This window comes from Phocoena phocoena, chromosome 20, assembly GCF_963924675.1.
Source record: "Phocoena phocoena chromosome 20, mPhoPho1.1, whole genome shotgun sequence".
NCBI lineage: Eukaryota > Metazoa > Chordata > Mammalia > Artiodactyla > Phocoenidae > Phocoena > Phocoena phocoena.
In genome coordinates, this window is record NC_089238.1 from 30,466,046 (window position 1) to 30,604,168 (window position 138,123).

The following is a 138,123-nucleotide window of genomic DNA, read 5'->3' on the forward strand; positions in this document are numbered from 1 at the left end:
CACACACGCAAGCAGAAATATGCAGTATATTTGCGGGGGTGTCCGAGTGTCTGGACTGACTTCAACTCAACAGCCCCCATCTATGCCTGGGCAGTATGAACTGGCTACCTGGTCTCCTCACAAGGAAAGCAGTGCATTGGAGGGTTAGTATGTGCATTTCTGTGTCCCCTGGAATAAGCAGGGATGACCTATTGATGACCTGTGTTCGACTCTGTCACCCAGAATTCTGCCCAGCCTGGACCCTCCTCCACCAAGACCTCAAAGTCTCGCCAGCCTCCTCATCTCAGCTTCCCGGTCCTTTGTTTCATCCCTTCAGGGTGTGCCCAGACTACCTAGTCTGATAAATGCTCCACAGAGAAGATGTGGCATGTGGGAAGAGCCCTGGACCACATGTCAGGAGTCAGAGTCTGAGCGCTTGTTCTGTGTGACCCTGGGAGTTGGGGGTGAGGCACGGAAGCTGTGAGTGGGGGGTTCTTCTTCGAGTTACCTGGGAGGAAGGGAAAGGAGCGTGATACACCACTAAGGAGGGGGGATGCCATCAGGTGGAGAAGACCTGGGTAGGACAGAGGGAAGGGGAGGAGAGAAGAGAAGTAGAAGAGAAACAGGATGGTGTTGGGGCAGGTCCCAGAGGTGGGGGGACATAAGGGTCTGGAGTGGAGAGGAGGTAAGCCTTGGAGAGGGAAGGACTCCAGCTCTGAGGAGAAAGGGCCAGAGAAGATGGTGGCTGCAAACAGACAATGCTGGGGTTCAGAACTGCATCAGCCACAGACTCCGGGTTCCCAGGCAAAAAGCGAGAGGAGCCCTGCTGAGAATGGGAAGCTTGAGTGGGGAAGGGGGAAGGTGAGAAGGTGAGGAGGATGAAGAAGGTGGGGACCAAAGAGGGAGACCCTGAGCCACCAGGATAGAACAATGGTTAAGAACGTGTGCCCTGGAGCCAGCCTAGTTCTAGGTTCAAATCCCACCCTCTGTCCCATCCTACCCATGTGACCCTGGACAAGGCATTTAACCACTTTCACCATTATTGTTCTTTCTGGAAATTTTTTAAAAATTTTATTGGTTAATACCATTAATTCTTTAATCTGTAAAATGGGGATAATAATAGTGAGTATTATATGAAATAATACTTAGCATGGTACCTAAAACCAATGAATGGAAAGACTGCCAAATATATAGCAAATGTCTTTTGTGTATTTAGTATGTGCCCAACACGAAGCATTTAGCAGTCATGATGCATTTAAGCCTTACGAGTACCCTGTGAGATAACTACTATGATGAGCACCATTGTATAGAACACTGAGGCACGCATCAGCCCAGGCTGACACAACTAGTAAGCAACAGAGCCAGGATTTGAAGCCCCAAGCAGTTAGTATGAAAGTTGAGTGCCACTCTGCCTGCTTGTCACATAAAGGAGGCCAGTGTGTCAGGGGTCTCCCGAGAAACTAGGAGGGGAGGGTGATGGTGTTTACCATAAAGAGGGGCAGGAAATCACTACCCTGAGCCCTGCTCTCTAGTTCCCCTGCCCTTGCCCTAAAACCACTCAGCTTTCATCTTGGGGGTCAAGGGTACAGGCAGAGGAGGAGACGGGCTTAGTACGGGCGTGCCTCAGGCTGGTGTTTTCTGTCTGTGGTGCACAGAGTGTGGCTACTGCTTGTGCTGCCGTCACTAAGTGGCTTATTAGATTCAGGTTCCTGGGCACGAGGGCGGAGCAGGACCAGCCCAGGCTGGGGGCAGATCCCACAGCCCTTGGCTTCCTTGGGCTGAGGCCTCCTGACAATCACCTTGATGAGGGTGCAGTTCCCACCTCCATCCCCTTGCCCATCCCACACACCTGCTCTGGGGGTTCTATGGCTGCTCCTGGTACCTCTACAACTGTCCCTTAGACAGTGAGCAGGAAGCAGCTCTTCTCCTTCCATGCCCTAGAGGGCACCCGTTCACCCCTCCCAGGGAGAAGACAGCTCGGCCAGGAAGTGGTTGCGAGTTTTTTGCTAAGTGTAGCCAGAGCAAATGGAAGAAGCCCCGGTGCTCGGGAAAGACGGCACTCAGGTAGGGCAAAGCCAGTGTGAATCGCTATAGCCACTCTCAAACTGGGACTGTGCTTATGAAACATATCACTAATACTGGAATTATATTTTTTTAAAACAGGAATTAAACATGCCACAGACAGGCTGATGCAGTTCCACCGAATCTAAATTTCTGGGGCCGGCCCAGGAATCTGCACTTTGAACAATCTGCTAGACTAATGTGAACTGGGAAAGTGGCAAAGAGGCAACAGAACTCTAGGAAGAAGCAGATTACTTTCAAGGACATGACTGTAACTGACGTCACAGAGCGTTGATAAATGAGTCCCTTCCTGTAGTGTTACCAAGTCTTTCCCATTGATTGTTTGATTTAATAGCTGTGTTATCCCCATTTTACAGGTGGGAAACCTGAGGCTCAGAAACCAAAGTCACTCAGCAGGTAAATGGTGAGGCAAGTTTTGAACCCACCCAGCTTTTTTTTTTTAAATTCCAAATCCACACTCATAGCTGTTATACCAACCCATATTTGCTACTTCATCCCAGTCTCGGAATTTTTTTTTTTTTTTTTTTTTTTTGGCTGCGTTGGGTCTTAGTTGAGGCACGTGGGGTCTTTCGTTGCAGCGCGCAAGTTCTTCCCTGTCGTGCGCAGGCTTCTCTCTAGTTGTGGTGCACGGGTTTTTCCTCTTCTCTAGTTGTGGCGCACAGGCTCCAAGGTGTGTGGGCTCTGTAGTTGTAGTGCGCGGGTTCCAGAGCGTTTGCAGTATGGCGGGCTCTAGATGAGGCGCGCTAGCTCAGTAGTTGCTGTGTGCGGGTTGCCCCACAGTATGTGGGATCTTAGTTCCCTGACCAGGCATGGAACCCGCATCTCCTGCATTGTAAGGCAGATTCTTTACCACTGGACCACCAGGGAAGTCCCCCAGCCTCGGAATTTGAAGTCAGATAGACCTAACTTAAAATTCTGAAGATGATCCCCGCCTCCCACAGATGTGGAGACATTAAAGTTTTTGAAACAACAGCAAGAAGCAGTAACACATATGCTATACCGGGCACTGTTCTAAATGCTTTGCATGTATTTATTCATTTAATCCTCTCAACAGTTCTATGAGGTAAGTCCTATTTGGCATCACCATCTTATCCATTTTACAGACGAGGAAACTGAGACAAGGAGAACTTGACCAAGATTTCACAGATAGTAAGTGTGGAGACAAGATTAAAATTCATGCAATATGGCTCCTAAGTTCCTGCTTTTACCCATTCTCCCTCTCCAGACTGCAGAAAAAGGTTAACTTGGTAAGTTTCTGAGGAATAGGTATCAGAGGGCCAGAGAGACAAGCGGGGAGGGGGTGGGAAGGTAGCTGTAAGTGTATGTATTATGTATGACTAGTGACACCACTGGGGAATGTTTCCTGATGGAAAAGAAAACAGAGCACAGGGACTAGTGGGCAGTCATGTCAGGGATTCTGAGATGGAGTCCATGCAGGAATCTGCAAGTCCCCTAAACCTCTATTTAAAATGCTGTGTACATTAAAAATGACAAATACACAGAGATAAGGAATACTTATCTTGGATAGGAATACTGAATACTGTAAAAAAAAATGTCAATTCTCCCCAAATTGATCTATAGATTCAATGTAATCACAGTTGAAATTCCAATGGGATTTTTCATGGAACTCAGCAAGCTGATTCTGAAATTTGCAGAGAAGAGTTTGCCAAGACACTTCCAAAGAAAAAGAGGTGGAGAGTCTTGCCCCATCAGATGGAAAAACTTATTATGTGGCAAAGTTGTTTGTTTGTTTTCCCAGCTTTATTGGGGTATAATTCACAAAAAGTTGTATATATTTAAAGTGTACAACGTGATGGTTTGATATACATATACAACATGATATGGTTACCATAATTAAGTTAATTGACACATCCATCACCTCACATAGTTACCTTTTGTGTGTGTGCGATGAAATATGTAAGATCTACTCTCTGCATATTTCAAATATACAATAGAGTGTTGTTAGCTATAGTCACCATGCCATACTTTAGAGCCCTAGAACTTAGTCACCTTATGACTGAAAGTTTGTACCTGGAAAACAATGTTAATTCAGACAAAGTGGTATTGCTTGGACACAGAAAACCGACCAATGGGGCAGAATGAAGAGCCCAGAAACAAACGCAACTGTACAAGGTGACTTGGTTGGTGAGTGAGCATTCTCTGCCAATCAGAGCAGAAAAGATAGAAGTACTTAATGAATGGGCCACGACAGTTTATCAGTGATTCATATGAAAACTAGTGAAGTGGAATCCCTACCTCACATCCTACACAAAATCAACTCCATGTGGATTAATGATATAAATATGAAGGGAAAAAGTATCAAAATTTATAGGTTAGGAAAATATCAGGTAGGGAAGGGTTTCTGAAATAAATACATAATGTATTTTAATGCATTGCTGCATTAAAATACATTAAAATGAATAACCTCTATCAAAATCACCATATAGAGAAAAAAGACTTACACAACCAAGACAAGATGTTTGCAACGTAAGTGACAAGTGACAAAGATTTGGGCCCAGTATATTAAGAACTACTGTGAATCAATAAGAAAAAAACAAGCCAACACAAAATTGTACAGACAACATGTCATCATGTCACAGAAAAAAAGAAACATAAATGACCCACACGTATGTGAAAAGATGGTCCAGGTCATTGGAAGTCAGAGAAATGCATGTTAAAATCACATCTTTTTTTTTGTTTTTTGGCTGCGCCGTGCGGCTTGCAGTATCTTCGTTCCCTGACCAGGGATTGAACCTGGGCCACTGCAGTGAAAGTGCCAAGTCTTAACCACTGGTCCACCAGGGAATTCCCAAAATCACATCTTAAAGATTGGTAAAAAATAAAAGCCAGATAATGCCAAGGGTTGGCGAGGATGTAAAGAAATTGGAAGTGAAGAAATAACAGTGTTAGAGTTTCAGCTGGTACCACTTTAGAAAATAGTTTGACATTATTTGATAAAGCTGAACAAACACATACTCTGCACACCAGCACTTCACTAAGTATAGAGCCTAGAGAAACTTGCACATGGGCATAGGAGCTGTCTGTACAAAAGTTTCTAGGCAGCATTGTCCAAAATATTTAAAAAACTAGAAACAATCCAAATGTCCTTCAATAGCTGAATGAATAAACAAATTGTTATAATTCAGACAGTAGAATGAATACATACAACAGTGAAAATGAGTGAACTACAGCTAACTCCATCATCATGGATGAATCTCAAAAATATTGTATTCAAGCCAAAGGAGTCACAGAACAGTATCTGTAGTATGATTCCTTTTAGATAAAGTTCAAAGAAGGATAAAACTAAACAATATATTGTTAGGAATAGATTCATAGGTGACAATACTGTAAAGAAAAACAAAGAAATTGATGAGTTGCTAAATACAGGAAAGTGGTTACCTTGGAGTGGGGCACACAGGGGCTCATAGGGTATCGGAAATGGTCTATTTCTTAATCCAACAGGGTGGGTTCTTGTATGTTCATATTATTGATACTTAAACTATAAATTGTTCATATATTTTTATACACTTTTTCTTATGTATGAGAAATTTCACACTAAATTTTAAAATACCATGTGTGCATGCATATTTCTGGGAGAGTCCACATTCATCGGGTTATCTAAGGAGTGTCTGGTCTTCTAACAGAGTACACCTGGGCATGAAGGTTTCTGTGGTCCCATCCTGCTCTGATATTCATCCCCATGATGGACAGAGGCCTTGTGTCAGCCTGATTACGGCTCATCCTGGTCAGCTGACCTCAACCCCCCTCTGCCTTGGAACAGGACATAAACCAGGTGTGAGTCCTCTGTCCCCATAACTCACGTGACCACCTCAGGCCAAAGGATGTATGTGGTGGCTCATGCAGAAGAGGGAGGTCCTCCTTTCCTCCCAGGAGACTGAGTTCCTTTGCCTCGAACATCTCCTTTCCTTTCTCCTTCTGCAGTTCCAGTCCTGACATAACTTCTGTCTGTCTTTCTTCTTCCTACTGTCCCTCCGCATCTTGCTGATGGACTTGGCCCTCGCCAAAAAGCCCGAAAGCAGCAGAGCAGGAGTCAGAACCCAGGGTGCTGACTCCCAGCCTTGTGCTTTTTCTGCCACCCCACCAGCTAGTGCCTCTGTCCATCCCATAGAGGGTCACGAGGCTTGGCCAGGCTTGTGTTGGCAAATCCACAAAAGGATGGTTTACTCATTCATCCATCTCACCCGTGGAAGGGCTTCAAATTCTATTCTGAATGAGATGGGAGCCATTGGATAGAGGGAGGAATAGGATCTGAACTCGCTTCCAAAAGGTCTTCCTGGTGGCTGTGTAGAGCTTAAACTTCAGGGGGCAAAGGGAGAAGTGAGGAAGGCCATTCAGAGGCTGCCACAGTAATCCAGGTGAGGGATGACATAGCCTGGAACAGGGTGGCGACCTTGGAGGTGTGGAGGTGGGATCTGATTCGGAGCCAACAGAGTTTGCAGTAGGACTGGTTGTGGGAACGTGAGAAAGAGGACTCCAAGGTTTTTGGCCTCTGAGGATCTACAAGGAAAAATATGCCATCACCTGGAATGAGGGAGGTGAGGAGGAACAGGTGTGCATGCAGGTCAGCAAGGGGTCACCAAGAATTCTATCTTGGACACGGGAGTTCCAGGTGCCGTTTATTACCTGTGTGGAGATGTCGGTCTGTATTTAGATCCAGTCAGGGGATGTAAATGGTTGTATCCATCGTCAATGATGGATAGACGCTCTTTAATGCCTGTGCCCGGATGTGGTCCCAGGTGGGGTAGGAGCTCCATAGAGAAGAGTCCTTAGACTCTTCTAACCCAGATGAGTCCCATCGGGGTAGGTTGGAAGCCTCAGGGACACCTGGGGGACTTTAGTGGGAGGTGTCCTGAAGGAGACTGATTTCAGCTCCTAGGGGTCTTTTACTGAGGACACTTTTTTGCTATTTGTAAATGCAGTTTAACCTATACCCATGACCAATGACGCAGGGCAGGTCAGTGGCAGGGACATCGGTCTAATGCCCCTGATCAAAAGATGAAAAAAAAAGAAACAGAAAGAAAGAGAGAGAGAGAGAGAGAGAGAGAGAGAGAGAGAAAGAAGATGGGAAGGAAGGAGCGAAGGAGGAAAGAAGGAAGGGAGGAAATGTACAGGCGAACCTCTCCTCCTCTCTGGCCTTATTTTCCTCATCAGTGCAATAGAGGTGCAGGTTCTGATAGTATCCTCAGGACACTTCCAGGACTGAGCCACTTGGATTCCAAATAACCTCCAGACCAGCCTTTGTGTGTCAGGGTCTTGGTGTCTGCAGGGAGATGGCCAGAGCTGGGCTGACAGCACCAGCCATCACCTTGTGCCCATGGCCTGTGTCACCAAGTGCCGTGGTAAGTGGAAGTGACGCCTCCCCAGGGATCCCGTTAGCTCTGATAATGCTCCAGTCGCCTGCCCACCCACTTGCCCTCAGGCCACCTGGAGGGGCAGGAGGCAGGGCACAGAGAGAAGCCACATGGCCCCATGGCTCTTGGAACTGAGGGCAGGGAGTCTGGGCCAGAGATGGAGAGAGATGTCTTCCCCTTCAGCACAGCCGCGGGCTGGTATCCTCACTGCTGTCCTCCAGAAGTCTCTGAAACCACAAAGTGGAACCCTCAGGACTTGCTGGTGGCCCCTCCAGTGATGTGCATGTATGGGAGGGTGTCTCCCTCCATCTCAGTAGTGAACACTTCCACTGCCTCACCAACACCACTCATCATCCACTATTCCTGCCAATGCAGACCTGACCCACAAGCTTCCTACTGCCCGTACCTGGGACTCTGATGGGAGACTTTTTCTGGCAACAGGAGCTCGCTCAGCCCACACACAGACAGGCTGGGAATGCCGGGAAGTTAGCGCCCTTCCAGGGAAGGCTGAAGGGAGCAGCCTTCATGGATAAATACTCCAGCTTCCTCGCCCAGGGATGGGACAACTCCGAGGCATGGTCAATGCTGTCTCCCAGAAGTTCCCAGCAGGACTGACTAACAGCTGCCCACAGCCATAACTGCTTTTTTTTTTAACATATTTATTGGAGTATAATTACTCTACAAATGGTGTGTTAGTTTCTGCTTTATAACCAGGTGAATCAGCCATACATATACATATATCCCCATATCTCCTCCCTCTGGCGTCTCCCTCCCACCCTCCTTATCCCATCCCTCTAGGTGGTCACAAAGCACCGAGCTGATCTCCCTGTGCTATGTGGCTGCTTCCCACTAGCTATCGATTTTATATTTGGTAGTAACTGCTTTTTAACGTCCCCTCTGTTGGGTTCCTTCCCTTTCTTACCTCCCCCCTCCTCTATCAGTGCTTCCAGTATCCCCTCCTAAATAAACTTCTTGAATTCGATTCTTTGTTTCAGGTTCTGTTTCTGGAAGAACCAACAGAAAAAACCCCAACCAAAGACACCAAACCCAGCCAACAATTGAGATCTCTCCTAGTTCTGTTGTGTACACATTTCTGGAGTGCAAGCTATGTAACAGGATATATCAGGTACTGTCCTTTTCCCTAGTAGGGAAGTCACACAGATAAAGTACTAGGCAAAAATACAAAGCAATATAAAGGGGGAGTTTACTCTATTGTGGGAGGCGGTTATCAGGGAAGGCTTTACAGTGGAGGTGACGTCTGAGATTTTAAAGGATGAATAGGAGTTCTCCAGGTAGACAAGAGGAAGATGGACAGCCTACTTAAAAATCCACAAGTGTAAAAAGGCACAAGGTGTCCAAGGAACTATTAATAGTTGAGTATCTCTCATGTTGCTGGAGAATAAAGCACAATTTGGAGATGGTAAAGGAATTTTAAGAAGAATGAGGAGAGAGTTGGAATAGCAAGAGATACGGTTAAATAGGCAGGCAGAATCTTGTCTGTACAGCTGAAGGTGTCTTGATATTATCTTGGAAAGATTGGAAGATTTTAAGAAATTATCTTTTTTCTGATTGCATAAGTATCAAATGCTCATTGTAGAAAAGTTGTCAGATAAAGAGAAGTATAAAGAAGAAAATAAAATTACCTCAAATTCAGGGTTAATTAAATCACGTTGATGTGTTGTTGTCTCTCAGAGGAGTTTTATGCAGAAGAGTGAGGTGATCAGATGAGTTTTAGAAAAGGCTCTGGCAGCTGGTGAATATCATGTGGCTGGAAAGATACCGGACACGGGGTAACCAGGGAGGAGGCTGCTGCAGTGGAAGGCGATGGGTGGGGACCCTCTGTGGGGATGCTGCAGCAGTGGGAATGAGGCTTCGTAGCAGACTTAAAGGTGGGATTCTCAGGACCAGTTGGATGGGACATGGGGTAGAAGAGAGGAGGGGAAGATGACTCCCAGAGAGATTATGCGTGTCTCCATCCATAAGCTGGTGGAGGAGACACAGGCTGGGAGCCAGGAGACCTGGGTTCTCATTTCAACTCTGTCACTTCCAACCTGTGAGACTTCACAGCCACAGTTTCCTGACCCCCCAGATTGGAAAGATGATTCCATTCCTGCTTTCCTCACAGGCTTATCAAAATTGTCCACGGGTCAGAGGAGATGAACGTCCTTGATGGGTGTGGTTCCAGGCTTTCCTCCTGAAACCTCCTCCTTTCTCTGACCAGCAGCCTCCAGAAGGCCAAGGCTGACCCACCACCCCACTATTTTTCCCTTTCTCTTCTCTCTGCATCCTTCACAGAGGACATCTGTCATGCTGGTCACCCTGATGAAAATGCTCTAAACATCCTCATGCACCACTATTAATTCATTCAGATATTAGGAATATGGTAGTGTATAGGACAGCCAAGATCCCTGCCCTCACGGAGCTCATAAGCCACCAAGAGGAGACATTTAATAGATAAGCAAATTTTAAAATTTGGATAGTGATGTAATGAAAGGAATAAAACAGGATGATAGGGTGATGTGATAGAGAGTGGGCATACACTTTAAATTTGAGTGGTCAGGAAGGGACCACTGAACTGAGACCTGAACAACTCAGGCAGAGGAAACAGCAAGTGTAAAGGTCCTGAGGTGGGTTTGAGCTTGGAATGTTTAAACGAAAGAAAGGTCGGTGTGCCTGGGCTTATTCAAACTCCTACCTATCCTGCTTAAGAGTTGTCACCTCTGTGAGGCCTTCTTGGATCACCACCCCACCCCTTACTCGCTAATTCAGCTGCGCCCAATTTCCACACCCTTGTGGCCACAACTAATTCTGACCACGCTGATTTGCGATCAACCCTTTACACACTGGACTGAGAGCTCCTTAAAGCCAGGGACTATCTCCATAGCTCCACCAGCCAGCACGCTTCAGGCATAGAGCAGGTGATCAGCATCTACTGATGAATGAATAAATTAACCAACAGGTAAACGAATGAATGAATATCAGGTCCAAATGGCTCACTCCTTTACTTGTTTAAACGCGCCTTCTCAAGTTCCCTGGTCACACTGCAACGGCACCCTCCCGCCACACAGCACTCCCTATCCTCTCATAGTACAGATCACCTTCTGATATACTATATAATAATGTGTTTACTTGTTATGTTTCTTGTTTTCCCCTGACTCCCCATGACAGATTGTAAACACCATCATGTCAGGGATTTTTTTTTTTTTAAGGGATTTTTGACTGAGTTGTCCACTAATGTGTCTCAAGAGCCTAGAACAGTGCCTGGCACATAAAAGGCATATGTAGGAACACGTGAGCAAAGGGGTGCAAGAATGGGTGAATAAATGAATGAATAGCGACTCTAAGCCTCATACAACAGGGGTCACAACCTCAAATCCCTTGCTAGCCTGCCCGTAACAAACAGACGAAGGAGTAAGTGCCCAGTTGTGACCTTTCAATTCGAGCCAGCTAAACAAAACCCACCCAATGGCCTGCAGGCCTTCAGCGTGCCTTCCTAGGCACTGAACAGAACATTCCCATTTTGTTGTGGGAGAAACTCTGGCCAGGTGGTTTAAGTGGCCTGCGGCGGATGACAGAGCTGGTACTGAACCGTCGTTGATCTCCCCAGTCTTTTCCCGGTCCCCGCGACTCAGATACTATTTCTGAGAGTCTCGCTCTCTTCCCGTAGTCAGAGGTCAGAGCCTGGTGCCCCCAGGAGCTGAGTCTGGTGTCCCAGTGCGTGCTGCAACGGGAATGGGCGCCCGGGTCCCGTGAGTCGCCGGGAGCGGGACTCCCGCCGTCCCCTGAGCCCGCGCCGCGCTCCCGCCCCTGCCCATCCCCGGCCGCGCTGTCAGTCTCCATTAGCGCTAACAGGCTCCAGACAGAGCGGGCCCGGCGCTGGGTTAATGCAATCGCCGCGTTACCTGGGGCGCAGGCTACATTACCAGCCCGGCCCCCGCCCGGCTCGGTCAGAACCAGCCAGCCTGCGCCCCGCCGGCCGCCCCGCGCTTTCAGCGCTCCTCAGGCCGCGCCCGAGCGCCACGCGGCGGAGCCCAGCCCCAGCCCGCGCCCCACAGCCAGGCGAGGCGAGGCGAGGCGAGGCGAGGCGGGTCCGGAGCAGGCAAGCAGGGCGCACGGCAGCCGGGATCCCGTCGCCGCCGAACACGTGAGTGCGCCCTGCGCGCGGAACCGAGCTAGGTGTGCTGGGGAGGCCCAGGTTGGGATGCGCAGAGGTAGGGTGCCAGCGAGTTTGAAGTACAGAAGTAATAAGTGTCCGGGGAGACCCCTGGGGCTCTCGGACGTGGCTCAGACCCGAGCTGAGGGTAGGGGGCAGCCAGCTGCACCCGGCCGGGTCACCGCCCTGGGAAACCTCTGCCTGGACGTGTCCAAACTCCGCCGTTTGGGGACAAGAGAGAGCGGGTGAATGAGGGAAGAGCTGCGGGGTGCCTAGCAGGATCCCTAGGGCGGCAGGGGTGGTCTCCACCTCGAAGTGCCGTCCCAGCCGGGCGCCCCACTACCTCTGCTTCCAAATTTTTCCAACAGACGCGCGCCCTTTTCTAGGAACCTTGCGTCCGCTCAGCGCGCGCCGACCACAGTATCCCGGCGCTCCCGGGAGGCCTCGGGAGGCGCAGGCAGGGTGGAAGGGCCCAGTGACCGCATCTTTTCCTTTGATTCCAGCAGAGCCTTGGCGTGCTCCCAGTATCGCCGACTCCCCTCTCGCCAGCCGCACCCATGCTTCTGGCGCGGATGAACCCACAGGTGCAGCCTGAGAACAGCGGGGCGGGCCCGGGGTCGGAGCAGCCCCAGCGGAAGCGCAAAGCTGCAGAACTCTTGGTGGTGAAAGAGCGCAACGGCGTCCAGTGCCTCCTGGCATCCCGCGACGGCGACGAGCAGCCCCGGGAGACCTGGGGCAAGAAAATCGACTTTCTGCTGTCGGTGGTCGGCTTCGCCGTAGACCTGGCCAACGTGTGGCGCTTCCCCTATCTCTGCTACAAGAACGGTGGAGGTGAGCCCCCTGAGGGGTTGGGGGTTTGTACTTGGGAGGCTACCTGAAGTCCACAGCGGTGGCCGGGAGAGGAGCTGGGATACACACAGAGAAGAGGAGGCAGAAGGGCAAGTCTGGGACGCAGGAAGGGACTGGATAGGGCTCACGGAAAAAGGAATCCCCTGTGGAACAGGGAAATCGAGGCATGACTTTGGACGGTGATAGGCGCATGCGTGGAAGGACCAGGTTGCGTGAGGAACTCTGACTTTTTGATGGTCCGCAGGAAGGGAGGTGGAGAGCTCTTGACTGGGCGCCAAAAGTGCCCACGGTGACCCCAACTCCAGCGCTCCAGGTTTGATAAAGGACTTGGGTACCCTGAAGGCACTTGGGAGGCCCTGCTCCCTTGGGGACAGAAACCCTGGAACAGAGACACATAAAGAGAAGCTAGTGGCAGAGAGAACTCCACTCTCGGGTTGGTGGTCCTTTGGCTGGAGGGACCAGAGCACACAGCCTAGGCGGGATTGCATCAGTGGGTACCAAGAACTGGCCTGGTCCTTGAGACAGGAGGCCTGGGTGATTGGGATGAAGCCTCTACCTCCTGGGGTCCTGGCCATGTTGCAGGGTGGAGTGGGAGGAAGGCCTGGAGGAGACCCCAGTCCAGCAACCAGGCTCTCTCCCCCTCCCCCTGCTGGGTGACCGATTACTGTCTGCCCTGGGATGAGAGCCTTGAAATCAACTATCGCCTACTCAGGGGGCAGAGTCCTGGGGGAAGCAGCCCAGGGGGCAGGATACTGGAGCCTAAAGCCCTAACTCCTTCCTGAGAGCTTTTGCCCAAACCACCCCAGACCTGCCCCCTTTGCTGGGATGGGCTCAGGAGTACCCTGTAGAGAGCCTGGGAAAATGACCCAGAGGAAGAAGTCGGCAAAGGGGTGGCCACCAGCAACCGAAACACTTTTCTATCCACTGGGCCATCTGCCTGGCAGGGGCTCTGGCTCAGGACTCCAGGGGGTCAGAGGGAGGTAGGGTGAGGGTTTGGAGCTGGAGGGAAAGCTCATGACTTTGTTCCATAGGGTCTGGGCCCCTGCTGATTGCTTCAGTGTGTACTCTGGACACTTGCTTTGGGTGAGGAATGGAAAAACAGATGATCCAGAGGTGAAACTTTTCCTCGTTTGACTGCTGTAGCTTCTCAAGAGTTTCTGGTCAGGTTTAAGCATTCTGGCCCTTTGGACTCAAGGAGGGAGGAAATGCAGGTTCTCTGTATTTTTAGCAGACAGGGAGATGAGGAATAAAAGACAGACTAAGAAAACCTAGGACACTCTGTCTAGCATGTCCTGCATGACTGTCCGAGGCTGCGTGTCCCTAGACAGCAGAAGGTTCTGTCATTAATCAGCAATACTGATTGGGTTCCTCTTGGCATGAGCTACAATGCTAGGCTCTGCAGGGGTCACCTAGATGTATTAACCACCACTTCTGCCTGCCAGGAGCTCTAGTCATCTAAGGGCTTCATTGTCATGCACTACACATCATTTCCATTGTTATAAGTATCTGTTGAAACTAAAAGCACCCCAGATGGCCAATTGAACACATCAGCTAGATGGATATTCTGGGGCTTTCACTGACACTGTCCGCTCACTTGGCCACCACCACCAACTGACAGTGCCTGCTGTATGCAAGGTAGTCTGTACCAGGCGCCCAGGGCACCAAACACAGCACATCTGTCACACGTTCCAATTTTTAGGTGAAGTTGGCCAGAAGCTCCCTCTCCTAGGCTTGCTAGCCCTGCACATCACCCATCCTGAGTTGTTGAGTCATTTGTCTCTTTGTGAGTCTGTCTTCCAAACAGACGGGGGCACAATGAGAGCAGAGACTGTGGCTTTTTCATGCCTGTATTTCTAATGCCCAAGATAAGGGCTAGATCCTGGCAATGTGGTAGAAGGTGCCCGACAAACTTCTGTTGGATGAAAAAAATGAATGAAATGGTTCAAGCCCTCAGAGACCTAATGCCTACCCAGGAACAGCAGAACCCCCAACTCCACCGGCAGGAGCTAACAAAGTGAGGCAGCCTGTGCTGGTGGGAGGCGGGGTTGGCACCTAGAGATCAGAAGCCCTGGCTGTGGAGTCCTGGGTTCCAGCTTCTAGCTGTGTGACATTGGGCACCTCTCCAAGCCTCTGTTTCCTCATCTGTCAAATGGAAACAATGGTGTTCAACTCAGAGGGTTGTTGTGAGGACTCAATGTGATAATGCTGTGGAGGGCCTGGCGTGAAGTACGGCCTTAGTAAAGATAGCTGCCACCTCTTATTCACATCCTCGCGATGATGCGTGAGATGGATGGGAGAGGTGTCATGTGCTCTAAAGGCCTGAGGAGAGGCTGCTTAGGAAAGACTCAGAGGAAGTGAGCTGTGTGGTTGGAACTCAGCTCCTTGGGACGGATGGAGCGCGTACAAGCCTGGGGAAGGGAGCAGGTGTACTAGGTGTTCAAGAATGCAGGAGGGATCGTCTCTGAGATTAGGAGTGCAGACTGGCAGAAGGGCGAGCTGGGAGAGATAAGGGTGAAGAGGCAAGTTGGGGCCAGGCTATGGAGACCGTGGCTGGCAGGCTACGGGGTGGGGAAGTTATACGAGTGAATTTCCATTTCTGGCTAGGATGTCTACGGCTGGCACAATGGAGCGGTGCAGTCCCACATCTCAGGGTCTGAGGCAGCTCCTGTTCTTACTCTGCACCCCTCCAGGGGATGCTTGGCTGGCTCCTTCTGGGCTTTGTCTCTGCTGAGACCTCCTGGCTGCTCCTTGTGGATCAATTCCCATCCAGCAATTATAAAGTCAGCCCTAGAGATGGGCAAGCAGGTTGGCAGGTGGATATCCTGTAATTCTAGAAGCAGCCCAAAGACCCAAGTTCAAATCCCATCTCTGTCACTCTCTCTGAGCTCAAGTTCCCTGCTACAGCTGGAGGTGAGCTTGGATGACCCCCAAGATCCGTCCCTCTCCAATGCCTGGCTCAGCACTGCACCCAAGCCAGGACTCACGCACCCTATTATTTAACAGGCTGTGTTCTCTTCTGGTGCCAGTATTAACACGGTAACCTCCAAGTCCAGCTGTTCATGCTGGCCCAGACTGGAGGATGTTTTGAAATGATAAAGGTGCCAATAGTTTAGGCCCCTGGCTAATATATATATATTTTTTGGCTAATATTTTTTGAATGAATTACTGAGAAAGATCAACCTGTCCGAACATCTTCCCATAAGCCAGCTGCTGGGATGCATGAGGGCAAGTGGCTTCCTTCTAGCCGGGAAAGCCACTCTTGGAAATTCCAAGGCTTTGTTCAGAACCATCTCAAAGAGGGAGGCGGTGTCAGTGGGGCTCTTTCCAAGGTCCTCCGCTCCTGTGATCTTGGCCAGGCCTGTGTTGGTCCCCAGGGAGGAGTGGACAGATCCATCGAGTCCCCGTGTCTGTCTCCTTGCCATGGAAGAGGCCACTCTGAATTATCCTTTGTAAATGAACGCTTCTGTTTGAGATGTGTCCGGCTGACATCTCTGAGCTGTCAGAGAGATGTCCTTTAAGTTCAGACAGACCTGAGTTTGAATCTGAGCCTGACACTTCCCAGAAGTGTGGCCTCGGACAAGGCACTCGTCCTTTTTGGATCTCAGTTTCCTTGTGCAGAAAAGGAAGGTGACTGCCTCTCCCCACAGGGTGATATGACATTAGATATAATATAAGCAAAGTACTTACAACAGTGTCTGACACGTAGTAGGGGCTCAATAAATGAAGTTGTTGCTGTTATTTTTATTGTTCAATGATTTTTAACTGCTAGACCCAGGCTAGATACAGGAGTAGGGCAGGGTCCTGATTTTGGAGCAGATTTGATTCTAAGAGGAAGTTAGAAGGGATATAAGGCTGGAAAGTGGTCACACTTGGGCCTGGGGTTTCTAACAGCCTAACCTTATCCCACTTTTTTCCCTACCTGGAAAATGGGGATTAACACGGGTCCCGTGAGATATGTAGTTCTGGGTCCCAAATGGGGTTCCCTTCCTTCCTCAAGTGAGCTCAGGGCCTCTGGTACCCACAGACCTTTGGGAATCCTCTTGGCCAAAATATCTGGGGTTCTTGAGGTCAAGTAAGAGGCGGTGACGGGTACAAAAGGCAGGAGTTTGCAAACTCATCGCCCTCGCATTGGGCCTGGCTGCAGGGGGCCATCTACACCCTGAGCTTGCCAAGCCTGAGGCTGATTTTTCAGCTCAGATGTACATGAGCCAGCCAGCTGGTATGGCCCTCCGGCTAACAAGTTTGCAGGAATGAGGCATTCTTCAGGGGCTGGAGCTGAGACTGATCTGGCACTACCAGCATGATTTGGCCCATTGCTCTGAGCTGGCCAAAAAGATCTAGAAGGACTGTTTTCAACAAGGTGGGATTTCATAGGGATAAATGTTACATCCTGCCCTGTGGTCCCAAACCCAACTGCCTAAGTAAGGATTAGGCCACAGCACAAGTGGAGAAAGGCCCCGGGGCTTTCATTAGCTGCATCCTCTGTGTGAGTCACTGCCGGGATCCATTTATTTAACAAAAAAACCCCACTTACTAAATGCCTGTCATATGCCAGGAATATAGAGATGAGTAAAAGGCAATCCCTGCCTTTAGGGAGTTCATAGTCTATTACAGGTATTCTACAAGTTAACGTCATTTTCAATTCTGTTATTGGAGGTGCTATATCCCAAATCAGGGAGGTGAGGTTCCACTCTGTTCTTTGTGAGTTATATTTCCTTCTCTAATATAGTTCTGACCGTTCCAAACACCCTGTAATTTGTTCCTCTTAAAGAGACCAGGATGGAAGAGATGGGAAACCAGAATCTTCGAGGAGCTTCATTAGTAAGAATCAAGTCAGATCCTGAAAAGTTGACATGGAGGGAGAATTGTCACAGGAGGAGGGGTAGCCTCAACTCCAATTTCCCTGAATTTCACCCCCACTGACCTCCTTAGAGGGGCGGGGTTTAATCTACCAGAGGAGCAAGCATGTTTCCTCATTGGAACTGTCCTTCTCTCAGAACTAGGGTCCAGAGATCAGCTGGAAGAACCCAAAGTGAAGATGAGGGAGCAACCCCTTGTGGGACCAGAAAAGGCGGTCCTCGTCACTTGGTAGATCATTCTGTAGAATCCCCTCTTTGAGTAGCAGAGGCTTATGTAGAGGCGTGTATAAATGCTGCTGGCTAGTCTCGGTAGAGTGCAGGGGATGGAGTGAAGAGGTGCAAGACTCCACTTGGGCTGAGGTCCCGGGAACTCTGAGGCCAGTGGGCAGAGCCCCACAGTGGTTGCTGAGGGTCCTAAGGAGAAGGTCAGTCTTGGGGCAGAGGAGACACAAGTTGATACCACATGGCTCAGCTACCCTACCTGTGGCAGAGAGTCCGTGTTGACAAACTTGAATGACCTGGGCGTGATTTGTTATAGGAACAGGCATGGTTCCTTACAGAAATGGCCACTGGCAAAGACTCAGAGGGGGACCCTACACCTGGCACCCAAAGGGCACAAAGGATTGCTTTGGAGAAGTCTGATTTGTTTTGTTCTGGAGGACAGAACGAAAACAGTAAGTGGAGGCTGCAGCGAGAGGGATTTAGGAGAAGGGAGGAAGCAGAGCTGGCCAGACAGAGAGGTTGGGCTGCCAGGGTCAGCAAAGCCTCAGCTGACCATGGTGTCCTCTGAAGCTGGGATGGCCCTTCAGACTGGTCCTGAGTTGGGGTGAGGGGGCCAGGACTGTATGCCCCAGGGTCCATCGGTCATTGGATGCCAGCTGCCCTGGGAAGGGAATGTGGCCTTGGGTGAGGCAGCTGGCTTCAGCCGAGGCAATTCCCAAAGGGCTGCAGCTGAGGGCTGAGCAGTCCCAGCTGCAGGGGAACAGGTCCTTCATTCTTGAAGGAGCATCTGGGCAGTACCGCCAGAGCCCTTTTTGCTCATGGGGCTGGCTGTGGCCTCAGGGAATCCTTGGATCTACTCCTCGTGGTCAGCAATCTTGTTTGGACACGAGGAGGAGTAGCCAGCCTCGCTTGGGATGGGGGCATGAGTTGCCCAAGCAACTTGCCTCAAAATCCTTCTGTGCTGGGAGCTTCTGTGCTGTGCTCTGCAGAGGACCCGGCCACCGTCAACCTCACGGGCGATCCCTAGCTTGTGGTTTCCAGTGTACAAAGGCGCATCTCAGCTGCTCTTACGTGTGATGGCAGGACATGCTTCCCATTTACAGAGCACCTCAGTGCCAGGGACTTCACCTCCATTATCTCTAATGATCACAGCAAACCAGTGATGCAGGTATTATCCCCCCTTACAAAGGGGGAACCAAAGCTCAGAGAAGTCACATTGGCTCAAGGTCACAAAGCCATAAATAGCATGGTTGGGGGCCAGGATTGCCTCAGATCGAGGCAAGGGGGTAAGAGGAAAACTCCGTTTTTGTACACATTCTACAGTCTTTTGACACCAAATATGTGGGGTTTTTCTTAACACCAACCCATCCTCCAACTTTGGGGTGGGTGTCCTACCATTCAATTCTGACACCACCTGGAGTTAGTGCAGACCCCACAGGTTAGGGCTCAGTCTCACAAGAATTCTCTCACTTCACAGGCCAGTCACAAGGGTCAAGATGTCACCTGTGCTCCTGACCAACCGGCTATAATCAGGGGTTCCCATGACCCCCTCTGCAGGTTGGATAATTTGCTATAACAGCTCACAGAACTCAGAGAAACATTTGCCAGTTTGTTATAAAGGCTATTATGAAGGGTACAGGTAAACAGCCAGGTGAAGAAGTACACAGGGGGTGAGGTATGGAAGGGTCCTGGGTGCAGGAGCATCTGAGCCCGTGGAGATGGGGTGCACCACCCTCCCAGTATGTGCACGTGCTCACCAGTGCATCAGTCCGGAAGCTTTCCAAACCCCCTACGTTTGGGATATTTATGAAGCCTCCTCACAAGGGCATGATCGATATTCACTCAATCTCTAGCCCCTCTTCCTTCCCTGGAGGGTGGGCGTGGGGCTGAAAGTCCTAAGCCCCTAATCATGTCTTGATCTTTCTGGGGACCAGCCCCCATCTAGAAGCCCACCAAGAGTGGCTTCATTAGAACAAAAGACACTCCCATCACCCAGAAAATTCCCAGGGATTTAGGAGCTCTGCGTAAGATGCTCCTGTCACCCCCATCACTCAGGAAGTTACAAGGGTTTTAGGAGTTCTGTGTCAGGAGTCCAGAGCAGAGACAGGGGGTCTGCCCTGGGCCCTGTGCCCTGATCTGCCCTCCTCTCTGCCTCCCCCACGCCAGGGCTGAGAGGGCCTGCCCACTCAGAGCACTGATTCTAACCCCCATCAAACTCCAGGTACCTGGACTCCGGAATTCCCTGCCCAAACACTCCAACATCCACCCACCCCAGTCTACAAGGTCCTCTTACCTGGACCCTGCTTCCCCAGCCTGGACTGTGTTATAGGCCTGCACAGCCCCAGGCCCAAGGGGAAGCCAGAGGCCCCCTGTCTGCAGAGGCTGTGGACAGAGCTTAGACATGTGGGCACAAGAGTCCACACGTACGTGCAAAAGGCCTCACACACTGCTGGTTGGAGCTGAGGTGGGGATGAAGCAGGGTGCGGGCTCCCTCCAGGCCTCCACACTCAAGCGCAAAGCTCCAAGAACTGGGGATTCCAGATTTGAACTTTATAATAGAACCATGCTGAGTTGTCAAGGTAAGATGATAGAGCGGGTTTGGTTTAACAGCTGTGGCCTGAGTTGTCACCTTTAAATATGTGGATATCGCAGGGTAAGTCTCCACCGGTGCTCTTGTCCCCATTTCTACAAGTCGGGTGGGCCTGCTGCATGCAGCCCTGTCTCTACTGAAATCTCACCTTCTTTTGCACCCTGATGTCTATACCCTTGGGGTACCTGGGAAGCGGAGACAAATCTGGCTACCGTAGGCATTGACTAACTTTTTCTTGGAATTCTGGTGAAAGCCACGGGCAGTGACAACCCATAGCTGAGCTACAGGCACCAGGCGAACAGTCCTGTGGGTTTTCACTTCTTAATACATCAGGATGTGGCCAGTTTGAGGAATCCTACCCTCCCCCAACTGGGAAGCTGGGCCAGTGAGGTCTCAAGGGACCCTCCTGTCCCTCCTGCAGCCCCTCCCTGATCACAGTCTCTCCACCCTCACACCAGGCCTGGCCCACACCTCCTCTTGCTGAGCCACCTCCCACAGGCATCCCGTCCCCTCCCCTGGGGTCCTCCTCCCCCACCAGGGGTCTGCTCCAGCACTTCCCATCTGAACTGAGTGACCACTGGCTTCCCTTTTCCGAGGACTTGACATTTGCACAGAGGAGTCCAGAGCCCCTCTCTGACCAGTAGGGTTCCTCTCTAATGGCGGGGCGGCATCAGGCAGTGTGTGCCAGACAGATGCTTTTCTTACTGAATTTACCCAAAGGCCACGGGTTGGAGTCCCTTTCGCAGTTGACAGTCTTTTCTTCCTGTGTTCGTGTGAGTGTGTTGACGTGCAGAATCCGTGTGTACCTTTGCATGGAGATGCACAGGTGTGCATCTGTGTACGTGTGTGAATGTTGGAGACCCCTAGGAACTGAGACCCTCGGGAGGTCTGCCCCTGTCAGCCCAGCCAGAGCATTCCAGAGCCAGGATTCTGGGCCAGTAGCTCCTCAGGTTCTCAGCTCTCTGGCCCTGCATGAGGCTGGATGAAGCTGACACTGCCACGCATGGAGATGAGGCAGGGCCGTGGGAATGTGGCACTTATGGGCCTTGCAGAGCAGTACCTTCTAGTAAGTTTGCAACCAGCCTCGGTGTCCCAGGAGCTGCTGCAGGGCTGTTTCTAGGAGAAGCATCCTTAGCTGACCTCAGGCACCCCTGAAACCTCTTTCTGACTCTTCAGCTCTGTCCTGGCTTCCTCCAGATCTTTCTGCAAGGGGGCTTAGGCCATCTCCCTGGTCGATGTCCTCTTTTAGAATAAGACACTGGCCACTGGGCAGCTTTCTGGTTTTCATTCATACTCAGCCATTCCAACATTCTTGAACGTTCCCCATCTGTTACCACCTGAAGCTTTGGCTGCCCCACATCAAATGCACTTGGAAGAGTCTTGGGCTTGTGCAGACCCATAATCTTTCCTCCTCTCCTTCCACTGGAACTCCCAGCCAGCACAAGAGGGTTATTTACCTACAACTGGGCAATTTACCGACCTGTTGGCAGTGCCACCCAGAGGGTTAGAGTTGAGAAAACTGGCCAGTGTGAGATCCCTGATGAATGGGCTGATGTTGCTTTTTCCTCTGGTTGTAGAAAAGAGCATTTAGTTGACAGGAGCAAACCACAGTGCCGAGATCTGAGCCATGACTCCTGGCTTTTTCCTTCCCTGTTATCCCTTGGACCACTGACTTCAGTCTTCAGGCCTGTTAAATACTCTAATACATCTATTTCCCTTACTCTCTGGCTCCAGGCCCCCAAGGGCAGTGACAGGTGGCCACAAGGCAGAGTGGGGCTCCAACAGATCCAGATGTGGAGCCAAGCAAGCATACTTACTAGTTTGGACAAGCATCTTGACCTTTCTAAGCCTCAGTTTCCTCATCTTTTACATGGGATTGGTGGTAATTCTCAGGGGTGGTTTTAAAGGAATAATTATGCAAAAACTTAGTGTGTGGCTTGGCATATAACGGAGCTCAATAAATGGTACTTGTTACTTTCACCAGCTCCACCGTCACCACCACCACCCCGACCTCCATCAGCATCACCGGCATTGCTATCAGCAGCGTGAACAGATGTGGGTTCCAGTGCCACACTAGCCCTCTCTGTGTGGGAAAAGAGAAGGGTGGAGATTGAGAGTAGAAATGAGGAGGGGAAGAGAGAGGTTGGCATGTGACCGTTTCAAAGAAGTCCAGCCTGGAGCAGGGGCTGGAGGCTTGGACCAGCCCATGACCAGCAGACCAGCTGGCTCAGCTGGCCCCAGAGTCCCAGTTTCAGATCACCCTCCACCAAGCCTCTATGCAGACTCATGTCCTCCATCGAGGCTGGGATATTCTAGAATCAACAGAATATTTTGGGAATGGCTCTGGAGCTCTGGAGCCAGGCAAACCTGGGCCCAAATCTCAGATCTATCACTGACCAGTTGGGTGAATTTAGACAAGTCACCAAGCCTCAGTTTCCTCCTCTGAAAAATGGGTATAGCAGTTGCCACCTGAGATGGTTTCTGGGTAGGATAAATGGGATCACAGATGTCCAGTGCCCAGTGCCCTGCTTGATACATAGGAGGTACTCATGTTCCAGTGGTTTCTTCCCTACTGCCCACCCTGCTAGTCCATCTCCTGCTTCAGAAGGACTGGGTCTCAGAGCACTGCGGCCAAAACTTCATGCTTTGTCCCTAAGAGCCCTGGGCTTCCTGAGGGGAAGCCCTGGGAGGAAAGTGGAGACTGACAGTCTGAGTAGCTGGGGGAGTTCGACCCTGGGTGCATGTGACTTTGCCACAGTTCTCTGCTAGCCTGGTGCCCCGGTTTCCACATCTGTAAAATGGCGGTAGTAATACTTTTAGGGTTGTTGTGAAGATGGAATGAGATATTGCATGGAACACAGTGCCGGGAACACAGTAGGGAATATTATATTCCTAATATTATCATCGTTACGCATTTCCCGGTTTCTGCATTTTCCTAGTGTGGGCGGGTCAGAGAGTGTTTGGTTTCCAAGGTTACGACATCTCAGCCAAAGGCCAATGGCGGGAGGAGTGTGGATCTGGCCTGGCCACCTCCGGTTGCACCAGGCCAAGGAGCAGCCTAGGCTGACGTGGCAAGTACCCCTGTGAGTCACCTCACGGCGTCACAGCCCGTTAAGCTCACCCCAGGCTACCAGGCGTACTGAGAACTGTCTCTGGAACTGAGACGTGTCTAATTCTACCAGGAATTTTCCCAGGGACTTGCTGCTGCCCATTGCCAAGGGTTCCCTGTAGCTTCGGCAGTGTTCTGGGTGGGCATCTTCCCTGGTCAGAGACTTGAGCCTCTGACCTCTTTGATCCGGTGTTTGTTTACCTTCAGCCAGCAGTAACAGAGTGAGCTTGATGGTTGGAAGACATGAATGCGAATCCTGATTCTGTCACTTAGCAACAGTGCAAACAAAACCAATTCGACTCCCTTCTGTGCCTTCAATTTCCCCTGGGGGGAAATAATGACCCTCTCTGATTATTTCTATGAGCTGATGTGCGACTAAGGACAATCCAGTGAGGTCATGTTTGGGAAAACCCGAGGTGACCTTAAACTGATATAGACATGAGCAAAATGAAAACTCAGTCATATGTAACTCTGGGCACTGTCTCTCCCTCTCTGGCCTCAATTGCCTTACCTATAAAAGGAAGGGTTTGGGGTGATTGGCATTCCCCAGAGTTGTGATTCATGAAAGAAAGGATTCTATGTTGAAATTAATTTGGTAAAGACTGCACCTGATCTTCCTCATAGCCCGTCACAGCTTGTGCTTGTGTATCAAAGGCTAGGAGAATCCTGCAAGAAACAAGCCTATTTAGCTTTTTTTTTTTTATTTTTTTAAATTTACTTTTGGCTGCTTTGGTTCTTTTGTTGCTGTGCATGGCTTTCTCTAGTTGCAGCAAGTGGGGGCTACTCTTCGTTGCGGTGCGCGGGCTTCTCATTGCGGTGGCTTCTCTTGTGGAGCACGGGCTCCAGGTGCACGGACTTCAGTAGTTGTGGCTTTCAGGCTCTAGAGCACAGGCTCAGTAGCTGTGGCTCATGGGCTTAGTTGCTCCGCGGCATGTGGGATCTTCCCAGACCAGGGCTCAAACCCATGTCCCCTGCATTGGTAGGCAGATTCTTAACCACTGTGCCACCAGGGAAGCCCAAGCCTATTTAGCTTTGATGAACACAGATTTTACTAATTTGAGCACAGACCCTCATTATTATGATTATGATTATGACTACTGCTATAACTATTATTATGTTATGGCTATTTGTATTAATTGCTCTGATTTACCTACCACAAGGCATCCCTTGAGAAGTGGCCGGGTGACATGAATGAGGACCCTCACAGCTCTGGCTGACATGGGTCCACACACTCTGAGGGGCAGGCCCAAGGCTGAGCAGGGATCTAGGGGCTCACGCTCTGCTTCTGTGTCTTCCAGGTGCCTTTCTGATCCCGTACACCCTGTTCCTCATCATCGCTGGCATGCCCCTGTTCTACATGGAGCTGGCTCTGGGCCAGTACAACCGGGAAGGGGCAGCCACCGTGTGGAAGATCTGCCCGTTTTTCAAAGGTAAAGAAGGAATCAGGGGGAGTCAAAGGTTGTTCTAAAAGACTTCTGTGTGCCCCTGGAGAACCTGCTCCAAAGGTGGGATCTACGGTAGACCAACTCTCTCGAGATTTACAGTTATTGGCAAGGTCAAGCACGTCCACCATTCAAAGTTACATGGAACACATTGGGGGTGTCAGGAACAGCTTTAGCCTAGAAAGTCTGGAAATCTGGGTTCCAGTCCAGGCTGTACAGCTGAGTAACCAGAGGGAATCTGTTTTCCTGATTGGGAAAAACTCACAGAAGTATCAGAAGTACCCAGAACACATACCACTACTCTCCCCTCTTGCTCCCATGGCAGACATGATAAATGGATCACGTGCCTTTCCACCGTGGGCAAGGGGCTTCATTCCGCTGGGAGAGAATGTTATCATGCCTCAGTATTATCCTGCCCAAGGGGTGGGGGGAGCTGGGATACTTATGCTCCAACACCTGACCCGGCTGCTCCCTGGGGCATTAAATGTCCTGGCACTTTCGCCTTGCCTGATGATAAGTGGACAGAAGGGGCTCCAGGGGCAAGAGAGAGCCCTCAGGCAAAGGAATGGGGGGTGGGGCCCTAGGGGATTTAGGGCTCCGACAATCTGCTACAGAAAAAAAGAGAGGTGTGGCAGGTCGGGTAGTGCAATGGTTTGAGCCAGCTCCCCAGGAGAGGTGGTTCTGAGGAAGCTGCTGCCTGACCCCCTCTGCCCCCGCCTGACCCCCTCTGCCCCCCACCCAGGAGTTGGCTACGCTGTGATCCTCATTGCACTCTACGTTGGCTTCTACTACAATGTCATCATTGCCTGGTCACTCTACTACCTCTTCTCCTCCTTCACCCTTAACCTGCCCTGGACTGACTGTGGCCATGCCTGGAACAGCCCCAACTGCACCGACCCCAAGCTCCTCAACAGCTCCGTGCTGGGCAACCATACCACGTACTCCAAGTACAAGTTCACGCCGGCAGCAGAGTTTTATGAGTAAGTCATCAACCCCTTGTCCTGTTCACACGGGCGCATCGAGACCTGTGCTGGGCAGGACCTGAGCCAAACGCTAAGGAAAACCACAGGAGGGGAGGGGGCCACGTCAGTCACTGTAATGTATACTCAGCAGCCACCACAGGCATGATCCTGGCTAGAAGCCAAGGATACAGCTGTGGACAAAGCTTGAGGAGCTTGTGTTCTGGCGCAGAATGGGGGTGGGGAGACAACACACTAGCAAAAAGGTAAGGAAGCAAGAATGCTGTACAGCGTGAACATGCCCTTCAGGAAATCAAACACATTTTAGGGAGTATAAGTGCTCTTAAGGAACTAAAACCAGTGCTACACAGTGATTGTATAGGGAAAAGGAACTTTAGTGCAGGTGGTCAGGGAGGGCTTCTAGGAGGAGGTGTCGTAAGAACTGATGAAGTCAGCCAGGGGAACACCTAAGGGCTCAGCTGGTAGATGATGGAGCTGCAGCTTGAACCCAAGTCAATCTGATCCTGAAGCTGTCACCTGGTCCACCGTGTGCTGCTGTCTCTCTGGGGCTTCCATGGGTGAAAGTAGCCAGAGTTTGTGAGTGAGATTTAGGAAGTGGGAGGCAGGCCAGTTGTGTACAGCTCAGAGAAATTATTTGGACTATGTGTATGAGAGGCACTGACTGGTGTAGAAGACAGAACATCTTTTAAAAAAAGAAATATTTTATGTTGAAATCATTTTAGAGGTAGAAAAAAGTTGCAAATGTAGTACACAGAGCCCCTGTAGACCCTTCACCCAGTTTCCCCTAATGTTGACACCTTATACAACCATAGTGCAATGATTGAAATCAGAAAATTAACATGGATTAACTAACCTGCTAAAGACTATTTTTGAATTTGTTAGTTTTCCCACTAATGTCATATCCTGGTCCAGGATCCAACCTAGAGTCCCATGTGGCATTTAATTGTCACATCTCCTTAGTCTCCTTCAATCTGTGAGAGTTCTTTAGTCTTTCCTCGAGTGTCATGCCCTTGATGCTTTTGAAGAGCACTGGTCAGTTTTTCTATAAAATAGCCCTCAGTGTGGGTTGGTCATTGTTTTCTCCTGATTAGACTGACTTTGACATTTTTGGCAAGAATAACTTGGAAATGACATTGTGTCCTTCTCGGTGCATCATATCAGGGGGTACAGGATGCCAGTCTCTTATTACTAGGCATGTTGACCTTGATCACTCAGCTAAAGTGCTATCTACCAGCTTCCTCCTGTGCAGAGGTAGCATTATTCTCTGTAATTAGTAAGTGTCTTCTGGGAAGTTACTTTGAGGTTATGCAAATATCTCATTTGTCATCAGACTTTTGCCCACAGTTCTTACCATCCTTCAATGAGTCTTGCAAACAAGGATTATTATTTATAGTGTTGATCTAAAGTGATTTCTAGTCCCATCATTCCCTCTAGATTAATTGAAAAGTCCCTTTTCCCCTATTTATTCATTCGTTTGTTTACTCATTTATTCATTTCTATCAGTATGGCCTCATTGGTATTTATTTTATTCTGTGGTTTTAACCCATAGCCATCATTATTTATTTTGTTGCTCCCTAGAATCCTCTCAACCTCTACTCCGTCCTTTTAAGTCCTTGAGGTTGGTAATAGTCAACTTGTTTTCAGTCACCTTATTTCAAATGTTTGCATGGTGGTCTCTTCAGAATGTAGCATCTATTGTCTTTATGCTTCAGGCGGGCGTGAGTCCCATTTTAGCAACCCCCTACACAACTGTTAGCAGCTAAGCAGAAAGTCCCTGGTACAAACTGTGGGGCAGGACAAGTAAATCCCACTCAAACCTCACTCTCAAGGTACACATGGTCTGAGTAGTGGTTGGAAAACCTTCCAGTAAAAAATTAGATAGGAAATATTTTGGGCCTTGTGGGCCACGTAGGTCTCTTGCATATTCTTTATTTGATTTTACCCTTTAAAAAGATAGAAACCATCCTTAGCTCACAGGCCATAACTCAATGGGCCACAGCTGGATTTGGGGGCGGGGCGGGGAGGGGCGGGGCGTGGCTTGCGGACTGCTGGTCTGGAGCAGTCCTGCTCAAGAGAACTCTCCGTGATAGAAATGTCCTATGTCTGCACAGCCCAGTGCAGTAGCTACATGCCACACGTGGTCAGTGAGCAGTTGAAATGTGGCTAGCGTGACTAAGTTGAATTTTTTTGTTTTTTCTTTTTTTTGCGGTACGCGGGCCTCTCACTGCCGTGGCCTCTCCTGTTGCGGAGCACAGGCTCCAGACGCGCAGGCTCAGCGGCCATGGCTCACGGGCCCAGCCGCTCCACGGCATGTGGGATCTTCCCGGACCGGGGCACAAACCCGCGTCCCCTGCGTCGGCAGGCAGACTCTCAACCACTGTGCCACCAGGGAAGCCCTGAATTTTTAACTTCATTAATTTTCATTCATTTATGTGTAAATAGCTCGTGGTTACCATATTGGGCAGTGCAGGTCTAGAGGATGGAGAACAAGAATTTACCAACACCAAAACCTTAGGGCCACTCTTCTTTGGTCCTATATAATCCCTAAGCCAAGGACCTTGGAACGAGTTCTGATTATCCAGAGAGTGGGGTTCCTGAGGACCATTTCCACTCCTGCCATCTCGGTGCAGCATGACCAAGGAGCCTTGGTGTGGTTAAAGGTGGCCTCTGGAAAGTCTGCTGCCTCCTGGGGCTCAGAGGAGTCAGGGTTCTCAGGACCCAGGAACTACCCTCAATGAGCCATGGCGGAGAATTTGCTGAGGGTCCTGGACCTGTGTGTCCAGCTACCCCCATCTGTGTTTTCTGCAGACTTCAGCAGGCATGTGCACAATTACATAGATTTGGGAATTTTGTGGGGAGAGGGTCCACAGTTGTCATGGAATTCAAAATCCTTCTACAGCCCCAGACGGATCTGAAGGACTGCTGTTACTTAAAGTAAGCATCTAAGCAACACCACCATCCCTGTCTTTCTCCTCATCACATCAACAGCTAATCACTTACCGTGTGCCTCAAGCTTTCTGCTAACTTCTCTGTATGTGTTATTTCAGTGTAAGCCTCACACCAGCCTGATGAGGTTTCTGTAACTCTTCCCTTCATTGCATATGTGACCGCGGCCTCATTTTGCAGATGAATAAATCACTGTAAATCACTGGCCCATGGCCACATGGCTAGTCCTGTGCAGAGCCAAGATTTGGACCCAGACGGTTTGCAGCTACAGGACTCGAAGAGTGAGAGCCCCCTTACACTTTGCCCCCAGGAGCCTCACTCTCCTCACCCTGGCCCCTCCCTTGCCAAGCAGTGAAACTCCAGAGTCCGCAGGCTTAACTTCTGTGTTATATTGGATTCTAGCCATTATAAACGGCTATTATTATTCCAAAATACTGTCACAGTCACAACTAACATTTATCCAGCTTTGATTATATCCCAGCCATGCATTTGGAAGTGACATTTGAAGTGGGTTTGAATCCAGGAAGTCTGGCTCCAAAGTCCAGGCTCTTAGCCCAGCAATTCTAAACACTGGCTGCTCATTGGAACCACTTGGAGAGCTTTAAAACACACTGATGCCTGGATCCCACACCCAGAGATTCATTTCATTGGTCTGGGTGCAGCCGGTGGGGCGTGGAGATTAGTATTAACAGCTCCTCCAGTGATTCTAATATCCAGCCAAGGTTGAAAGCCCCTGTCTTAGCCACTGCATTCTCCCATCTTAAACAGAATAAGATCCTTAGTGGGCTCAGGCTAACATGCCTACAGTACCATGTCATGGAAAATCTAGGGCCTCCTTTATTCTTCTCCTTAGGGGTGTGGCCTCGGACAATCCCAGAACCCTTAGGGACCTTGCAGGCGGAGGTTTTAGGCCTTCCTAGTTTATAAGTGTGGTTTGGACTAGGAGATGGTAAAGGATAGTGGAGCTTAGGGTGCTGCATGATACATGTAATTGGTTCCATGCTTTCTCCTTTTTCATACATGTAATTGGTTCCATGCTTTCTCCTTTTTCATCTCATGATAAAGGAAGAAAACGTGATCTTTCTTTTTGCTCTTGGCAACCCTCGTCCTTATAAATTAAAATGGGAAATGATAGCCTTGTCTCTAGTCTAGTTATTATTTGATTCCTTCTCTGACGTCTTCATAGCCAGCAGATCTGCCCCAGCCGAAGGGAGAAGTGAGTTGGGTTTTGAAACCCAGGTTGCTTTAATTACAGCCTTAAACTTCCTCCCAGCTTGGCTGTGAGCAGAATAAGGTGGAAGAAGATGACATTCTCTTATGTGGGGCTGAAGGGGCTTGGGGGATGTTGTGGGGAGCAGAATCCAAGGCTTATTTCTACAGCTTTCTGCTCCACAGAGCTCCTATCCCCTCGCCGCCTCCCCCTTCTTTCCCCTCCTCCATCCTTTTAAGTACATCCCCACCCCAAGCTTCACAGCTGCTGTGAGCCAGGCACCAAGCATCTTCTCATATGCAAGTCCCATTTAGTCCTCGCAGTTCATGGAGGTGGGAATTACTCCTATTTTCCATATAAGAATGTAGTGGTACAGGTTTTAGGGAAGTGGCAGAGCTGGGATCCGAACCCGGGCCATCTGAGTTAAGGCCCTCACCCCATCCACAGGCCTCTCCCCTGTCTTCTCTTCCATCCCATCAGAGTCTGCAGTGGGGTGTATTCGGGACAGGAGTGCAGGAGTGTCTGTGGGTAGATCAGAGCCCTTCTCATGCATCTCTTTCTCACCCTGAAGCTGCTTTTGTGTGCTTCTCAGTATCTAAGTCATGAGCTGCCTCTGGATTTGTTTTTGTTTGTTTTTTTTTTTTACATCTTTATTGGAGTATAATTGCTTTACAATGGTGTGTTAGTTTCTGCTTTATAACAAAGTGAATCAGTTATACATATACATATGTTCCCGTATCTCTTCCCTCTTGCATCTCCCTCGCTCCCACCCTCCCTATCCCACCCCTCTAGGTGGTCACAAAGCACCGAGTTGATCTCCCTGTGCTATGCGGCTGCTTCCCACTAGCTATCTATTTTACGTTTGGTAGTGTATATATGTCCATGCCACTCTCTCACTTTGTTTTTAATGGCCCTTTTATCTAAATGCTTCTGCTTTAAAAGTTACCCCCTCTCAGTCTGGGGACCCATCAGGTAGGACTCCCAGGGCCAACCAACCCTGAAGAGATTAGTTGGTTTTTTTTGCTTTCCTCGGAGCTTGCTGGCCAATTCTCTTGCCATCTTGTACTTATTTAAGCTGATAGATTGAACATATCATTCAAGGGAACAAAACTTCGATACTCCCCAGGCTCTAGGCCTGAGGCCAAATAGCCCAAGGCTGAAGGGGAAACCCCTAGGCTCTGTAACTTAATCTGTAAAAGGGCACCCTTGGTGAACATGCTCAGGGAATAGAAAACTTCTACCCACTGCATGTTCCTGGTGGGGAAGAGAATTCTCCCTCCACCCCAACACTAACCCTTTGCACTTAAATGTCAAGTGAGATCTGAGCCCGTTTGGCCTGTAGACATAGGAAAGTCTGGATCGTGTACTCCACGATGATTCATTTTCATTAAACTGTTGGAAAACTACAACAAACAACAAAGTTACTTGTACTAATCCCCAAGACTTCGGCCTGTTACGGGAGAGGAGGCTGGATTCACTTTTCTTGGAAATCAGCTCTGGAGTCTGGCTTTTTCACTGATGAAGTATCTAGACAACCACTGCGAGGCTGAAAGTGGACCTCACACACATGTGGGTCACCTGGGCCGGTTAGGAGGCGTTTTGGCCATCTGATTGGATTCTAGAGTCATTTTAGCACGTTTGAGGGCAAGCACAGTTGGTTCAGTGCCTTTTTTTTTTTTTCATGATTTTAACAGTCAAATTGGCCAAATGGTTATTGATACCATTCAATACTTGGCCCGTATGGAAAGAAATGGGAAGAAGCAGGATTAAGAGTCAGATGGGCTCAGTACCTGATTCTGGTTCTCCATATTTTTAGATATGCCCGGCCTCTCTTCTCTTCCAATCTCCTCCCTTCCCTTCGCTCCCCTCCCCTCCCCTCTCCCCTCCCCAACCCCATGCTTCTCCCCCTCCTCCCCTCCCCCTCCTCCCTTCCCTTTTCCTCTCTCTCCCCCACTCTCCCCCTCCTCCCCCTCCTCCCCTCCCCTTCCTCCCCTCCCCCTCCTCCCTTCCCTTTTCCTCTCTCTCCCCCTACTCTTCCCCCTCCTCCTCTTTCCCCTCCTTCTCCTCCTTCTTCCTCTCTCTCTCTTTCTCTCTCTCTCCCTCCCTCTCCCACTCTCTCCCTCCTTCTCAGCATAGGAGAGGGACCTCAGCCAGGGCCTCATTTTTGAGCTGAGACTAGCAGGGACAGAAGTTCACCAGGCAGACACATTGGGCCAGGAAGTGTGTTCTAGGCATAAAGGAACAGACAGTTCCAAGGCCCAGAGCGACAAGAGCTTCATATAATTCGGGAATGACAAGTGGCTGGTGGTCGCCAGGAGCCAAAGGCATGGTGTGGCAAGGCATGGGGTGCACTTGGTACAGGACGACTGAGAAAGGGCTCCGATTCTGAAAGGCATATGTTTTTATCCTCTCTACCAGGATTCCACAACGCTGATGCTTTTGACATTTGGGGCTGGATAATTGCGGTGGGAAGGCTGTCCTGTGCATTTTGGACGTTTAGCCTCATCCCGGGCTTCTGCCCACTAGACACCAGTAACACCCCTCTGCCCTCCAGCTGTGACAACCAAAAATGTCTCCAGCTGTTGCCAAGTGTCCAGGGAAAGCAGGGGCAAAATTGCCCCCAGTGAGAACCGCTGTTCTAGGCGATAAGGAGCCTCTGAGGACTTGGGGGCAGAAGAGTGACAAAGTTAGAACACAACTTCAGATGAATCGGATGGTTCTACAGCAGCACAGACTGTAGGTTTAAGGAGGCTGACTGGAGGTAGAGACACTGGGATGGTGGGAGGATGGGGAGGTTTTTACAGTAGTCCTGGAGGAACAGAATATGGGTCTGGCCTGGCATCGGGCCATGAGGACGGGGGTGTTGGGTGAGCTGATTTCCAAGAGCTAGGACAAGGAGGGGCCAGACACAGAGACTGATTGCTCAGGGAAGTTGATGCAGGGTGAGTAGTTTATGTCCACAGCATCCTGCCTGGGGGCAGTGGGGATGAAGGCCGTTCTGGAGATGGGGACACGGGTCTTTGTGGGCCTTGATCAGCCACACAGCTCTGCTCATTCATTCCTGAGCACTCACTGCAGACTCCTCTGTCTGCCTGTCACCACCCACCTCCCTCTCCCCATCTCGTCCCTACCACACCTGGCCGTCCCTTCTCAACTCACCGGCTCTCCCACAGGCCCGCAGAGAAGACACCAGCCAGCCCCTCAGTGGAGCCCGCCACAGTGACTCCCTTGGCTGAGTTTTCTGGGCACTCCTTAGCTTCTTTGCCAATGCTCGCTGCTCCTTAAAGGCTGGGACTCAGTCAGAATGATAGTTACAATGACCATTGGCGCTGAGCATCTCCTGGGTTCTAGGCACTGTCTCACATTCTGCAACGTAAGCCTCACGAGAGCCATTTTACTGAAGAGGAAAAGGGCTCAAGATGGGGAATGTTTGCACCAGCTGTTGTCACCCAGGAGCTCCATGTGGCTGGAGCCATCACCTGCTTGTCCACAGCCTTGTCACCTGCCCCCAGCAGTCCTCTTTCGGTTTTGACTTCTTTCTCACGAAATCAGGTGTGTGAGATTCATCCATACAGAGCTAGTTGCTATATAATATTCCAATTTATGAATATATCATAATTTATGTAGTCTACTGTTTTTGTTTTGTTTTGTTTAATATTTATTTATTTATTGGCTGCATTGGTTCTTAGTTGCAGCACGCGGGATCTTTTGTTGCAGTGCACAGTCTTCTCTCTAGTTGAGGCGCATGGGCTTAGTTGCCCCAAGGCATGTGGGATCTCAGTTCCCCGACCAGAGATCAAACCAGTATCCCCTGCATTGCAAAGCGGATTCTTAACCACTGGACCACCAGGAAAGTCCCTGTAGTCTACTGTTTATAGATATTTATTTTGCAATTTGGGGTTGTTATGAATAATGCTGCTATGAACATTCTAGACCATGTCTTTTGGTGAACATATGTACAATGTTTCTACTGGGCAAACACCCAGGAGTGGAATTGCTAAAGCAGAGGATACACATACCTTTAGTTGGGGTAGATATTCCCAAATAGGAGAAAAGTTTACTCTTATCTCAGTCTCTAGACCAGGGATTCTAAACCTCAGCAACATGGGAATTTTGGAGGCTGTCCTGTGCCTTATAGGATGTTTAGGTTGTCCTGTGCATCATAGGATGTCTCACTTCTCTATCCTCTAGATGTCTCCTACCCAAGTCGTGACAATCAAAGACATCTCCAGACATTGCCAAATGTTCCAGTGTCCACTGCTTTAGACCATGAGTGCTATGAGGGCAGAGACCTTTCCTCTGTTTATTTACCACCATCTCCCTAGGACCTGGCTTGCAGGTGGCACTCAAGAGATATTTGTTATGTTGAAAGCTTCTGTTACCATTCAAAAAGCAGCCTTGGGTGGGGACGTCTCCCCAGATGAGTTGCTGGCCCAGGACAGGGAGGTGCTGGGCACAGGCCATGACTGTGCAGGGCAGGTCCAAGTGATGCAGGGCTGTAGCGGGGGCAGCCGAGGGCCTGTCTCCATCAATGTGCACTTTCGAGGACTGGCCTGTGGTCGAGGCCTTGATCATCCTCCCTGACGACACCATCTTCCCCGGTCCGCTTCCCTCTCCTCCCCGCAGACGTGGCGTCCTGCACCTTCACGAGAGCAGTGGGATTCATGACATCGGCCTGCCCCAGTGGCAGCTCTTGCTCTGTCTGATTGTCGTGGTCATCGTCCTGTTTTTTAGCCTCTGGAAAGGAGTGAAGACATCAGGAAAGGTAATATCTTTGTTTCTCTTTCAGTTGGGAGGTTGGCCTCAAAAAAGATGTTTTTTTCTACCTATAAACAGGTAGTTGGTGAAAAGAAAAGGTGGTGCTAGAAGTACAATACTTGGGTTTGCACCCCAGCTCTACCACTGGCTTGCTGGAGACTTTAGATGAATCCCCTCCCTTCCCTAAGCCCAGGACTCCCCAGCAGTAGGATAAGGGAGTGCAAGTGGATCAGAGTTCTTCACAATTTCCCACCAAAGCCTCCCTAATAGCAGAGACCAGGGAACGGGACACCCCAAGGGTCTCTGGAAAAAGCCCAAAGCAACCTGTTGACATGTGTTTGATAAATCTTAAATTCTGGACTAAAACTGCATGCAAATATTGCAGCCTTCTCTAGCATATAACCATTTCCTTCACTATAAAATTGATTGTTCCCACCTCTGAATTTTTGAATAAATGAGAATGCTCCAGAAGATATCTAGATGAATCCTGGGGCATCCTCTGACACAGTGCGGAGTGCTCGCAAAGGTCTACGTTTCCTGGAGAGAGGAGCACAGGGTTTGATGACCTAGGAGAGCCTGCCAGAGTTGGCATTCTGACTTAGGTGACAATGCCCCCCATAGTCAGCACCTCATGGTGGAGTATACTCAGGTCATGGCCCACATTGATTCTGAGCCTGACGAATATCATGAGAACAACAGCTCCATTTGGACCCTGTGGGTCCATGTGGAGCTTGGCTGTATTAAACAGGCTGTAGCTGGGAAATATTCTGTCCAGTGTTTTGGTTAGCTATCGCCGTGTAACAAAATACCTCAAGATGTAGAGATGTAAAATAACAGCCATTTTATTACCTCTCATGATTCTGTGGGTTGACTGGGCTCAGCAAGGTGGTTCTTCTGCTCCATGTGATATTGCCTGAGCTACATGTCTGGGGGATTGACTGGGCTGGAACCTCCAAGATGGCTAACACTGATGGATGGCAGTTGGTACTGGCTGGGAGCTTAACTGGAGCTGTCAACCAGAGCACCTTGGGTAGTTTCCATACAGCCTCGCCCTGTAGCTTGGGTATGTCACAGCATGATGGATGAGTTCCAAGAGCATGTTCCAAGCAGACAAGCCCCAATGTACAAGTAGCTCTTCCAGTCTCTGTTTTCATCATGCTTGCTATTGTCCCAATGAACAAGATAAGTCTTGTGGTAAAGCCCAGAGTCAGTGTGGAATACACAGTGTGTATGTTCATTGAGGGTTACAAGGCAACAATAATCAGGTAGGCATGAATTTATGAGAAGCTTCATTAGGCAACTGATTTTGAATTTTTTTTAATTTATTTTATTTATTTATTTTTGTCTGTGTTGTGTCTTCATTGCTGCACGTGGACTTTCTCTTGTTGTGGCAAGCGGGGGCTACTCTTCCTTATGGTGCACAGGCTTCTCATTGCAGTGGCGTCTCTTGTTGCAGAGCATGGGCTCTAGGCTCATAGGCTTTAGCAGTTGTGGTATGCGGGCTCAGTAGTTGTGGCTCGCGGGCTCTAGAGCGCAGGCTCAGTAGTTGTGGCGCATGGGCTTAGTTGCTCCACAGCATGTGGGATCTTCCTTGACCAGGGATCAAACCTGTGTCCCCTGCATTGGCAGGCAGATTCTTAACCATGGCGCCACTGGGGAAGCCCTAGGCTACTGATTTTGAAAAGTGGGGTGCATCAGGGTTCTCTCTGGTTCTCCTAAAGTCTTGGTTATGCCATAGATAGCAAAGATAGTGACAGGGGACCAGCAGCCAACGGGAATGAAATTTGACAAGAGCCTGAAGTGGAACTTCCTATCAGCGTATTGGAGACATGGTATCTGCCCCAAGGAAGAACCCAAATGAAATGCAGACCAGGGCTTGGAGGAATTCTAAGATAGAGCAAAACCAGGCTAGGACCACAACCATCCCAACACCTGACACATAGTAGGTCTTCAGTAAATATTTATTGACGGAGTAGTGAGGAAAGAAGGGAAGGGAGGAAGAAAGGTAGGTGGGTAAATAAGTTTGGGGAACTTCATTAAGTGTTCTTTTGAATTCAACTCGGTAAACATTTATGGATACCTACTATGTGCCAGGCTTGATGCTAGTACTAGTGATGCAAGAAGAAATAAGACAGATTCAATTGATTGTAGTATTATGTGTGTTATAGCCAGGTAAGTGTAGGTCAATGTTATTATTTTCTTGCGTCTCCGTTCAGAGACATATGTGTGTCCCCCTTTCAATAAACACTAATGATCACAAACTATACACACTATTATAGATCTTGCTTTTTAAAAAACTTAACTTTACCTTGAAAACAATTTTACATCAGGTAGGTTGCACTTTAATTGAGATACAAACTGTGGGTTTTTCAACTGTCATTAAATCAATTTAGTGGGTCACCACAATTTTTCAAAATGAAATCGTCTAGAAAATAACAGCGTGCATTGCACATACTAAAGATAGAGATGTCTTGTGGAATTTTTGCATTTCAGTTATAGCAAGCCATACGTCTCGATAAATAAGGTTTTTCTTACCATGAGTTCCCATGGTCCAAAAACCATAAGATGTTACATTAGTGGAAGAAGGAAAGTCTTCAGACTGAGAGGGTCTGCAAAGACCATGGAGAAGGTGGCATTGGGCTAGGTCAGGTAGAGATGGGGCAGAGGGAAAGGGTTTTCAGCTGCAAGCAAAACTACAGAAGCCCCAGGCCAGCCTTGTCCAGTCTCTCTGGGCCTCTCCTGGGTATCAAAAGCAGGGCTTTCCTGGCCTCTGCAGGCAGCAGAGCTGCAGAAGGTGTATGAGCTTTAATACTGCTGCCGGCCTGGGTGAGGGGCCACCACGGGCTTCTAATATTACACCTCAAGATTCAGTTTCCTGTAGCCGTCGCCAAAGGGGTACAGCCTGCCCCACCTTGTTTAGCACTTGGCTGGAGCAGGCCTGAGTTGTCTATGGGGAGACTGATGCTAAAGAGAAAAGAAGGGGAGACTCGCATGCTCCGTTTCTTTGTGCAAAGTCACCTTTGGAGGAGGAGGACTCACGCCCTCCCCTGAGGAGTGTAATGACGAGTGGGGCAGGAGTGTTGCCCTAGGAAGCCTCCCGCAGATGGAAACTTGTCGCCTGAAGTCCCTGCCCACATTTTGCCTCCAGAGCAGGCGAGGACCCCTGCAGTCCATAGGGAGGGGCTTTCTAGAATAAGGAACTTCATGCAGGACATTGCAGTGTCCTGTCTTTCATTGTTTTTATACTCTGGCTCATGAGAAAACCAAGAGCATTGCTTATTTCTTCCCAGACTACGTCTGGAACAGGACACGGATCTTTTCTTAGCAGGCTGCCAAAGCCACAGAGCTGGCCTGAAATGAATTGCAAGTGTTCAAACTTCCTGTCTTGGCCGGTGAAGGCTCTGTTCTTGGGAAGATGGCTTCACAGCTGGCAGCTGGGATATTGGGGGGCGAGGTACAGTCTGAATCAGGGAAAGGGGTTACCGCAGACCACACACTCTGTGACCCTGGCCCACCGACCACCGCAGGGTAGAGGGCGGAGGCCAGTCAGCCCCCAGGGCATCGGGCAAGTGTGCACACAGTGCTACTTGCCGCCCTGGAGTCCTGTCTGCCCACCCCCCACTCATAGGTGTTGGCTGAACCAGCACTTAGAAACTACAAGCCTGTACCAAACGCCTAAGTGTTGAACTGGAAGGTTCTCCAAAGCCATGTACTCCAGCCTGCTTGTACAGATGGGGAGGCTGAGGCCAAGAGAGGGCCAGGGTTTCACAGCCGTCTTGGCAGAGCCAGGACTTGAATGTGGGTCTCAAATATGCAGTAGCGTGAGTGATTAAGAACATGGCTTTGTGTCGGTTGATGGGTTGGAGTCGCGGCACCATCATTCACTAATGGGTGACCTCGGGATGAATGATGCTCCCTAAGCTTCAGTGTCCTCACCCCGCAAAATGAGGGCAGTTCATGATCCTGCCCGCCTCCAGGGCAGCTGGGAGGATGGGGTGAGAGGTCCTCACTGCTGGGCTAGCAGATGGAAATTGCTCAATAAATGATCCTCACCTGTCTTTGTCCCCTGCATCCACCTGAGGGAGCTTTTAAAGCATGGAGTGCAAGCCCCATCCCAGACCAATTAAATCAGAAACTCCAAAAATGGGGTCTGAACTTGGACATTTTTGTCTGTAACTTCCCCCAGAGTCGTCTAATGTATAGTCAGGGGTGAGAAGGAACAGCGAGGAAGCCTACGCAGCCTTCTCCTCTCCCCGCCTCTCTTCTCTGTTTCTTCATCGTGGGCAGGGTGGGCTGGTGTCTCTTTTCAGTCCGGGGACAGTTTTTTCCCTTATGGGTTTCTGGATGAGGCAGTTTGTCTTTGCCCTAAATCCATCCCAAAATAAAGAGCAGCCAGGGATTCTGCTTTCTGCCCAGCCACGTCCCTCCCTGGGTGGTGAGCTTAGGAGGACACGCTTGAATGAAGGTAAACGAGAGGGGGAGAGAAGGGAGGAAGGAGGGCGTAAAGGTGAGGGTGCTAGTTAGTGCAGGAAGCTGGTAGAGCAGGAGGCGCTGGGCACCGAGAGAGTCTGCGTCCTCACTGCCTTTGGCTTCCTTGGCAGCGGTGCCCCCAGGGTGCTAACTTTCTCATTGGGTGCAGCCTTGGTCTGTCCCCTCTGTCCTGGAGTGCCCCAGGCCTGGCCTAGAGGTGGAGCTTTTAGCACGCGTACTGTGTGAAGGAACGTGTGGGGAGGGTGTGACTGGCTCGCCCCCCGCCAGCCCCCCACCCTGCTGGCGGCAGAGTCGGGCCCTCACTGCGACCTTGCCCACCGCCAGGTGGTGTGGATCACGGCCACGCTGCCTTACCTCGTGCTGTTTGTACTCCTGGTCCACGGCATCACGCTGCCCGGCGCTTCCAATGGCATCAACGCCTACCTGCACATCGACTTCTACCGTCTGAAAGAGGCCACGGTCAGTGCCCAGTGACCACCCACCCTTGGGCCAGGGTTGGGGAGGGTTCTCGGTGCAGGCAGTGAAAGAAAATCTGGTCCCAGCTCTGCGTAGCCTGGGATGGATTCTTCCCACTCTGGGCTGCAGCTTCTCTACCTGACCAAGGCCAATTTGATTTGCACCTGACAGTCTCCGTGAGCCTGTCCAGCTCTGATGGCTCGGGATCTGTGGTTCTGTTGAGTGGCCTTTGCAGACCCCTCCTTTCAAGGAAAGCAATACCCTGTCCTGGGTTCTTACCTCTGCCCTGTGCCGTGGCCCCAGCCTCACCCCAGCCACCCTAGCCCTATTTCTACTCTGGTCTCCAACTCTGGCCTCTGGTACCATCTGTGATGTTGGCATAAGGAGTGGCATCAGCCACAGGGAGACCCAAACCCTGCTGACTCTCCCCTCGCAGCCCCTCCAGCTCACTGTCCTGCCCAGAGGCAGCGATTACAATGAAGGTGGGGTGACTTTGGAGTGGAGTCCAAAGTAGCACAGTGAGGCTGGGAACAGGGACAATCTTAGAGGTTCCTAGTACCTTGAGCATTTTCAAATCACAGCTGAGATTATTTCCAACCTCCTCCCTCGCGTCTGCCTCAGTGACCACACCTCAATATTTCCCCTCATAATCCCCAAAGACTTCCCCACACTCTACTTGAACCCATAATAATCCTGGCAGGCAAGATCAACATAGGATTAGAACGGATGCCTCCCAGTACACACCTCCCATTGTCCCAGCACAACTCTGTGTTACAGCCCAGTAACCAAGAGAAAACCCTACTTCCTTAGTAACTGTCAGAAAAATAACAGAGCGTAAGACATGAAACAGCCTTGTAAATTGGGAAGCAAGTCAGAGTTCTATCTGTTCTGCATTGTTTAAATATCCTAAGTCTTTCTGGACAGTAAAAACTCAGCCTGAGTGCCGTCTCAGGGAGCAGATATATCTTCCTCCGTCAGATTGCTTCTCTCATTACACCCTTTGCTTACAAAGCAGGGGAAGTCTAGAATAGCACAAGTGGGGAGATGACGGAAGTCTCACAAATCCGAATTGTGGCTTAGTCCTGGTGAGCTAGGTAAAATTATCCCCACTGTACAGATGAGGAAACTGAGATATAGACAGTGAAATTGACCAGGGCAAGACCATGAGGCTGAGAGGCTGCAGAGGAGCTCAGATCTCCGGGCTTCCAGCCATGCAGTTTCATCATCCAAAAGATGAAGGAAGTAGACCCGACTGGCCACCAAGGAGTCACCACTGTCTATGGGTTGGTAGAAGCTACTAGGAATCATTACCCCTTTCTGAAGATGTTGTCTCCATAACCGCTGAGATAGTCATAACCCTTTGCCCTTGCCCTATCCACATTCTAGTCTAGAACATTTTATTTATTCATTTTCTTTGAAAATCAGGATGTCAAATTGAGCCAGTGAGTTCCTCTGGGGTGAGCTCACTCATGACCACCCAAGGCTGGGAGATGCTAGAGAGACCCCAGCCTCTCTCCACAGTGATTTTGTACAGGCTGCTGGAGAGCAGGAGTTGCATGGCTGCCCATCTCTAGTTCAGACCTCATTTCCTCAGGTCTTAGGGCATCCCTGGGACTTCCCAGCCCTTCTGGAGCAGTGAGGTAACCCAATTCTGTGGAAACAGAGGGTGATGGCCTTTATCCGCCCATTTCAGGTATGGATTGACGCTGCAACTCAGATATTTTTTTCCTTGGGTGCTGGATTTGGTGTCTTGATTGCATTTGCTAGTTACAACAAATTTGACAACAACTGCTATAGGTAAGATCCTCCCTGGGGCTCTGGAAAGCTCTAAATCCTGGGAATCAACCCTTGCAGGGATGGGAGAGAGGGCTCTGGTCTGGGACAAGTCAAATTTTCCGCTTGGGTTTCTTTCCCCATGAAATGAAGCAGAGTAGACCATCCTGGATGTTCTGTGAACCCCAACATGGCCTATGGGGGTCCTGATGAACATATGTCAGTTCAGGACACCTCCCAAATAGATGCAGGGTGAGGAGCTGGCAAAGTTGAGGCCACTGACACTGGGATATCATGAGGGTGGGTAGCTGGGACAGAGGGGCACTGTGTGGCTTTCAGAGCAGCCAGCACTGCCTGTCTGTCCATCTGATGCCCAGGCAGACAAGGTTGGAATATCCAGGCTGGTTGCTTGAGGGGTGAGGGCCTAGCAGGGTCAGAGCTTAAGACCACACAGCAGAATGAGAGGTCTGCTCAGTGCCATAGAGTCAGAAGACCATGCTCTAGATCACCTGGTCCTGTAAGCATTTAATGCTGCCTGCTGCAGCCCCAGTGCTGTGAGGGCTTCAGACATGGGCACAGATGGGGCTGCTTCCATCCCTCTCTATCAAGGGCTTGAGACAGAATCATAACCTCCCTGGTACAAGACAGAGTAGGATGAATGCATACCAGTGGGAGAGGCTTTAGGGAGGCTAAGGAAATGGGGTGATCAGCCATCTGATGGGGGGTCAGCAAGAGCACAGAAGTGCATTTGAGGTGAGCCTTGGAAGATAGTTAGGGTTGGGATAGGCAGACACGGAGTGAGTGGACAACTTACAGCATGAGCAAAGCCAGGGGATGTGGTGTGTTTGTGAACCAGCAAGTTGACTGGTTTGCTCAGAGAGTACGTGTTGGGGAGTCATGGGAAATAAGCCTGGAAAGAAGTTTGGGTCATCTCAGCAAAGCTCTTGAATGCCTGGGTGAAAAGTTGGGAGGCACTGGGGAGCCACAGAAAGTTTGTTGAGGAAGGAGGCTGGTGCCTCGATTTCCCAGCAAGAGTTTGATATCAGGCTCTGGTGTTAAAGTGTTTCATCCAGAAGCTGCTGACCTATTTCCTGCACCTACAGGTTCTGACCCTGTGATGGTGGGGTGCTGGGAGCCCATGTGGCAGCAGGGACGCTGAAGAGGGGGTTGGCATTTGAAGCCGTGGATTCCATAGATGATCCAGCAGTCCATAAGCGGGGTTGGGGAGAGTCAGACCACTTGAACTAACAGTGCTTTCTTTTCTCTCAGGGATGCCCTGCTCACCAGCACCATCAACTGTGTCACCAGCTTCATCTCTGGGTTCGCCATCTTCTCCATCCTTGGTTACATGGCCCATGAACACAAGGTCAACATTGAGGATGTGGCCACTGAAGGTGGGTGGGCAGACTCGCCCACTGAGGAGGCGGGGGCTGCAAAACTCACCTCTTTCTTAGCAGTTCTCCTGTGGCTGTGGGACTGAGAGGACTGGACACGGAGCTTTCCCAGCTGCCCGCTTTCTTTGAGGCCATCAGTAGGAAGTCCAGGCAGGATCATCTTCTGAGTCAGGCCAGACCAGATAGATTTGGGAGCACTGACTCTGTACCAGCCCCTGTGCTAAGACATATCTTGGTTTAGTTCTTGCAGTGTTACTAGGCAAGTGTTAATAGACCCACTTTAAAGATCAGAAAGCTGAGACTCAGGCGATTGAAGTTGTTCAACCAGCTCGTGTCCTTCCCCGCTGCTTCTCATATTCTTGTGGCCACAAACAGGCCAAGACTTGGGGAGGGGCTGCCTCTGATGGACTCTGAAAATCACAAAGTTTTGAGAGTAAGAGGATCCCTCATGGGGTGCAGGAGGTGGAGTTTGAGGACCATTGCCTGTAGCTGTCCAGGAGAGGCACTGCCCTCTGGCTTGGTTGTTTGAGGTCAACCTCCTTGGTGCATAGGTGAACTCAGGCTGAAGCTGGTTTCATCAGTCATCTTTAGACCTTGGTTTGCTCCATCTACACACGACTGCCCAAACATCATGGGGCTGGGCTGGGGCTTGTTGGGCCTCAAAATGCTCTCCTATCAGCTGCAGCTCAGACCAACAGTCCCAGCTATTAATGAGGTCCTTGACGTTTCTTACAGGAGCTGGCCTGGTCTTCATCCTGTACCCAGAAGCCATTTCCACCCTATCAGGATCCACGTTCTGGGCTGTCGTGTTCTTCGTCATGCTCCTGGCTCTGGGAATTGACAGCTCAGTGAGTGACCTGGCTGGGGATACCATCCCCCCACAGACACCACTAGACCTGACCTTCCCTGCCCTAAATACACTCACACTACTCAGAGTTCCCCCGCATTCAAGCCCCTGATCAGTAGTTGTTTGCAGAAGACCTTATTTAAATGCAAACAAGGAAATCAGTACTCACTCAGAAAGGCAAGATTTAGGCCAAAGCCAAGAACCAAGAGAAACCTACTTGACATCATGGAACTCTACATTAGAAGGGACCTCAGATAAGCCAGCCCAATACTCTCCTTTTACAGATGGGACACTGAATTCAGAGAGGGCGTGGCTAGAACTCTTGTTCTCTAACCAACCACTCTTCCCACGGTATTTCATCAGCATCCACTTAGGCTGAGTGAGCGGACAGGAGTCAGGTCCCTGTTGATAAGGGGGAGACAGGAGTTATCTCTTCACCCTCTCCCACATGGTTTCTGAGTTCTGAGGTTGGTTGAGAACAGGGCAGAAGTAGGGTGAGAGGATGGGGAGAAGGGAGGATCTGCTGATTTCTCTAGAGAAGCAAGGCAGCCTCCAGGGTTCATGAGTCCAGGGCTGCGGGAGGTCCAAGGGAGCCGGGAGGCCTGAGACTGGGGTTCAGAGAGTCCCTCACTCCTGTGTTGACTGAAAAAAAAAAAAATGCACAACCTGGGACTTCCCCGGTGGTCCAGTGGTTAAGACTCCGAGCTTCCACTGCAGGGGGCACGGGTTCACTCCCTGGTTGGGGAGCTAACAATCCCGCATGCGCGTGGTGCGGCAAAAAAAAAAAAAGTGCACAACCTAAAAGTTAAGAATTATGTTTCAGTTGGCAGACTTTCTGGGGACTTCAAGCCTGGGAGGCAGGCTCTCAGATCGCTCTGAGGGACTGCTCTGAAGAGGTCAGGGAGGAGCCAGGATATGTAGGAGTTTTTGCAACAAAGACCAGGTGGTCAGAGCATCAAAAGATTACTGTTCATTAAACAAAACCAGACATCTCAAGTTAATTTAGCGCTTTTCTATACATGGGAAGATGCAAGAGTCTGGGCTCATTGAAATCATTCCTTTGATATGCACCAGATCTATCTAGAGCCAGTATCCTTTCTTTCCCATCCTGAGTCCCCTCAGGTGCACCTTTGCGGGGGCAGCAGTAGTGGCTGATGGCTTGATGGCTGCAGCATCCTTTGTTTGCTGATATGTTGGACAACATTTTTCATTCACCTCTGTATCCCACCTGCCTGGTTCCCTTCAGATGGGAGGCATGGAGGCGGTCATCACGGGCCTGGCCGACGACTTCCAGGTCCTGAAACGACACCGGAAACTCTTCACATTTGGTGTCTCCTTTGGAACCTTCCTTCTGGCCCTGTTTTGCATAACCAAGGTGAGGGGGGCTGGGCTCTGGGTCACCTGGGGCTTCTGAGGCTGCATTTCAATCCAGCCAGATATTCCCAGACTTGAAGCTGGGGGGTAGGGCTAGGGTGAGCTCAGGGGAACCGTGGCAGTGCCTGGTATCCTGAACTCCGTGGCCCAGTCCCTTAGGGTTACACCCCATTGTTATCTGTCCCTTCTGAGCCTGAGGATATCCAGACAAATCTTTCAACTGCTTGTTGGTTTGGGGGGACAGCAAAAGTCCATTTTAAACTGCCAACTGAAAAAAGCGCACAACCTGAAAGCTGAGGATTATGTTTTGTTCGGTGGACAAAACTGAGGACTTAAGCCTGGGACACAGCATCTCAGATAGCTCTGAGGGACTGCTCCAGAGAGGTAAGGGAGGATCCAGGATACATGAGTTTTTGCGACAAAGACCAGGTAGTTGTTACATCAAAAGGTTACTGTTGACTAAAGAAAACCAGACATCTCAAGTTAAGGAATTTTGTGCTTTTCCGTGTATGGGAAATTGCAAGAGTTTGGGCTCACTGAAATCATTCCTTTGATATGGACCTCAGCTATCTAGGGCCAGTATCCGAGCTTTTTGCTGACTGCTAGATGGCGGGCATCCTGTTTCTATCCTGAATTCCCTCAGAGCTCACCTTCAGAGGGGTGGCTATAATGTGATGGCTGCAACATCTTTTGTCTACTGACATGGCAGGCAACATTTTTTTTTCATTGATAAAATCCATCTTGCTTTTTACTGGCTGAAGTCCCCACCCTCAGACCCAGTGAATACATAGAATACATAGCAGCAACACAGTAGCACCAGAAACCCCATTACCTGTGTTGGGGGTGGGTGTGAGTTCTGAGTGAGCGGGACAGGGGACAGCTCAATTTTGATGGATGTAACAGTTGATAGCCATTTCTATCCATCATGGCCTCAGGCTTTCTCTGTCCATGCCCCAGGGTGGAATATACGTGCTGACCCTGCTGGACACGTTTGCGGCGGGAACCTCCATTCTGTTTGCTGTGCTCATGGAGGCCATAGGCGTCTCCTGGTTTTATGGTACGTGCTGGGTCCCGAGCGTGTGGAAAAGCCTCGGGCCCCGTGTGCTTCCGGAGCCTTTTCACCTGGAGGTGCAAAGGGGCTTTCCATTTCCAGGGCAGTCACTGGCTGATCCCAGAGTTGAGCAAGTTGCTTATTGGGCACAGCTCTTCCAGCCCTCAGCTCATCTTTGCGTGAGCTCCCTTTAAAAGGAGGAGGCAAAGGCCCCAAAGGCATCAGAGTCAGCTGTTAGAGAGGAGCTCGGAGGAAGATGCTGCTCCTCAAGCCACGTAATTCCTTCTAGAGTAGGGTTGCCAGGTTTAGCAAATCTGGGATACGACACATCCAGTTAAACTTGAATTTCAGATAATGAATCATTTTTTTAGTATATGTCCCAAATATTGCATGAAATTATTTAAACTAAAATGACTTTTGTTGTCTCTCCGAAATTCAAATGTAACTGAGTGTCCTCTATCTTCTCTGGCAACCTTATTCCAGAGCTGAATGGGGAGAACATGGTAGAAAGTGAAATGTGTTGTCATTGTTCATTTTTTCCCCATGTGTCACTCACTCTTTTCTACTCATTGGAAAGAGTCTGGTCTCTTCTACCAGATTAAAGTCGGAGAAAGCTCTATATACACAGCCATCATTGTTTTAAGAGAGAGGGAGCGGGAGGAAAGAGCTGGGCTTTGGAGTCAGGCCACCCTGGCTGTGTAACCAGGGCCAAGTCTCCTCCCCTCCCCGAGCCCTGGTTTTCCCTCTGAAAAAGGAATTGGGGCGGCACCTACCAGGGGATGCTACCCCTGAGTGTGTTCTCTCCCCTGTTCTGAACCAGCCAAGTGCCTGTCCCCAGGTCTCCTAAGTGCCAGGGTATCCCTGTCTTAGGAGATACTGTTCTGCTGTCCACCTGGGGACAGACCCTCTTGGGAAGGCAGCAGGGGTGGCCCCAGGCTCTGCAGGGGCCGCTGTGATGGGCCTGCCCTGTGTGTGCGCAGGTGTGGACAGGTTCAGCAACGACATCCAGCAGATGATGGGGTTCAAGCCGGGCCTGTACTGGAGACTCTGCTGGAAGTTTGTCAGCCCTGCGTTCCTCCTGGTGTGTAGTGCGTGGTGGGGCATCCTCGGGTGAGGGGTGCTGTGTGTCTGGAGTGAGGGTGGGGGTGGGGATCTTTGCTTCTAAGGGGAGGAGGTTGGGATGCAGGGCCCTGGTCACGCAGACAGATGCTCAGGACGCTCCGCCCTGTTGATTCCCAGGAGGCTGCACATGAGAGGGGTCGCCAGCCTGGGGCCAGGTCTGGGCCGGGGGCTGTCTGTGCCACCACTCAGTTCCAAGGTCACCTTTCTAGTCTTCTTCTCTTTGTATTGCTCCTGTTTCTTTGTCTCCTTTTTGTTATCCTTCCTTACTTGGATTCTTCCTCCTTTCTCTCTCGATCTCCCTCCTTCCTTATCTTCTCCATTCCTGCATCCATCTCACACGCTGGCCCTCACTTCCCTCTGGTCCCTCTCTGCATCTCTCCCTCTCTCCCGCCTCCTTCCCTCTCTCTCCCCTCTCCCTGTCTCTCTCCCTCTTCCTTCTGTCCCTTCCCCCCAGTTTGTGGTGGTCGTGAGCATCATCAATTTCAAGCCGCTCACCTACGATGACTACATCTTCCCACTCTGGGCCAACTGGGTCGGGTGGGGCATCGCGGGCTCCTCCATGGTCCTGGTGCCCGCCTACGTCGTCTACAAGTTCCTCAGCACGCGGGGCTCCCTTCGCGAGGTGAGCTCTGGGCCGAGCCTGGGGGAGGGTGGGGGACAGCACGGGAGGGGGCATCCCGAGTCATTCCCGCTGGGGTGAGAGAGGGAGACAGAAGGACACGGAATCTAGAGTCAGACGGACCCGCCACGTTGGCCACGTTATTTACCCTCAAGCCTCAGGTTCCACATTTGTAACCTGGGGTAATCACACAGACCCTGAAAGGTGAAAGGAAGTGCTTAGCGCAGGGCCTGGCACACGGTCGATGGTCACCACGCGGCACCGGCTATCGTGTTGGACGTCATATGCACCGTGTGCTCCCACTCTGTTCCTACCGTTGTTTATGTGAGGAGCTCAGCCCTCCAGTCCCCTAAAGAGCAGTTAATCTGCATTAACTGTGCCCACTCCTGTGTCCCACCTCCTAAGGTTTGTCATGTCCCCAGATGTCCCCCACTCTCCCCATCCAAACTCACCGTGACCTTGTATCTTGGCTTTCACCTGCTTCTATTGTGAACCTGATACCTGATCAGCCTAAACCAGAGATTTCCAAAATACATTTTCTTCTCTGACCTGTGTGCATTGCAGATACATATACGCATGATCTGCGTTTTAACTAAAATTATGTCTTTCCTATAGTTTGGTTGTTAAATGCCCTTTCTTTTATAAATAATGGTGATAGTCATTTCCTCATGTCCTTACTTATAAAGATCTCATCCCTTCATTCCTTTATCCACTCCCTTCACAGATATTTACTGAGAATCTGTACGGGGCAGGCAGAATCCCCAGCACTAGACACACTCCCCGGAGCTCATGTTCTCGTGAGGGGACAGAAAGATACAGGAGGACATAAAGGAGTGAGCTGTACAGGAACTTAGGGCAGAGGGTCCCAGGCAGGGCTGGGACCCCCTCCCCCTGTGACATGTTTCCTGTCCATGAAATCCCAAAGTCCAGGAACCTCTGGGTCACTGGGAGGATCCATGTTCTGTGAGCTCATCCCGGATGTGGAACCAGGACCTGCTTTGAGCTTTTTATTCTCTACACTTTGGGATCCCCCTCTAGTGATCAGACATTGATTCCAGACGCATTCCCTGAGTCCACCCTGTGTCTACAGCCCAAGGAGGCGGCTCCAATCCCCAGGCAGGGCTGAGGTCCCATCACTGAGTTCTCATTGTGTTCTGAACTTGTCCTCTGCAGCACTGACTCCAGTCGTGGTTGTAAAACTGCCTGTGTGTGTTTCTGTTCAGTGTCAGCCCCTTCCATGAGCTGTAAGCTCTCCCAAAGCAAAATGTGTGGGTGACCTTCAGCTCTGAATCCCCAGGGCCTAGGCTAGTGTGTGACTACCGTCATTGACTCAATAAACATTCACTGGATGAATGTCTCAAAGTGAACTAACCAGGGTGGGGAGTGTCTTGTACGAACCTCTCCTGCTGTCCATGTGAGACTTCAGGGCCAAATAGCAGGTGGCCCTGATGTGTGGTGTCCTCTGGGCTGCTGGAAGGGTGTCCCTGGGCCAAGCTGAGCCCTCCTCCCCTTCTCCATCCTTTCACAGAGACTGGCCTATGGCATCACCCCAGAGAACGAGCATCACCTGGTGGCCCAGAGGGACGTCAGGCAGTTCCAAGTAGGTGCAGCTTGTACCACTTTGATGGGGGCCACGGGGCGGGGGCCCTACTGCTCCCTGCTGTGCTATCGGAGGCAAGACCACACACCACACTCCAGAAAACCCAGAGCAGCTGTGGGCTATAGCCCCTGGGGTTGTGATGTTACGAACCGGAGGAGAGGGGCCTGTCTTCTGCCTTCTACCAGCTGTCGCCTGCCCCTCCACTCCTTGGTCCTGAGATACCAAATGCCCAGACTTTCCTAAACTCGGTTCTCCCTCTTTGAGTTATGACCACGGAGTATCCCCAAATTAGGCTGAGGATTTCTTATCTTGAAGGAAGCGCTGTAGGTACATCAATAACGTGTTGACCTGAGTCCTACCCTTTTCCCCTGTAAAATATGGGGGTTGGGGAGCCAGGAGGGTCCAGGTGAGCCCCCCTGCTTCAGACTTACTGTGTGACTTTGTGAAGGCTCCTTTGCCCTTTCTGGGTGCCCGTGACAATTAGGGGATTGGCCTGCATGTTCTGCGGGTCTTTGAAGGAAACAGCTGTGTTTTCTGCCCCTCCATGTGTCTTACTGCCCTTCTCCCTGGCCCTTGTCCCTCAGTCCCTGCCTGCCCTGGCCCTGGCCTAACAGCCTTGCCATCTTCCTCTGCAGTTGGAACACTGGCTGGCCATCTGAATCTGACCCTGAGGAGGAACCCTGCTGCACCAACGTTCAGGTCAAAGGTTTCCTACCACCCCAGACACTGTCTGGGGATTCCTCTCCGACCCCCCTCTTCCTCTTTTCCAAGTTACAACTGATTTAGTGACCTGGTTTTCGTTCACTTTCTGTTCACCTGGCCTGAGGGCTGTGAGCTTGGATTGGTAAGCCTTGTGGGAGAGGAGGAGAGGAGGGAACAGGAAAAATGACTTCCGTCGAACCTCTTTAGTTTTGAGGAAGTCTCACCCAGGTGGGAACCGGCCCGAGCTGACTTCCACGGGCTCGGGAAGGACTCCCCACCTCGTTTGCTGGTACTTTGGGCCGCAGAAGAAATCCTCAGTCCACCAGATCAGACAGAGGATGTTGCTTTTTGGTCGGACACTGTAAAACCAAAACACAAATAAAAAGCCCAGCCGAGTTTGGGAGGTACAGAGATCTTGCCTCTCTCGTCTGCCCCTGTCAGTGCTCTGTTGTTTGGACCTTGGTTGGGGAGCTTGGGGATATTTGTCGCTGTTATGAAGTCCGTGGATAGAAGCTCTGGGGGGTCGTGAGCAGAAATCTTCATAGTTAGTTTTTACTCTGGTTGACCTGGGTTTGATTGGTGTGTGTTCTGGAATATTCTTCTGGTTTCTGGCGCTCAGAGGGTCCAGAGCTATGGGTGTCACAGTGAGTGGCTTCTGCAGAAGAAGCAGACAAGTCTGTAGAGACCACATGCGGGTCTCGCTCTGTCAGATGCACGGAGCTCAGGAACCTACCTGTGGCTCCTGAGACCTTCCTGGGGGACTCAGGACAGGAACCCAGCAAGGCCAGCTGCGTGTCTCCGCTATGGGATCCTCTGCTGTCCTCACGGGGCCAGGTGGGTGTCCAAGGGCAGCCCGACAGGCTGTCTGTTTCTGTATTGTTCACAGACACCTGCAAAGCCTGTCCCTGGGAATCCCACCCAGCCTGGACCAGAAGTCTCAAGTGATGGGAAGTGGGCCCTGAAAACTCCCTTTGTCTCTCCTCATGGGCCGTACTTTGCACCACGGAGGGCAGCATGGAACCAAGCATATAGCACCCCGGTCACTCAGGTTGAGGGGAGAATAGTCTCAATTGACGGAGTAGGTTGGCGGTTGTAGAGAATTTCAGGTTGATTTCTGATACAAACTTATAAGTGGTGCCCTCTGGTGGTGCTGGTGGCTAGTCTCAGCTCATTCAGAGAAGCGATTTGTAGTTGGTAAGTCGGTGGCATCCATTTGGATTTTTTTTTTTTTTAACATATGGTCTGAGTTTCTTACGCTCTCATTGGCAATCTAGAGTTGTGGGTTATTGTCCTGACTGTGGGAGCCCCTGTTGCAGAATCTTGGGAAAAAAAAAAAAAAGGCCACATCATTTCCACTGGGAGTAGAGGGTGACACACATCCAAAAGGTGCTTTGGGGAAAGTGGGGTGTCACTGAGCCTAATCTATCAATCATGCAGTCTGTGGAAGATGGGCTGGCTGGGGGCAGGGCGGTGGTTTTCTCCCAGGGACAGGGTCCTTATGTCATTCTTTAAAGAAAAGTAGGAAAATCAGGAGACCTTGGATCTTTCCATATGAAAAGTTCAGTTCAAAATCTGAGACAGCCCAAGTGGCAGGTGTCTTGGACCCTGAAAAAGAGGGGGCCTGGGAGCATCTAACAGAGTGGAACAAACAGGTAGGGGTCTGGGAATGAGAGCAAGGTGACCGTCACTGATGGAATTTGGCCTCACAAGTGACTGAATCCGCCCCTGAAGGGTAATTCCTCCCTAGGTGTGGCAGCTTGTTTGTTTGTTTTTAACAAAGCACTTTCATCCACGTTTACTCCCATCCGCCCAGCAAGTACTGCAGGGCTGGCTCCTGTGTCCCCATTCTGCAGGTGAGAAAACCAAGGTCCAGCATTTCAGTCATTCTTGCTCAAGGTTCCCCAGCTACTAAGGGATCCAGTTGGACCCTCAAGTCAGAGCCCCTGACTCTCAGCTGACAGCACTTTGAAATTCCCAGCACAATATGGTTCAACCCACCCAGGGCTGTCATTAAACATAAACAAAAATCCATCCAGTCAAGTGGCCAAGGCATATTTCTTAGCAAAAGAACAATGTGTTGGAAGAAGGGGGGGTGGGGGGATGTCATTTATTCTCCTCCTCTAGCTGGTTGCTAGAGAGGAAATGATTTAGCTGCTCTCCTTTGATGAAAATAATCACTCTAGGGAACAGTGGCTTGTGAAAAGCTGAGTCTACTTGGCAGAAATGAGTCAGAAAAGCCTGTGTATCAGGGGCACCCTTCAGAGAGAGCCTGACGTTTGCTCTTTGCCATCTGCGCGTGGCCCTTCTGCCTCCAGACATTTGTCCGAAGGCGAATCAGAGATGCGGTGCTACCTGAACCAACACCAACCAACCCAGTGGTGCTGCCTTGTGGGGGAAGTTGGCTCCCGAGCCTGGGGAGGGGCTCTGGAGATGGGGGGACCCGGGGCACCCATGGACATTTTCGAGGAGGTGCTGGCAGACCTTCTGGGTTCACCTTTCACCCACACTCGATGGAGAGGGAGCATGGGCTTTATCATAAGTAATGTTTGACTTCTTATTTGAGGCCTTTTTTTTGATAGTAGAGGTTACCCGGGATAAGGGTGCTCCTGTGTACTGTATAGAGCACTTTTGATACTTTACCAGATTTTTTAAGGAATTATTATTTTCCATGAAGTGTAAAAATATCTGTTTAATACCATCCCGTTAACATCTACTCAATGTCTAATTATATCATTTAGTGTATACCTGTGAGTCGGTCTTCATTCTAGATGCGAATGAGACAGAGGAGAAGGGGACCTGCCAACTCTTGCCAAATATCGTGCCAAATAAAGGTCCCAAAAGCTGCCTTAATTCTCAGAGGGTTTCCGGCCCAGGTGGGAGCCAGTCTCTTGCCAAATGATCCCATTAATGTGAGACCAAACATTCTTACCAAAGATATCATTTCTTAGTAAGAAGCCCACTGAGCTCATTTCATTTCTTTATTTCCTTTGAAAGCCATGGAAGGGAGAAGAACAGAGAGGGAGTGTGGCGTGGGGGAAACAGCACAGCATTTAGAATTGCACGGACCTGGGTCTACGGCTGTCTTACTGGGTCACCTGGGGAGAGGGGCTCCACCTCTGTGGGCTTCAGAGTTCTCTGTCTGTAAAAGCAAGGGTTGGATCAGAGATCAAAGGTCCCATCCAGTAAAAAAAATTTCCTGTCTCCGTAACAATGTTATTGTTGTAAATTTACAATGAAGGAAGCACACGGTTTACTGTAGGACTTTCCAGAATGATCTAGTGACCAATAACCTACTACTGAGCAGAGACATATCACAACTATGATTTTTCTGGACATTCAGTAGTTCCTCTTTCAACAATATTTCTTCAACTGATGCCAGAAACACTTGGTATTTTAAAAAATAAATCCAACCCTTTTGTTTTGCGGAATTTGAGGGTAAGTTGTCATGCTCTTATGAGTCCCAAAATCCACAGCTCTGCGATGTGCAGCATGGCTATAGCTGCGATCATAGAAGTCACCAAAATTCCGGTGAATGTGAAGTAGCTTTTGGGGTTCCCGCCCTCATCCCTCTGTTTCTCCACTTTTATGTAAATAAGGACTCTTTCAGTGGTGCCCTGTGTCATGGACTGTTCCAATGTCATGCATATTTCTATATCTGGTGTGTGCACTTATTTTAAAAGCTGTTCTCTTCATGGAAAATTAAGTGTACAGAATAATAAAGGATATTTCCTGTGCCATGTATCTGGTAGTGGAATTCTTTCTGGCATGAAGGTAAAATGCTACAAATTAAGTCCAATGGGTCTTCTATGATCAGCCTCCAGCTAGTAAAGTAGAGCTTCTGGCCATAGTGGCCCACCTTTCACCCAAACATGCAAGTAAGCAGATAGACAGTGACACCAATATAAGGGAGGTATTGACAACCAACAATTCTGTCTTCAAGTATGTAAAGGCCGTCAGGGAGTGGGTGGTGAGCCTGAGAGCTGAACTGAGGCCAAACAGAGAATGGGATAGTGCCAGAAGTAGTGAGCACCCCAGTGATGTCTCTTAGGGAGGTTGTAGAGGGAACTCAGTGTCAGGTAGGGGTGTGAGAGGGGGTTGCATACCTCTAAGGTCCCTTCCATTTGGAGCTTATGGAATTTTTTTTTTTTTTTTTTGGATAGCCATGAACCCAACCTTGCACAGCAGCATTGGGAGAGTCAAATACGTTTATGCCAAAGATGTCGGGGTGAGTTTGGCTTGTCGAGTTGGAGTTGGGCAGACATCCCAGAGGGGTTATTATCATCTGATCATTTAAATTTTACCTCCAGAATTGGAGTTAGTGTTTATTATAATGAATCAAACAAAAGGCAGCCGCATTGCTTCCAGCCCTCCCCTCACGCCTGCCAACATTTAATAAGGGGCCCTGCGGGAGTAGAGGAGGGAGCCTGGAGCAGAGGGGGAAAGGGCAGCTCTTCCGGGGGGCTGGCTGCCATTCTGTCCCCTAGGCTGACAAATGTAGTTGGAGAAGCCTCACAGGTGGGCTTCACTTTAAGAAACTGGTGGGCTTTTGAAATGTCCCAATTTTAATAGCACTCCTTTCCTATGTTTGGAGAGGTAGAGCTTCATTTTTATCTCCTTCCAAAAGGCCCTGATATGTGGAATCTCTCCCTGGGCCTCAATTTGTTCATCTGTGCAATGGGTCAGGGGTTATTGACACTAAGTGTTCATGGATAGGCTTCAGAAATAACAGAACCTTCTGAAATGAAACGCAAATTTTTGTGTGCATGAGTTTATGTCTACCTTTCCGGAAGAGAGAATTGATACATTCATCAGATTCTCAAATGTTGAAGACTCACTGGTATATATTACCTTTGGGGGCCTCTTTCTTCCGATAGTACATGGCATCTCTCTCTGTCCTCACCCCAGATGAAATCAGTATGACAACAGAGTTCATTTCTAAATCTCCATCACCCTGCATTATGTTGACTTTTCATTTTAATCCACCCCAGATCCAATATCTCATCTGTTTTCCTGGCAATAGTTATTAAACCTTAGTTTTCCAATTGGTAAAATGAAAAGGTTGGATTAGGTGATTCTGTAAAGTCCCTTCTGTTTTTTGTTTTTTTGTTTGTTTGGGGGGCGTTTTGGCCGCACTGCGTGGCATACAGGATCTTAGTTCCCTGACTTGGGATGGAACCCCATGCCTCCTGCAGTGGAAGGGCAGAGTCTTAACCACTGGACCACCAGGGAAGTCCCCCCTTCTGTTTTTGACTCTATGATATACTCTTAGGGAGTGACCACAGATATGATTGGTGAATTCATACTAAAATGTGAATGACTACCTTTCTAGGCAGCTGCTGATAGACAGAAGTGGAAGTTGCTGCTTTTCACCCATTCTACGTTTTTAGTGTAGGTTTCAGCAAACATTTTCTGTAAAGGTCTCTGTCAGAAGTACTCCTCTCCTGTTGTAGCATAAAAGTAGCTTTATTTACAAGACAGGTAGTGAGCTGGATTTGGCCTGAGGTCTGTGGTTTGCCCTGGATTAGTGAAAAGAACAAAGGTTTTGAGCCAGATTAGACCTGGGTTTGAATACCAACTCTACTACTTACTCCTGTGGAAACCTGGACAAGTTATGTAAAATCTGAGTCTCTCTAGCTTCTGAAGAGTGGGAATAACACTGCCAAGAAGGTCAGCAGGATCGAATAAAGATGATGAACACTTAAGACCAACCTCTCTGGGGCCACATTGCCTGGATCCAAATCCTGGTTCCATCACTCAATTGTGTGAAGACTTGGGCAAGTTACTTAACCTCACTTTGCCTCATTTATCATCGATCCATGGGAATGACAATGACCCCACCACCTCATGGGATCATAGGTAGGATTAAATATTAATATTGGATTCAGAATAGTGCTAGCTTACACAGCTTGTTGTTATATGTTTAGTACATGTCAGTTACATAATGCTGATCTATTTCTTCTCCTTCTCACCCATCTTTGCCCATTTCAAAGGCAACCCAGCTACTACTGTGTTTTTATGTAGCCGAAACAATGTCTCTGTTCCCTTGTCCCCTCCTTAGGAAACTGCCCCAGAGGTTTGAATTGGGGTCTGAGTAGCCAAATCTGAGTCTCCTTGGGCCTGAGTGCATGTGACCACTGGGCAGGAAGTTCCAGTTTCGGAAATACCAGCCTCCACAAGCCTTGCCAGGCAGCAGCCAACCTCCTGCAGGACCTGGCTGCCTCACAAGCCCTCCGCTGTCAGTCCCCATTAGGCTGCTGGCAAGGGAGATGCTCCCTCAGCTGGGCCATGTTTCAGGGAGGCCCTGACCTCAGCTATGACCCAGAAGAGCTGGAGACAGAAGTGTGGTAACCAGAGGCTCCTGAAAGAGCTGGCAAGTGATTGGCTTCTGATGTCTTTCTTATTAGCTACTGGCTTGTCATCAGGCCTGGGAGGGGCTGAGCTGGGCCCCTAGCAGGGCATGAAGGTAAGGGGTTGGGCCATAGGAAATCAAGGGAAACCATCTCTGTCCCCAGAGGACACCCAGCAGGGGTCATGGCCAGAACATACCCTTGAGGCACGGTTGATTGTTTCTACAGCAAAGAATATAGAGGGAGCAGCCACCCCACCTACTGCAGCTTCAGGCTCCAGTGCAGAGTCTCAGCCTAGGACAGGAAGATGTGGAGTCAGAAGAGGAGAGGCCTGAAGCAAAAACCCAGCTTCTGGCAATGGTGAGCCTGGGGCAGACCTGAAGGCCGTGGTCAGGCCAACAACAGGGTACCTGCCTACTGCCCACCCTGAGTCCATTCCCAGGTTCTTGCTACATTTCTGTTCTTGCACCACGGCGCCCCAGACTTCCCTGATAGTTGCCATTGACCCCTGACTCCCATCTCCAGTCACTGGATAGTAACAATAACCTATCAATGGAGAGGAGTGAGAGGGCAGGGCCGATAAATGAGGCAAACTCACTTCACAGATAAGGAAGGACATTGCCACTCTGGCATTTCAAGTGAGCTGCAGAATCAGATCAGGGAGTGTCAGAGCCAAGACTAGAATTTTTAGGTAAGCAATTAAATGTATAGAGCTCCCCACCGGAGTTTGGGGATTGGGAGGGAGCACGGCACAAGCAGTACCTGGCTGGCTTTGTTAAAATAGAAAATGGGGCCATCCAGGTCTCACAGGCCCTGGTTCCCAGGAGGACTGAGACCTTAGGAGCATCAGCACCTTGGACAAGGCCAATGCACTGGGCTGACATTCAATTAACAAGCACATCAGCTTATCCTGCCGCAGTTACTATTCCCGGTGCTTTACAAATTGCAACTCTTTGAATCCTCTTAATGAGTCGATGAGGTAGTATTATTATCCCCATTTGTAAGTGGGGAAAATGGAGACACAAAGAGAAGAGACAACTCACTAGCTGGTGGGACTGTGATTTGAAGCCAGGAAGTCCGGCTGCAGTCTGTGCTTCTAACCACTCTGATGTGCATATTCCTTGGTCCCCAGCCATCCAGGCATACCATGGTCCAGCTGGTAGGGGCATGGGTCCTCAACTAGTTCCAACACCCTCTTCAATTACAAATAAGTACTAGATATGAAAATAAATTTATTTATATGTATACACATTTATAATTTGTACACATATACATACTTTATATACATATGTTATATATGCATGCACTTAAATCTATATACATTTATATATAAATATAATTTGCCTACATGATGCTAGGAAGCAAACGACTTGCCCTAGATCACAAAGTAAGAGATTTCATCTTGAACAGACCTCTCCTGTATCTCAAGGAAAATATCTTTGCTGGCTTTCTCCATACACACCCCAACCCCATGCTTTCTGGTTCTTATGTCCATCTGGACTCACTATCAAAAAGCAAAAATATTATACTCATATGCGTTAGGATGATAAGTGGCTGCATGTAACTGAAATCTAACCATGGTCTCTTAACAATGAGTTTTTCCCATTTTCTTGTAACAAATAGGCAATGAGTCAGAGAGAAGAGTGTTCTTCAGGAGGAAGAAAAAGGAGAAGTGTCCCTGGTTCTGGAGAAGGACTTTAGCGAGGATCTCCTCCTGGACATGCCCAGAAGCCCAGGATGCCTCTGGTGATGCTTAAGAAAGTCATCAAGGATTTGGACTCCTTCTAGCTTCCTGTTCTACCATCTACAGCATGCGGTTCTCACAGTCATGGAGAAAAATGGCTAATCCACCTGCTGACATCTTGCCCACCTTTCAGGCAGGAAGAAGGGAAATAAAGAGAAAGAGCAAAGGGCAGAGGCCTGCTGAATCTGTGCCTCTTGACTCTGAAGAAGAGTAGATTTCCCAGAAACCCACCTGGATGTCCATCTACATCTCATTGGCCAGATTCATGTAACCTGGCAACTTTAGCTGTAAGAGAGTCTGGGGTGGGAGAAAGACTGTGTAACTGGATACATTGCTTCTCTGGACAGAATCAGGAAGAGGATCTTAGGAAGAGGATGAGAAGGATATTGGGAAGACACTGGTCATTACCTCCCTTTCGTGGCTTCCTCACCTGAATTCCATCATCTGCTGACAATGGCAGGGGCCCTTGTGAAAAGCACCATGGTCTGAGTGGCCATAGATAAAGGGCTTCTCTGTCCTATGGGGTGAGATCAATGACTCCCTTGGGCTCAAGTTATGGGGATTCGGGACACAGGTCTTGCAGGTGAGGACAGACTGACCTGGGTTGGCATTTACAGAGGCACCTCTAACTGGCTGAGCTGGCAGCTATGTCTGCTTGTAGCCAACTATAGAGTTAAAATTGTAACAACTGACCTTCTCTTTTAACTCATGTTTTAATTCAAATAATGTACATATGCTGCTTCTCTCTGCTAACTATGCTGATAGGCTCTAGCCTGTTTGGCTATTTCTTTTTAATCCTGAATCACAGGTGTGTAGGATCAAGCAGTCAGCAGAAAAACAGTCAGTCTGGTCTGCCTTGACCGGAGGCAGACCACCACAATGTCCATGAATCACGGAAGTATCAAAAGAAGTGGCTCCAGCCCAGCGAGGTCTCAGTCACATAGTCTTGCGATCCCCACCCTCAAAATTCTCCTTAAATAGACCTGCCCTCTTTCAGAGAGTAGGACGGTAGTTTTCAAGATCTTAGTCTGTTACCCTCCTTATTTGCTGGCACATTAAGAAATTTTCCCTTCCTTTATCCTCAAAACCTTGCCCTCGTTATTCTCATTTGGCATCGGGGACAGGGACCAAATTTTCGGTTACAAATTGGCTGAGCCAGCCAGAGGCACCTCGGCTCCACAGTGGGGTGGTGTTCATCCCCTACCCAAGCCCGATGGAACACTGTCAGAGCGGGGAGGGCCCGCCCCCGCCCCCGCCCCCGCCCCGAGGGCCCGCCCCCGCCCCAGGTTGCACTTGGAGCCCACGCCGGCAAGAGGGCTGCCTTCCGGGAAGAGAGCGAGGGGCTGTCCAAGCAGCGGCCGGAGCCCCATTTAGCTCTGGGGAACTCCGGTCTCTCTCCCCAGATAGGACGTGGTCCCCTGCAACTTGAACCTTCTTGGAGGAAAAGGAAACAGATTTTGGAAGAGTCGAGACACCTTGGCCACTTGGGTAAGTCCCCTGGTGTGCACACCGAGATCCTTGATTCCGTACTTTTAAGGAAGGTTGTGAAACTTCCAGCCTTTTACGGGTTGTTTGTGGCACCAATGGTATGGAGGTCACGGTTGAGTGAGACCAGAGAACCCGGGGAAGTTGTTCCCTTTTGTTCTCTTTTGAGTTTTGAAAGGTCCCTGTTTGTTTAGCTGGCCTTGTTGGGTTTGGTTCCTTTGTTGTTCCTTTGTCGTTTGTCTGCTTTTAAACATGGGAGGTGCCGTTTCAATTCCGTCTGAAAGTCCCTTGGGAAGGATTATGGTCGAATGACCAACTTACAGCTATAAGCCTATGTCTAAAAGGAAAATGGGTAATGAGAGCTCTATTCCATCTTGTACTTGTTCCCTAGGGTGTATTTTAGAAAACTGGGTGATTTTTAGTATGCTCCTAGAAAGAGAAAGAAGTTGTTTTTTTGTTTGTTTGTTTAGAAGATGTTGGGGGTAGGAGTTTATTAATTAATTTATTTATTTTTTCTGTGTTGAGTCTTCGTTTCTGTGCGAGGGCTTTCTCTAGTTGTGGCAAGCAGGGGCCACTCTTTATCGCGGTGCGCGGGCCTCTCAGTATCGCAGCCTCTCCTGTTGCTGAGCACAGGCTCCAGACGCGCAGGCTCAGTAGTTGTGGCTCACGGGCCCAGTTGCTCCGCGGCATGTGGGATCCTCCCAGACCAGGGCTCGAACCCGTGTCCCCTGCACTAGCAGGCAGATTCTCAACCACTGTGCCACCAGGGAAGCCCAAAGTTTTTTGTTTTTTTTTTTTTAACACTGCATGGCCACAGTGTTCTTTAGACTCTGGAGAAAAATGGCCAAGATGAAGTTTTTTTATTCCAAAACTGTTTCTTTTTGCATATGCAGTTAGAGAAAGCTGGTTTGATAAAATACTTTTTTTCAGAATTCTGACCCTGTGAGAACAAAAATATGCCTAGGAGAAAGCTTGAGGTTAACTTTTACATGTCCTTGAAATATAAACGCAGCCCTCTTTGCCTGAGACTTAAGTCTTGAGTTAATAAGTAGAACTGTTGCCAAAATCTCGGCTTCTCTGTGCACTGATGCTGAACAGGAATTCGGAGCCAGAGATTTTGGAGGAAGAGAGAGATGGCTTGATTTTTTTCTTCCAGGCACAAGGGAAGACACAGCAGGCTAGTGCCTCAAGGACTGTGCCCCGCACCCTCCTTCGGGAATCGGAGAAGATTTTATATGTGGGGCTGCAGTCTGGGGGTATATGATAAGGATCAAAGTAGTGAAGGTCTTGCATTCTTCTTCCCGCATCATTTCAAAACAGTCACAGCTGGTCAGGCAGTCGGGTAATTGGGTCCGTTTGTCTCTGCCTTATCCGCCTGCGACCTTGTTTCTGGAATGCAAATCCTACAAGGGGTGATTTACTACAAGGGAGTGTAATTCACAGAGTGTTAAAGAGTAATAGGTTAGCTTTGTGAAGTACAAATCTAGTTACAGAAACTACAGATTAGTAACAGTTAAAAAAAAACAAAAAAAAACTAGGAGTGATTAACCTTTCAGGCCAGGTCATGTTTCTTCTCTAGCCTGTTCACTGTTCCCTTGTTCTCAGGAGGGAGAAAACTTCACTTCTATTTTTGCTGCAACAAATTCCCCACTGCTAGTTCATTCCCTCCATATCAACGGAGGGAGGGAAACAGGCATCATTCTTGTCTGGCTGAGGACAAAACTTCAATTTTGCTCCACTTGACAAACACCAGCTATCTGGCCCAGGGGCCCATCTATCTCCTATTTTATATCCCCCCCTGAGAGGCGTGAACCCCAAGAAATCTTCATTGGGAGGATAAGGGACGACGGTGTCTTCTGTAGCTTCTTTAGGCTGGCAAGGGGCTCGTAGACCCTACCCAGTTGGGGTTACGGAGCTCTCACCCTGTCTTATTAAGGGCCCCGGGGTGACTTCTGTTGTTGTTTTGGCAGGATCTGTTCTGAGAAATGGCTGGAATCTTTGCATCATCATCTTGATGTGAACCTATTGTAATCTGGAAGAGACAGAACTTAACAGGTAGTTTAAAAAAAAAACAGAGGCCAAAGATTAGTAAAAGAATTATTGTAGCCGGGGTCCCAAGCAGGACTAAGAGCCATGTTATGCTCGGTGGTAATTTTGATCCTGGTCTAGATAGAATCAGCATTTGGGTTACCCTGTCTAAAGGAATGGAGCCATTTGGTATAGTCATATATATAATTTCATGTCCTCTTCTATTAGCCAGTGTGATTGATGTAGGTGTAACAGACCCTATTAGAAGTATTTGGGGGAGTGACAACCTAAACGTTAATAGACAAAATAGATCTCATTTCTTTTTAGGAGAATAAGTCTGAAACCCAGTCTAGGCCCGGCGCTTTGGGGAGACTTGTAGCTAGGTAGCCAGTTACCTAGTTTCATCAAAATAGGTTTTAACCTTTGATGTGGTATTAACATATAAGTAACAGGAGCTACTGGTCACTACATATGTGTAGTATGATCTAAAGAAGGTTTTTCATCTAAAAGTGTAGTAGTTACCAGAGGAGACCTTTAAGAAGTAAGGTTGCAGTTACCAGCTGCCAGCAGACGTTCTTTTGAGAATGGCTGGTAACATCCCAAATCTAACACAGCTCAGAAAACTCAAGTTCTTAGCAATAAAAGGACTTGCCTAAAATAACACTTTAGTGTCCCTGTTAATGATGTCAGTGTTTCTCTAGGTATGAGAAGATGCAAGACTTGGGGCTCATAAAATCTTCTCCTGAAAGTATTTAACTATCTGAAAGCCTGTCCTTGTCTGTTTTTCCCAGAGCACACAGTGCCTCATTTAAGATCTCCACCCTGAACTCCTTGTAGAGGGTGTTGAAGGTCACCAGCTACAGAAGCTCATGATTTAATCCTTGAAGAAGGAGATGGCAAGTGTCAGTTTTCAGTCGGCAGGGCCCCTTTATGGTCATAATTTCAACCATGGTTTGGGGCATTTCCTGACCATTTTGTCCCACGGTGCTAGGAACGCTCTTTCCCAGGTCTGGCAAAGATTTTGCTAGTAGGCCACTCCATGTGCTATTACTGGACTAGGCCTTTACTCGTATCCAGAAGTCTCTGGACCACCTGTCTTCCTAGTCTCTTATGGTCCAGGAGATTCCCTCTTGTTGCTTCTTCTCATATCTAGAGTTAGGTTATGGTAATCATTTGATCTCCCATGGAACTATATATCCTCACTTTATCAGAGGCTCAGTCACCCATTTGGTAACGTAAGAAACAATCATTTTTTTGAAATAGGCAAAATACAAATAGCATAGCTGGCAGTATTAATAAAGTCCTAGGTAAGAATTCAGCCAAGAACTTCCATTAGATGCAGCCCAGTATATCCCAGGTTGTCTTGACTTAGTCTGTTCTATACTAATCCCTGTTCTTCAGGGAAATTATATATTGGCATATTGTCCATAAGGTACTCAGCCCAGCTTGCTAGTGTTACTAGAATGATTATCCTTAGTATGATTTAATTGTTCCCAACATAGAGAAGCCTTTAACCTTAAGTTACCGTAGCCTGGTGTTAACTACATAAATCCATCCCATGATGGTGGGAGGTTTTATTCCTTGGCTGAAATTTTGCTTGTTGCTCCGATTGAACTTTGAGTAATAGAGGAAAATTCATATTTATGGTCAGGGTCAGAGCAGGTATTATTAATGGGTCAGGTGAGGGGATCTTATCTAGTAATACCAATAGTGCCCTGAACATGACTGTAATTTTCCTTTTAAGATTAATTTCTTAAGAGTCAACCAATTAGAGCCTTGGAGTGGAGAAATCCACTCAGGTAACCCAGAAGTACTAGACATAGGTAATTGCCCACAAACCCAACAACTGGATTGATTTTTTAAAACTAGCATAGGATCGTGCCTATGATAGAAAAACATTTGATTCATATGCAAAGGTCCAAGAAGTCAAGAGAACATTATAAATGGGCGTATGAGTCAGGTCCAGGATCTTGGGTAAGCTGTCTACTTCTGATGTGGTCTTTTTCTCATCCTGGTGTGAGTGTAGTTTCTCCGCTGTTTGAGCATTGTTTTAAGGTGATTTTGAGGTCAGCTGCCCTCTCTATAGGCCAGTCCAGTGCAGGGGCCCTTTGTGAGTGGAAATTAATCCAAGCATTAATTCCCTTTAGTTTTACTGTGTACGAGCTAGTTAAGAGTACCAGATAAGGGTCCTTCCATCCAGTTTGGAGATAGTCCTTTAAGTTATGTCTTTTCCAGTATGTATAATCCTCTGGTTGTCGGTCGTGGGGCATCTGATCTTCATCCAAAGATAGATTACTGAGATCAGCTTGAGAAACAAACTTAGAGTGGCCTTTAATAATTCAATTAAACTTCTTAGCAGGGCTTCCCTGGTGGCGCAGTGGTTGAGAGTCCGCCTGCCGATGCAGGGGACACGGGTTCGTGCCCCGGTCTGGGAAGATCCCACATGCCGCGGAGCGGCTGGGCCCGTGAGCCATGGCCGGTGAGCCTGGGCGTCCGGAGCCTGTGCTCCGCAACGGGAGAGGCCACGACAGTGAGAGGCCCGCGTACCGCAAAAAAAAAAAAACTTCTTAGCAATATAACATAACAGCAAGGAACTATCTGGGAAGTGAGTCTTGGTAAACACAGACCTCAATTAACAAAACTAGAATTTAATATTCAGTAAAACATAATTTTTTTTCTTCACTGTGAGGGCATTAACCTTGCAGCCAGGGAAGGCTTTATACCATCAAATAAAAAATGAGGTTTGTTAGGGAGCCGGAAAAAGCCAAGCAGCCGTCTTGGATTTTCCATAGCCCTGACTGTTTGATTGACAGCTATTGTTTACACATTTTTAATTCCCTGATTTAGGCGTAGACTGTTGTCATGTTTTTCAGGACATCAGGATGGCAAAAGTCTGACAATGAGGGGTCAATTTTTGTAGAAGCAGAGTGAACTTTATCTACGTGTGCCATCATAATCTTTATAGATCACTGTGAAATAATACTTATTTACTTTACCAAAGTAACAAAAGATTTTAAAAGCAAATGTAAATCACGTAAAGGCAAAGAAATTTACATAGTCTGTTATTAAAGCAGCATTCCAAGAAAACTTTGTTCTCTAAACAGAGAAAGAGAACCAAATTTTAGTCTGGTATCAATAAACTTGGCCTGATGATTTATATAACTGTAATTGATCATATAGGCTTTTTGCTTGCTGAAACTTTTATAAGGAGTCTCAGACTGAACTTTTAAAAGACCTCTCAGGGAAGTCACACCAAGGGCTTGTCACAGATTTTGCTTACCAGATGTAGGTGAATTCCTCCCTTTTCAAGGTCCCGAAAATACCATGAGATTTCTATACCTGTTAGTGAGGTAGCCTTCCTAACTTATCTGATAACGCTGCTGGGGACCTAAGAGTTTCCAGTCTCTGGAGGGAGCAGATAGAGAAGATACATGTTTTAATTTTACCCATAAATGTAAATCACCAAATTGTCGTAAACCATAAGTAGCTTGAGGAGAAGAGCTTCTTTATATCCAATTTGGCATTATGGTCTGAAAGTCAGAAACTTGTATTTATCCAAAAGTCCTTTATAAATCTTCTTGAAGAGGAAGCATTTTTGCAAAGGGATCAGAGTGAAACTGTGTCTCTAGAGACAAAAGACTTAAGGCAAATTTAAAATCTGATTACAATGTAATTAACAAGGTAACTTGGTTACTGTTGTGACTATATGACACTTAAGATAATAACTAGAATTATGACTGATAACATTTTACCGGGACATAGCAGAATTTTTTTGAAACTCCATATAATTTCTAGACTATCTATATTAGTAACAATTACCATACAATATAACCTAAGAAGATTTATTACACATTTGCCAATACTTCCCACATACTTTTAACATACCAAATGAACCTAATTAGTGTAATCTCTCTCTTTGGGATGTTTCAGGGGCCATTTGAAGCACCCCAAAGTTACCTAGAGGTCAAAGAAACTTCATTACATTTGATTTGGGAAGTTTTATGAAAAAAATCAAAAGCGTTTGGAACACTCAGTCAGATAAGATCATACGTCACTGGGAAACAGTAGTTATTCACTTAGCCAAAGTAACGATAAAAGTTTTTTTTTTTTTTTTTTGCGGTACGCAGGCCTGTCACTGCTGTGGCCTCTCCCGTTGCGGAGCACAGGCTCCAGACGCGCAGGCTCAGCGGCCATGGCTCACGGGCCCAGCCGCTCCGTGGCATGTGGGATCTTCCTGGACCGGGGCACGAACCCATGTCCCCTGCATCGGCAGGCGGACTCTCAACCACTGCGCCACCAGAGAAGCCCTTGATAAAAGATTTTAAAGGCAAATATCAAACGGATCACTTAAAAGGTAAAGAAGCATGGGACTTCCCCTGTGGCACAATGGTTGGGAGTCCGCCTGCCAATGCAGGGGACACAGGTTCGAGCCCAGGTCCGGGAAAATCCCACATGCCGCAGAGCAACTAAGCCTGTGCGCCACAACTACTGAAGCCTGCACTCCTGGAGCCTGTGCTCCACAACAGGAGAGGTCACTGCAATGAGAGGCCCATGTACCGCAATGAAAAGTGGCCCCCGCCGGCCGCAACTAGAGAGGGCCTGCGTGCAGCAACAGAGACCCAATGCAGCCAAAAATAAATGAATGAATGAATGAATAAATAAATAAATAAGCAAGCTTGAAATCTGTCATCCAAGGCAGTTCAGCATCTTAAGAAAACTTGTACCATGTATAAAACTCTTTTCTAAGGGTCCACATTCTGCAAACCTTCTTTATCACTTTCTGTATCCATCACTTTATTTTCCCAATCAGAAACAGCCACCTGTAAATCAGACCTACTTCCTTTTCCCTTAATAAATGCAATTCCATTCCTCATACCTTCCTTACTAAAAACCACTTCCTACTTTCCTTAAGCAACCATGAACTGTCCTTTATGTCAGCACTCTGTAGATGTGTAAACATACATCCAAATAATGATTTTTGAAGAATGTGCTTCCTTATAGAAAATATCTCAGTGTGGCACCAAACACATTTTTTAATAGTTCTAAACCTTTTGTTTCTCTGTAAAAGGAAGCCAATGTTCAGTAATTACTGTTTAATAAACTTCCATCCTTTAACTTAATTTAGCACAACTCTAAATTTTCAAGTTGTTGAATATCTGGAGAGATCATGCTTAAGTAAATATTCCTAAAACATAATTATTCCTAAAAATTCACCCAAAGTTCTTATCTCATTTGCAGTTTTTCTTCTTAAAAGTGTCTTCACATCGAGTTATTTTCATTGCTGACAAATTTGTAGCAGATATAATAAGATCTTATTTAGTTTATATTAAACCTAGGCACAATAAAAGTATTATACTTAATGTTGATGGCTCTAAAGACATGTTCAGGTTAATTAGATCAACAAAATTAAACATTAATACCAGGTATTAATTTAATATTAATTAAATATTAATATTTAACTGATTAATTATTAATTGAATATTTGTTAATACAGGTATTGCTTTAATATTAATTAAATATTAATATTTAATATTCCCAGTTCACATGAACCTGAAATTTATATTTTCTTATATTTAGAATTGTTTGATTTGTAAGTGCTTACTTTTCTTTAAAGCCAATGAAATAGAGGTCCTTTACAAATTAACCTCAGCAATATTATCCAAAAACACGTACTGAGACATACACATATATCCATATCCAGACAGACAGAGATCTCATAGTTTCCACTTGAGATTTAAAATGTCTCTTTGCCTCTTTTTTTTTTTGGCTTGAAGTTCTACTTATTAACCCAAGGCTGAACTCTTAAGCAAAGTGGGCTGTGTTTGTAACTCAAGGACACGATAAGAGTTAACTTCAAGCTTCCTCCTAGGCATATTTTTGTTCTCTCAGGATCAGAATTTTGAAGAAAAGTATTTTAACAAGCTAGCCTTTTCTAATTGCACATGCAAAAAGAACTGGCTTTGCAATTTTAAGAAAAGTTTTATTTTAACCAGTTTTCTCCAGAGTCTAAAGAATACTGTGGCCGTACTGTCAAAAATGATCTTTCTCGGGCTTCCCTGGTGGCGCAGTGGTTGAGAGTCCACCTGCCGATGCAGGGGACACGGGTTCGAGCCCCGGTCCGGGAAGATCCCACATGCCGCAGAGCGGCTGGGCCCGTGAGCCATGGCCGCTGAGCCTGCGCGTCCGGAGCCTGTGCTCCACAATGGGAGAGGCCACAGCAGTGAGAGGCCCGCGTACCGCAAAAAAAAAAAAAAAAAAGGGGGGGACACAAAGTCCTGAACATAAGGGAACCTCAGTCCATTTTCCCCATCCTGTGGCAATAAAGATCTAATTGTAGGAGACCCATTTTCAGGCCATTTTTCTTTGTCATTGGATCATAGCTACAGGTCGACCAGTCATTTAAGATTTTCCCTAAAAGTTCCCAGATGAGGGTGGAACCTTAGAGGATGCGCTTCCCATTTTGTCTAGAGCAGTTGGTAACAGACGTTAGATGTTAGCGCGCTCAAATCAAAACATAAACCTTCACCTCGTCAGCTGGAAGTCACACATAAACGTAAACCATAAAAGGAAACAGCAAAGGGATGCTCAAAAAGAAAAAAGAGAAACATATGGCAGAGACCTGCCCGAACGTGACTTCCGAGTCCCACTCGACCTCGATGGTTGCCCCAAAGCGGCGCCTTACATCAGAATCTACCTTTGCAGGGAGAATTCCACATCAGGATTTCTCTTTGCAGGAAAATCCCCCAAATTGGAACCGAGTTCCCCTATGGGGGGGACGGTCAAAGGTCCCGGAGTGCACTACCGGAGACTCACCGTAGGTGCTGATGGGGTGTGTCGCGACCTCCGTATGCCCTCTTTCTGATACTCCAATATTTAGTGTTTTCTCAGAGTGGAAGTCCAGGCCGGCACGGGCAAGAGAAGAGAAGGTGTCCTTAAGGCAAAAGAAGCCTGGCAGCTGCTGGGTCAGCCTCTCCCGCGTTCTCTGTCGCAGCCTCGGAGTTACGCAGCCGAGTCGGCGGGCCGGGTGTGATCGGGGCACAGCCCTGGGGCAGGGAGTCCCTGGCGATCTGGACTTGGGGATATCCTCGAACCCTCCGCTCTCCTGAAGGGCGTGGAGAGAGATCCCCAAGCTTCCGATCAAGCCGAGGGGCACTGCGGAGCCGCCTGCCTGCGAGCAGATCACGGAGGAGCCCCCATTTTGTGGACGAAATCTCGGCTTCTCTGTGCACCGATGCCAAACAGAAATTCGGAGCCAGAGATTTTGGAGGAAGAGAGAGATGGCGTGATTTTTCTGCCAGGCACAAGGGAAGACACAGCAGGCTAGCGCCTCAAGGACTGTGCCCCCCACCCTCCTTCGGGAATCGGAGAAGATTTTATATGTGGGGCTGCAGTCCGGGGGTATATGATAAGGATCAAAGTAGTGAAGGTCTTGCATTCTTATTCTTCCCGCATTATTTCAAAACAGTCACAGCTGGCGTCAGGCAGTCGGGTAATTGGGTCCGTTTGTCTCTGCCTTATCCGCCTGCGACTTTTTTTCTGAAATGCAAATACTACAAGGGGTGATTTACTACACGGGAGTGCAAGATGTAATTCACATAGTCTTAAAGAGTAATAGGTTAGCTTTGTGAAGTACAAATCTAGTTACAGAAACTACAGATGCTAGTAACGGAACAAAAAACAAAAAACTAGGAGTGATTAACTCTTTCAGGCCAGATTATGTTTCTTCTCTAGCCTGTTCACTGTTCCCTTTATTTTCCTTGTTCTCAGGAGAAGGGAAACTTCATTTCTATTTTTGCTGCAACAGAACCTCAAACCAAGGAAGAAAAAAAGGCAAAGAGGCTTTTTTTTTTTTTTTTTTTGCGATACGCGGGCCTCTCACCGCTGCGGCCTCTCCCGTTGTGGAGCACAGGCTCCGGACGCGCAGGCTCAGCGGCCATGGCTCACGGGCCCAGCCGCTCCGCGGCATGTGGGATCTTCCCGGACCGGGGCACGAACCCGCGTCCCCTGCATCGGCAGGCGGACTCGCAACCACTGCGCCACCAGGGAAGCCCTAAAGAGGCATTTTTAACCTCAAGCAGAAACTATGAGCTCTCTGTGTCTGTCTGGATATACGGATGTCTCATTACGTGTCTTTGTCTTTGGATAATATTGCTGAGGTTAATTTGTAAATGAGCTCTATTTAATTGGCTTAAAGTAAGCACTTACAAATCAAACATTTCTAAATACAAGAGAAATTAAGCTAAATAAATTTCAAGTTCACATGATCTGAGGAATATTAAGTATTAAATTAATATCTAGTATTAAAGTCAGCTTAAGTTCATTGTTTAAGTATGTTAATTAGCAAGGCACATCTTTAGAATCATCAACATTAAGAATTGTACTTTTTTTTTTTTTTTTTTTTTTTTTTTTTTTTTTTGCGTTACGCGGGCCTCTCAATGCTGTGGCCTCTCCCGCCGCGGAGCACAGGCTCCGGACGCGCAGGCCCAGCGGCCATGGCTCACGGGCCCAGCCGCTCCGCGGCATGTGGGATCTTCCCGGACCAGGGCACGAACCCGTGTCCCCTGCATCGGCAGGCGGACTCTCAACCACTGCGCCACCAGGGAAGCCCAGAATTGTACTTTTATTGTACTTGGGCTTACTGAGAGTCAATAAGTTCATACTACTGGGATCGCCAAAAAGTGCCTTCGGTTTTTAAGTAAAAATAAGACACATTTTTCATTTTCATCAAGAACTTTATTGAGCAACGTATTCACCCTTTTGTTCCACTACCTTCTGCCATTTTTCAGGCAACTTCATAATTCCATCTTCCTAAAACTTATCTTTTTGAGCAAAGAACTGTTCCAGGTGCCTTTTACAGTCTTCCAGGGAACTGAAATTTTTTCCATTAAGAGAATTTTGTAAAGACCGAAATAAATGGAAATCCGAAGGTGCAATGTCTGGTGAATATGGCGGATGAATCAGAACTTCCCAGCCAAGCTGTAACAGTTTTTGCCTGGTCATAAAACAACATGCAGTCTTGCATTATCCTGATGGAAGATTTTGCGTTTTCTATTGACTAATTCCAGACGCTTTTCGTTGAGCGCTGCTTTCAGTGGGTGTAAATGGGAGCAGTACTTGTTGGAATTAATCGTTTGGTTTTCTGGAAGGAGCTCATAGTAGAGGACTGCATTTCAATCCCACCATATACGCATCACCTTCTTTGGATGAAGACCGGCCTTTGGTGTGGTTGGTGGTGATTCATTTCACTTGCCCCACAATCTCTTCCATTCCACATTATTGTACAGTATCTACTTTTTATCACCCGTCACAATTTGTTTTAAAAACGGAACGTTTTCCTTACGTTTAAGTAGAGAATCATGTGCAGAAATACAGTCAAGAAGGTTTTTTTCGCTTAACTTATGTGGAACCCAAACCTCAAAGCAATTAACACAACCAAGATGGTGCAAATGATTTTCAGAGCTTGATTTGGATATTTTGAATATGTCAGCTGTCTCCCACATGGTATAATGTTGATTGTTCTCAATTAATGTCTCGATTTGATCGCTATCAACTTCAGCTGGTCTACCCAACCGTGGCGCATCATCCAGCGAGAAATCGGCATGAAACTTCACAAACCACTTCTGACACGTTCGATCAGTCACAGCACCTTCTCCTTATACTGCACAAATCTGTTTTGCATTTCAGTTGTATTTTTACCTTTCTTGAAATGATAAACCATAATATGCCAAAAATGTTGCTTTTTTCTTCCATCTTCAATATTAAAATGGCTACACAAAAATTCACCAATTTTGGTGTCATTTTTTAAATGCATGCTGATATGACAGCTGTCACATACAATCTAACAAAATTGTTTCGAATGAAGTTAAAGAAAACTAAGTGCTACTAGCGACATCTTATGAAAAAAACCGAACGAACCTTTTGGCCAGCCCAGTATATCTATTGCAAAATTTGTCAGCAAGAAAATTAACTTGGTATGGGATAAAAGCTTTTGGGTGAACACTTTGGGAATAATTATGTTTTAGAAATGTCTACTTAAAAATAGTTTTTCCAGGTTTCTGGTAACTTGAAATTTTAGAGTTTTGCTAAATTAAATTAAATGATAACATTAAATGTCAAAATCATTTTTAAGGTAAAATACTGGAACATTGATTGCTGAACAAATCTCAGTTTACCTACTTTTGTCTTACGAGAGGGAAACTAAAGATGTTTGGGTTTATTAGACATGCATCTTGCACCACATGCAAGAGAAATCATGCTATGAGGAAACTGTATGTTTTTGGAGGTTATGAAATAAATTCTTAAGTTTGCTAATCAAGGAATGCTGATATCACAGCCAGTTAAATTACTTGTTTCTTGGTTTTGTTAAGGTTTCTAAGAGTTAAAAAATTATTATATATAGCTAAAGCTACTAAAATAATAAGGGAAACATTTCAATATGTAAAGATAGTAGGATATATGTTGTTGTCAGTGACAGAAGACATGAAGACTGGAAATATATTCATGGGGAAAAAAAAAGAATAATTTTGTCCTAGAGCTGCTTGTTTATAGTTTTAAAAAAGGGGACAAATTAATAGGGACACAAAGTTATGGAAGGTTTACAGAAAAAGAACCTTGAAAAAAGGAGGATTTTTTAATGGTCAGGATTGATTAAGATTAGATTGAATGAAGTAAATGGATTTTGTTATTAACAGTAAGGTGGTACCAAAAAAAAAAAAAAGATTTTGGTTTTCTCTCCGTTAAAAGAACAAAGTTTTCTTGAAATGCTGCTTTTGATAACAGATTGTGTGAATCTCTTGGCCTTTAAGTGACTTGCATTTGCTTTTGAAATCTTTTATTACTTTGGTTGAGTGAATAAGTATTGTTTCAAAATGACCTATAATTCCATTCACCAAGTGTTTTGAAACTTTTTGATATTTTTGACAAACTTCCCAAAAGTCAAATTCTAGTTAAGCTTCTTCTGACCTCCAGCTAACTTTGAGGTGCTTCAGAGGGCCCCTGAGGCATCTCAGAAAAAAATATTAAACTAACTAGGATTATTTGGTAGATTAAATTAGAGGGGAAGCATTGTCAAATAAAAGGTAACATTAGCCTTCTTTTTATTATGTCTATATAAATATACTGTGGGTGTTACAGAAATTATATGAAATTCCTTAAAATCTTATATGACCTGACATAAAATGTTATCCATCATCAAATTTGAGGCTCACACCAAAGGGACTGAACCTGAGTATTAGGGAAATGCCCTAACTGACTTTCATGCAAAGGCAACAACAGAATCTATAAAGATTATAGCACATGTAGATAAACTCCATTCTGGTTCTACAAAGAAACTTAACCCCTCATTGCCATCCTGATGTCTTTGTAACATGGCAACAGTCTGCTCCTAAATCAGAGAAATTAAGATAGGTAAACAATAGCTGTGAGTTAAACAGTCAGGGCTATGGGAAACCCAAGACAGACAGTTGGATTGTCCCAGCTCCCTGGCAAACCCCATTTTTTTTTGTTTGTTTGTTTTTGGTTTTTTTGGTTTTTTTTTTTTTTTTTGCGGTACGCGGGCTTCTCAGCGTTGCGGCCCCTCCCATTGCGGAGCACAGGCTCCGGACGCGCAGGCCCAGCGGCCATGGCTCACGGGCCCAGCCGCTCCGCGGCATGTGGGATCCTCCCGGACCGGGGCACGAACCCGCGTCCCCTGCGTCGGCAGGCGGACTCTCAACCACTGTGCCACCAGGGAAGCCCCAAACCCCACTTTTTATTTGATGGGTTAAAGCCTTCCCTGACTGCAAGACTGATGCCCTCACAATGAAAAAAGAAATGGTTAGAAAATGTGTTTTCCACTTGGGATATTCTTTCTACAATCATAATTTGGCTATATTTGGTAAAAATGAGGGTACTTTTATAGAGAAAAGATTGTTTCAGTAGACGTTAAATTCTAGTTTTGTTAATTGAGGTCAGTGTTTACCGTCTAAAGCTCTCTTCCCAAATAGCTCTTTGTTACTATGTTACGTTATCGTAAAGTTTAACTGAGTTATTAAGAAGATATCCTAAGCTTGTTTCTGAAGCTGATCACTGTAATCTATCTTTGGATGAAGATCAGGTGCCCCATGATCTATAACCAAGGGGTTATGCATACTGGAAAAAGCATCATTTAAAGGACTGTTTCCAACCTAGATGAAAGGCTTCTTATCAGGTATTCTCAAGTACCTCATGCACAAGGAAACTGAAGGGAATCCACTCTTAAATTCATATTTCCCAATTAAGAAGGGCCTCTGCATTGAACTGTCTACAGAAAAGACTGCTGACCCCAAATGACAACCACACAGGATAAGAAGACAACAGCAGTGGTAGGCAGATGACCCAAGAATCTGTATCAGCCCTGAAGAACCATCCAACTAATTTAATTGAATTGTTTACCAAATGTTTGTCTTCCTATCAAAATGGAAAGTTATTGTTTTACTTCTGACCATACTTTTAACACCAATGTTCAGGATGGAAAGAAAATTCTCTAGTGAAATTATCTAACTATTCATGACATATATCACTGCTTGCTTTGAGTGTACTGCTAAAAGCACATATACAATGTTCGAATGACAATTTGTTACAGTTGATTAAACGCATAGCCTATAAAGTGTTTCCCTGTCAGCATACCTCACTATATTTGTTTGTCCTATCTGATTAGTTTTCCCCCAAGGTGGAGAACTAGGCAAAGGTATAAACAAAGAGTAAGCCTAGCACTGAGGGACATGAAATAGACCTGGAGCAGGCAGCTAAACCACTCCAACAACAATGGAAAAATGTATTGATTATCAATGCTTTCTATGGAGAGATTTGCAACTAAAAGGGAAAAATGATGGAGGAAATTTTCACATATTGAGTTATGGGAAAATCATTCTGGCTTATACATTATTTTGAACTTTAGGCTAACCAGAACAGCCTGTTTGTGTCCTATTACATACACTTGTACATGTGCTTTAACCATTAAGAAAAAGTATACATTTAAAAATCAAAGTAGAGTAACTATGGTTCAGGCATTGAATACAGAGCTGGATGGCTGTTATGGATGTGGTTTCAGACATGTTTCTGTACTACTGAGAACCTGGCGGCAACTGCAACCTTATGCCCTCCAAGGTGTTAATATAACAAAAGGTGACATCAGGCCAGAAAGAAAGAAGAAGCCTCTCTGCTTATCTTGCAGGATTCTAGAGCACCTTTTGGGACAAGTGAATCCTTTAAAATGAAAGTCCAGAACTTTCTCTTTCTAATCCTCCCCAATTTTAACATTGCCCCTGTTCAGCAGGAAGTAGCCAGATGACTTTTTAGTCCTCACTCCCATAGATATGGAGGGTTATAAATGACAGTGGGGAATATGTAGCTGAATATAGAGTTAAAAATTTAACAACTGACCTTCTCCTTTAACTCATGCATTAAATCAAATAATGTACACATGCTGTTTCTGTCTGCTAACTATGCTGATAAGTTCTAGCCTGTTTGGCTAGTTCGTCTTAATTTGAGTCACAGGTGTGTAGGATCAAGCAGAAGAAAAACAAAACATCTTGACCAGAGGCAGACCACTGCAATGGCCATGAATCACAGATATATCGAAAGAAACAGCACCAGCCCAGTGAGGTCTCGATCACGTAGTCCTGTTACCCCTACCCTCAAAATTCTCCTTAAATAGACCTGCCCTCTTTCAGAGAGTAGGACAGTAGTTTTCAAGAAGTTAGTCTCCCACCCTCCTCATTTGCTGGCAAAATAATATTTCTCAAGGGAATTCCCTGGCAGTCCAGTGGTTAGGACCCTGCGCTTTTACTGCAGAGAGCACAGGTTCAATCCCTGGTCAGGGAACTAAGATCTCACAAGCCATGTGGGGCAACCAAAAAATAAATATAAATAAATAAATAAGTAAATATCTCAAGGACTCCAAAATGACACTGGCCAGCACCAGTGTGCTTGTGGTAGAATGAGCTACCAAAAATGACTACTGCCAGCAACTGTGTCCCCAGGGTGAGCTCCAATTGCTTCCCGCCTCTCCAGGAGACTCTTCTAGAACAGCAGAGGTGACTCAGGAGGCCCTGGAAGATCTCAGCCTCACAAGATGGAGAAGCCAGATACCAAATCACGAGGGAAGGCCAGCTGCAGTTGGCAAAACTCATTTGGACTGTGATGTGAGTGAAAACCATACGCTTGTTGAATGAAGGAATAATCAAAGAGCTAAAAGACTGGAATGTTACTAACTACCAAGAGCAGAAGTGTACAGGGTTTTCTGTGAAACTTTGGAAAGGATGATGAACTAGTTGACAAGAAATTTTTCTCACTTCAGACAATTGGGTTGGATCAACTGGCACTTTGGTGAAGCTATCCTGAGAAGTCACTATTCTTTTCCATTTTCTCCTGCTGCCCCCACATCTAAAGAGCACAAAGTGTTTCTAAGGCTATAGATAGCCATGTGGGATGGTACTGTAGTTAATACTGAGTTCTGAAGACCCTGGTTTTGCTAGTGAAATGATAGGAGCATGATGTGTGTACATTAAAAGAAGTGTTGTTATATTAAAATCTTTTCTCTCCTTTATTCTCAAAACCTTGTCCTCATTATCATTTGGCATTGGGAACAGGGACCAAAATTTTGGTTACATGCTGAGCAGAGCATTTCTGCCTACTCCAGGCTCCTGCTCCCCTTCTCTGGCCTGACAAGGGCCCCTTGGCAATGGAGGAAGACAATCAAAATAGAACATGAGCACTGTGGCCAGCAGGTAGTACCAGCACACACTCCTGCCAAGCAAAGGCTCAGGGAAGCCCAGAGGACTAGGGGTCTTTGTTCTCTGGACCCGTCTCAGAGCCTATCTGAACCCTCAACACCTCCCTGACCAGGGGAGTGAAAAGCGGTTCTTGTTTGGATGAAAAGACCCATTGGGTTTTGTATTGTTATATCTTGGGTGGCATTATTCTCTCATTCATTCATTGATCAGAATCATACCCAGCCATTCCAGGAAGGAAATGGAGAATACAAAGAAGGAATAACCCTGTCCTCGGGAACTCTCAGTCTAATGGAGAAGACAGACGGTGTGCTAATAAGGAGACATTTATTGAGCACCTATTGCATGCTTCTTTAAAGCCCTCTAGTGGCTCCCATTGCCTTCAAGGTAAATCCAAACTCCCCCTCCTCAGCCCACCCTGCCTCTCTGCTCCAGTCATCCTGTACTACCTGCTAGGTGTGTCCCCAAGCACACCCAGCCCCCTGGGCCTCATACCTGTGCATTTCTCTGAAACTGACTAATTCCTATTTGTCCCTCAAGATGTCACCTCTAAAAAAAGCCTTTCTGAACCTATCCTTGTCACTGCACTTACCACAATTTGTCAAACTGATCTTTCAGGGGACCAACAACTTTGGGGCCAGGAGGTCACAACCACTTACTTTTATTTGTATATCCAGTGTCTAGACAAGTATCTGGAACATGGTCGGCCCTCAGTGGGTGGTTGGGTTTACAGATGAATGAGACAAGGCCATTTCATGACCTGGAAGTGAAATCACACACAGAATCCCACCTAGGGAGACAGGGCTCCCCATTACCGATGGCACTTGAGCTGAGCCATGAGGGAAATTCCAGGTCGTGAGAGTCACAAAAGTGACAGCACAGAAGTATGAAGCAGTACAGGGAATACAAGGATTTGCAGATTTGAAGGGTCTGAGTGAAAGGGCTGCAGAGGGACATAAAATCCAGAAGACAAGGGCCCTCCTATTCTGGATAAGGTGATGGAACTTTTACCAGAGGGTGGTGGGGAGTCGCTGAAAAGCTCTAGATTGGTGGAGTAATGTGATCAGACTTGGGCGTTATATAGTGTATCAGTGAGCAATTGCTGTGTAACAAACCACCCCCAAACTGAAAACAACAACCATATATTTGGCTCCCGAGTCTGTGGGCTACCTAGCAAGTACTGCTGATCTGGACCAGCCTCTGCTGATCTTGATTGGGCTCACGCATGTGTCTGCATCTGTGGGTCAGCCAGAGGCTGGCTGGTCTTTGTTGCCTCCAGGTGCTGTCTCATTCTCCAGCAGTCTCAGCTGGACTTGTTCACATGGCGGTCACAGGGGCGCAAGAGAATACGTATTTGCATGCAAGGCCTCTTATATCCAGAGCTGGGAGCTGGCACACCATCACGTCTGCTGTGTTTTATTATCAAAGCGAGTCAAGCGGCCTGCCCAGACTCTTCATGAGTGCAGCTGCAAAATCACATGGCAAAGGACACGTACAGAGAGATGTGAAAACGACGGTGGCCATTGAGATGAATCTCTCTGGCTCTGCAGGGTGGAGAACAGCAGCAGGGAGAACTGGTTAGAGTCTTTGATTAGCCCAGGTAAGAGGCAAAAGATAGATACTCTTCAGAGAAATGCTCTGTGAGTGGAGTCTCCTTAGCACTTCCAAGGTGCCAGGTCCTGGATTAGTTCCATCTTGGAGGCTGGGGAGTCCACCTGACGAGAAGGCATTAAATCTCAGTTTGAAGAGGAGGAATAAGATTTGGGAAGCTCCCACCCAAGCAGCCGCTGCATGGTTGGGGCTCTAGAGGCTGCAAGAGCCAAGGGATCAGTCCGAATGCTGTCCCTGGAAGTGTCAGCTCCGGCATAGTCACCATTATTTGGGAAAAGTGCTGGGAGTCTGGCCCTGGGGTTGTCGTCCAGCTCCATCCCTGAAGGAAGTGTGGCCATATGGACAAGAGGACAGCAGAGAATCATCAGTCAAATGGGTGCCTTTCACCAGAATCAGGCGATGATGTTAAAGATGAGAAGCCCAGGTAAAGATTTTTAAACCATGTTCTATGTAGGAAGGAAGGATTACTTTGCACTTAAGGACTCAGGTTCTAGAGCCAAACTGGCAAGAGTCATATCCCAGCTCTGTCACCAGCTCTGTCATGGGTGTGAGACCTGTGCTGTCACACAGTACCCACTCAGAAGCCTCCAGGCTCCGTGGTAGCTTTAGTACTCTGCTGTTGCCATCTTGAAATTCTTAATAACTTTTAAATTATTGCACGTGCAGTCCAGTTCCTTTAAACTAATCTTCACAAAAGCCTTGCTAGGTAGACATTAATATGCCCATTTTATAGATGAGGTAACTGAGGAAATGGAGGCAGCCAGTATGGGCTTTCTAAAGGTGGAAGTGGCGTGGCCCTGCCAGCGGGTAAACAGCAGGAAGGGAATAATCTGCCCCTAATTTGGTTCTTACTCTGCTCTTACCCTCAGTTCCAGGCCTCTCACAGTGTCATAGGCCCAGGAAGAAGAGAAAACCCAGTGGAGCCTGGGCTGTCAGTGCACTGACAGCCAGAGCACTGGCTCTGGACTCAGGAGTTAGAGATAGAATTCAGAGCATGATTTTCTGGTTGACCTTGGGCATGTACATTTCCCTCTCTGAGTCTCAGTCTCCCCATCTATAAAATGGCACAGGTGCATTCTGAGGTCCCTTGCTGCACCCTTGTATTAACCAGGTCTTTTATGTTCTGTATTCTGATGCCTTGACATCTGGGGCCTTGCTGATTCTGGAGGGACTGCCCCTCCCAGAGTTCGCCAATCCCTAATGATAGGAATGAACTTCCCCTTCAAGCGTGCCAGAGCCTGTACCCCAACTACCTTCTCTACCAGGCCCTCCACATCTGGCCACTATCATCCTGCCCTAATCACTCCAGGCCAAGTACCTGACAACTGTGGGAACTCCCTAAGCCCCAGAGCCCACTGCAATCGGCTGTCAATCCCAAACCTGCTTATTCAGCTCCACCTCGACCTTCCCCCCAGCAACCAAGATAAAGTTTCTTGCGCCCAATTCCTCCTTCCTTCCTCTGCCTCCTGATGCACCGGGTGCCTCACCTTGGCCCACCATGGTGGTGTCACGCCCCCTCCTCTGGGGAGCTGTGAGTAACAAACTATCTTTTCAGTAGCAGTTGGCTCCTGATCCGTGGCCTTACCACACCTCAGACTGTCTATTAATACACTATATCTTAAAACAACCCCTTTATTTATGAATTACTTTTTTGCACTGTCTCGATTCCAGGCACTCTTTAGAAACAGCAACCCATTTCAACCTCACAGTAGCCCAATGAGGTAGATACAGTTGTCACCCCCATTTTAGAAATACAAAACCGAGGCACAGAAAAGGGAAGGTTCTTGCCTCAGGACCCACAGCTAGTAAGTGCTGAGCTGGGAATGCAAACACACGCACTATGGCTCCAGAGTCGGTATTAATATTCTGGTATGCCACTCTCCATGATTTGGCCTCATCCATACTGATAATCAAGAGGAAAATAGTAGGCACTCTCCAAAGTTCTCAACAGCAAGGCGGGAGGTCAGCTGATGTCCCTCCTGCACATGGCCCGTGCAGCTGTGTCTCATGGTGTTTACCCTCCCCTGTGTCTCCTGCCACCAGATTGGCTGGGCTCAAAGCTCCAAGTCCAGAGGGTGAGCCATTGCTAGGGAACTTTGACCCTGTATGCATCTCTGGCACCTCGTCCCAGACAAAGATTTCAAAATGTCACCCCACTATTTGCATTTCAGGAGGACTCATGCCAAGCTGTGGAAGTGGAGAGGGAGGTCAGGACCAGAGCAAAGAGCCACAGTACAGAAGAGCAGCTCCCATGCCTACAGGTCTCTAGGAGTTTGGAGAGGCAGTACGGTCCCACCCCTCAGCTCTGCCCCCCTCCAGTCCCGCCCTCTCCAGCTCTGGCTGCAAGCTCCTACCCCCCGAACCCCCGGCCACCTCTAAGACACACCCTCCCCGCCCCAGAGTTGGCCCTCTTTTATACTGACAGCCAGGACTAAACCCTCCAATTACAGGTAGCCGGAGACTCTTCAAACAATTTGTTTCATAAGTGTTTTTCCCTTCCTGGACTCTAACCTTAGGGTGCTGTGGGCTACCAAGGCAGACACAAGCACACAGAGGCCTTTGGACAAGGGGAGGCTGTGGTCTGGGGTCCTCAGAACAACTTGAAAACTTTCAGAGCAACTCCCAGACCCACAGCTGCCCAGCTGGGGAATTAAGGGCAAATCTTTTCATTTCCCTGGGCTGCTATTTCATAGAGTTCCATGCTCTTATTTTGGAAACATCTTAAATCTCATTCAGTCTCCCTTCTGATGCCTAAATTGACTTCACAATATTCCTGCTAAGTGACTCAGCCTCCTGTTGCACACCTGCAGGGTCAGGGAACTCATTACCTCTCCAGGCAGGGATCTTTGGACAGAATGTTCTTACAATAAAGGGACTCCATCTCTCCATAGTCTTTGGTTCTAATTATTCATTCATCCATCCCTCCATCTTTCCTTCCATTTATTCATTATTTCATTTATTCATTCATTCTCCAAACATTTACCAAATGCCTGGCACTATGCTAAGTGTAGTGGATACAAAGATAAATTCAAGACATGTTGCTGTAAGCTGGACTGGATCCTGAATTTTTCTAGTTTCCTCAAATATCTGACTACGACTCTCCAAACTAAAGTTTCAAGTTTTTTCCTACCTTTCTGATTTGGAATCACTAAGCACAAAGACTGTCCTTTAATCTCCTTGGAAGGGAACCCATTATAACAGGTCCTCCTGACTACCCAGATGACAGCCAAATATCAGGGACTTAAACCTTGGGTCCTCATTTCCTTTCTTTTTTAATTAATTAATTTATTTAGTTTTGGCTGCATTGGGTCTTTGTTGTTGCACGCGGGCTTTCTCTAGTTGCGGCGAGCGGGGGCTACCCTCCGTTGCAGTGCACAGGCTTCTCATTGCAGTGGCTTCTCTTGTTGTGGAGCACAGGGTCTACGCACACAGGATTCAGTAGTTGTGACACATGGGCTCAGTAGTTGTGGTACATGGGCTTAGTTGCTCCACGGCATGTGGGATCTTCCTGGAGCAGGGCTCAAACCCGTGTCCCCTGCATTGGCAGGCAGATTCTTTTTTTTAATATATAAATTTATTTGTTTTATTTATTTATTTTTGGCTGCATTGGATCTTCATTGCTACGCATGGGCTTCTCTCTAGTTGCAGACAGCAGGGACACCTCTTCGTTGCGGTATGCAGCCTTCTCATTGCAGGGGCTTCTCTTGTTGTGGAGCATAGCCTCTAGGCACGCGAGCTTCAGTAGTTGTGGCACACGGGCTCAGTAGTTGTGGCTCGTGGGCTCTAGAGTGCAGGCTCAGTAGTTGTGGTGCATGGGCTTATTTGCTCCATGACATGTGGGATCTTCCTGGATCAGGGCTCGAACCCATGTGCCCTGCATTGGCAGGCGGATTCTTAAGCACTGCGCCACCAGGGAAGTCTGGCAGGTGGATTCTTAACCACTGTGCCACCAGGGAGTCCTTTGGGTCCTCATTTGTCAACTTAAAAGGATTCCTCTAGACGCTAGGAATTGCACACCTGCTGGAGACCTCAAAAATTGACTAGGAAAAGAAGTAGCCAACATTGAGGTAGACTACTTCCTACCAAGACGTTGGATCCAGAAAGTTTCTTTCCATTTCTCCTTTGCTACTTGACCATTCTTTTCCTAATTCTTACACCATGAAAATATTTTATGATTCTTTTGTCCACCTTTTACCTTGCTCTGGCCTGGAAAGAGAATGCCATTGCTCAAATGCCTCGGGACATTGCAAATAATGGTAATCCATCCACCAAATGACAGATTTGCCATGATGGTGGGGATTCTGTAGTTTTTCCTGTCACAAACTTACCCTGATTTCCAGTGCCTCAGTTTCCCTGGAACAAACTCAGTCCCCTCTGTACTGTGTTGGACAACGTGACCCTGGGGGTCCATTTCCCTGTCTCTGATTCCCTGCCTGCGATCCCAAACTGTGTACAAAAAGACGGGCACAAGGCAAGGATAACTGGAATAAATATGCCTGTGTGGTCTATCAACCCTCAAATTTTATTGACCTCCATGGCTGATGCCTTTTCAGCCCTGAGACACAGACTCAACTGGGAATTATCAGAAGGCGTTCATCATTCAAAATTAGCTTCCTATGGCAGATTACTACTCTCCCGGGTAGGAGTAAGTGCAAATGAGGTTATGATCTGAAACCTCTCCTCAACTGTTAAAAGTATTGCAGGATCTCCTGCTAACATAATGGTTGCCCAACAAAAATCCTTAGACTGTCTGGACAGGTTGTTTTTTGTTTGTTTGTTTTGTTTTTGTAACATCTTTATTGGAGTATAATTGCTTTACAATGGTGTGTCAGTTTCTGCTGTATAACAAAGTGAACCAGCTATACGTATACGTATATCCCCATATCCCCTCCCTCTTGCGTCTCCCTCCCACCCTCCCTATCCCACCCCTCCAGGCAGTCACAAAGCACTGAGCTGATCTCCCTGTGCTATGCAGCAGCTTCCCACTAGCTAACTGTTTTACATTTGGTAGTGTATATGTTGGACAGGTTGTTTTTGATAATAAAACTGCCATTGATTATCTTTTAGTTGAACAAGTAGGTGTCTGTGCTGTGGACCACTACACCTGAGGCACCTGGCTTAACACTTCTGGGGAAGCTGAACATCAATTGAGCATGAGATCACTGAGCAAGCCACATGCCTTAAGAAAGTGACCCTTTCAATGGGTCTTTCCTTGACTCATTTGATTTTGATTGATTTAGGTCTTGGGGACCACGGCTTTAAAGTACACTCTAGACATTGGGAATTATCCTGCTTCTAATAATCATAGTAATCTCCCTGGTGTGTTGTAGCCCCTCAAAATCTTAGATACATATTCGTAGCTAATCTCCCTAAGACTGGAACATCAGAAAAGGAACAAAGAGAATAACCAACTAAAAAAATGTGAATCGAAAATTACGACCTCTGAATACAACAGAAATTCAGCAAAGAACATCGTGATCTGTGAATACCACACAGAGGATCAGCAAAAACTTCAGAGTGGCAGCTGGGAGTGGCACTGCTGCCTTAAATTTTTATCACGTCTCTCAGTTAAGCTGAGACTCTGACCAAAAGCGGAAAATTGTCAAAAGAGACAACAGTCCCAAAATGGAATCACTTGCACTAATAAGCACACGTCACCAAACAGGTTTAATATCTGACTTAATTATAGTTCAACTTCTCCCAGGAGTAAAATGTTAAACCGGTCAATCTGGAATTGCCTGGTCAGCACCAGTGAGGTCATTGGCCTGATAGACCCCTGCCATCCCCCCCTTTAAAAATTTTTTTTTATTGTGGTAGAAGTCACATAATATAAAACATACTGTTTTAACCATATTTAACTGTAGAGTTCAGTGGCACTAAGTACATTGACATTGCTGTGCAACTCTCACCGTCATCCATCTACTGCATTTTGCACCTTCCTAAACTGAAACTCTGTCCCCATTAAACACTAACTCCACATTCCCCCTCCCCATGCCCCCAACCCCGTAGCCCCTGGCATCTACAAATGTACTTTCGTACTCCATGAATTTGACTATTCAAGGTACCTTGTATAAGTGGAACCAAACAGTATTTGCCTGCACCTACTGTATATTGGCATGCATTTTTAAGGTTAACTTAATATATGTCCTACAAACAGATTGTACCATCTTTTTTTTTCCCCTGTGCTAAACAATAGGTTCTCATTAGTTATCTGTTTTACACATAGTAGGGTATATGTGCCAATCCCAATCTCCCAATTTATCCCACCCCCTTTTCACCCTTGGTGTCCTTTGTTCTCTACGTCTGTCTCTATTTCTGCTTTGCAAATAGGTTCATTTGTATTATTTTTCTAGATTCCACATATATGCGTTAATATATGATATTTGTTTTTCTCTTTCTGACTTACTTCACTCTGTATGACAGTCTCTAGGTCCATGCACGTCTGCAAATAGCACAATTTCATTCCTTCTTATGGCTGAGTAATGTTCCATTGTATATATGTACCACGTCTTCTTTATCCATTCGTCTATTGATGGGCATTCCATGAACTGGCTATTGTAAATAGTGCTGCAATGAACCTTGGGGTGCATGTATCTTTTCAAATTATGGTTTTCTTCAAGTATATGCCCAGGAGTGGGATTGCTGGGTCATATGGTAATTCTATTTTAGTTTTTTAAGGAACCTCCATACTGTTCTCCACAGTGGCTGTATTAATTTACATTCCCACCAACAGTGCAAGAGGGTTCCCTTTTCTCCACACCCCCTCCAGCATTTGCTCTTTGTAGATTTTCTGATGATGCCCATTCTAACTGGTGTGAGGTGATACCTCACTCTAGCTTTGATTTGCATTTCTCTAATAATTAGTGATGTTGAGCATCTTTTCATGTGTGTCTGGGCCATCTGTATGTCTTCTTTGGAGAAATGTCTATTTAGGTCTTCCGCGCTTTTTTTGATTGGGTCGTTTGTCTTTTTGGTATTGAGCTTCGTGAGCTGTTGTTATATTTTGGAGATTAGCCCCTTGTCAGTTGCTTCGTTTGCAGATATTTTCTCCCATTCTGAGGGTTGACTTTTCCTCTTGTTTATGGTTTCCTTTGCTGTGCAAAAGCTTTTGAGTTTAATTAGGTCCCATTTGTTTATTTTTGTTTTTATTTCATTACTCTAGGAGATGGGTCAAAAAAGATCTTGCTGTGATTTATGTCAATCCGGAATTGCCTGGTCAGAACCAGTGAGCTCATTGGCCTGATAGACCCCTGCCACCCCTTAATGTAAGGTGAGCATGCCACAAAAAATGCACTCTTATTTAGTAACTTCCTTGTCCCACCTCCTTCTGCCTGTAAGAGTCTTTCATTTTGTATAGCTCTCTGAGCATCTTTCTTTCTGCTATATGGGATACTGCCCGATTCATTAATTATTGAATAGAGCCAATAAGATCTTTAAATTTTACTCAGTTGAATTTTTACCTTTTTAACACCTTTAATTCATGATAATTTATAATCTTCCATTTATGGAAATGGGTAAAATTTTTTTGAACAATTGCATTAAAACAAAAAGAATTAATTCATTTAAGAAAACTGCTCATAGGAACTTCCCTGGTGGCTCAGTGGTTAAGAATCCACCTGCCAATGCAGGGGACATGGGTTCGAGCCCTGGTCCGGGAAGATCCCATATGCTGCGGAGCAACTAAGCCCATGCGCCACAACTACTGAACCTGCACTCTAGAGCTCATGAGCCACAACTACTGAGCCCTCATGCCATAACTACTGAAGCCCGCATGCCTAGAGCCCGTGTTCCGCAACAAGAGAAGCCACCGCAATGAGGAGCCCTCACACCGCAACGAAGAGTAGCCCCCGCTCGCCACAACTAGAGAAAGCCTGCATGCAGCAACAAAGACCCAGCACAGCCAAAAATAAATAAATTAAAAAAAAAAAAGAAAACTGCTCATAATAGTACAGACGGTATGCTGATATGGCTAAAAATGTGATGTTAGCATGAGAATAACAGATTCCAGAAACACTGTATATGTCTAGGCTGCATTGAAAAATTTCATAGAATTCCAGGTTCATAGAATGTTGATCCAAGGTGGATGGCGCATGAGGGATCACCTCAGCCATCGCCACCCCTGCCTCTCACCACTCCCTTTCCAAAAAGGACGTTCCGAAGTCACCCTGTGTGTTTCCAGACCTCTGGTCCGCCAGTACAGCGTTCACCACCATGAAGACTCTGCCTGATTAATCCCATGATTAATGGACAGAGTCCAGTTGAATGGTCCAGTAGGACATGGGCTCAGACTTGTCTAGTGCTTGTTCTAGTATGTGCTCTCCACGTATCTGCTGAGTGAATTGATGGAGATGGCAGGGGTCTGATTTGGAGCCTAGAGGTGTCTTCTTTCCCAAGACCTGCCCAGCTACTTAGGCCTTAAGGCCAGTATAGGATTTTCCTCTTCAGACTAGTTCCGTATGGGAGTTTCCCAAGTTAAAAGCTGTAATCGCTATCAAATGCCACTGAAACAAGAGTTGTATCACTTACAGCTGGTGTGACCCAGGGAGCGGGCACAGGTTAAGCAAATTGAGGTCTGGCTTGATGCCTTACCCATTTCTGCCGAGTCATCATGAGCCAGGAGGGGGCATGCAGGCTGCAGACGCTTCGAGGTCTGGGCACGGCTGCGCGTGTTTGCGGACCTGTGGATGTCACAAGAGGGCATGTGATGGAACAGTGGGGCTGGGAGAATAATTCATCCTTACCTTTTATATTTTGCTAAGATAGCATCCTGCAGTCTTCATAGTCTAAGAGCTAGGTCTGTCTCAAGTTGCAAAGGCCAGCTGGCCAGGGCAAAAAGTGGGATGGTTTTGCCTTAACAGCTGTGTGTGTGTGTGTGTATGTGTGTGTGTGTGTGTGTGTGTGTGTGTGTGTGTGTGTGTGTGTGCGTGCACGCGTGCATGCACGTGTGTGAGTGTATGAGTGCAAAGTGATTAGAAACAGCTTTGTTTTCTGCTTAGGAAGACAGCCTGGGTTGTTCAGTGTGGATAGAGATAGGGGTGTTCTTTATTAGGGTGTTCTTTAGGACCCATGTTTCTTTCCTGGTAAAAGGGAGGAGCCCAGGCCCAGGTCAATCTTTGTAGAAGCAGTCGCCTCTGGGGCCTGACTCCACTGCTGTCCCAAACTCACCCCTCACCGGCCTGCCGCAGTGGCTAGAATGGGTGCAGATGGGCATCACTCTTAGAACTTGGATCTCCAAAAGCTTCATTTCAGCTATGACCTATGACATTGGCCAAGAACCCATGAGCTTTTCTAAGATTGTCATGTGCTTTATGGTTGCCCAGTTCTTCCTAATGTAATATTGGTCTGGCCTGGACAAGGTCAGTTTTGACAAATGACAGTTGGAAAACAGTGTAGGCATGGAGAAGGCACAGCTACCTCTTCAGTCTTCTGCCCTAGAGACAACCCCTTCACGTCTGCTCCCTCTCCACGGACAAGAACAAATTTCACATCTCACGACTCCGGTTAACACAATGTTTAGAGTAAGGTCTATAACACTGTGCAGCTTTTGTTCAATTCTCAGCTCTTCCTCTTACTTGCTTTGTGACTGTGGGCCATTTCCTTGTCCTCACTGAGCACTGGGAGATCATAGTATCAATTCACAGGTTTATTTTGAGAACTAAGTGAGATCCTACATACAAAGCCCTCAGCACGGTCATTCCCACACTGTGAGCGCTCCGTAAATATTTGTCAAATGAATGTCTGAGTGAACAAAAGTGGAAAATACTAATAAAAACACTCGCAATATTATAGCCAGGAAATGGCTGTTGCAACACAAATTAGAGGTACAACCTTCCAAAATTTTTCCTCCCCAAAGAAAGATATTTTTTATATTATAATGGGATATTGTACATGACTAGATTTTTTATTATTTATTTTTTTAAATTTTTTAAATAAATTTATTTATTTATTTTTGGCTACGTTGGGTCTTTGTTGCTGCACTGGGCTTTCTCTAGTTGAGGTGAGCGGGGCCTACTCTTCGTTGCGGTGCGTGGGCTTCTCATTGCAGTGGCTTCTCTTGTTGCGGAGCACGGGCTCTAGGCTCGCAGGCTTCAGTAGTTGTGGCGTGCAGGCTCAGTAGTTGTGGCACACGGGCCCAGTTGCTCTGCGGCATGTGGGATCTTCCCAGACCAGGGCTCGAACCCGTGTGTCCTGCATTGGCAGGTGGACTCCCAGCCACTGCGCCACCAGGGAATCCCTAGATTTTTAAAAATATTTATTTATTGAAAGATTATCCACACACCATAAAATTCACCTGTCTAAGGCGTACACTTCAGTGGTTTTCAGTATATTCACAGGGCTGTGCAACCATCACCACTATGTAATCCCAGAACATTTTCATCACCTCAAAGAGAAGCCTCTACGCATTAGCAGCCGCACATCATTCCCACACCCCAGGCCTGCAGCAGCCACTAAACTACTTTCTGCCTCTATGGATTTGCTTAATCTGGACATTTCATACAAATAGAATCATACAATATATGTCTGGCTTCTTTCATTAGCGTAATATTTTCAAGGTTCATCCACGTTTAGCATGTACCAGTACTTCATTTCTTTTTATGGCTGAATAATATTCCATTGTATAGATAGATATTATTTTATTTGTCCATTCATCAGTTCCTGGATATTTGGGTTCTTTCCACTTCGGGCCGTTGTGACTAATGCAGCTATATGTGTACAAGTTTTTGTATAGATGTGTTTTCAGCTGTTGTGGGTATATACCTAGGAGTGGAATTGCTGGGAAATCTGGTAACTTTGTGTTTGATTTTTTTTAATTTTTAAATTTTTTTGGCCTCATCACGTGGCATGCAGGATCCTCGGGGATCGAACCCGCACCCCCTGCAGCGGAAGCATGGAGTCTTAATTGCTGGACCGCCAGGGAAATCCCTGTGTTTGCTCTTTGAGGAATTGCCAAACTGTTTCCTAAAGCAGTCATAATTATAATCTGTTTTTTTCCCCTTCACAATAGATCATGACTGCCTTTCCTTGTCAATAAATAGAGGTGTGTATGACTTCCCTGGTGGCTCAGTGGTTAAGAATCCGCCTGCCAATGCAGGGGACACGGATTCGAGCCTTGGTCAGAGAAGATCCCACATGCCACAGAGCAACTAAGCACATGCGCTACAACTACTGAGCCTGCGTGCCACCACTACTGAAGCCCCCGCACCTAGAGCCCATGCTCTGCAACAAGAGAAGCCACCCCAGTGAGAAGCTCGCGCACCGCAAAAAAGAGCAGCCCCCGCTCGCCTCAACTAGAGAAAGCCCATGCGCAGCAACAAAGACCCAACACAGCCAAAAATAACTAACTAAATAAATAGAGGTGTGCTTCACTAGTTTGAGTGAAAGCATAGTATTTCCTTAGCCAGCTGTACCAGAATGTATTTAGAGAAGGTCCTATTGTTCAACATTTAATAATTCTATAAAACAGGCTTTGAGCATTTTCCTTGTGTCCCTAGTGAGTAAGTGGTACTTTCACAGGTGTACTCAGAGCACTTTGTATCCCTTCACTTTGGTGCTTTCAGACGGCACTGCAATCTACCTATCACCTCTCCCTGCATCTGTCTTATTTATTACATAGTGAGTTCCTCCAGGAGATGGAACATGTCTTGAATTTATCTTTGTATCCATTGCACTTAGCATAGTGCCAGGTATTTGGTAAATGTTTGGAGAATGAATGAATAAATGAAATAATGAATAAATGGAAGGAAAGATGGAGGGATGGATGAATGAATAATTAGAACCAAAGACTATGGAGAGATGGAGTCCCTTTATTGTAAGAACATTCTGTCCAAAGATCCCTGCCTGGAGAGGTAATGAGTTCCCTGACCCTGCAGGTGTGCAACAGGAGGCTGAATCACTTAGCAGGAATATTGTGAAGTCAATTTAGGCATCAGAAGGGAGACTGAATGAGATTTAAGATGTTTCCAAAATAAGAGCATGGAACTCTATGAAATAGCAGCCCAGGGAAATGAAAAGATTTGCCCTTAATTCCCCAGCTGGGCAGCTGTGGGTCTGGGAGTTGCTCTGAAAGTTTTCAAGTTGTTCTGAGGACCCCAGACCACAGCCTCCCCTTGTCCAAAGGCCTCTGTGTGCTTGTGTCTGCCTTGGTAGCCCACAGTACACTAAGGTTAGAGTCCAGGAAGGGAGAAACACTTATGAAACAAATCGTTGAACCTGTAGGTGGCTACCTGTAATTGGAGAGTAAAGTCCGGGCTCTTGATTTAAAAGAAGGTAAATTCTGGGTGGGCGTGGCTTACAGCCCAAAACAGCAGCCCAAGGGGAAGGGTGGGAGAGCTTTTCTGTTATTTCCGGATTAGGCTACTGAGCAACTGGGGCGGGAGCCTGTGCAGAGAGCTGGGGGCGGGGACTGGGGGCGGGGACTGGAACAGCCCCTCTGAGCAGGGCCGAGACCTGCGGGCACAGGAGCTGCTGTCCTTCCACGATGTGGCTCTTCGCTCTGGTCTTGTCCTCCGTCACCACTTTCACGGCTTTGGGTGAGTCCTCCTAAATTCAAATAGCAGGGGACCTTTGGAAATCCTTGTGTGGGACAAGGGGAAGGAGTGACAGGGGCGGTTCTGCAGCAGCGCACGCTCTGTGGACTTGGACCGTCTAGCCCAGCTGGTCCCCCGCAGCAGGAGACACAGTGGACGATAAACACCCTAGACTCGGCTGCATGCCGCCACACCAGAGGAGGACAACCAGCTAACCTCCTGGTTGGACAACCAGCTAACCTCAACCTCCAGTTGAGGACTCTGGAGAGTTCCATATCTTTTCCTCTTGATTACTAATACGAACGTGGCCAAATCCTGGAGCTTAGCTTACCAGAAAATTAATACCGCCTCTGGAGGCAGAATGTGTGGGTTTGCATCCCAGCTCAGCACTTACTAGCACTGTGAGCTTAGGCAAAGGACTTCCTTTTTCTGTGCCTCAGTTTCCCCCTCTATAAAATGGGGGTGAAAGCTGTATCTACATCATTAGGCTGTTGTGAGGTTGAAATGGGCTGTTGTTTCTGAGAGCGTGCCTGGAATGGAGAGAGTGCAAAAAAGGGGTAAAGAAGTTGTTTTAAAAGACAGTGTATTGGAACTTCCCTGGTGGTCCAGTGGTTAAAGACTCTGCACTTCTACTGCAGGGGGCGCAGGTTTGATCCCTGGTCGGGCAACTAAGGTCCCGCATGCCTCACAGGGCAGCCAGAAAAAAAAAGACAGTGTATTAATAGACAATTTGGGGTATTCTAAGGCCCACAGATCAGGAACCAACTGTCATTGAAAAGATGGTTTATGACTCAATTTCCCCAGAGGAAGGAGTACGGAACTACCATGGGGGGCCTAGAGGTGAAGCCCTGGGTGGGTCATGAGACACAGGGAAGAAGGAGGACCTGGGGGTGAGGGGCTTTATCTTGGTTGCTGGGGGGAAGGTCGAGGTGAAGCAGAATAAGCAGGTTTGGGATTGGCAAAGTAGCCAATTTCAACAGGTTCTGGGGCTTAGGGACTGCACAGTTGTCAGGTACTTAGCCTGGAGTGATTAGGGCAGGATGATAATGGCCAGAAGTGGAGGGCCTGGTAAAGAAGGTAGTTGGGGTACAGGCTCTGGCACGCTTGAAGGGGAAGTTCATTCCTATCATCAGGGATTGGCGAACTCTGGGAGGGGCAGTCCCTCCAGAATCAGCAAGGCCCCAGATGTCAAGGCATCAGAATACAGAACATAAAAGACCTGATTAATACAAGGGTGCAGCAAGGGACCTCAGAATGCATCTGTGCCATTTTATAGATGGGGAGACTGAGACTCAGAGAGGGAAATGTTCATGCCCAAGGTCAACCGGAAAATCATGCTCTGAATTCTATCTCTACCTCCTGAGTCCAGAGCCAGTGCTCTGGCTGTCAGTGCACTGACAGCCCAGGCTCCACTGGGTTTTCTCTTCTTCCTGGGCCTATGACACTGTGAGAGGCCTGGAACTGAGGGTAAGAGCAGAGTAAGAACCAAATTAGGGGCAGATTATTCCCTTCCTGCTGTTTACCCCCTGGCAGGGCCATGCCAGTTCTACCTTTAGAAAGTCCATACTGGCTGCCTCCATTTCCTCAGTTACCTCATCTGTAAAATGGACATATTAATGTCTACCTAGCAAGGCTTTTGTGAAGATTAGTTTAAAGGAACTGGAATGCCCATGTAGCACATAGTAAGTGCTCAGTATACAAACATTACGTATAACACAAGCGGTAGCTGCTGCTGTTACCAGTATTGCCTATACCTCTCAGCCAATCGCCCACTTTTTCACCCTTGCCACCCTTGTCCACTTCATCTCTCTTGAAGGTTATCATCAGATTTATCCGTAAGACCAAACCTGGGTTATTCTTTTCTGTTCTGGCCACATACTTTGAGAGAGAGGTTGACCTTGTGTCTATATCTAAAGGGAACAATTGGGAGGATGAGAGGCTGGAAATTGTTTCCTGTTAGGATGCTTAAACAAACTGAAGCTGTTGAGGACGGACAAGAGAAGACTTGAGGGATGGGTATGAACATGGGTCACTAAGGCTGCCTGTCACATGAAGGTGCAGGATGTCCCAGAGCAGGTAGGACCAGGACTGATGTGGCAGCTTCAGGGAGACGCATTTCAGCTCAGTGAGAAAGAACTGTCTGCTCCACGAGAAGGGGACAGATGGAATCTGAGCCCATCTCGCTCCCTCTGCATGACCGTGCTCAGAGCCAGCAGAAGGGGCCTCTTCAAGCTGATTGTGTCACTCTCTTTTACTCCAGGACGGTTCACTGCTGCTCATTTACCCACTAAATAAAGCCCGAATCACTGGCCTGGCGTTTGAGACCCTCCCAGACATGAACCTGTCTCATCCAGGATTATGTTCCTCCCCCATTACTCTTCCTGACCCAAATGGGCCAATCGCTCTTCCTCAAGCAGGTCTTGCACTTTGCTGTCGCAGAGCCTCACCTCTGCACAATCTCATCTCTGTTTATACCTTTAAGCACCCTCTTCCACCTCCCCTTGTCACTCCTTCCACTACTGCAAGTCCCAGCTCCAAGGTCACTGCCTCCATGAAGCCACCAGTCAGAAGGCCTCGCTCCCTCTTCTGTCTCCTATGGCACCTTACTTGGTACCTCTCTCAGGACACAGACCACTTTCTTCCCAGCAGTAGGGTCAGGTATGTATGTGGCTCATCCTCCACATAAGGCCAGATCTCTGAGAAGAGCAGCCTGCTCTTGTTCACCCTCTCATCCAGCGTGCAGCTCGGCACCAGCGTCCAGTGATTGTTTCTAGATGCTCCTAAGTGTGGAAACTGAATGCCTTCTTCATTCCCAGTGGCTCTTCTTTTTGCATTTATGTCTTATTTGATGCTGTTATACCTCCAATTCCAATTCGCTCCTTCAGATAGCGCCGTGAGTTAGGAAGGACAGTTAGCTTCACTCTCTCTTACATACGAAGAAACTGAGGCTTAGAGAGTTGAGGGGACATTCAAGATCACGTGGCAAAAGTAACAAAATTCACCCAGAATCCAGTTCACACCTTCACCACTGACATGTTCTCATTTCCTCTCAATGTCGAGCAGGGCAACCACCCTCACCGCCTGTTGTGGACACCGCGCAGGGCAGAGTCCTGGGGAAATACGTCAGCTTAGAAGGTTTTGCACAGCCTGTGGCCGTTTTCCTGGGAGTCCCTTTTGCCAGGCCCCCTCTTGGATCCTTGAGGTTTGCTCCACCGCAGCCTGCAGAACCATGGATCTTCGTGAAGAATACCACCTCTTACCCTCCCATGTAAGTCAAGGTGTGACTCTGGCATCTTCCAGTGGGGATGTTAGCCTCAAAGGGACGCAGGAAGGAGCCAACGCGATCCTCTGAGTGGCCCATACTTTGTTCTGGAATCCTAAGATATTGTAGATCCTTATAAACATTTCAGAACTCTCACAGCATTCTAGAGCCCTTTATTCAACTAATATTTATTGAGCAACTTTGTCAGGCATTTTCTAGTTTCCTGGAATCTATTAGTGAACAGAACAAAGATCCCACCTTCATGGAGCTTGCATTCTAGCAGGGGCAGATAGATAGTAAACAATATGCAAATTAGTACATAGACTATACAGTATGTTAGAATATGATAAGTGTTGTGGAAAAAAATAGAAAGTTGAGCAGGTGAGAGGTTTCAAAAGTAATGATTCGGGCTTCCCTGGTGGCGCAGTGGTTGAGAGTCCGCCTTTTGATGCAAGGGACACGGGTTCGTGCCCCAGTCCAGGAAGATCCCACATGCCGCGGAGCGGCTGGGCCCGTGAGCCATGGCCGCTGGGCCTGCACGTCTGGAGCCTGTGCTCCGTGACGGGAGAGGCCGCAGCAGTGAGAGGCCCGCGTACCGCAAAAAAAAAAAAGTAATGATTCTGTTAACCTAAAACAATAAAACAACCAGATATTTTACCAGCAAAACCAGAGATTTATTTGGGAGCAGCAAAGAATCACAACTGGGGACATGCCACTATGGCAAACCACATGCAAGTCTGGTAAAAGGAAAGGAAACTCTTTTATAGAGGCAAAGGGGAAGTTAGAAGGCACTGTTATAAACAAAAAGTCCATTGGAGGAAACTGGGAGTTTGTTATGTAGTGGCTTTTAATTGGCTGAGTAATGATAGTCTCTGATTGGCTGAGCTGTTGCCAGGCAAGGAGGAAATCTTTCTTGTGGTAAAGTCGTGTCACTTCTGGTCAGAGGTGCACAGTATGTCTCTTCCTAGGGGGATCTGTATTGAGGTGGAGTGATATCTTCCTGAGATCTCCCCCTCCTCACCTCCAGATTCCATTTTAGTGAGGGTTCTCTTTATTAATTTTCATAGTTCTATTCATTTTCCTTCTTGAACTTTACCATAGTGGGAAGTGAGGTGGGCCAGGAGATGTGTCGATGGGTAGTGCTTTGGGGTGTTGACTGGGCAAGTTCTCAACTCCCAAATGTGTCTGGCTACCTAGTCACAAGCAGAACAATGGTTGATGTGTTCTAGTTAGCTGGTCAAGTTGGGCAAGAAGACTCACAACTGTCCCCCAAGGCACCTTAGATGTCTACAAGCATTGATTCAGACCGTATTTATCTCAGCAAGAGATTTCTAATAATTTCCAGGGTCCTGCCTCTTGCTGAATTTTCTTTTCTTCTTTTCTCTCCTTACTCCCTTCCTTCCTTACTTCTTCCATTCTTTTAAAATAATATTCATTCTTTTTATTTCCTGATTGCAATTAATATGTTTTATTTATTTTTATTGCAAGTATACATTTAATTTCCTGATTGCAAGTAATACATACTTATTACATAAAAGTGAGAAAATATAGTTAAGTAAAGGTAAGAAAATGAAAATTGTACACCACCGAGCAAGAACTGTTGTTCATATTTTAGATTCTATTTTTCCAGTCTTTTATCTGTTGCATAATTTCTCCCTTAAAATGTAATCACATAATTTTCTGTACCCAATTCTAACGTGTGTGTTTTTTCCCCCGCACCAAAAAGCAATTCTCACACACCATATGTGTGTCCAACAATTTAGCTAATTCTAACACTCTCTTCCTAGAGATAGCATCAGATTCCACAGATTAAGGGCTCAGCTCCACAATAACTCCCTCTGCTTCGATGCCAGTTCCAAGTCCAAGTCGTCACCTATGCTTCTGACCAACTGGCTATAGATTAGAGGTTCCTGTGACCCCCTCCTTAGGTTCTATTAATTTGCCGTAGCAGCTCACAGAACTCAGGAAATTAATTTTCTCACTAGATTACCAGTTTATTATGAAGAATATTAAAGGGTACAAGCCACTAGCCAGATGAAGATATCCATAGGGTGAGGTCCTTAACAAAGGAGCATCCATCCATCCTTCTGGAGTTTGGGACCCAGCACGGTGGCACTTAGAAGAGTTCTGGTTCACCAACCAGGATGCCCTCTGAACCCTGTCCTTTTGGGTTTTATGGAGCCCTCATTACATGGGCAGGATGATTGAAAGCATTGGTCACTGGTGATTGATTCCTCTCCAGCCCATCTCCCCTTTCCAGAGGGCAGGGGGCTGTGGCGCAAAGTTCCAACCCTCTAATCACATGATTGTTCCTCTGGCAACCAGTTCCTGCTCTGAGATGAAGTCCAAAAGTGACCTCATTAACCCAACAGTATACACCACTCAGGAGATTTCAAGGGTTTAAGAGCTCTTCAGGGCTTCCCTGGTGGTGCAGTGGTTGAGAGTCCGCCTGCCGATGCAGGGGACACGGGTTCGTGTCCCGGTCCGGGAAGATCCCACGTGCCGTGGAGCGGCTGGGCCCGTGAGCCATGGCCGCTGAGCCTGCGCGTCCAGAGCCTGCGCTCCACAACGGAAGAGGCCACAACAGTGAGAGGCCTGCGTATGGCAAAAAAAAAAAAAAAAAAAAAAACTCTTCAGCAGAAACTGGACAAAAATCAAATACATATTTCTTCTTATATCACAATATCATATTACACGATACAGATACTTTATTTTATTTATTTATTTTAATTTATTTATTTTTGGCTGAGCTGGGTCTTCGTTGCTGCATGCGTGCTTTCTGTAGTTGCGGCCAGCGGGGGCTACTCTTCGTTGTGGTGCGCGGGCTTCTCATTGTGGTGGCTTCTCCTGTTATGGAGCACAGGCTCTAGGCATGCGGGCTTCAGTAGTTGTGGCGCATAGGCTCAGTAGTTGTGGCTCACAGAGTTAGGTGCTCCACGGCATGTGGGATCTTCCCGGACCAGGGCTGGAACCCATGTCCCCTGCATTGGCAGGCGGATTCTTCACCACTGCGCCACCAGGGAAACCCCAAGACAGATACTTTAGATGCCTGTTTTGCTCATGAACGTATCTCATGAACATCATTCTATGTCATTAAATATCACACCCCGACATTTAATAGCTGCATTACGTTGCATATTGAATCATAATTTATTTACCGCACCTTTTATTTGGGATTATTAATTGTTCTTGATGATTTTGATAATATAAGTAGCACTGTGATGAATATCCTGTAGCTAAATCTTCATGCATGTTCATAAATATTTTTGGATAAGTTCTAAGAAATAACATTTCCGAGTAAGAGTATTTTTAAAATTATCCTTCAGAAATACTCCAACTGCACCCCTTTATTTAATATATGAAAACCTCCATTAACTGAATTTTAAACAATGTTTTGGGTTATTAGAAATGATTTTGGGCTATTGAATAGGCAAAATAGCGATAATTTTTATTATCTTCGTCATTATATATATGATTATTCTCTTTATTCTACATTTATCTGAATACTAGTGACATTGACTTATTTTTCTCTTTTTAAACTTTTGATTGTCTTCTTTTATGAATATTACGCCCCTTGCTTTGGTGATCTGGGGAAAGTTCCCCTGGGATGGAAATCAAGAGTTTATCTTTGGAGCTCTGACTCTGCCAATTGACAGCTGTGTCATCCAAGCACCTCAGTGCTTCAGTTACCTCATCGACATACTGGAGGCAGTCGTGCTGTTTTGAGGGGACACTGAGATCTGGAAATGCAGCTTATAATGTCCTTGGAAACATAAGCACTACATAGTATGGTTCTTTCTGGCTGTGTGACCTTGGGCAAATTCTCTAACATCTCTGTGCCTCAGTTTCTCAACTGTAAAATGTGGATAATAATAGAACCTAAATCATGGGGCTGATGTGAAGATTAAATGAGTTAATATATAAGGAGTATTTAAAACAACAGTTGGTGAGAGCACCGGAATCACAACTAACTGCTGAACAATCATCGACAGGAAGACACTGGAACTCACCAAATGTATACCCCACATCCAAAGACAAAGGAGAAGCCACAATGAGATGGGAGGAGGGGCGCAATCACAGTAAAATCAAATCCCATAACTGCTGGGTGAGTGACTCACAGACCAGAGAACACTTATACCACAGAAGTCCACCCACTGGAGTGAAGGCTCTGAGCCCCACGTCAGACTTCCCAACCTGGGGGGCCGGCAATGGGAGAAGGAATTCCTAGAGGATCAGACTTTGAAGGCCAGTGGGATTTGACTGCAGGACTTGGACATGACTGGGGGAAACAGAGACTCCACTCTCGGAGGGACACACACAAAGTAGTGTGCGTATGAGAACCCAGGGGGAAGGAACAGTGAACCCAGGGGAGAATGAACCAGACCTACCTGCTAGTGTTGGAGGGTCTCCTGCAGAGGTTGGGGGCGGCTGTGGCTCACCACGGGGACAAGAACACTGGCAGCAGAAGTTCTGGGAAGTACTCCTTGGCGTGAGCCCTCCCAGAGTCGGCCATTAGCGCCACCAAAGAGCCCAGGTAGGCTCCAGTGTTGGGTTGCCTCAGGCCAAACAACCAACAGGGAGGGAACCCAGCCCCACCCATCAGCAGTCAAGCAGATTAAAGTTTTACTGAGGTCTGTCCACCAGAGCAACACCCAGCTCTACCCACCACCAGTCCCTCCCATCAGGAAGCTTGTACAAGACTAAGTCTTAGATAGCCTCATCCAACAGAGGGCAGACAGCAGAAGCAAAAAGAACTACAATCCTGTAGCCTGTGGAACAAAAACCACATTCACAGAAAGATAAACAAGATGAAAAGGCAGACGGCTATGTACCAGATGAACAAGATAAAACCCCAGAAAAACAACTAAATGAAGTGCAGATAGGCAATCTTCCAGAAAAAGAATTCAGAATAATGATAGCGAAGATGATCCAGGACCTAAGAAAAAGAATGGAGGCAAAGATTGAGAAGATGCAAGAAATGTTTAACAAAGACCTAGAAGAATTAAAGAAAAAACAGAGATGAACAATACAATGACTGAAATGAAAAATACACTGGAAGGAATCAATAGCAGAATAACTGAGGCAGAAGAACAGATAAGTGACCTGGAAGACAGAATGGTGGAATTCACTGCCATGGAACAGAATAAAGAAAATAGAATGAAAAGAAATGAAGACAGCCTAAGAGATCTCTGGGACAACATTAAACACACCAACATTCGCATTATAGGAGTCCCAGAAGGAGAAGAGAGAGAAAAAGGACCCCAGAAAATATTTGAAGAGATTATAGTCGAAAACTTCTCTAATATGGGAGAGGAAATAACCACCCAAGTCCAGGAAACACAGAGAGTCCCAGACAGGATAAACCCAAGGAGAAAGACGCTGAGACACATAGTAATCGAATGGACAAATATTAAAGACAAAGAAAAACTATTAAAAGCAACAAGGGAAAAATGACAAATAACATACAAGGGAACTCCCATAAGGTTAAGAGCTGATTTCTCAGCAGAAACTCTACAAGCCAGAAGGGAGTGACACAATATATTTAAAGTGATGAAAGGGAAGAACCTACAACCAAGGTTACTCTACCCGGCAAAGATCTCATTCAGATTCGATGGAGAAATCAAAAGCTTTACAGACAAGCAAAGGCTAAGAGAATTCAGCACCACCAAACCAGCTCTGCAACAAGTGCTAAAGGAACTTCTCTAAGTGGGAAACACAAGAGAAGAAAAGAACCTACAAAAACAAACCCATAACAATTAAGAAAATGGTAATAGAAACATACATATTGATAATTCCCTTAAATGTGAATGGATTAAATGCTCCAACCAAAAGACACAGGCTCGCTGAATGGATACAAAAACAAGACCTGTATATATGCTGTCTACGGGAGACCCACTTCAGACCTACAGACACATACAGACTGAAATTGAGGGGATGGAAAAAGATATTCCATGCAAATGGAAAGCAAAAGAAAGCTGGAGTAGCAATACTCATATCAGATAAAATAGACGTTAAAATAAAGAATGTTACAAGAGAGAAGGAAGGACACTACATAATGATCAAGGGATCAATCTAAGAAGAAGATATAACAATTATAAATATATATGCACCCAACATAGGAGGACCTCAATACATAAGGCAAATGCTAACAGCTATAAAAGAGGAGGGGCTTCCCTGGTGGCGCAGTGGTTGAGAGTCCGCCTGCCGATGCAGGGGACGCGGGTTCGTGCCCCGGTCCGGGAAGATCCCACGTGCCGCGGAGCGGCTGGGCCCGTGAGCCGTGGCCGCTGAGCCTGCGCGTCCGGAGCCTGTGCTCCGCGACGGGAGAGGCCACAGCAGTGAGAGGCCCGCGTACCGCAAAAATTATATATAAAAAATATAAAAGAGGAAATCGACAGTAACACAATAATAGTGGGGGACTTTAACATCTCACTTACACCAATGGACAGATCATCCAAACAGAAAATTAATAAGGAAACAGAAGCTTTAAATGACACAATAGACCAGATAGATTTAATTGATATTTATAGGATATTCCATCCAAAAATGGCAGATTTACACTTTCTTCTCAAGTGCACGTGGAACATTCTCTAGGATAGATTACATCTTGTGTCACAAATCAAGCCTCAGTAAATTTAAGAAAATTGAAATCATATCAAGCATCTTTTCTGACCACAACACTATGAGATTAGAAATCAATTACAGGGAAAAAATGTAAAAAGCACAAACATGTGGAGGATAAACGATACATTACTAAATAACCAAGAGATCACTGAAGAAATCAAAGAGGAAATCAAAAAATACCTAGAGACAAATGACAATGAAAACATGACGACCCAAAACACATGGGATGCTGCAAAAGGAGTTCTAAGAGGGAAGCTTGTAGCAATGCTACCTCAAGAAACAAGAAAAATCTCAAATAAACAATCTAAACTTTCACCTAAAGGAACCAGAGAAAGAAGAACAAACAAAACCCAGAGTTAATAGAAGTAAAGAAATCATAAAGACCAGAGCAGAAGTAAATGAAATAGAAACAAAACAGTAGCAAAGATCAATAAAACTAAAAGATGCTTCTTTGAGAAGATAAACAAAATTGATAAACCTTTAGCCAGACTCATCAAGAAAAAGAGGGAAAGGACTCAAATCAATAAAATTAGATTAAAAAGGAGAAGTTACAACAGAAACCACAGAAATGCATACCATCATAAGAGACTACTACAAGCGACTCTATGCCAATAAAATGGACAACCTGGAAGAAAGGGACAAATTCTTAGAAAGGTATAACCTTCCAAGACTGAACCAGGAAGAAACAGAAAATATGAACAGACCAATCACAAGTAATGAAATTGAAACTGTAATTAAAAAGCTTCCAACAAGCAAAAGCCCAGGACCAGATGGCTTCACAGGTGAATTCTATGAAACATTTAGAGAAGAGCTAACACCCATCCTTCTCAAACTCTTCCAAAAAATTGCAAAGGAAGAAACACTCCCAAACTCATTCTACGAGGCCACCATCACCCTGATACCAAAACTAAATAAAGATACTACAAAAAAAGAAAATTACAGACCAATATCACTGATGAATATAACCACAAAAATCCTCAACAGAATACTAGCAATCAGAATCCAACAACACATTAAAAGGATCATACAGCATGACCAACTGGGATCTATCCCAGGGACACAAGGATTCTTCAGTATGTGCAAACCAATCAGTGTGATACACCATATTAACAAACTGAAGGATAAAAACCATATGATCATCTCAATAGTTGCAGAAAAAGCTTTTGGCAAAATTCAACACTGATTTATGATAAAAACTCTCCAGAAAGTGGGCATAGAAGGAACCTACCTCAACATAATAAAGGCCATATACAACAAACCCACAGCCAACAGCATTCTCAATGGTGAAAAACTGAAAGGATTTCCTCTAATTACAGGAACAAGACAAGGATGTCCACTCTCACCACTATTATTCCACAAAGTTTTGGAAGTCCTAGCCACAGAAGTCAGAGAAGAAAAAGAAATGAAAGGAATACAAATTGAAAAGAAGAAGTAAAACTGTCACTGTTTGCAGATGACATGATACCATACAGAGATAATCCTAAAGATGCTACCAGAGAACTACGGGAGCTAATCGATGAATTTGGTAAAGTTGCAGGATACAAAATTAATGCACAGAAATCTCTTGCATTCCTATACACTAACAGTGAAAGATCAGAAAGAGAAATTAAGGAAACAATCCCATTTACCATTGCAACAAAAAGAATAAAATACCTAGAAATAAACCACCTAAGGAGGTAAAAGCCCTGTACTCAGAAAACTATAAGACACTGATGAAAGAAATCAAAGATGACACAATCAGATGGAGAGATATACCATGTTCTTGGATTGGAAGAATCAATATTGTGAAAAAGACTCTACTACCCAAAGCAATCTACAGATTCAATGCAATCCCTATCAAATTACCAATAGCATTTTTAATAGAACTAGAACAAAAAATCTTAAAATGTGTATGTAGACACAAAAGACCCCAAATAGCCAAAGCAATCTTGAGGGGTAAAACACGGAGCTGGAGGAATCAGACTCCCTGACTTCAGACTATACTACAAAGCTACAGTAATCAAGACAATATGGTACTGGCACAAAAACAGAAATATAGATCAATGGAACAGGACAGAAAGCCCAGAGATAAACCCATGCACCTATGGTCAACAAATCTCTGACAAAGGAGGCAAGGATATACAATGGAGAAAAGACAATCTCTTCAATAAGTGGTGCTGGGAAAACTGGACAGCTACATGTAAAAGAATGAAATTAGAACACTCCCTAACACCATACACAAAAATAAACTCAAAATGGATTAAAGACCTAAATGTAAGAGCGGACACTATAAAATTTTTAGAGGAAAACATAGGAAGAACACTCTTTGACAAAAATCACAGCAAGATCTTTTTTGACCCACCTCCTAGAGTAATGGAAATAAAAACAAAAATAAACAAATGGGACCTAATTAAACTTAAAAGCTTTTGCACAGCAAAGGAAGCCACAAGCAAGACAAACCTCATAATGGGAGAAAATATTTGCAACTGAAGCAACTGACAAAGGATTAATCTCCAGAATTTACAAGCAGCTCATGCCGGTCAATATCAAAAAACAAACAACCCAATCCAAAAATGGGCAGAAGACCTAAATAGACATTTCTCCAAAGAAGGTATACAGATTGCCAACAAACACATGAAAGGATGCTCAACGTCATTAATCATTAGAGAAATGCAAATCAAAACTACAATGAGGTATCACCTCACTCCAGTCAGAATGGCCATCATCAAAAAATCTACAAACAATAAATGCTGGAGAGGGTGTGGAGAAAAGGGAACCCTCTTGCACTGTTGGTGGGAAAGTAAATTGATACAGCCACTATAGAGAACAGTATGGAGGTTCCTTAAAAAACTAAAAATAGAACTGCCATACAACCCAGCAATCCCACTACTGGGCATATACCCTGAGAAAACCATAATTCAAAAGAGTCATGTACCACAATGTTCATTGCAGCTCTATTTACAATAGCCAGGACGTGGAAGCAACCTAAGTGTCCACAGACAGATGAATGGCTAAAGAAGATGTGGCACATATATACAATGGAATATTACTCAGCCATAAAAAGAAATGAAATTAAGTTATTTGTAGTGAGGTGGATGGACCTAGAGTCTGTCATACATAGTGAAGTAAGTCAGATCAGAAAGAGAAAAACAAATACCGTATGCTAACACATATATATGGAATCTAAGAAAAAAAATGGTCATGAAGAACCTAGGGGCAGGATGGGAATAAAGATACAGACCTACTAGAGAATGGACTTGAGGACACGGGGAAGGAGAAGGGGAAGCTGGGACAAAGTGATAGAGTGGCATGGACATATATACACTACCAAAGGTAAAACAGATAGCTAGTGGGAAGCAGCCGCATAGCACAGGGAGATCAGCTCGGTGCTTTGTGACCACCTGGAGGGGTGGGATAGGGAGGGTGGGAGGGAGACGCAAGAGGGAAGAGAGATGGGGATATATGTATATGTATGGCTGATTCACTTTGTTATAAAGCAGAAACTAACACACCATTGTAAGGCAATTATACTGCAATAAAGATGTTAAAAAATAAATTATATTAAATTAAATAAATAAAAAAACAAACAACCCAATCAAAAAATGGGCAGAAGACCTAAGCAGACATTTCTCCAAAGAAGAATACAGATGGCCAAGAGGCACATGAAAAGATGCTCAACATCACTAATTATTAGAGAAATGCAAATCAAAACTACAGTGAGGTATCACCTCACACCAGTTAGAATGGGCATCATCAAAGAATCTACGGACAACGAATGCTGCAGACGATGTGGAGAAAAGGGAACCCTCTTGCACTGTTGGTGGGAATGTAAATTGATGCAGCCACTATGGAGAACAGTATGGAGGTTCCTTTTAAAACTAAGAATAGAATTACCATATGACCCAGCAATCCGACTCCTGGGCATATACCCTGAGAAAATCATAATTCAATAAGACACATGCACCCCAATGTTCATTGCAGCACTATTTACAATAGCCAGCTCATGGAAGCAACCGCAATGCCCATCGACAGATGGATGGATAAAGAAGATGTGGTACATATATACAATGGAATATTACTCAGCCATTAAAAGGAACGAAATTGGATCATTTGTAGAGACATGAGTGGACCTAGAGACTGTCATACAGAGTGAAGTAAGTCAGAAAGAGAAAAACAAATATCGTATATTAACACATATATGTGGAATCTAGAAAAATGGTACAGATGAACCGGTTTGCAGGGCAGAAATAGAGACAAAGATATGAAGAACAAACGTATGGACACCAAGTGGGGAGTGGTGCTGGTGGTGTGATGAATTGGGAGATTGGGATTGACATATATACACTAATATATATAAAATAGATAACTAATTAGAACCTGCTGTATAAATAAATAAAATTTAAATGATAAAAAAAATCTCCTATTAGGGCAACCAATAGTTCTTGCCTGTGATGGGTTGTTGATAGAATTTTAGCATGTCAGTGCTGCAAGACCGTTATGGAAATCACTCCCCTCACTTACACAGAGGAGCAGACTGGGGCCCAGAGCAGGCAAAGAATTCACCCAAGGAAACCCAGCAAATTAGGCTGAGGCATGGGCTTCCCTGGTGGCGCAGTGGTTGAGAGTCCGCCTGCCGATGCAGGGGACGCGGGTTCGTGCCCTGGTCCGGGAAGATTCCACATGCCGCGGGGTGGCTGGGCCCGTGAGCCATGGCCGCTGAGCCTGCGCGTCCGGAGCCTGTGCTCCGCAATGGGAGAGGCCACGGCAGTGAGAGGCCCGCGTACTGCAAAAAAAAAAAAAATTAGGGTGAGGCAGGACTAGAGCGTAGTTCCCCTAAAGCTGCCCCACAAATATTTCACTTCTGACCTGTTGTAGGCCGTAAATAACTGCCGTTTGGGTGATTTCTCCTGGTTTATGGAAGTCTCCCGTGGACTAGAACATGTTTCCCTGTTGGCAGAATATGGTCACCCTATGGCGGGCATCATACAGCGCCCAGCGGAGAGCTGGTCTGGACCCAGGGCCTGCAGGAAATGGTCCTTTCCCAGGCCCAGCAGCATATAGGCAGCCTCCTTCCTTGACTCAGGGCATCCCAAAGGCCCCAGGAAGGGAAGAGGGTCAGGCCTCACCATACCTGGTCCTGGGAGACCTTGGTGAGCCTGAGAGGCCCCCATCAGATGCCCCTAGTAGCCTCCTACGTAACCCAGTGTCTTGAGTCTGGTGAGAACAACTCTATTTACTGCCCTAAACCTGCCAGTCCAAGACCTGGCCTGACTGCAGGAGACATCTCCTTGGTCAGCTCTGATTGAACTTCAAGAATTCATGTCTCTCCTTGCCTCTCCCAGGTGCTCCCAAGACCCAGTGGCGGGGCAAGTGGTCTCAGAGCTCTTTACCAACAGAAAGGAGAACATTAATCTCAGGTTTTCCGAAGACTGTCTTTACCTAAATATTTACACTCCTGCTGACTTGAGGAAGAGAAGTGGGCTGCCGGTAAGCAGTGGGAACAAATGGTCAAGGCTGGTGTAGACTGGAGGGGGATGAAGGCAGTGTTGGGTTGGGGCGTCTTGGACCAAGGCTGTTCCAGGGACCCCAGGGCTTTCTTTACTACCACAGCCAAACCTGACATCAGGAAACACAGGTTTTCCACACCTCAGTTTCCCATAGTGACAGACATAGGGCCTCTGGGGGAGTTTGCTGTACATCTGTAATGAACATTTTAATTTTTCTAAGGTCTCTCATGCTAATAGATGGACAAGAAGGATTACTCTTAATTGTTAGATTAGGAATCTGATACCCAGGGTGGCTAAGACATAATTTCCAATAAAGTCAGAGCTGGAAGGAATCTTGGAGATAAGCCAACAACCCAACCGTTCTGTTACAGATAGAGAAACTGAAGCCCAGTGAGGGGAAGGCGAGGTCACAGAGTAGGGTTGCAGGACTAGAGCACGGGTCTCCTGATCTCAAGTCACGCTCTTTGACACACACACACACTAGCAAGTGGAGCCTGTGTGTGGCCTTTCCTCAGCACACAGAGACCTTCTCTGACAAACTTTCAGTGTCTCAGTGTCACAGGTGGAGGGTGTAGAGCCTGGAGCAACAGAGAAGCACTTTCCTTTGCCTTTGCCAACTATCAAGATTTTATTGTAGATAATTTTACTTCCTAATTGTCTTTCGCACAAGCTGATGACCCAGGGAGTCAGCATTTCCAGAATAAATGGAAGCCCAGAGATGGGGCAGCCTTCCAGACTCAGACTGGAGGGTGGGGCTGGTCTGCTGGGAAAGGAGGGGTCAGTGGGGTAGAGACAGGCAGGGTGTGAGCACCCAGCCATCTCCCAGGAACACCTCTGGCACGGTGCCCAGATGTGGAGGAGGGCATCTGTGAACTTGTGACTAGAAGGTGGCCCTGCATATGCTGGGCTCAAAGAGGTGGGGACAATTGTTAATTCATTCATTCATGCATTCATTCATTCCCCTAGTACATACTCAGCGCCCCCATATGCATAGCTAGAATTGGGGGTTAAGAGAAAGGAGGAACATAAAACCATGACCACACAGCCCCTGCCTTCGAGGATCTTAGCATCTGGGTTGCACAGAGCTGGACTAGCTTCTTCAGCAAATCACTGCTGGCCAGCCCTTGGCTCAGCCTGGACTCAGTCCCTCTGCCCGGAGGTAGGCAGGGATCAGAGATGTAGGAGGAGCAGGGGCTCCAGGAACCTGAAGCTGGAGAACCTCTACTATGGACAGGCTCTGGAAGTGCAGGGTCTGGGTGTAAATCCTGGTTCTGCCTTTTACTAGTTGAGAGACCTGGCTCTGTTTCCTCAAATCAGGGATAATCACACACAAGTGTTCAATGATGAATATCAAGATTTATGTCGGTGTCTGACACAGCACACGAGGCAAGTCTTGCTGATGCATTAGTTAGAGTTGAAGGGAAGAAATTCCTCCTGCCCCAACAGCCAGCCTACTGCACTGTGGCCATTGGCTGCCATGTGCTGGGCAGCTCAACATGTGGACTCTGGAGCCAGACTGCCTGGGTTCAAGTCCTGCCTCCACCACCTGTTAGCTGCGTGACCTCAGGGTGGTTAAGTGCCTCAGTTTTCCTGTCTGTGAAATGGGACAATAGTAGTCCCTATCTTGTGGATGGTTTATTTTTTTATTTTTTTGGATGGTTTATTTTTAAATGCTTAGAGCAGTACTTGACACATAGTTCATGTATGCGTTCTTTGATTTTTTTATTAACAAAATCATTATACTATTATTTTAGCCATTCTCACTTTCTTGCTATGTGAACTCTTTAAATTCAGGGCCACGCATTATGAATTGTCATGTCCACTCTCATCCTTAATTCTTACCACAGTCCCTGGTAGGTTTTCAAATCATATTCATCAGATGATTGAAGACTTCTTAGAGGAGGTGGCTTTTAGGCTGGGCTTTGGAGGATGGGTGAGATTTGGGGAGCAGAGGAGGCAGTGGAAAGGCCTATTAAGAAGAGGTACCACCCAGGGCGTGTGCTTCTTGACATGGTCATCATTCACGTGAGAAGTTTATTTCACCACACAAAAGGTAACTAAGGTGAAGCTGAAATAAGCTTCTAACCAAGGGCTGTTGCGTGCGGAGTGTGCTGAGCTGCGTGAGGGGTCCGGGAGTGAGGACTGTGGGAGTGTTGGGGAGAAGATGGCGCTCTTAGCCTTGGCTGTTCCCATGATGATCTCAGCATGAAGAGCACTGGCAGGAGGTGGCACTGAGGCAGGGGAGACAGGCAGGGGCAGCCAGGGTGCACTGAGTGGGGTGGTGGCCTGGGCCACAGCTGGGAGAACGGGTAGATGACCAAACCAGGCAGCCTCTTGAGGTCTTTCCCAGCTCTGCTTCCTACGCCCTGTATGGTTGCTTCCTCCCCATCCAGGTGATGGTGTGGATCCACGGAGGAGGTCTGATGTTGGGCGGGGCATCAACCTATGATGGGCTGGCTCTCTCTGCCCATGAAAACGTGGTGGTGGTGACCGTTCAGTACCGCCTGGGCATCTGGGGATTCTTCAGGTAAGACACTGGACTCTCCTCACGGCACATTGACCCTCAGTGTGGGAGTGCTAGGACCCCACTCTGGTCATGCAAGCCCTCAAAGGGATCTTTGCTAGGTTCCCTACTAAGACACCAAGTCCCCTCATAATTGGGCTCTACCTACCTTCTCCTTCCCCAGCCACCCTGGTTTACTTACTTGCATGTAAAGTGCCTAATCTGCCTGACAAACTCCTATTGTTCCTGCAAAACCCAACCCAAATGTTACCTCGTCTGAAATGCTCATCTCTTTTTCACCTGTGCTGCCCAGCATGTTGCATACCTATAAGGTGACAGTTAACATGCAGCACAGCAGTTAGAGGCGTATACATCTTACCTCATGGGGAAGGAAAGAAGGAGCAGACTCACGTGGGAGCTCCGTAAAGTCTTGTAGGTGGAGGAACGGGTGGCTGGAACTTGGAGGCTGTAATGAGCACCTGACTCCAGTGGACACGTCTACGGAGAGGAGCATAGGGCCCACTCACCCCATTTCCTTCGTGGAGTTTGGCACATGCGTGAGCGAAGGCTCGAGTCTCCTCCATGGAGTGTCCGTGGGGACAGGAACCGGACTTCCTGCAGGCACAGTTACTGAGCCTTTTCTGAATGCACCAGCCCCAGGACCTCTTACCTGAGATGGCTGGTGGGTGGGCTGGGGGAGGGGTGGTCATCTCACTGGAAAGACCTATGGGCTGGAAGAGGGCTGTCCCAGGCGAGTTGCGTCCCGGGATGTGTCACCTTCACTGAGACTCCTCATGTCCTTCGCCCGCAGCCAACGGCTGCTCCCAGTTACAGTATAACTGTGTACACTCCCCCTTCCCTCTCCCCCAGGCTCTCCTCTACCACGTCAGTCAGGGTTTCACCCCGACCAGACACCACACTGCTCTGGTCCAGGTCACCAGCGGCCCAGCCTTGGCAGCAACCGCACGTCACCCCTCAAACCTTTTTGAAAAATTTCCTTCTCTTGGCTCCTGGCCACCTCCTCCCTCATGGCAGCTCCTTCTTGGCCCCTCCCGGACCCTCCCCTCCCCATCTCAGCCTCTGTGTGCATCTTCTTCTCTGTCCCACTGGTGCCCTGAGTGACCTCGGGGGGCACTTCCAGGCTCCCTATTTTTAGCCCATTTCTCCCTTGAAACCCGCAGGTACATCATTAACTACCTCCTGCCATCCCCACGGGACACCTGAGGGCACCTCTCCCTTCCACGGACACACTTAACCCTTGACTCCCGATGCCCCTGCCCCAAACCCTCCTTTCTCCACAGGGCCTCCTGCTCAGCTGCAGGCAGCTCCACCCTTCCAGTTACTCAGGATAAAAGCCTGGGGGCACTTGGATTCTTTTCTTTTTCTCACACCCCACATCCAGTCACCAGCAAATCCTCTTGGCTCCACTTTTACAATATGTTCAAAGCACTCTGTGTCTCTCCCCTGGATTGTTGTAATAACACCTACTTCTATAACCCTGCTATTTTACACCGTGTCTGATCCACACAGTAGCCAAAGTGATCATTTAAGACATAAATGGAATCATGTCATCCCTGCAATGGCTTCCTAACTTACTCAAGATGACATTGACATCCTTACCGAGGCCCTCAGGGCCCTCTGTAGCTGTAGGTCCTAGGCTCACACTTTTGTTCACTGGATGCCGGGGCCTTTGCATGTGCTGTTTGTTCTGCCTGGAATTCCCTTTGGAACTGTAGAATAGTAGATGCTCCATAAATAGATGTGGGATGGATGTATAGAGCGCTACAGCGGAACAATGCTGCAGGATGGGAGGCAGGTGAAGACCCCAGTGTCAGGGCTCTGGAAGCCCAGTCTCTTGCAGAAGGCTCACCCAGACTCCCAGCCCCATCTGTGGTCCTGAGAGCCCTGCTGTGACATGTCTGCTCTCAACCCCACCCTGTTCTCTTACAGCACAGGGGATGAACACAGCCGGGGGAACTGGGGTCACTTGGACCAGTTGGCCGCACTGCACTGGGTCCAGGAGAACATTGCCAACTTCGGAGGGGATCCAGGCTCTGTGACCATCTTTGGAGAGTCAGCAGGAGGGGAAAGTGTCTCTATTCTTGTAAGTGTTCCTGGCCCTGATGTGGCTACCGATGGGACCCCTTGCAGACCAGCCAGTCTAGTCATGGGACCTGGATTCAAGGCTGACCCTATTCTGTGCAGCATCAGATCGTGGAAAGTTATGGCCAAACTCTTCTTGGACCGCAGGAAGCTCAGAGCTCAGCTTAGCATCCTGGGGCCATATCTCCAGCCACGGCTGCAACGGAGACATTCCTCCTGTCCTGTGTTGGTTGAGCTCTTACTCTCCTTCCTAATCATTTTACTATTAGTACTCACCTCACTCCTCTTGGGAAGTAGGGGTGGGTGTAAATTCTGGATAAGAGGAGGCAACCATGAAGTTGGGGGCAATGTCATTATTTGGCTTGAAGCCAGATCTACAATTCAAGGGGACATGAACACTAAGAACAGGTCAGAGGCCTCCTCTGGGGAGGTCTGATGGCTTGTTTATGCTCAGGAGGGAGGGAAGCAGCCTCTGGGGCTGAGGATGGAGCCGGGCTGGGGGAGGAGAGGTAGAGAGAGGAAGGAGGATGGAAGGGGGGATGGGACCCGGGAAATGGAACACAGACACGACCTGGGAGCCTGATGTGGGAATGGCAGTTGGGAGACACCGAGGGAAGCAAAGGTGGAAAACCAGATTAGAAGGCGCTGGGAGCTGTTAGAAACCCTCCAACTGCCTCACAGTTGAGCAGAGGGTCAGTGCTATTACTGCATTTTAAAAGCATATGTTGGATTCATAGTTGAATCTTCAGAGGAAAATGTTTTTATTTTATAAAATGGAGAAAAAAGAAAAGCATAGATAACTCTCCCCAAATAAAAATTCATCCACAATCCCATTAGCCAGGGATTGTCACCATTGACAGTTTTATTTTTCTAGTCTTTTTTCCATGAATGAATCTATCTATCTATCTATGTATCTATCATCCATGATCTATCTACCTATCTGTATCTATGAATTTTTAAACAAAAAAACATCCTTAATATTATAACACAAACATTTCCCTCACCATTATTCTTTCATATTTTTTGTGTGTGTAGTCGAGTATAGTATAGTATTTCATTGTAAGAATGAAAAATACCTTATTTACCCAATGTCATATAGTAGAACCTTGTGTTATTTCCAGTTTTTACTGTTATAAATAACATGAACATTTTAGAGATTTTTGTGTGCCTCCATGATCATTTTCCTTAAAATAAATCCTGAGTAATGGAAATGGGGCATCAGAACTGTGCTTTAACGTGTTGCTAGGAATTGCTGAGCTGCCTTTCAGACACTTTGATTGTTATAATCAGTGTGTGCCACACACTTCCTGTTTTGTCCTTCACTCTGCTCCTGGCTCCTTCCAGCTGAGATTTTCTTGCAGAAGCCAGGCCCCATGGTCTCCAGGGGAACAGCCCAGGAGAGGGCTGTGGATGGGGGTACTCTTGAAGACCCCTCCCCGTGAGCATAAACTCCCTTTCTCGCCACCCTCCTCCCAGGTGTTATCTCCCCTGGCCAAGAATCTCTTCCACCGGGCCATCTCTGAGAGTGGTGTGGCCCTCACTTCTGTCCTGGTCAAGAAGGACATGAAGGCCGCAGCTAAGGTAAGTCTCACACTGGACTGTCCCCACACCCTTTGCTCTGCTCTCCTGGAGTTGTCAGGGGTCTTTCTTGCTGTGGGAGCCAGTTGACATCCTCAAAGAATCACAGAAGTGAGGGTGGCTGAGCAGGGAGGGCAAGGACACGCCTCATCCCACCTCCACCTTCTACCGCTGAGCAAACTGGGGCAGAGAGCAGAAGCACTTGCCAGCGTCAGCAAGTGATCAGAGCAGAGCCGGACTCAGGCTCATGACTCTGGACTGCCAGCCCCATGCACGGTCCACTGAACACACTTCCCAAAGTGTTCCAGGTGGGGTGCTGGCCTGGACAGTGGTCAGTGAACTGTCATCCTATCTTGCCTCGCTCAGGGTCTGAAATCTGATGAACTCATTGGCACCATGTGGGCCTGGAGTGGATTCTCCTTGGGGGCTTGTGACTGGGGTGGGTTCCTGAAGAATTCATTCATTGATTCATTCATTCATTCAACAAATAGTTTTGATATAATCAGACATCTCGCAACCTCATGAAGCTTCTGTTATAATTGAGGAGACAGATTAATAATTATATAATTGCACAACTTACAAAGTGTCAACTGTGACTAGAGCAGTAGAGGAGAGATACCTGATGTCATAACAGAATCCAAAAGGAGCGCTTAGTCCAGTGGACAGGGGGAGGTTTTCAGGAAAGGCTTCATGAAAAAAAGTGATCAACGAGTTGAGATGAGAAGGATGAGCAGTAAATTACTTGGTAAGAAAAGAATATCCAGGAAGAGGGAGCAGCCTGTGCAAATGTCCTGTGGCAGGAGCAGGTATCTCAACTGAGAGAGAGCGAGAAAAGCTGCTGTGGCCAGAGCAGAAAGAACAGACGGAACCTGGAGTGAAGTGAGGATGGAGCCATCGGCAGGGCCATGCTGCAGAGGACCTGGTGAGGACTTTGTCTTATTTGGAGAGTGTTAGGAAGCCAAGGAAGGGTGAGCAACAGGGAGGCTCTGCTGAGGGGTGTGCGCTGGAGTCACTGATGTGGAGCGATTCCGTCGGCTGTGAGAGCTGGTTAGGTGGACGGGTGGGGGCAGCAGCCAGACCTAAACGGACTGACTGGTAAGCAGGAGGGGAAGAGATAAGACACCAAGAATTTAAAAAATTGTTGAGACTGTTTTTCAGAATTCTTTGGCTATTAACAGCAGAAGCCCATTGATTAGGCTTAAGTCAAGAAGGGGGAGTTTATTTAAAGGAAACAAAGGTGGCAGAAATGGTGCTGGATTTTGCTGTCACACAGGACCAAAAATTGGCAGAATGGAGAATCCAAGACTCATATTCTTGTGCGCTCTCTCTCTCTCTCTCTCTCTCTCTCTCTCTCTCTCTCTCTCTCTCTCTCTCCACTCTACTTCTTCATGTCCCTTTTTATTTAATTTTTCACCAAATACATACTGAGCATTGATTGTATGTCAGACACTGGACCGGGCTCTGGGCAGCCCATGTGCACTCTCCATGGTCCCACCATCGTGGAGCCTGATTTCTCTCCTTCTGCATCTTCCCCTCTGGCTGCACTTTGCAAGTGTCTAGCCTGAGGCCAAAAGGCTATCAATTGGATCAGCTGAGATTTGAAATTAGTGGGATTCTGGATTCCATGCTCTCAAGCCCCACTCCACGCTGCCTCTCTTTAGATGTTCAGCTTTGAGATCATTGTGTCCACTTGAACAGAGATAAGGCAGCAGAGGCTGAGGAGTATAATTGGCACGTCTGGGATCCAGGACATACTGGTCTAGAGTATCTTCGCTACCATGTGTTGACTTTAGAAATTGAGGTTGGAACAGAACACCTCTTTATTGATGGAGGGAAGAGACAGGGCTCTTGAATTCTGCTGTCACCTGTGATCTCTGCAGAAAATTGCTGTCTTTGCTGGGTGTAAAAGCACCACCTCAGCTGTCCTTGTTCACTGCCTGCGCCAGAAGACAGAGGACGAGCTCTTGGAGATAACTCTGAAGATGGTAAGTACATCCACTCTCATGGCCACACAAGCTCCCCGCCCTGTAAACATGGCCCCAGGCTTCATCATTTCACCTATCCCCTTGCCCTGGAAAAACTACCTGGGACAGTTTCTCACCTCTCAAGAGCAGTGTCAGACTGGATCTGAATGGGGAATTTCCTTCTTTCTTTTTTATTATGGAATAACTCAGATGTTAGCAAAGACAAAAAATAACATAATGAACAACTGTGTAATAACTCCTCATATCTATCAAAACTTACTTTTTCCAATCTTGTTTTTCTGATAGATTTTTTTATATGTGACTATTTTCTTTATTGTAGATATATATGTGTCACATACAATTTACCATTTTAATCATTTTAAGTGTACAATTCAATGGCATTAATTTCATTCATAGTACTGTGCAACCAGTACCACTATTTCCAAAAATTTTCATCATCCCAAACAAAAAATCCCTACCTCTTTAAACAGTTACTCTGTCTTCTCCCCTTCCCCCCAGTCTCTGGAAACCTCTAATGTACTTTCTGTGTATGAATTTGCCCATCCTAGATTCATTCATATAAGTGGAATCTGATAGATTTTTAAGAAATTAAACATTACACATTCTCAGAGGTGATTACCATCCTGAATTTTGGGAATGGGGTTATTCAGAACAAAGCTTTTCAGAAAGGTTGTCACAATTGTCTTGGTTAATTTAGAAACCACCTCAATTATAATGCAGTGGTGGCCCAATTTTCTAGATTTTCTGCACGTCTGCCTCAGTAGTGATTCTCACATAATCGTATATCTACCCATTCATCCATCCAACCATCCATCCATCTATTCATCCATCCATTCATTCATCATCTTATTATACATGTGTCCATCCACCAATGAATCCAATTCACCAGTATCTTTTCATCAATCTAATGTCAACTCATCTATAACATTCATTCATCCGTTATCAATCATTCATATATCTGTATTTCATCATCCATCTCTCTAAAATCAGTGACCCATCCATCACCTAATCTGCTAGCTATCATCCATCTATCCACTTATCCCCCCAATTCAATACTCCAAGTATTGACTAATTCCCTCCACCCATCCATCTGTCTTTGCTAAGTGTATGGGGGGAGGTAACAGCGTGGGTGATGCAGACATAACTGGATATAGTCCCTGCTCATAAGGAACTATTCAAGGAGAAACACGCCCCTATACTTAGTGGATTAAGTGTGGTGGGAATACAGAGAGGGGACGCATTCATTATAGTAAGCAGGGATGCTTCACAGAGAAGGCGACATTTCAGGATTGGTGGATGGCTATGGTAGTGGGTCATCACAGGAAGCTACAGCACAACAGATACCCAGAGATCACCACTTATAAGATCTGCTTATAAGGGGAGAGTCTGGACCCTGGACCCCTGAGGATGCTCCTGAACCCCCAGCAGCCAGCCTCCAGCACTGGAGTCTGCTCTGTTTCCAGGGGTTAAGTCCAAGGTAGCCTTGGATCCTGGTTTCTCAGGCTCAAGTAAGGTGACCAATGTGCTCAAAGATAAAAACACAACTGTTTTCTGATGCCTGGAAAGAGGTAAATTTATTTCAGCAATTCTCCATGTGGCACAAGAGATCCGCTTATAAGGGGAGAGTCGGTGACTTTGGGAGAATCCAGAGAACCTAAGAGCCCATGTTATCCTTCTGAGATCACGTGGAAGTGTTTCCATGATTATCCTCTCTCCCCAATAACACACGTGGGTGTGCACGCGCACACACACACACACACCTGGATTGCGGGGCTACAACCCATAACGGAGGGACCCTTACTGGGACTTCCTGCATACTGGTCAGGACTGTTAGCTGCAGTGTCACAATGAAATCAGCACAATCTTGGTGAACTCACAACAAAGAGAAGCGTGGGGTGGGGTGAATTTCAGTGAGCTTGTATGAGTCAGGATTTTCTAATGCAGGAGGAGAAAACTCATCTCAAAGTGACTTGAGAAGAGAAAGGTGTATGTTGTAACAGAATCTTCAGGTAACTAACTGAAAAGTCCAGGAGTTGATGGTTTCAGGCATGTCCGGATCCAGATGCACATATGATATCATCAAGACTCTGTCTCTATCCCTCAGCTTTTTACCTCTCTGTGTTGGCTTCACTCTCAGGCAGATTTGTCCCCTGGAGAGGTTAGACAACAACAGTATTCTAGACTTACATCCTATCTGCTTAGAAACCCTCTTTCCCAATAATTCCAGCAAAAGTTTTGGGTAAACTCTATTGAACTGACATGGGCACATGTCCATCCCTGAAGTAATCCCTGTCTTCAGGGAGATAGTGCACCTCAGGTCACATATAGATGCCTGGAATCGTGGAGTGAGACTGGGGAAGAGGGAGTCCCCCAAAGGAAAATTGGGATGGTTTTGCCTGGAGGAACAAGAAGAGGAAATGGGTACAGGGCAGGGCAGGCACAAGCAGCAGTCCTCTCCAGAGCTCCCCTCCCGCATCCCATACCTGCACTCTGTGATCATGCCCAGGGGAGCTGGTGCCCTGCCCACTTCCTTTCAGCCCAGCCAGGGTGGCACCAGGAGGGAGGACTTGATACCTTTGAGCACAGCTCACAGGATCAGCTTTGCTCTCAGGAAGCCTTCTCACCCACAGCCTCTGCCTTTGTCTTCACAGAAATTTTTCACTCTTGATTTACACGGAGACCCCAGAGAGGTAAGATGCTTACAAGAACTGACTATAGATGGAGAGATGCATATAAATATACACACCCTTCAAATTAAATACACATTATGTTATATAGTTTATACCAACTTGAGTGAAGATCTGCCCACATCACCTAACCACTGTTGGCCCTGGTCAGAGTTCTGCCCTCTGGGGTCCACAGACTTAGCCCCCTTTGTTAGGACCCTGAGTGTGTGGCCACCGCCCATGGGCACGCAGGTCTGCGATGCTGGCTGTGAGCTCAGGCAGGTGGAGAGGGGGACGCGGGTGTGACCTCGAAGGGGAAGCCCAGATGCGATGCTGCCCTCTTCCCCAGAGCTCTCCTCTCCTGCCCACCGTGCTTGATGGAGTGCTGCTGCCAAAGATGCCCGAAGAGATTCTGGCTGAAAAGAATTTCCACCCCGTTCCCTACATCGTGGGAATCAACAAGCAGGAGTGTGGCTGGATTCTGCCGATGGTGAGAAAGTGCAGGCCTCTTAGACTCGCCTCCCCTGCCCGTCACATCACCCCTCCCATCTCTGGTCACAGGACCCCTCCTTCTGCGCACCCCCCTCTGGGACCTTCATACACCTTGACGTTTCCGTGGAAACCTTCTCCACGATGGCCCAGCTGTCACCTGGGTGGTGCGGCCCTGGGGACCCACATCCCCACACACTCTCTGCTTGTCCTCCCATCCAAGAATCCTGAAATGTCAGTGCCAGGAGGGCTGGTAGAGATAATCATTGGACAGATGAGAAACCCAAGGCCTGGAAAGGGGAAGGGGCTTGGGAGTTAAGGAGAGTGAGGCCTGGGACCTGCAGCCTCTTCCCTGGGCTTGGTGCTTTCATAGTTTCTCCATAAATTCCACCCACCCACACCTCACACTCTCATTCATCTAACTGGAAAGATTCAAAGGAGCCTGCTTCCTCCTGAGTTAAAATTGACTTCTAAAAGTTAGGAAGTACTTTCCCTTCTGCCAAAGATAAACAAAGCCAGACACTAGTTGAAGTGGTAACAGATTTGATTCAGATACACCCTTGCTGTAGGGAAAAGATCAATTGTAAACTGAACCCAAATCCCTGAAACAAAAGGCTGGAGCCTATTTAAGGCTGCGGGCGCGGGGAGGGGGGATTTGTCCATGAAACTGGGCCACCTGGATTTGTTAGCTGGCATTTATCTGGAGAAGAAACAAGCTTCTGTCTTTATGACAGGAGGCCGTGGTGTAAGTAGAAGCAAGGCTCCCACTGAAGTTGGGCATTATCTTTCCACAGGGACTGGGGGAGAGAGCAAGAATTATCCCCTGAATGTTTGCTTTTATAAAAGTTGGCTCTCAGGTCCTTGAGAAAACAGGTTAGAGCAGTGGTTTTACATCCCAAAGGGCAGAAAAAGGATTTATAATAACAAGGTTTTAAAGTAACTACACTAAGAATGGGTTCAGGGACCTACCTGCCCATCACCAGGTTTTGGCTATAGAGGAAACAGTAAATGTTCCTGGCAGCACACAGCTTTATAAGGGGACTGGGGTCATCCTGGGGACAGGGCCTTAAGCTGCTTGTGGCCGTGCTAGAGTTTGGTGCAGAGTTTTGATGCAGTTGTTATGTGCAGAGTTCTGCAGTTCTTCAGAATGATTTCAGAGGTTATACCAAAGGACCAAAACCATAATGGCAGGATTTGGGGCTTTCTCAGTTATCTAACACAGGCGGGGTATTTGTGAGGTCTGTGTCTTCTGCCCCAGAGCCCTCTACTTCAACACTTGGCTGGCTGAAACCTTCCCTCTGTGTCTTGATGACCACTGTGGAGACTCTAGCCTAAATATATATATATATATGTACGCATATACATACACACACATATATATATACATACATACACATACACACAAAGACTGGGGCAGCTTCCCTTAACAATTACTTTATCTTCTTTGTACTCCTTGATTTCTAAATATAAAAGTCCATTTGATTCATTGATTTTGCCCAACTCCACAAAGACCCATGCCCATCAAGACATGACAGTGACCTTCAGCCTGCATTGGTTTGGTTTGTTGGTCACTTCGGTTTTTCCTGTCATTACCGGATGATTCACAATTGCTTAACCTTTGTTTTAACAGTTCATGGGCTACTCATTCTCTGAAGGCAAGCTGGACCAGAAGACGGCCACATCCCTCGTGTGGAAGTCCTACCCCATCCTTGTAAGAGTCTAGGAATCACAGGAACTGGCTGAGCCCTAAAGAGGGGAAGAGGCTTGTTCCCAGTTGCAGAGCAACTAATGGCAGAATGAAGACTGGGGCTGGGGGGGTTCTGCCCCACTTTTTCTGCTTTTCTTATCACTACCCAGGGTTGGGGGAGGGGAAAAGTTTGCACTGGGCTCAAAAAGTTCACCATTAACACAGGAAGAGAAACTGTGTCACTCACCAGGGGTGGTGAAGTCAAAAATCCAGAAATAGCCAAATTTAAACCATCAAATGAATGAAGAGTATTTAGTAAGAGTTTATGGTACATAAGAAATAGTTCACGCCCTGGGGGCTTCCAACTTCAAAGGCTGGTAGGAAGCTCAGGGGCATGAAGTTACAGGATGGCTTATAAAGTGAAAATGAGGAAGTTGTTAACATTTTCAGTGATTGCTTATTACAATAGAGGTTTTCAGGTGGCAAGGGATTGGTTAAAAGTGATTATCTCATACTATTTTAGGGAGATGACTTAGTTTATTTTGTGATTGTCAGAGGGATTTACAAAAAATAACCTAAGTTAGGTTTTGCTTATGTGCATGAAATAAGCTAGAGTTAGTTTTGCTTACATGGCTTAAATGGTTTTGTCTGCACAGATAATTCGTAAGTCTGGTCTCCATTTTATATTTAACTTTAACAGTGGTCACTTTCACTGCATCTATTTCAGAGCATCCCTGAGGAACTGACCACGGTGGCCGCTGACAAGTATTTAGGAGGAACAGATGACCCTGCCAGAAAGAAAGACCTGTTCCTGGACTTGATTGCAGATGGGATGTTTGGTGTCCCATCTGTGAATGTGGCCCGTCACCACAGAGGTGAGTCCCAGACATTGGACGGGAGAGGGACACTGACCTCTCCAGCTTCACTGACTGTCCTGCCCAGCCCTCAGCACAAACACATGTGGAATTGCTGAGGGTCGTACATCCAAGGCTGATTGCATTTGGCCTGGGGTGGGGCACTGTCCTGTTTTGGTTTCCACCAGAAGCAGACTCCGAGAAAAGGATCCAAATGCAAAGAGTTTATTTGGGGGGTGATCCCAGAAAACACCAGTAGAAGAGTGGAGAAGTGACATGAATGGAGAGGAAGCCAGTCCACCCTGCACTGTCAAGAAAGCATCCACTGTGGACACCTGGACCTGGGGAGCTCTGGGAAACCAGCAGAACACATGTCTCAGGGTTATCCCTAGTGAGTGGCAAGAGAGCTGGGGTATTTATCCTCCACCTTTGACGAGTCATGGTTGAAGGCTGTTCCCAAGGGCAGTTAATTCCCTGGTGCTTTGACCTGTTGCACACATGGGCAGAGTGGTCTGTGGCTGCCAAAGACAAAGAGCTACGGATGCAGGAGATGGAACTCAGGCTAGCGTGCTCGGAAGCAGGGGATATGGGGAGGCACCGACAGCATCTGCCACAGGGCTCCTCCCCTGAATTGTGGTGGTCTGTGGGGCTGGAGGGGAAATCTTGGAAAATAGGTCTTGGAAGGTTTCCAAGGTCAGAGCTGTCTGCAAACTAGTTTGTTAACCAGTGGAGCTGGGGGTAGAGGGAGGCCAGGCACAGGATCAGAAGTGCTGTCTGGGACCAAGAAAGCTGAAAGGAGTGAGTATTGGAAGAGTGGGGCCACGTGGTCTAGAGAATGTCAATATCTGTGTCTGGCTGTTGTTTCTCCCAGTGTGTGCTGTGTCCACCACAGGACCTTCCAACATTGACCCAAGACTGTGTGTAGGGTGTGAGGTCAGGGATGGATGAGCTTACCTGGAGAGGAGGTGTCCCTTTTGGGAACCTTCTGAGTTACTCACAGGACCCTTCATTTCTTGGAAACCTCATTCACCTAGTCTGCAAGCCAGGAGATGGTTCTGGGGTCCAGACCTCTCTGCCTAACGGTGCTAGAAGGGTTTTAAACTTTGAGACTTTATAAGCATAATAAAACGTAGCTGTGGCTGACTTACTCTATCCCCGAGCACTCAGTACAGTAATTTGGAGGTACTAGTTACCATTTCTTCCTCCCTAGGGTCCTGATGACCAGCCAGGGACTGCCTGGGGTCAAATCTGTTCTTTCATAAATTTGGTCTTGCCTCTTATTACGTGTCTTGATTTGTAGTATCCCCTTCAGCATCCATGCTGCTCGCAGCCATACTGGACTTGAGTTTTTTATCTGACATCCCGTGACTTTGAATTCAGGGTCTTATTGCCAGCACTTCCCAGAGTTTATCAATGTTATTTTTTCATTGTCGTATTTCTCTCAATCTCTTTTTGATAGTTTTCTGAGTATAAAATTAATCTTACCATTGTAGAAAGTTTTGAAAATATGGGAACATATTAAAGAAGCAATTATATATTACTCATAATTCCTTCACCTAGAAGTATCAACTATAAAGTTTTGGTTTTTTGTTTTTTTGCGGTACGCGGGCCTCTCACTCTTGTGGCCTCTCCCGTTGCGGAGCACAGACTCCGGACGCGCAGGCTCAGCAGCCACGGGCCCAGCTGCTCCGCGGCATGTGGGATCTTCCCGGACCGGGGCACAAACCTGTGTCCCCTGCGTCGGCAGGCGGACTCTCAACCACTGCACCACCAGGGAAGCCCCATCTATAAAGTTTTGACATTTTTTTTCTATTAACCTTTCCATGTCTTACACATAATTTTTAAATTAATTTTATGTTCATAGACAACTATATTGTAGGCATTTCCTCAATGTCAATATAAATTCATGGAAAATAGCAATTATTTCATGGTATGATGGATTAAAATTTACTTTAGTATTCCTGTCCTATTGGGTAGTTAGCCTGGCTGCTCATTTTGGTGCTACAGAAAACATCATACTCAGCCTTATGTGCATAAACCTTTAACCAAGTCTCAAAGAAATTTCTTAGAGTTGGTTTCTAGAAGTGAAATTATTAAGCTGGGCTGTAGTAGAATTTTAAAGTTCTTGATACATTTTGTGAAATTGCTTTCTAGTGTATGAGAGTATGGATTTCTTAGCTTTCTCACTTGGGATAGTCAGATTAAAAGAATGAAAATAATGCTGCCAATTTTATATAAGTCCTACCTCACAAAAAAAAGAACATCACACTGTTTTAATTTGCATATTTTTATTACTAGCTCTCTCCTTCCCCCTGCTTCTCTTGTTGCTCCTAATTGTTATTATTGAAATCTCTGCCCTACTTTCCTTTGAAGATGTGTGTTGTGATTGTAGGAATTTTTAAAAAATATTTATTTGGCTAAGCCGGGTCTTAGTTGTGGCACACAGGATCTTCAGTTATGGCATGCGGGATCTTTAGTTACAGAATGCGGGATCTTTAGTTGCGGCATGCGGGATCTAGTTCCCTGATCAGGGATTGAACCCGGGCCGCCTGCACTGGGAGCATGGAGTCTTAACCACCGGACCACCAGAAAAGTACCCCCGTAGGAATTTTTTTTATAAATCTCAGTGGTTTAAGGCAAAACACTAAAAAAAAAAAAGAAGAAGAAGAGGAATGAAAAGAATATCTTTTGGGCAGCATGCTGCCATAATTAAGTTCTCTCATTCACACTAGGTCTTTGTTTGTATGGTTGGGTTCTCAGTTCCTTTCTAACACTTCTGAGTAGCAGAGGCAAGGGTAAACACCCTCCTTTCAGTGAGTTCTGCTTGACCCTGAAGCAGCTGTTTAGCAGTTGGATTATGGAACCACAGACGGATTGCTTCTTCCAAACAATGCCTCTTGCTAAACCAAGAGTGCAGTGAGAGGGGGGAAGGGAGGCAATTAAATAAATTATTCTACATCCTCCTGTCAGGATGGCATATATTGTTACACTATGTAGTGGACAAACATTTAATGATATGAAGAAATTATTATAGTCGTTACAAAACTACACATCCAATAGTATCCTTTTTTTATATACATAAGTGAGATAAGTGCTAAAATATTAACAGAGGTTTCTCTGAGCAGTAGGATTATATGTGATCATTTTGTTCTTATTCCTTTTTTCTGCATTTTCCAAATGTGATTCTGTCCCCAGGAAGGGAAAAAGTGTGATATTTCCCCACCAGTCTGACTTGGGGCCTGACCCTTCCCGGGTAGAGTCACTCGCTCTGGGCATAATGATCAATGCAAAGCACAGAGCTCCCCGGGCGGGTGGCCCGTGATTTAGCCCTGAAGGAGCAAGATGGGCAACGCTGCTGAAGCATCAGCGGGAAAACTGACATCTTCCTGGGGCTTAGAGAGGGGGTGGTGAGCGTAGGGGCAGGGGAGAGGAGGAGGGAGGAACTGTACCCTTCCTCGGCCCCTTCTTCCTTCTGCCACCACCTTAACACTCCCCGGGGCCAAGCAGGAAGCAAGACCTGTATGATGACAGAGAAAAAGGAAATGCTGAATTGTGGTTTCCTGAGACACAAGGAATAGACTGTCCCCTTTCTGCATAGGCTTGTATTTAAATACCTGCACTTTCAGACTAGCAACTTGGATTTACTTCACTCTTCTTGGAATACGTGTGAAAAACACCAGAAATGCTCAAAAATGGGCATAATAGAAGGCACCTGTCAGGCTGCAGGTATTCTCCAAGGGAATGAAGACTAACCTGTTAGCAATGAAATGTCGTGGTATTTCTGTGTACGTAAACTGTGTATCTAGATGTCCTGCTGTGTGAATGCATCAATAGGCAAAGAGGTTTATATGTACTGACCCAATGCCTCTATAATGATAGTTATTTTGAATCAGTTTCCCCAAAGTTTCAACATTCATTCATTCAATAGCTGGCTTAAATCCAGTTCCACCTCCACCACCAGTACACTCTTAAGCAAGTCATAGAACTTTTCCCAAACTGTTTTTCTCTGTTATGCTGATAACCAGGGGCTTCCTGCAGGGACACACAGGGTCTGGCACACAGTTGGTTCTCACAACGGGCAACTTCTGTTAATATTGTTCACTCAGGACCAGGCAGCGCCCCTCCCACCCACCTCTGGAGCCCTTGATACCATCCAGGTGTGCGTCTGCTGAAGTGAACTGTGCATGAATCCATGTCTTCCAGATGCCGGAGCCCCCACTTACATGTATGAGTTCCAGTATCGCCCAAGCTTCTCATCAGAGATGAAACCCAAGACAGTGATAGGGGACCATGGGGATGAGCTCTTCTCGGTCTTCGGGGCTCCATTTTTGAAAGGTGATGGCCCTTTGGTGACTACAGACTTGGAGTTAGGGGATCTGGGTTCAAGTCTTGGTTTGGTGGCCTTGGGCAAGTTCCTCCTTCTCTCCAGGTCTTAGTTTCCTGAATTCACCACAACAGGCTTGAAGGACAAAGGGTCCTAACCTTTCTCTTGCTCTAATGTGCATGGTGGAGAATGTGTATCCTTGCGCCCTCCTCCATGGTCACTCTAAGAATCCAGACCTGGGCATCAGTAAGACAGGAGGTGGGTCACCTGCAGGGCCCTGCTCAGGGCTAGAATGCCACCACTCACTTTGCACTCACAAGAGCATATCAGAAGATACGTGAGAGTAAGGTTAGAATTGCTCTTAACCTTGAATCAGGACTAATATGTGTCTGTCTATCCAACCATCTATCTATCTAAAACTCATATCTTTTAATACACTTAAGAGTATAATATTTTAAAGAAAACTTTTCACAGATGTCTTCAATGTCTTAACCCTCAGCAGTTACTGACAACTTGTGTGTGACACAACCCAGGGCTGTACATGGCAGTGCCTCTGGGCATTTTCTGGTTGGGTGACTCTTTGGGGACCTTGCAGCTTGGTTATTTTTCAGATTCTATGAAAATGTGTGTGGGTGTAGGAGATTGAAAAAAGACCCAAAGGAGAGTATCCTGGGAGGTGGGGTTACTGTAGCAGTAACCCTGGGGTGTGGCCCTGTGACCCAGCCAGTTTATGGATTGACTACAGCCCTTCACTGAGCCTGACCTAGGTCAGTAACTGTCAAGCTTAAAGTGCACTTGAATTACCCAAGATCTTCTTAAAATGCGGTTTTGACTCAGTAGGTCTGGAGTAAGGGCCCCGTTTCTGAATTTCTAACAAGTTCTCAAGGGCTGCTGCTGCCCCTGAACCACACTTTGAGTAGCAATGGCTTTGTCTCCTCTCCACAGATGGTGCCTCAGAAGAGGAGACCAATCTCAGCAAGATGGTGATGAAATTTTGGGCCAACTTTGCACGGAACGGGTGAGCTGGTGGCACAGACGGAGCAGGGTTGGGAAGGGGCAGGGCGTGTCTGCTGGGTGGGAGGAGCTTCAACGTGTGCTGGGTAAACTCCCCGCCCTGTGGCCCCTGACGTGAGAGCTCCCTCAGTGGACAGGCTGCCCAGGAGATGGTCAGCCTCCTGTCTCTGGAGGCATATGAGCCTTTGGCAGAGATGAAGCCAGGAGGTCCCTGACAATCTCTGAGGGTTGTTGGGGCCACACAGTAGCTTTGGGGAATTTCTATGTGATTCTGTTCCCAGGAATCCCAACGGGGAGGGGCTTCCCCCTTGGCCAGTATATGACCAGAAAGAAGGGTACCTTCAGATTGGCATCACCACCCAGGCAGCCGAGAAGCTGAAAGACAAGGAAGTGGCTTTCTGGAACGAGCTCCTGTCCAAGGAGGCGGCAAAGAAGCCACCCCAGTTAAAACATGCTGAGCTGTGAACGGGAGGCTCAGCTGGCCTTGGGGGCTTGTGGGACCCCAGACAGGGGTATTCTATAGAAGGTGTTTGTGGGCCAAAGAGGCATCTTATTGTGGAGGCTGGGGAATTATCTGATGGGAGTAGCAGAGGTCAGGGAGGGGGAATTTCTGTTTCTGTGGCCTCAATTTTGGAAATAAATGTTCTTTTGGAGACGAAGTCAGTGTCTTTGTCTTGGGCTGGAAGTAAGTCATCCTCATTAGCAAGAGAAGGATGAGAGAGGGCACCACTGGCAGGAAGGCGACTCGGGCAGCTCTGGCTTGGCCTCTGGACAGGAAGAGCCCAGTAGGCTGGGCCCTGGGAGGGGCTGAGGGGGACACTGCATCTGCTCCATGTCTCTGGGCCGTCAACAACTCTAGTAAGTGGATGTGAGGGAACCAGAGTGCAGTGTCCCTCTCCTCCATGTGGAGCTGCCTGTAGACATGGAGGGGGCACAGACCAAGGATGTACCTGGAGTGGGAAGGAGGGGGACTTGCCATGGTGACACTGTGGCACTGTTGTGTGGCCCTTACTGACCCTCCCACAGGTCTACAATTCTTTCTTCAACTTACACAGTATCCTCCCAGGCCCCTCCCTGAGGCCGTCTCTTCCAGCAATTCCTCTGAACCCTTTCTGCAGCCTGGACCACATCAGGTCCAAGCAGTGACCACCTTGAAGTGAGTCCCTGAAGTGTCACGTGAAAACTGACTCTTTCAGAATCCCTGGGGTGACTTCTGGCTCCCGGGATATAGAAAGCTCTAAGGAATGCCACTCCCACCTTAACAGAAAGAAAAAAGTGGATTATCCTCAAAATCATGACTTTCTCTGACTCATTCAAAGAGGTTGCAAGGCAAACAATTACCCTGAAATCTCGGGGAAGACTGGAACTGTGGAGGAGAGATGGGAAGTGAACACTGGCTTACCATCTGGAGACAGGTGGAAGATGGAGTCACCATATGTGTGAGTACAATTACTCTTAAAATTCTAATCAAGGGCTAAAGGCCAAATGTGGGCAAGTATGAGAGTATGAAATCCTAAAAACCACACACCCACAGGGAATTTACACTTGTTACAGGCCCTTCTCTATGGACCTCTATCAGGGACCCGTGAGAAATACTGGGAACAGGTAGTAAGACGAGAGAAAACCTGCCTCAAGGGTGCAGGCTTCAAGCTCTGCTCAGACACTTCTCTATGAAAAAATAAAATCCCCAAACCACTGAAGAAAGGTCAGCAAACCCACCTCCCTTGGGGCCCTGGGAAAGACCTATTGTGGCTGAGGAAAAGGAAAATTTTAGAACTTTATGTACATATACGAACTCCTGGGCTTCTCTGGTGGCGCAGTGGTTAAGAATTCGCCTGCCAATGCAGGCGAAACGGGTTCGAGCCCTGGTCCAAGAAGATCCCACATGCTGTGGAGCAACTAAGCCCGTGCACCACAACTGAGCCCACACACCGCAAGTACGGAAGGCCAAGTGCCTAGAGGCCATGCTCCACAACTAGAGAAGCCACCACAGTGAGAAGCCCATGCACCACAACGAAGAGTAGCCCCCGCTCGCCGCAACTAAAGAAAGCCTGTGTGCAGCAACGAAGCCCCACTGCAGTCAAAAATAGATAAATAAAAATAAATAAAATTATTTTAAAACGAAAAACAAAATGTTAAGTAAAATCCTAGTGTAAGCATCCTCCTGCAACTTTTTGAAGGACAGGGACAGGCTTGCTCATGGCTTATATCTCAAGTGCCAAGTCCTCTTTTCTGGGAAAGATGATAACCCTTTCTGTGAATTAGCACAGGCTCACATGATTGATGAGGACGACACAGAACACACAGCTATGCACAGCAGCACTGCCTTACTGGTTTGTAAGTAGGAAAATATCGCCTAAAATATGACTGATAATAATAAAGTAATAGCTAATACTTTGGTTACTTACTGTGTGCCAGGCTTAAACCTAATATTGTTGCATCTATTAAATTCTTAAATCCTACTAAATTCTGACATCCTAATTTGTTGCATAGATAAATTTTTAAATAATCAGGCGCTATTATTTTACAATTTTGTAGCAGAGGAGAATGACCACAGAGGTTATGTCACCTGTCAGTAATGAACACATGTGCGACTGGCCCTCCTGAAGGATGACTGCAGCCGCCAACCCAACCGGACACCATGTCATCCCGTGAAAGGTGAGAAAATTGAACACCTAGCACAGAGGCAGCAGTGGGAAAGCCCTGAGCCGGCAGTCAGAACCCTCAGCACAGCTCTATGACCTCTCTGGGCTTCATCCTCCCATCTCTGCAGCCAGAACCACAGCTGGACTGTCTGAAGACCTTAGAAGCCTTGAAACAGGAGACGTTGGATTCAGCCTCCAGTGATGTCATAACCGGCACCATATGGTGGGGAGGTGAAACAGCTGTAGGGTAGGTTTAGTCCTCTAAGTATAGGCTGTGTGCCCTTGGGTAGGTTGCTTAACCTCTCTGGAATTGGCACAATCGCATCAGACCTTGCAGGCTCACGGCATGGTGCTGGGGGCTGGCTTTCTCTTGTCCATACAGGCCCTGCTCAGTGTCACTCCAAGGCTCTGTGCCCTACCCTGGGCACAGATGGACGGGGCAAATTGAACCTACTGTCTGAGAGCAATTATCTCAGGACAGAGAACACCATCGTAAACTCAGAGTCTCGGCCTGAGGGTAACTGGGGCCAGGCCTGCTGTTGAAAAGGATGGAGTCTATCCAAATGCTGTGCGGTGACTCGTTGCACGGGGCTTGTTGGAGGACATCCCCACGCCCTCTGGCACTGGATAAGCAAGGTTCCTATCCATCTCTGCCCTCACCGTGAGCTTGCTCGCAAACCAGGGAGCCTTTCTCCAGGAGCTTGTGGGGAGCTCAAGGATTCTCTGTGCACAAATGTCAGTGTGGAGAGAGCGATCGTACAGGACACCGTTCGGGAAGCCCGAGCTAGGAGCCAGGCCACTATCTCGCTTATTGCCCCTCCTTGAAATGAATCTTTTGTATGGAAAGGAGGAAATGAAATCTCAGAGAGTATCAGTGACTTGCCAGGTCAGGAAGTGGCATGGCGGCTGTGAACCTGAGTGCCTGACACCAACGCCCACGCACGCAGCACGGGCCGGCTCCCGAAATGCCCTCTGCACTCGGAGCACCTGTGGCCGATCTTGGTCCTGACTTCTGAGCCACGTGTCTCCTCTTTCTCTCGGAGTGCCCATCAAATAGGAGTTCCCTCCCCAGACCGCCAGGGGGCCCAACACCTGAAATACACTACCTGTTCCCTCAGCACACACTTGTTGCTAATAAACCCCAGCAGGCACCCCACCCCCCCCCCCTCCCCGCACTGCAGCACCACCGTCACTCTGCAGAGGAACACGTGAAGTCCTTCTTCTGAAACCAAGTCTCAGGGAAACAGCTGGGAAATTCCCACCAAATCCAAATCACTTTCGGGGTGTCAGGTAGCCACGGGCTGGGTTTTGAGGGAACGGAAGATGTCAGCCTGACCTAGGGAGGAACTTGCGAAGATTCAGAGCCAAGCCCCCGCAGGGAGCTGTCATGGGTGTCGAGTGTCCTGTCCGTAGCCGTGGACAAGCCAAGACTGATGTTCCCTGTGGGGAGGCAGGGGGCAGAGCTGCTCCAGGCGTGTGTGGTCCACACAGTGGGGCATCTGTGAAGTGTTCCCAGGACTCGGGCGCACTTTCAATGTATGAGCAGCATAGGAGAGCGCCGTTTTCAGAATTGCTCCTCCACGTGTGAAGGTGGTTTTACGTGTTGCAGGGAGAACTGGGTGTCACATATCGTGTCCTTTGACACGTTTTTCTTGGCGATCCTTTTTACTGACCAGGGTTAAAGCTGTGGCAGAAAATACAGAGAGGTCTTTCCAGCGTGTTTTAGACGCAAGCCCCGTGCAGAAGTCACACAAGAGGGGTGTGGGATTCCATCCCCTCTGGGTACTTTCCAGGCTCTCGTCACGGAGGACTGAGTTTGGCAGGGGCCCCCAGAGAAGGAAAACGAGAAATGGACAACTTTCTCTGCAACCCCTACTCCTAAGGGCAGTAGAGGGAGTGTGTCCCCTGTGTGTCCAATGCCCTATGTCATCTGGCGAGGGTATCCTCTGGAGCTGAGAAACGGGAGCTCCAATTAACCTAAGCGGCTAAGAGGCTCAGTGTGTGTGTGTGTGTGTGTGTGTGTGTGTGTGTGTGTGTTGGGGGTGTGGGGTGTGCGGGGGTACTCTCTGGTCCAGAGCCGAGGTCTCCGCACGTCCAGCCCAGTTCCCCACGCCAGCCCTGATGGGCACGGAGTCTCTTTGTCCAAGACAGACCAAGGAAGACAGAGCCAGAATAAAGTCAACAGCTTTTATTAGAACTCACATATTTCATAGAAAAAGGAATGTAGCGTCAGGTCCGGTTGTGTGAAAAACGGTCCAATGCAGGTTTGTCCTGCTTGCTCTGTTGACACCCGGGGCAGGCTCTCCGCGACATCAGGCACAGCAGCTGCACTTGTCCGAGGCCCCTTTGCAGACGCAGCCCTGGGCACACTTGGCGCAGCCCACGGGGCAGCAGGAGCAGCGGCCTGGGGAGGCAAGGGCAGCGTGCAGTCGGACCACGCGTTGTCCGGAACCACCCTTCCCAGCAGCAGGCCTGGCCCCAGCCGCCCTCAGGCCCAGACCCTGAGTTTACGATGGTGTCCTCTGTCCTGAGGTAATTGCTCTCACACACTAGGTTCAGGTTGCCCGGCCCATCTGCGCCCAGGACAGGGCACACGGCGCCTTTGGAGAGGCAGTGAGCAGGGCCTCTGGGGACAAGAGAAAGCCAGCCCCCAGCACCACCAGTGATGTGAGCCAAGTCCTCAGGATCAAAGTGGAGGCAAAGCCCTCACAGAGCAGCTCCCGCTCGGGATAGGGAAGCTCTGGGCTGCTTCGACAGGAAGGGGCTGCACCAGGTCCGAGAAGCCACGCACGGCCACTGGTTCATGTCCCTAAAGTGCTTCGGTCCCTGAGAGGATTCAGAAGCGTGACTCAGGAGGCAGGAGGACTAGTTCTAGTGACAGGTCTGAGGTGGTTTGTTGGTGACCCGTCTGGGCCTCAGTCTCCCTGTTCTCTAGTGCGCGCCTGGGTCTCGGTCATGCCGAAGGTGATTCCAGCTCTGATTGTGAATCCCTTCCTGGTGAGGGGGGGTGCCGGGAAGTTTGGTCACTGTCCTGCTCCTGCCTGCCCGCTGAGCTCTGGGCTCCCTCCTCGCACTCAGCCCAGACCCCGCATTCCCAGAGAAGGCCCCGCACACTCACTCTTCTTGCAGGAGGTGCATCTGCAGGCTTTGCAGGTGCAGGAGCCAGCGCAGCCGCAGGAGCCGCCTGCCGGGAAGGGAAAGGCCAGCAGTGAGCGGGGACAGGGATGCAGGAGCTACAGCAGACGGTCAGCGATGCCTCCCTGAGCCCTCCTCCTCTGTCAGGACTCAGCCCTGGGAGCTCGTGTCCACTCAGGCGGATAGAGAAGCCCCAGCTCCTCTCTTCTGGTCCAAGGAGAGTAGGTCCCCTCCTGATGGGACTCCACAGGGAAGGTCCCGGGCTCCAGACCCAGCCCAGGCCGACTGGGGCTGGGGGCTGGAGGCCGGGGCCCATGGCCTGAACCCCAAAGAGGCAGCGTCCGCTCCTCCCATCAAGTCCTGGCAGCTCCGAGGCCTCCTCCAGACACTGGGTCCCGGTCTAGCAATCCCCTGGCCTGCTGGGTGACCTCAAGAAGGACAGCCTGGAGCCTCCGTGCCCTCAGTGTCAACAGAGAGGCAAAGGGAGACTGACGTGCCCTCAGGAGCCTGGCTACCAAGAAAGCCCTGGACCCGTGACAGGAGTCCTCCCGAGCTCAAACTCAAAGCCCTCCCTTCTCGTCCTGTGCCTGGGAAGGGGGCATCCTAAGGCTCCAAGCCAGGGAGGGCTCCCTTACCAGTGGGGCAGGAGCACTTGGGGTCCATCTGGAGGAGCAGTGAGGCCCGAGGTCCAAAGCAAGGGGCGAAGCCGCTTCAGGGGTCCGGTGGGGGCCGTGTGGGAGCGAGGAGCCCGGGGGCTCAGTTATAGGCCGAGGAGGCGGCCCGGGCGCAGAGGCCCCGCCCCCGCCTTGCGCCCGCCCCGCGGATCCGCGCCGGCGCCGCCCTCCGCGCCCTGGGCCGGGCCGTGAGCAACAGGCGGGGCAGAGCGCACGATTCCACCTCGGTGCCGGCCGGAGCGGAGGGACCGGGTGCCGTGCGGTAAGCGGTGTCCCAGCCCCCTGGCCGCCCCTTCCCAATGTGCCCGACGGGAGCAGCCACCGTGTTGGCGGGTTGTGCAGGAATCCGGCTCCCGCGTCCTCCGGCCTTCCCCGCCCCAGGCCCCGCCGCCGCCGGCCTCCGGGTCGCCGTTTCCTGCAGCCTGAGAACAGCCCCCGCCTCCCTCTCGTGTCCCCTGGCTTGGCTGGAGCCGGGGAGCGCTGTCAGAGAGCGCAGGCGGATGTGACCCTCACCACCGTTTCGCCGACCCCATGTGTCCCCAGGCGTTGCCAGCCCCGGTCCCCACCACGGTCCTTTGGAAGCATTTTTCCGGTCCCGCCTCCTGTAACCGCAGCGCGGTGAACATTGGCTTCAGCCGCGAGTCGCCACTTGTGTTTTCCTTTCCTGGAGGGGTCCTGGCTCATTTCTCCGGGGGCTTCTTTGCCTAAACTTTCCAGGGGCGCTCCTCACTGTAGCCGGCCCACCCCCACGCCAGGGTGGAGGTTCCCTAGCCATGGGACGCTTCCCCAGGGTCGGCATCATTGTAGGTGACAGGCAGACCTGGCGTTGAATAACAAAGCGAGACGAGTGCATAGTTCCCTTCGAGTAGTCCTGACAGTTATTCACCGTGGAGTCCATGCCAAGCCTTGTTAGTCACTTTTGCTCTTTGAGTTGTCACACCAACCGGGAAGGGAGACGGCAGTTAGGAGCCCGTTTCCCAAAGGCCAAAGTACCTACGGTACAAGGAGGCTACTGAGGCAGGCACACAGTGCTGGGGAGTGGTGCCCTGCTTCTGTGTTTTTGTCGCTTCGCAGCTGAAAGAGGGAGTCAGTGAGAAAGCTCCCCTTTGGCCCAGAGCTGTGTCCTCAGCCCGTCTCCACCACGTCCAGCTCAATCCTGGGGGCGACCAAGGTGACCCAGTAGGAGCGTATTTATGATTCTGTGGCTACCTTCTGACTCTCTCCTTCAGTAGTGTTCAAGAGGTTTTTTTTTTTACTTTTTGGTATAACGTATTTCAGAAGATCACTGAAAAGAAAATGGTAAGGAAATCCTGATGCAGGTGACAGCAGAAGTGGCAGCATCCTTCTGTGTCTGTGAGGAGGGCACGGACTGTGTCCCTCACGGCTTTCTATCTGTAGTGTGTCAACGGCTCTTTGCGTGAAGGCAGGATAACCCTCTCGGGGGAACTGGTCCCACGCTCACAGGGTTGATGGGGACGGCCCAGAGCACAGAGCTAAACACACCGTCCTTGCTTGCGTGTCTGGAAGGAGAACAATGTCTCCTAGGCTGATGATAGCAAATAAGTAAATAGATAAATAAATGAATGGGCGATGTGGTAGATTACTCACTGAGTGCCCAGTGTATTCTGACCTTCTTTGCATGTATTCAGTTCTTTAATCCCGAGAGCCAGACACTATTACTTTGCCCTTTAGGGCACAGGAGACTGAGCCACAGACAGGTTATGTCACGTGGCTATATGTGACACAGATGGGACTGGCCCTCCTGCAGGCTGACTGCAGCCCCGCGCCCAACCGGACACCACGTCATCCCATGAAGGGTGAGAACACTGAGCACCTGGCACAGAGGCAGCAGTGGGAAAGCCCTGAGCCGGCACTCAGAACCCTCCGCACAGCTCTGTGACCTCTCTGGGCTCCAGCCGCCCACGTCTGCAGCCAGGAGCACAGCTGGACTGTCTGCGAAGACCCTTGCAGCCCTGAAAAAGGAGAGGCCGGATTCAGCCTCCCGTGATGTCGTAACCGGCACCGTGTGGCCGGGAGGTGAGACAGCTGCAGTGTAGGTTTAGTCCTCTGAGTATAGGCTGTGTGCCCTCGGGTAAGTTGCTTAACCTCTCTGGAGTTGGCACCATCACTCCAGACCACGCAGGTTCACCGAGTCTGTCCAAACGCTGTGGCGGTGACTCGTTGCACGGGGCTTGTTGGAGGACATCCCCACGCCCTCTGGCACTGGATAAGCAAGGTTCCTATCCATCTCTGCCCTCACCGTGAGCTTGCTCGCAAACCAGGGAGCCTTTCTCCAGGAGCTTGTGGGGAGCTCAAGGATTCTCTGTGCACAACTGTCAGTGTGGAGAGAGCGATCGTACAGGACACCGTTCGGGAAGCCCGAGCTAGGAGCCAGGCCACTATCTCGCTTATTGCCCCTCCTTGAAATGAATCTTTTGTATGGAAAGGAGGAAATGAAATCTCAGAGAGTATCAGTGACTTGCCAGGTCAGGAAGTGGCATGGCGGCTGTGAACCTGAGTGCCTGACACCAACGCCCACGCACGCAGCACGGGCCGGCTCCCGAAATGCCCTCTGCACTCGGAGCACCTGTGGCCGATCTTGGTCCTGACTTCTGAGCCACGTGTCTCCTCTTTCTCTCGGAGTGCCCATCAAATAGGAGTTCCCTCCCCAGACCGCCAGGGGGCCCAACACCTGAAATACACTACCTGTTCCCTCAGCACACACTTGTTGCTAATAAACCCCAGCAGGCACCCCACCCCCCCCCTCCCCGCACTGCAGCACCACCGTCACTCTGCAGAGGAACACATGAAGTCCTTCTTCTGAAACCAAGTCTCAGGGAAACAGCTGCGAAATTCCCACCAAATCCAAATCACTTTCTTTCGGGATGTCAGGTAGCCACGGGCTGGGTTTTGAGGGAAGGGAAGATGTCAGCCTGACCTAGGGAGGAACTTGCGAAGATTCAGAGCCAAGCCCCCGCAGGGAGCTGTCACGGGTGCCCGTAGCCCTGGGCAAGCCAAGACTGATGTTCCCTGTGGGGAGGCAGGGGGCAGGGCTGCTCCAGGCGTGTGTGGTCCACACAGTGGGGCATCTGTGAAGTGTTCCCAGGACTCGGGCGCACTTTCAATGTATGAGCAGCATAGGAGAGCGCCCAGTTTTCAGAATTGCTCCTCCACGTGTGAAGGTGGTTTTACGTGTTGCAGGGAGAACTGGGTGTCACATATCGTGTCCTTTGACACGTTTTCTTGGCGATCCTTTTTACTGACCAGGGTTAAAGCTGTGGCAGAAAATACAGAGAGGTCTTTCCAGCGTGTTTTAGACGCAAGCCCCGTGCAGAAGTCACACAAGAGGGGTGTGGGATTCCATCCCCTCTGGGTACTTTCCAGGCTCTCGTCACGGAGGACTGAGTTTGGCAGGGGCCCCCAGAGAAGGAAAACGAGAAATGGACAACTTTCTCTGCAACCCCTACTCCTAAGGGCAGTAGAGGGAGTGTGTCCCCTGTGTGTCCAATGCCCTATGTCATCTGGCGAGGGTATCCTCTGGAGCTGAGAAACGGGAGCTCCAATTAACCTAAGCGGCTAAGAGGCTCAGTGTGTGTGTGTGTGTGTGTGTGTGTGTGTGTGTGTGTGTTGGGGGTGTGGGGTGTGCGGGGGTACTCTCTGGTCCAGAGCCGAGGTCTCTGCACGTCCAGCCCAGTTCCCCACGCCAGCCCTGATGGGCACGGAGTCTCTTTGTCCAAGACAGACCAAGGAAGACAGAGCCAGAATAAAGTCAACAGCTTTTATTAGAACTCACATATTTCATAGAAAAAGGAATGTAGCGTCAGGTCCGGTTGTGTGAAAAACGGTCCAATGCAGGTTTGTCCTGCTTGCTCTGTTGACACCCGGGGCAGGCTCTCCGCGACATCAGGCACAGCAGCTGCACTTGTCCGAGGCCCCTTTGCAGACGCAGCCCTGGGCACACTTGGCGCAGCCCACGGGGCAGCAGGAGCAGCGGCCTGGGGAGGCAAGGGCAGCGTGCAGTCGGACCACGCGTTGTCCGGAACCACCCTTCCCAGCAGCAGGCCTGGCCCCAGCCGCCCTCAGGCCCAGACCCTGAGTTTACGATGGTGTCCTCTGTCCTGAGGTAATTGCTCTCACACACTAGGTTCAGGTTGCCCGGCCCATCTGCGCCCAGGACAGGGCACACGGCGCCTTTGGAGAGGCAGTGAGCAGGGCCTCTGGGGACAAGAGAAAGCCAGCCCCCAGCACCACCAGTGATGTGAGCCAAGTCCTCAGGATCAAAGTGGAGGCAAAGCCCTCACAGAGCAGCTCCCGCTCGGGATAGGGAAGCTCTGGGCTGCTTCGACAGGAAGGGGCTGCACCAGGTCCGAGAAGCCACGCACGGCCACTGGTTCATGTCCCTAAAGTGCTTCGGTCCCTGAGAGGATTCAGAAGCGTGACTCAGGAGGCAGGAGGACTAGTTCTAGTGACAGGTCTGAGGTGGTTTGTTGGTGACCCGTCTGGGCCTCAGTCTCCCTGTTCTCTAGTGCGCGCCTGGGTCTCGGTCATGCCGAAGGTGATTCCAGCTCTGATTGTGAATCCCTTCCTGGTGAGGGGGGGTGCCGGGAAGTTTGGTCACTGTCCTGCTCCTGCCTGCCCGCTGAGCTCTGGGCTCCCTCCTCGCACTCAGCCCAGACCCCGCATTCCCAGAGAAGGCCCCGCACACTCACTCTTCTTGCAGGAGGTGCATCTGCAGGCTTTGCAGGTGCAGGAGCCAGCGCAGCCGCAGGAGCCGCCTGCCGGGAAGGGAAAGGCCAGCAGTGAGCGGGGACAGGGATGCAGGAGCTACAGCAGACGGTCAGCGATGCCTCCCTGAGCCCTCCTCCTCTGTCAGGACTCAGCCCTGGGAGCTCGTGTCCACTCAGGCGGATAGAGAAGCCCCAGCTCCTCTCTTCTGGTCCAAGGAGAGTAGGTCCCCTCCTGATGGGACTCCACAGGGAAGGTCCCGGGCTCCAGACCCAGCCCAGGCCGACTGGGGCTGGGGGCTGGAGGCCGGGGCCCATGGCCTGAACCCCAAAGAGGCAGCGTCCGCTCCTCCCATCAAGTCCTGGCAGCTCCGAGGCCTCCTCCAGACACTGGGTCCCGGTCTAGCAATCCCCTGGCCTGCTGGGTGACCTCAAGAAGGACAGCCTGGAGCCTCCGTGCCCTCAGTGTCAACAGAGAGGCAAAGGGAGACTGACGTGCCCTCAGGAGCCTGGCTACCAAGAAAGCCCTGGACCCGTGACAGGAGTCCTCCCGAGCTCAAACTCAAAGCCCTCCCTTCTCGTCCTGTGCCTGGGAAGGGGGCATCCTAAGGCTCCAAGCCAGGGAGGGCTCCCTTACCAGTGGGGCAGGAGCACTTGGGGTCCATCTGGAGGAGCAGTGAGGCCCGAGGTCCAAAGCAAGGGGCGAAGCCGCTTCAGGGGTCCGGTGGGGGCCGTGTGGGAGCGAGGAGCCCGGGGGCTCAGTTATAGGCCGAGGAGGCGGCCCGGGCGCAGAGGCCCCGCCCCCGCCTTGCGCCCGCCCCGCGGATCCGCGCCGGCGCCGCCCTCCGCGCCCTGGGCCGGGCCGTGAGCAACAGGCGGGGCAGAGCGCACGATTCCACCTCGGTGCCGGCCGGAGCGGAGGGACCGGGTGCCGTGCGGTAAGCGGTGTCCCAGCCCCCTGGCCGCCCCTTCCCAATGTGCCCGACGGGAGCAGCCACCGTGTTGGCGGGTTGTGCAGGAATCCGGCTCCCGCGTCCTCCGGCCTTCCCCGCCCCAGGCCCCGCCGCCGCCGGCCTCCGGGTCGCCGTTTCCTGCAGCCTGAGAACAGCCCCCGCCTCCCTCTCGTGTCCCCTGGCTTGGCTGGAGCCGGGGAGCGCTGTCAGAGAGCGCAGGCGGATGTGACCCTCACCACCGTTTCGCCGACCCCATGTGTCCCCAGGCGTTGCCACCACGGTCCTTTGGAAGCATTTTTCCGGTCCCGCCTCCTGTAACCGCAGCGCGGTGAACATTGGCTTCAGCCGCGAGTCGCCACTTGTGTTTTCCTTTCCTGGAGGGGTCCTGGCTCATTTCTCCGGGGGCTTCTTTGCCTAAACTTTCCAGGGGCGCTCCTCACTGTAGCCGGCCCACCCCCACGCCAGGGTGGAGGTTCCCTAGCCATGGGACGCTTCCCCAGGGGCGGCATCATTGTAGGTGACAGGCAGACCTGGCGTTGAATAACAAAGCGAGACGAGTGCATAGTTCCCTTTGAGTAGTCCTGACAGTTACTCACCGTGGAGTCCATGCCAAGCCTTGTTAGTCACTTTTGCTCTTTGAGTTGTCACACCAACCGGGAAGGGAGACGGCAGTCAGGAGCCCGTTTCCCAAAGGCCAGAGTACCTACGGTACAAGGAGGCTACTGAGGCAGGCACACAGTGCTGGGGAGTGGTGCCCTGCTTCTGTGTTTTTGTCGCTTCGCAGCTGAAAGAGGGAGTCAGTGAGAAAGCTCCCCTTTGGCCCAGAGCTGTGTCCTCAGCCCGTCTCCACCACGTCCAGCTCAATCCTGGGGGCGACCAAGGTGACCCAGTAGGAGCGTATTTATGATTCTGTGGCTACCTTCTGATTCTCTCCTTCAGTAGTGT

The 138,123-nt window shown here is 48.1% G+C and overlaps 4 protein-coding genes across 6 annotated transcripts; 2 read left to right on the forward strand and 2 right to left on the reverse strand.

Annotated features, from left to right (window-relative positions):
- Positions 1 to 11,552: 11,552 nt before the first annotated feature.
- On the forward strand, positions 11,553 to 53,167 carry SLC6A2 (solute carrier family 6 member 2). Of its 2 annotated transcripts, none has more exons than XM_065898457.1 (14): positions 11,553 to 11,577; positions 12,093 to 12,417; positions 24,514 to 24,645; positions 25,400 to 25,637; positions 34,420 to 34,558; positions 39,367 to 39,501; positions 41,192 to 41,295; positions 42,541 to 42,665; positions 43,401 to 43,513; positions 44,759 to 44,887; positions 45,844 to 45,943; positions 46,918 to 47,018; positions 47,514 to 47,681; positions 52,749 to 53,167. In XM_065898457.1, the coding sequence occupies exons 2-14, from the start codon at positions 12,144 to 12,146 to the stop codon at positions 52,926 to 52,928; spliced, it is 1,938 nt and encodes a 645-aa protein (XP_065754529.1). In that variant the 5' UTR covers positions 11,553 to 11,577; positions 12,093 to 12,143; the 3' UTR covers positions 52,929 to 53,167. The 2 variants fall into 2 exon arrangements, with proteins under 2 accessions (XP_065754529.1, XP_065754530.1); XM_065898458.1 differs by lacking the exons at positions 11,553 to 11,577; positions 52,749 to 53,167 and adding exons at positions 49,207 to 49,278; positions 49,914 to 51,304 and having other exon boundaries at positions 12,144 to 12,417.
- Positions 53,168 to 90,362: 37,195 nt separating this feature from the next.
- Positions 90,363 to 125,703, forward strand: LOC136140659 (liver carboxylesterase-like). 2 transcript variants are annotated; one of them, XM_065898830.1, is made up of 14 exons: positions 90,363 to 90,475; positions 93,536 to 93,740; positions 105,680 to 105,824; positions 108,238 to 108,371; positions 110,298 to 110,451; positions 111,927 to 112,031; positions 113,909 to 114,013; positions 116,665 to 116,703; positions 117,029 to 117,169; positions 118,799 to 118,879; positions 119,583 to 119,730; positions 123,913 to 124,044; positions 124,979 to 125,051; positions 125,329 to 125,703. In XM_065898830.1, exons 1-14 carry the CDS (start codon positions 90,424 to 90,426, stop codon positions 125,510 to 125,512), a joined length of 1,698 nt encoding a protein of 565 aa, XP_065754902.1. In that variant the 5' UTR covers positions 90,363 to 90,423; the 3' UTR covers positions 125,513 to 125,703. The 2 variants fall into 2 exon arrangements, with proteins under 2 accessions (XP_065754902.1, XP_065754901.1); XM_065898829.1 differs by having other exon boundaries at positions 90,366 to 90,475; positions 93,533 to 93,740.
- Positions 125,704 to 130,004: 4,301 nt separating this feature from the next.
- LOC136140463 (metallothionein-1E-like) lies at positions 130,005 to 131,490 on the reverse strand. Its single transcript, XM_065898586.1, has 3 exons — positions 131,463 to 131,490; positions 130,811 to 130,876; positions 130,005 to 130,096 (listed from the first exon to the last, which is right to left on the reverse strand). Exons 1-3 carry the CDS (start codon positions 131,488 to 131,490, stop codon positions 130,005 to 130,007), a joined length of 186 nt encoding a protein of 61 aa, XP_065754658.1.
- Positions 131,491 to 135,404: 3,914 nt separating this feature from the next.
- LOC136140462 (metallothionein-1E-like) lies at positions 135,405 to 136,890 on the reverse strand. Its single transcript, XM_065898585.1, has 3 exons — positions 136,863 to 136,890; positions 136,211 to 136,276; positions 135,405 to 135,496 (listed from the first exon to the last, which is right to left on the reverse strand). Exons 1-3 carry the CDS (start codon positions 136,888 to 136,890, stop codon positions 135,405 to 135,407), a joined length of 186 nt encoding a protein of 61 aa, XP_065754657.1.
- Positions 136,891 to 138,123: the final 1,233 nt, after the last annotated feature.

What these genes read in the sequence shown, in the direction of transcription:
- SLC6A2 (XM_065898457.1), top strand. Translation starts at nt 12,144, where the DNA reads ATGCTTCTGGCGCGGATGAACCCACAGGTGCAGCCTGAGAACAGCGGG. An exon ending in CTGCTACAAGAACGGTGGAG is followed by an intron (nt 12,418 to 24,513) that starts GTGAGCCCCCTG and finishes TGTGTCTTCCAG; the next exon opens with GTGCCTTTCTGATCCCGTAC. An exon ending in CCGGCAGCAGAGTTTTATGA is followed by an intron (nt 25,638 to 34,419) that starts GTAAGTCATCAA and finishes TCCTCCCCGCAG; the next exon opens with ACGTGGCGTCCTGCACCTTC.
- LOC136140659 (XM_065898829.1), top strand. Translation starts at nt 90,424, where the DNA reads ATGTGGCTCTTCGCTCTGGTCTTGTCCTCCGTCACCACTTTCACGGCT. An exon ending in TGTGGCCCGTCACCACAGAG is followed by an intron (nt 119,731 to 123,912) that starts GTGAGTCCCAGA and finishes CATGTCTTCCAG; the next exon opens with ATGCCGGAGCCCCCACTTAC. An exon ending in CGGGGCTCCATTTTTGAAAG is followed by an intron (nt 124,045 to 124,978) that starts GTGATGGCCCTT and finishes TCCTCTCCACAG; the next exon opens with ATGGTGCCTCAGAAGAGGAG.
- LOC136140463 (XM_065898586.1), bottom strand. Translation starts at nt 131,490, where the DNA reads ATGGACCCCAAGTGCTCCTGCCCCACTG. An exon ending in CAAGTGCTCCTGCCCCACTG is followed by an intron (nt 130,877 to 131,462) that starts GTAAGGGAGCCC and finishes CCTTCCCGGCAG; the next exon opens with GCGGCTCCTGCGGCTGCGCT. An exon ending in ATGCACCTCCTGCAAGAAGA is followed by an intron (nt 130,097 to 130,810) that starts GTGAGTGTGCGG and finishes TTGCCTCCCCAG; the next exon opens with GCCGCTGCTCCTGCTGCCCC.
- LOC136140462 (XM_065898585.1), bottom strand. Translation starts at nt 136,890, where the DNA reads ATGGACCCCAAGTGCTCCTGCCCCACTG. An exon ending in CAAGTGCTCCTGCCCCACTG is followed by an intron (nt 136,277 to 136,862) that starts GTAAGGGAGCCC and finishes CCTTCCCGGCAG; the next exon opens with GCGGCTCCTGCGGCTGCGCT. An exon ending in ATGCACCTCCTGCAAGAAGA is followed by an intron (nt 135,497 to 136,210) that starts GTGAGTGTGCGG and finishes TTGCCTCCCCAG; the next exon opens with GCCGCTGCTCCTGCTGCCCC.